The following is a 126092-nucleotide window of genomic DNA, read 5'->3' as shown; positions in this document are numbered from 1 at the left end:
ATTATTGATTTCCTGTTTGAAAGTTAAGAAACAAATCTCTGCTTTGGGAAAATAAGCAAAAATATGCCAAGTATAAGATTAATTTGTGTATTACATGAATACCAGAAGAAAAAACATACAGTTTATTGTATTTTTCAAGCTCCTTCTATCTTTGCCTTAATTGCATATTTGAACTGTCAAATTCTGAGGCAATCATATTAAAAACATTCCACAATAAAAGTGTTTTCATCAATATCTCCTTGTATTTCTGGGATTTTTGCTACATATTTTTGGCTGCTATGTTGTTTATCAATGCTTATGACTTATACAGAGCTTCTCGCTTAAATAATTTTTATCCCATTACATGTTATTCTTCGTTGGCCCCATTAATGATTTTGACCTTAAATTACATTTTAATTGATATTCATGTTGCCATTCATTCTGGGTTTGTTTTTTTTCTTTGCATTTACTTAATTTCCCATTTTTCTTTTTTGCCATTTATGTCGTTTTTGGAGCACGGGGGTAGCTGCGGCCAACCAGTAATTTCATAGGGATTCTCTCTTAGTTTAGTCAGTATAGTGGGACTTCCTGTCCTCACAACACTCTCCAAAGCATGGTCCATATTCCATTGGGATCTTGGACCAAATATTAAAAAATGAGTAGCCTTTCATTCAATAAATCTGTATTGAACACCTGTTGTATGCCAGGCAGTGTTGTAGGCCATGGGAATACACGGGTAGTGAAAAGGCATATATGGAGCTTACATTCCAGAGGGAGGGACAGGTCATAAATGAGTCAAAAATGAACTTGTAACTACAAATACAAGTGCCACACACAGTGTAGCCGTGCTATGATAGCGGGAGGCTCCTGCGAGGAGGGCTCATTTAAGCTGACCTGTTAAGAAAGGGAAGAGCCAGCTACGCGAAGAGATGAGCAACAGCTTTCCAGGCTTGGGGAACAGCAAGGCAAGGGCATCAAAGTAGGAAAGATCCTGAAGCGTTCCAGAAACGGTCAGAAGGCAGAGTGGCTGAAGCACTGCGAGTCAGCTAGGGACGGGGTGGACGGTCAGTCATACAACATAGGTCAAGGGGACAGGAGTCAGATCACGATGGACTGAGTGCCACTGGGCTCTCTTGTTCTAGTGTCTGTGTTCCAGAATATTCAATAAATTCCTGCTGGTTCAAGTGTAGATCCCTCACGACCATGGTTTGGTTTTACGTCAGTCCTCTTCTTCAGACTGTGCTAAGAGAGCTTCGCCTGGGGCTGGAGTCTTCATCCCGGCAGACACATGGTGGCTGCATCTTAAGATTTCCCCATCCTCCGGGAGTCCCAAATGGGATCCTTGGCCTCTTTTTTTCTTTTTGGACCAGTCTGTGAGGCTTGTGGGATCTTAGTTCGCCAAGTGGGGATTGAACCCGGGCCCTCAGAAAGCACGGAGACCTAACGGCTGGACTACCAGGGAATTCCCAGTCCTTGAACCTCTTAAATGAATTTTTTTTAATTTTATATACCTTAAAGTTCACTCTTTGTGCTGTAAAGTTCCATGGGTTTTGACAAAAGCATGGTCTCATATCCATCATTATGCATCATACAGAATAGTTTCACCACCTAAAATATCCCCTTGCTTCACCTAGTTGACCTTCCCCCAAACCTCTCACTACTTCAGAGATAGTTTTGATAGCCTAAGGGCAGGACAGCCAGGAAAAGCCAATGTCACCCATTGCCTTGCAGCAGACAGCCTCTAGATAAGTGTTGCCATCCACCTGGCTGGAAACAGAAAGGCATCCTACATGCAGAACTGTAGAACAGGTAAGTGACTGCCACTCTAGAGCCAGAAATGCTACTTATGTTGGGTTGTGCTACCCAGTGCAATGCTACACAGTGTTTGGGTTGCGCTATTAGACTTTTTCTTTGGGCACCGTGGTAAACTGAGTTATCGTCTCCAAGTCTTCATCTCTCCCTGGAACCCTCCACACTCTTGGCTGTGTACATTTGCAGTCCCTCCTGCTGAAGATGGAAGGTATAGCCCCAGCCTTTGACTGTGAGCTCGGTCACGTGACTTGCTTTAGCCAATGGGATGTTCGCAGACGTGAGTCCGGGCTGCCCGCTGGTCCCAGGAGGAAGATGAGAGGTGTGTGGAGGAGAGCTGTTGCTACAGTCTGTTTGCGCCGCCATTCCCCCCCTCCCCCCAAGTTCACGTATTGAAATCCTAATCCCCGAGGTGATGGTATTAGGAGGTGGGGCCTTTGGAGATGACTAGGTCGTGAAGCAGAGCCGTCATGACTGCATTAGTACCCTTGTAAAAGAGACCCCACAGAGCTCCCTTCTGCCATGTGAGGACACAGAGAAAAGATGGCCATCTGAGCCAGAAAGTCCTCACCGGACATCAGATCTGTTGGTGCCATGATCTTGGAGTTCCAGCCTCCAGAACTATGAGAAATAAATGTCTGCTGCTTAAAAACTACCCAGCTCATGGTGTTTTGTTATAGCAGCCCAAATGGACGAATACAGCTGCCCCCGCTGACCTACCCTAGTGACCCACAAAGTGCGGGTGGGAAATAAGTGCCTTCTGTGTACATGCCACTGAGCTTAATACCGTAGTAGCTAACTGATGCAGGCACAGTATTTATCTAGATGACACTTCTCTGGAACCCTCAAAATGAAAGGCTTGGTAGAATCCGTTTCCCCTCTTAAAAGTATTACGTCTGCGCACCACCGACATATGTGTTTAAAGGGGTTGTCATTTAAGACAGGAGAGGGTGGCTGTGGTCCTTTTGTATTTTAAAACCTGCCAAATAGAGAAGGCATTTTAAACACTGAACGCTTCAAAGGTTCTCATGAGGCCAGTGGCCACTGCTTATTTTAATGCGCCAAAGGATGTGAGTGAGTACCTTAATACACTTCCTTTCTTCAGAGCAGATTGTCAAGACCAGATCAGTCAATGTACTTGACGTGAGTTAATTATGTAGCACAGGTACCTCCATTATTATATTTCAAACAGAGCAGTGTTTCAACACAGATAATGATTCTGAAATTTTTTCTCTTGTGGTATCCCCTGGTGGCTCTTTTGATTCTCTTTCTAACCGCCTGGAAAACACACTGCTCCCCCTCTCCACACACACACACACCCTATCCAAAAAAGTACGTATAGCAGGTTGCTATGCTTTCCAGAAACATCTGTTCTTTGTGTTTGACCTCTTGAAAAAACCGTTCTATAAAGAGGTTTAAACTTGTTCTATTTTGTTAGAAAATGCTTTCACCAGTGGAAGAATAGGAAAATAACATCACTTTAAGCTGAAGACTGCAATAATTTGTTAAAAATAATAAAAAGAAAGAAGTCACAATGGGGCAGGTGTATTTGAGTTTTCGTGATGTGCTAAAATTCTCCTGTTTGTACAGGAGGCATACGAGCCAGAGCAATGCTTCTCAACCTTGGCTGCACAATAGATAGGCTTAGAGAGGTTTTAAAAATCCTGATACCCAGGTCACGCCCCGGACCAATTGCATCAGAAAATCTAGGGGTGGAACCTGCAGCAGTTTGTTCTCAAACTCCCCGTGTGATTCCACTCCACAGCAAAGAGGAAGCCCCACTGACCTAGGGGAGCAGCAGGTCACACCTGCTAAGTCTGAGTGGATGGTTCAGTCAAGGTCTAGGCAGGAAACAGAATCCACCTCATTTGTTTCACATGATGGGGCTTAAATGAACAGACTACTTCTGAGGGCGAGGTTTGCAGAGATGAGCTGTTACCAGCTCTAGGCCTAAATGGATGATGGGACTGGAGCCCAGCGAGACCCAGGTGCGTGGAGGAGCTGCTGTGCCCTGGGGGCTGTGGTCAGGGAGAGACAGAGCCACAGCCAGAGACATGAAACAGGGAGAGATGGGGGAAGAAATACTCCACTCTTGCTTTCTCCTTCCCTTTGACACTATCTGAGCTCCTCCAGTGACTCCCATTGCCCAAGCCCAATGGATGCCACCAGAAGGTACCGAGGGAGATGCAGCCCAAACAGTCAGCCTGCAGCGGCACAGAGGGGGCTGCAGAAGGGTATTGAGGGGGTTTGGAGGCCAAACAGAATATAACCAACACAGCCGGCCAGGCTTTCTGAACCAAAAGCAAAAGCAGAGTGCGTGACCAAGGACTGAATGTGATTTCTGAATGTGTTTTTATAGAACACTTTATAAAATAGAAAGTAAAATTATTCATTTAAAGAATCTTTAAAAAAAATCACATTTCATGAGATTGGGATTGTTCCAGAAAATCCAAGGTGTACGATTATGACAGTTTAAACTTTATCCCTCGGTAATTTATTTTAAAATATTTTTGGGAATTCCCTGTCTGTCCAGCGGTTAGGACTCTGCGATTTCACTGCCAGGGGCCCAGCTTCAGTCCCTGGTCGGGGGCTAAGATCCCGCAAGCTGTGCAATGTGGTCAAAAATAAAAATAAAATATTTTTAAGTCTTTTGTGCCAGACACTGTGCTTGCTAGATGCTGAAATCAAAGACAGAGTAACTATTCTTAAAGATTTGAGTCTAGTGGGAAATACAAACAAGTTAGCAATGTAATATTTTACCAGCCCGAGGGGGTGGACCCACTTCAGGGGCACTCCCTGTCCCCAACTCCAGCCACGTGGTTCTGATATTAGCTGAAAACTCACTGCAGCCTTCCTGGGCCACGTCTGGCACCCTCCTCTCTGGCCACAGTCGGGGTCCAGCCCAGGTTTTCCTCAGTGGAGGTATGGGCAGAGCTGTCATTCCTCTATGCTTCTGAGGCTACAAGAACGTCCAGAGCGGGCTTCCTAGGTGGCGCAGTAGTTAAGAATCTGCCTGCCAATGCAGGGCACGTGGGTTTGATCCCTGCTCCGGGAAGATCCCACATGCCACGGAGCAACTAAGCCCGTGTGCCACAACTAATGAGCCTGCGCTTTAGAGCCCATGGGCCACAACTGTTGAGCCCATGTGCCACAACGACTGAAGCTCATGTGCCTAGAGCCCGTGCTCCACAACAAGAGAAGCCACGGCAATGAGGAGCCCGTGCACCACAACAAAGAGTAGCCCCCGCCCGCCACAACTAGAGAAAGCACACATGCAGCAACAAAGACCCAATACAGCCAATAAATAAATTAATTAATTAATTAATTAAAAAAAAAAAAAAGACCGTCCAGAGCTGCCTGTGGTCTTTCTTCCAGCCTCATGGGGCCAACCAGCCAGAGAATGGAGATGTGGGAGAGTGAGGGTCCTGATGAGACTGGAGTGAGTCCTTGAGTTCAGCTCCACCCGGACCACACGAGCCAATTTATGTCGCCTTTTGACGAAAGCTGGATTGAGCTGGGAGTCAATAGTGTTCTCACTCATACAGAAAGAAATGTCAATAAACTCTGAAGAGAGATATGATAGAACCAAGCATAGGGTGTTACGGGATTTCTGAGAGGCTTGCCTAACCCAGCCCAAAGGGTCAGGCAAGTTTGCTGGAACCAAGTTGGGCCCAGATATTTCCTGGAGGCAATGGCACTGTAATTATGCTATTTTCACAAGCAAGAGTCTCAAACTTAAATGCCTACAAGGGCTTGGCAGGTGACCGAAATGAGGGCAGTGGGCCAGGTGTGAGGCCATAGGGAGTGGTGAGGACTGTGGCGCCTGCCATGTCTAACGGAGGCTGCTGACAACTGTAGCCCTGTTAGAATGTATTGGTCATGTAGGGTTTCAGGAAAATGCCTTTTTTGCATTTCATAATGTCCCTCTTTATCCTTGACAGCATTCCATATTCTGAAGTCTACTCTTTCTGATATTAATGTAGCTGTTTCCGCTCTCTTGTTCAGTTTCAGTATATTTTTCCATCCCTTTACTTTTAACCCATCAATGTCTTTTCATTTAAAGTGAGTTTCATATACATATACTACACCAGGTAAATATATAATACAATGTTGAATTCAGGAGTATGAAAAGAAATACAGCAGGCTGAGACAGAGAGACATGGGGGTTGGTATTTTAAGGGGTGGTCAGGAAGGCCTCTATAGCATAGCACTGTGGTCACTCCTGACAGCAGTGAGGGAGGAGGGGAGGAGCTTGTGGATGTCAGGGGGAAGGGCCTTGCAGGTAGAGGGAACAAAGGCAGAAGCCCTGCATGTTCTAAGAGAAGGTCAAGGTGGTCCTGGAGGAGTGAGGGGAGAACAGTAGGAGATGAGGTCAGACAGGTAGAACGGCAGATCAGAGAAGTCGCCAAAGTTACGGAGTTTACTTTGAATTTTACTTTGAATGATATGAGAAGCATGGCGCGTACTTGAGTAGAGGATTGACATTGTCCAACTTCTGTTTTTATTTTATTTATTTATTTTTTTATAAATTTATTTATTTATTTTATTGGCTGTGTTGGGTCTTCATTGCTGCACACAGGCTTTCTCTAGTTGCAGTGAGTGGGGGCTACTCTAGGTGCATGGGCTTCCGTAGTTGCGGCACATGGTCTCAAGAGTTGTGGCTTGGCCTCTGGAGCACAGACTCAATAGTTGTGGCACACAGGCTTCGTTGCTCCATGGCATGTGGTATCTTCCCGGGGCAGGGATCGAACCCATGTCCCCCGCATTGGCAGGTGGATTCTTACCCACTGCGCCACCTAGGAAGTCCCAACTTCTGTTTTTAAAAGACCACTCTCTACATGGAATACGCTGTATTGGGGGCAGAAATGAAACCCGGGAGACCAATCAAGAGGCACTGCCAAGGTCCAGGTGAGAGACAAGGGTCCTAGGGTCCGAGGTCCATGGGTGGCTTGGACTTGGAGGTGTTGGTGGAGGAAATGAGGAGTGGCTGGATTCCTGTGGATTCTACACTTCAAAGGTAGAATCAACAGGATTTGTTGGTGGACTGAATGTGTGTTTGGGAGAAAAAGAGGGGAGGGAGGTGACTCCAGGGGTTTTTCCCTGAAGCAATTGGAAAAATGGAGTTGTTATCTGAGATAGGGCAGGAGGAGGAGGCGTGAGATTGGGTGATCAAGGGTTCTGTTTTGGTCAGTGGCTAGCACCCACATATAATTACTAGTGACTGCACCCTGGCAGGGCAAAATGATAAGTGCATTTTTAATACCAGAGTTATTTTCCTCTTTGTTCACTCCCTGGCATTTCCTCCCCACCTCACCTCCCAGCTTCATGTTAGCATCAATTACCTTCACATGTGATGGGACTGATGCACCCGGGGAGGAGGGGAGAGAGGAGGAATCTACCCAGGTACTCCAGTTACAAATCCTGGCACAGTGAGGGGCAAGCCTCCACCGGGGGTACAGCTCAGCACTGGCTGCTCCCAGCAAAAGAGCAGTAAGATTTTCTTCAACTGGTGTCTCTCTGATCATCAGTAATTGCCCTTGGGGACTGAGTAGACACGATTCCAATCAGTACAGGAGTCCCTGGCAGGTTTTACTGTCTGATACTATGAACTGGAGAGGAAGAAGAGCAGGTTCTGCTTTGGGAAGGTTAGAAACATCTCACACTAACAGGTAAGAAAACGTTCTCTTCATTGTTTGCTTTTCTTTTTTTTAATCGCGTAGAATTTTCTAGAATTCTGCTTGGGGTACAGGCAAAGAGCTGTTTGCAGTAAACATGGGTATCATACGGTAACTATTTACGTTGTCAAGGAATCAAGTTTTGCTCCTCTGGAGGAAGGTGAAGGGAAGCTCGTCCCATTCATTGTGAAGCCTGACCACGCGCCCCGACCCCCTCAGCCTGGCATGACCACGGGGTGCAGCAGCGCACGGGCTTAGTGTGCTCAGCGGGCTGTTGCTATGGAATTTCGTCCCTGCAATCAGAGGCTCTACCTTGATAACTTAATTGCACTTTTAAAAAAAAGCCCTTGAATTTGAGTAAATCCTGAGACTATCATGAGGGCTTTTGATTAATGTAAAATTAAAGCTCTTTCAGAAGCATTAATTGAATAAAAAGAACACTATTCAAAGAGCTGTAAGGATGGCCCAAACCATTTGAAGATATACAGTCATTATCTTAAAATCTGGTTAATTAAGATACTGTGTCATCAAACGTTTTGACTTCAGGGCACTTAATTTATATTTAAGTTTCTGTCTCATTTTCTTGTTGTCCTGACCCTTCAGTATCTATTTTTCCTTCCTTCATTGCCTATCCTGAATCTTTTCCATGTTAGCTGGAAAATAAGCCCTAGAATATTTCCAACTCAGTCTTTCTCAGCATCCTTCTTGCTGGCCAAGTGTGGATGAGATGTCATAGTTAAAAGTGATTCATTTCTTCTAGCAGAAGAATTTGGGTTTTGACTGTTAAAAAGAAACAAACCGTAAGCATAATATTAAATTAACATTAAGAGTGACAAACAATACATCTACAAGATTGGAAAATTACTGTTCCCCCAAATAAGGAAAAAGAAACCATTAAGTTCTGAGCTAAACATCGCCCTCAAGCCCTTGGCATAATCATGTTCCCAGTGGCCATAAGCCACCTTGCTCTCTGTGGTGTGAAACCACAGGTACCAGCTAGGATGCTTAGAGTTATGTACAGGTCATGGAAGACCCACAACACCCGAACGTTTAGAAAATTGATTACCTTACAAAATAAATCTGTTGGTAGGGAGTGCTCCAAAGTCAGTTAATTCAACAATTCAAAGGTGTAATTTAATACAAATATTCTTTTTATCTTTACTGTTTGGGCTTTGGGGCTCACATTTGTCCTGACTGCAAGATGGCCACAGCTTCTCCATCCAGAGGTCACATCTGAGTCAGGAGAGGAACTCAGTTTTCTCCTTTCCTTCACTTTGGAAAGCATGGGAACCTTTCCCAAAGCCACTCAGTGGACTTCCACTCACACCTGATTGGCCAAAGTTATGTCACATGCTCATGACTAAACCCAAACCAGCAAGGAGAGTGGATTACCGTTGGTTGTCTTAGACCCCACGATTCACTCCCCCCCACCCTGAGACTGGGGAGAAGCCCTGCCTCTCATGAAGGGCATGACCCCCAAGCCCCACGCAAGGAGAGTTCCGTCAGCAGGAGAGGGTGGGGGGAGATGGCTGCTGAGCGGAAATGATGGGGAGACACCTGTGTTTTCCACTGCACATCTCTGGTTTTCTTCCTATCTCTCTAGCTGCCCCTTCACGGTCACCTTACTTATCCTCTCCTCTCCGTCGGTCCTTGAAATACTGGGATTCCTCAGCATTCAGCCCGGACCCTCTTCTCTGCTCTGCACATGCTCTCTGCTCAGTCCTGTGGTTTTAAATGCCATCTACATGCCGGCAACCCTCCAAATGGAAATCTTCCGCCCAGACCTCTCTCCTCTGAGCTCCATCTTTGGACATCTAACTGCCCACTTGACAGCTCTACTTTCTTGTCTCAGTAGCATCTTAAACTTATATGCCCCAAATCGAACTTTTTCTTTTCCCCCAAACCAGCTCCTTGCCAGGTTTTCCTATCTTAGTGGCACCTCCATCTGTAGGATGTCTCATAACTGACTTCTGGGAGTCAGTCTTGACTCTTACCCTCCCTAACTGCCCATCACAGCCACTCTTCTTTTATTCAACACACACCTAGCACGCCACTCCCACAGTAGGTGTCCAGTCCACAGTAGGTGCTCAGTAAATATTTATTGAAAATGATTTAGTGTGCATATGTGGTACATCCCTTGACTGGAGAGTGGAAATGTGAAAGTTTAGAAAGAGCTTGAGGATAGTAATGTGTGGCATTCTGATAAAGGTGTTCACTGCGGGATGAATTGAAAGAAACACTGACAGTGCTTTCTGAGAGTTATAATGCATCTCTTCCTCCCCAGTTCAAACACGAGCCCACCAATCTTTTGGCAGGACTTCCAGGAGCACTAGAGGAGTAGAGATGAAACCTTACAGTTTACTAGGAGCTTCTCTCATGTGTGTTAGCCTCCTTATGGCTCCTGGTAGTAATGCCACGTTTGGGTGGCCACAATGAAGGCCCAACGTGAACTGAAATTGTGATGCGTGATCTGCCTTTTCTCTCAGTAAGGCTTGTGATCAGTGACTACTGAAATGAAGAGTTGAGGGGTGCTATTCTTTTCTTTTCCAACATCAGTGACGTTAATGGCTGTGATGTTGAAAAGATGGAGGATTTTAACAGTCAGCTACTGCTGCATAACAAGCACCTATAAAATCTTGGTGGCAATGAGCATTTACTTCCCATGCACCAGCAGCTTGGCTGGAGTGGCTCCTCTGGGCTGGGTATTGCTGGTGTAGTGCTTCAAGCCATTGATCTGGCTGGGTTTGATGGTGAAGAGGTGAATGTTCCACATGTATTCATTCTGGGTCCCAGCTCAAGGGGCAGCAGCTACCTAAGAGAAGTTCTTCTCACACTGATGACAAAAAACACAGGAAGGCAAATGGAAACTTGAAGCTTCTTGAAGCCATGGCTCAGAGCTGGCACACTGCCACTTGGGCTAGTTAGTCCAAGCAAGCTGTAAGATCAAGGCCAAAGTCAGGGGCAGCACAGGATGCCTTTTGTGGGATGATCTACAGAGCTACAGGGCAAAAAGCATGGATACAAGGAGGAGTGATGAACTGGAACAATACTTCAGTCTGCCTGAGTATATACTACACATCAAAGAAAGCAGAAATCTTGGGTTCAGCTTTAACTGATCAAGCCCTGGGTGGGGGCTGCATCTCCCTCTGCTCCCGTCTGCTTTTCAGTGTAATTCAAACTACACATTATGGTCCCCTTGAAACTGACTACCCAATATAGTTTCCATCCCTCCCAAATCCGTTCCATTTTTTTATCTATTCAGTAATACCCAGACTACTTCCCAGGATGGTGCCCTGGATGTTGATTTCTCAGTATGGTTGTTATGGGAAGCATTTCATTTCACATCTGCTGACACAATTTGCTGTCTCTCTAAAATTAAAAAAAAAAAAAAAAAAAGGAGAAAGAGAGAGAGACTCATATTCTGATGGCTGTAAAGGATAATGGGTAATTTATTCAGAGCTATATACAAATCAGACTATCGTCTTCCAGACAGAATCAATAATATAATTTTAAGCCCACACACATTTACAAATGCGAACACTCCAGTGCAGCTGGGTTGCCAATGGCAACCAGGGCATGCCAGCTCGTGATCTGAAACAGGCTGATGTCTCCCAGCCTGGGAAGCACATTCTGCAGACAGACTCCAAGGCAGCAGAGGATGTTAACGTTGGCTCTGATCTGGCTGCCACAACAAATGCACCCCTGTGATGGTTTGGATTAGTTCTCATCTGAACTGTGCAGCTTTTTAAAACTCTTATTTGCACAGGACTTCTTCGGTATCCCTTCTGTGTCTGTGTTGAAGCAGGCTGGGGGATGGAGTGGGGAGAGTGTGACAGAGCCGTGTGGACTAGAGCAGGTGCCGACAAACTCCACTCATAACTACTGACCATCTGAGGCCAAAGCAGCAAAAGGGGTGCTCATGTCAGAGGCCAGGAGGCAGGCTGGTTGGTCAACTGGAAAGGGGGCCCAACGGGTCTTCCCCAAAAGAGCACCTGATCAGATTTCTGGAGCTGATGTATGTTGGTTGGAAAACCAAGAGCAAGAAACAGGAAGGCATCAAGAAGAAAGACAAGGTAGTTTGGGCAAATACAAACACTGGGAGTGGGGTGAGGGGCAGACAGGTCCCATTGAAAGGGCTGAGGGGAGGGGAGGACACAGGAATGACTGGCGATGATTCCACTTAAATAGGTCAATACAAACCCAAATTCATTCACAGAAGAGCCTGTCTTGGTCAGCTTGGGCTGCCTTAAACAACAGACATTACTTCTCACAGTTCTGGAGGGTCGCAGCCCAAGCATCGGGGTGCCGGCACGATAGGGTCCTTGCTGAGGGCTCTCTTCCTGGTCTGTGGGCAGCTGGCTTCTCCTGACCTCCTCACATTGGGAAGCAAGATCACCTCTCTCGTGTCTCTCTTTTTTTTTTTTTTGGCGCATGGGCTTAGTTGCTCCATGGCATGTGGGATCTTCCTGGAGCAGGGATCAAACCCGTGTCCTCTGCATTGGCAGGCGGATTCTCAACCACTGCGCCACCTAGGAAGCCCTCGTGTCTCTTTTTATAAAGGCACTAATCCCATTCGTGAAGGCTCTACTCTCATGACCTTACCCCTTTCCAAAGGAACCATCTCCACATATCATCTCACTGAGGATGAGGGCTTTGACATATGAATCTGGGGGGAAAGGGCACAGATTATGAATTATGGGATGTTCCTGGTGAGAGTGCCACTGATATTCACAAGAATCATGAAAAAATTTAGTTAAGAATGAGGTGATTTTTGATGATACCATAACATGACCTGTCTCCACCTCACTGACTAGTCTTGGTCAGATTCCATGAAGAGCAGACTGGTAGAGAGACCCAGGCCAGATACCCCCTTCTCGCTTGGATCTCCCTCGTTCTTAAAGCCTCTGGCTTCGTATTTCCTGTTGTCGGCCCCAAGCTCTGACCTTTTATTAAGCTGTGTGCACAATTGCCTCTGAATTAATAACTTTGACTATCACTCCCTGTGCACGTGGACTTCAGTGACACTGACATTTCTGAGTGAGAACAAGTCTCCCTCCACCCAAGTCTTTCCTGGTCCCCTCACCCTACAGTGACCTCTGTAGTGATGTGTCCAGACCTCTCCTGTGCTCCAGACCTCCATTTCCAATTGCTGGTGGACCTCTCTACCTGGATATCTTAACAGGAACTTCAATTCAATATGCCCCAGTGAATGAATTATCTTAAATTGCTCATCTTTTTTTTTCTCCATGTTCTCCTAAAGCCTCTTTCCATGCATGTCATCTGGAATTCTGGTGCCATCTTCCATCTCCCCAGCCTCCAGAGTCATGGAAACCTGTTACCAACATCTGCCCTGCATCTCCACTCCCGCTACCATCTTGGTTCAGGTGCTCTGCAATTCTCTCCAAGACTCCCAAATGGTCTCCGTCCTTCCCAATCTCTCTCCATCGTGCTGCAGAGAGAATGGTCTTTCTATGATGTCTTGTCAAGATGTCTTTTCATTTTCTTGAGGACAAAATCCAGCCTCCTAAGTACGACATACGCTACACCCACAGGGGACGAGATCTGACCCCCACTGTTTGACTTGCTCTGTCTCTTCCTGGAAGAGGAAGCCCTCTAGTCTGCCTGGAAAATGAATACTTATCTTCTCAATGGCTTCTCCTTTGAGAAGCGCCTCCCCACCCTGACCTCTCCAGCCAGAGTTAAGTGCTTCCTCTCTGTGTAGTTGCAGGGCTCCAACAGACTTGGCACTTATCAGAAGGTCAAGATTATTGGCTCACCTGTCTGTCCTCTGTTTTGTCTGCATAGTCCCAGCATCTAGGTCAATGTCTGGCATAGGTCATGCACTTAATAAATGCTGATCAAGGTGAGAGAATGGATGAAGGAATGAACAAAGAGTTTCATAACACTAGGCCACCATGCGCAGCCCCATTCTGAAGGGTCACTGCTTCCAGAACTCCAAGTCCGACTCAGGAGAAAGCCACCCTCCTCAGACTAGCTGCAGGTATAGGGGTACAGATTCTGCTAAGCTGGGTAATAAGTGAGCTAACAATAGTGTTTAGAACCAAAATGAAACCCAGAGATTCCTTTGCCCACTTTCTCATTTTAGGGGTCAGGGCACGTGACTGGATAAGGAGAAAGCCACTGAACGTAGATCTGACTTAGAGTTCACTGATCTTTCCTACACAAATCTTCTGCTTGCTGCAAGTATATGGGCCAATTCTTTCACTTAAACAGCATTTTTTATACTTACAAAATAAGTATTCATTATAGAATATTATAAATCGATTGTATAGGCTCATTGTAGAAAATATAGACTAGAGAGAAGAACAAAGAAAAGGAAATAGGAATCATGTGTGGACCCCTCACCAGAGACAATTCCTTCTTTCAATTTGGGTTTTTGGAAGAAACAGAAATCCCCTCAAGGTGGCTCAAGCCCAGGGGCTTTGTGGTGGGGACACACATGCAATGACAGGGAATCTCATGGAAATCTTAGAACAGGAAGCTGTCTCTGAACTGGGCCTTGATGAGGGGGAGTCAGGAGTGGCTTTGGCTTCGGAGGACGCCTGGGAGCCAGGGAGCAGTAGCCCGAAAGCTCTACTCTGGAGCCTCCTTGCTCACATGACTCCGCTCACTCCACTTGTCTGCTTCCGTCTGTCCTGCCTCCATTTCCTGAACATTTTCCCACCATTTCCTGAGCCCTTTTCAAAAGTCATAGTTTAAACACTGAGAGAGAGAGAGAGAGAGAGAGAGAGAGACTCACACTGGCCCCGCTCATCCTTTCAATCGTCCTCAGGTTGTTGGACATCTCTTACTCCTCGTCTAATCAGCTGCGGGCAAGAGGGTCAAGCATACTTGATCGGCCTTTCATAGGGTAGAAGGAGGCAGAGCTGGCCTTAATACTAATAATAACAATAATAATAATAATAGCTAATATGCCTGGAGCACCTACTGTGTGCCTTGCACTGCTCTAAATACTGGACATACATTATAGCATTTACTTCACTTTTTACCCTATGAGATGGGCACTATGATTAGGACCATTTCGGTTGGGAAACTTAATAATATAATCCGTGTAGCTGTATCTCTATACCACCCCTGAAAAAAGGTTGCGTGTCTTCAACGCTTCCGTATTCTAACCTCGTCTCTCCTCTTCAGCTCCCCACCCTGCAGAGGTTTGTGTTCTCATTGTAGTTGCCCAAAGTGCTTCATTTAAATGCCCCATGGTCCCAAACCATCCCTGATCCTCCTCCCCTCCTCCACTCATCCAAATCCTACTCCACTCAGTTCATCTCTAGCTCCCTATCCCTCTCTTCATCTGACCCCCAAAAGCCTGATTTGTCATATAGGACCTGCCATTGTTGGAGGGGTCTTTCCTCCAGCACAGATTTTATGTTCTTTTGGTTCAATGAAATACGATTTCAAGGCACCAAGAGTGAGAAATTCCTCAAAGAGTTTCACAGGCTCTGTAGACTCAATTCCTACACACAACATCCAGGGTGCTCTAAGGGGGTCCTCTTAATTATCCAATAATCCTGAACCCTGATGAGGACCCACAATCTGCCCTAGAGCCTAGAGCTGGGCCTCTGATGGAATAACTGGTCTACCTTTTTGTTCCTTTTCCAAGAGCCCAAATATGGGCCCAATAAGATGAAATGAAATTACAGACTTCTTTTGTCTTTGGCAACCAAAGAAATGAGTTTCTCCCTAACTCTATTTTCAAAAAGATCTAATAAGCAAGACCTTCAAATCAAGGAAGTTTAAGCAAGAGTCTAGCGAGTGCTACACTCTCTGAGCACAAATATGAAAGGGCACAGTGTTTTTAAAAAAGTCTCAAACCTATTATTGCCTCTGTTTCCTTAAGATGGAAACACATGGAAAAACCACCAATCCCAGGCACCTTTGGGGACTTTCCTGAACAGCCCCCATAACAGTGTTGGAAATTAATAGTAATTAGAATTATTGCTTAAACAACTTGTCATTTATATCTAATTACCACACACTACAATAAAAATTATCATGACAGATTCACTTTGTTGTAAGCTTTATTTAATTACAATCCTTAACTTCCATGGATTTTGTCTTGGTGGTCTACTGCTTGTTACATTGTCTGTTCAGAGCTGAAAACATTTAAGAATTCGGGGCTGTATCAGGGGTCCCTTTTTCCCTCATTTATTTTTTATTAGTTTCTGTGTTGTTTTGTTTTTGTTTGTTTTTAAAGATTTTATTTATTTATTTATTTATTTATTTATTTATTTATTTATTGTTGCCTGCCTTGGGTCTTCGTTGCTACACACGGATTTTCTCTAGTTGTGGCTAGAGGGAGCTACTCTTTGGTGCTGTGTAAGGGTTTTTCATTGCGTGGCTTCTCTTGCAGAGCATGGGTTCTAGGCGTGCGGGCTTCAGTAGCTGCGGCACGTGGGCTCAACAGCTGTGACTCACAGGTTCTAGAGCGCAGGCTCACTAGTTGTGGCCCACTGGCCCAGTTGTTCTGCTGGCATGTGGGATACACCCAGATCAGGAATAGAACCCGTGTCCCCTGCAGCGGCAGGTCGACGCTCAACCACTGAGCCACCAGGGAAGCCCTCCCCCCTTTATTTAAAGCAGAGTGGGAAGGGCTCAGCTTGCTGCCTTCCTTCTTGGTCAGTTAAGGCAGAGATCCTGCCTCCACACCCAGAAGAGTCCTTTCCAGCTTTTGGTGCCACCTCTGAGAAGGTGGCTTCTCAAAAGGGAAGTAGACGTGGGCTCGTGGGCAATGGGGGAGGAGTGGGACCCAGTCTCCTCACCGAGACCGTTGACGGGACTGTGTCTGGGAATGGGGTCCCGGCAGCATCCAGAACGCAGCGGCGATCCTGGAGGAGCCGGAGATGCTTCGAGCTCAGACTTGCCCCGCAGGACCTCGGCCTTCTGGGGAGCAGGGGCTGCGGAGAGCAGACGCCCCCGCCTGGCTGCTGCGGGCCTGCCTCACCCGGCAAAGGATGCGCAGCCACTCTGTCGGAACTGAGCATCGGTCGCAGGGGAGGATGCCGCCTTCCCACGCGGACCTGGCGCGGAGCCTGCGGGCGGAAAAGGTGAGGGGGAGGCGAGTGGACCACCTTTGCGGGCCATGCGGGCTCTCGGGCAGGGCTGGGGACTGGGCTGGAATCCCCTACAGCCCGTGGCCAGTGACCCTGTTTAAAGCTGGGGTCCATATCTTCTTCCCACGGAAGACCCACCCAGACCCATCGGCTGTTTGCTGCTCCTTAAGCGGCCCTCCCCGCGTGCACACACCTCGCAAAGCATCCCTATAACCGGCCAAGGCCCCCTTCCCTACCTCTCTTCCCCCTCTCCTTTCCACGTCTATCAACATTTTCCTTTCTTAGGTCCAACTCCTTTCCAGTCTCATCTTTTGCTTTCCAATTGCCTCTCCGGATAAATCAGATTCGTGCTAATATGTTAAGGGTATGAATAAATTCCAATTAATCCATCTCATTTGATTGTAATTCGGCAAACATTTATGGAGCAATAACACATACCGAGCCCTAGAGAAAAACTCAAATTTAAACAAAATATAGCCCCTCAAGACTTTACGCAACCACTGCAGTTTTTCCTCAAAGGAAATGTTTTAAAGAGTACCAAAATGAGATTTTTAAAACTTTAATAATAGTATATTTATGTTAATGTTCCCTGGAAATCTAACAGGCACACTGAACCCATGACTTCATGATTACTATTGTTTAAGATGAGGTTAACAAAGGTAATATGTACAATAAGCAAATCTATTTAAAGAAAAATATTAAGTAAATAAAAGAAGTGACAAAGATCTGTGCAGATGGTGGATTCATGACTAATTTTTAGGAAAACGGGAGCTCAGTAAGTGAAAGAGATGTGTATATCCAAAGACAGGTGCCCCTGATGGGGAAACAGGGAGGGGGAAATGACTTCTGGCTTTAGGGACAAGGAAGGCTTCTGGGAGGAAGTGACATATGAGAAGAGCCTTCAGGGCTCTCTGGGAGTTTTTTCAAGATGATACAAAGTGGAGGCCACCCCACACGGAGGAAACAGCACACAAGGCCACACAAGTGATTGCACTAAACAGGGCCCGAGGAGCAGAACTGGGATGCACGCTGGACAGTGAGGTTGGAAATGGATGATGAGGAGCTTGAAAAATAGGGAATCCCCTGGCGGTCCAGGGGCTAAGACTCCATACTTTCACTGCCAAAGACCTGATCCCTGGTCAGGGAACTAGGATCTGACAAGCCGCGCAGCGGGGAAGAAGAAAAAGAAAATGGGGGGTTTTGTTCTTTTTGCCATTGTAACTGATGCAGATAATATATCAAAAGGAGCTTTCCTCAGGGCAGGGATCTTCATAGTGAGGGCGAGATCAATTAATGGGTCAAGAGATTGAATTGCTGGAATATGACCGGCATCTAAAATAACGACAGACATGGTTAATATCGGAGTCCCTCTTCTGAATGAGCACAGGTAGTGCATTTTGAAACTTCTGTTACCTAGTGTGCATCCAGTCACGATGTCAAAAGGATCAGAAAAGTCTGAAACGAGCTGTTCGCATGTGATGAGACTTTCAGCCACTGCGGACCCTCATGAACAATCCTTTTCGGATCAAGTTGGTGCATGCAGCGTGTAGGTTCTACTCCGACCTTCGCTTTGCTGTCAAACCCTTTTTCAGTCTTCCAGGCTTCCGTGAGGACGTTTCAGTCAGTCAGAGGTTGTGGCGCATTTCCTGGTTGTGGGCGAGTTTTTCACCGACTGCCACCAGCCCGGGTTTTGATCCTTTGCTGACTGGGTTAGCCAGTGTAGAGCCTGCCGTGACCAGGCCATACTGCCTGTGGCTGGGCTGTGTTGGACAGGGTGTCTCTGAGGCCGAGGCTCCTCGTTGCCATCTCGGAACAGTGCCAGGATCTGGAGCTCCTGGCGTGAAGTCTGTGTGGGCTGGTGCAGAATCAAGGCTGTGCGGGAGGATGTGGGATGATGCCACTTCAAAGGAAAAGGCATGGCTTCAGTGACACATTTAAATGAGCTGTGGGAAAACAGGCACCCAGCAGCTATTTTTAATTTGTGTTAAAACTAGAGGAGCCAGAGTTGCTCATAGAGTACTGGCTTTGGATGTAGGAGATGAAGAGTTTTGGGCTCTACCGCTCACTTCCGCAGTGACCTGTCTTCTCCCATCCTCCTCTTCCCCGCTGTAAGGAAGGGGGGTAACTATAAGGTTTCTAAGACCCCTTCCAGCTCAGTCCTTCTCTGTCTTTTTCTCCATCGCCTTGTTCTTGGTACTTGTTGCCTGTGTTCTTACTCCTCCCTCCAGTGCTCCTGGCAAACAGAGAGAATCCATCCTGGCTTTTCCTGGCCAAGAGCCTCAGAATCCTTCTCAACATAGTACTTGACCGCTACAGCCCATCAGCATGCATGTGCAAGGTCAGCTTTGCCACTCTTATTCGCTAAGGCTGGCAGAAGCATTTTTCTTCTCTCTCTCTCTCTTTTTTTTTTTTTTTAACCACTAAGAGGCCATGGAATCTACCCAAGCAGCTGCAAAAGCAGCGAAGTATTCATTTTAGATTAATTTAGAGAAGCAAGCTGGGAAATGCTTGGGCTGCTCCTTGCAACACATTTGCATCCTCTTAAAAGCTTGTAGACGATGTAGAATATTCCCGTGGTGGGAAGTCTTTAATATTCACCGAAGGAAGGAGGAGGTTTGACTCTTCACATGTCACTGTACTTTTAACCGTATAACATATAATCATAACTAAAACAGCCAAGTAAAAATACCTCCAAGTAAAGGGGAATTTGAGGTTCATTTCTAGGGGACCAGTCACTTGGGTTGAAACAATCCACTCTGATTTTTAGACTCTCCGGAGAAGCGACATGAGTGACAGTGGACATTAGAGGTCTGGAAGTCCACACGCCTCCAGTCTACCCATCTATCACACGCCTCCAGTCTACCCATCTACCTGTGTTCTCTTGGGAGATGGCACAGGAGGTCCCCGGGGATCTCAGACAGAGTCAGGGCAGCAGAAAAGAGCGCTGGTACTAAGTCCTGGTGCCAGCACTTACTAGTTATGGGAAGCCGGGCAAGTTAATTCACCTCTCTGTGCCTCAGTTTCCTGATCTATAAAATGGGGACCGTAATAGTATCTTCCTTACAGAGTTGTTATGAATATTAATGGAAACATGCGTGTAAAGTACCCAGCAGCTGGCTCATAATAAGCTCAAATAAAGGTCAGATGTTAGTGGCAGTGCTGTTTAAGGTTGCATTAATTAGTTTAAAATTGAAGCCACCTTCTAATCTTCCTGCTGCTAAGATGGCTAAAAAGACAATCTTTTTAAGCCTCGGTTTACTGTGGGTTTGAAAGTTCCTGGCAGAATCACCCGGGGCCTTTTTTTAACTCTTGTTCCCGTGGTTATGATCTTGTGTCACACAAGGAAAAGATTGTTTTTACGACCTAGGTACACTGGAGAACTCCCTATAGCCTCCCCTTTCCCTCTTCCTCAGGGGGATCCACCACGGGAGCCCCTAAATTTCAACCCAGAGAACTCTCCACATCTTCTGGAGTTACTATCTCTTTTAGAATCTTAAGACCACGGGATCGTAACTGTCTATTTTCTGAAGCTATAGAGACAGCCACTCAAGGAACAGATTTTCAAAAGGATACTTTATTCGATTAATTAGTCAATTCCCTGTCGTAGATGTGAAATTACCCCTAAACCATCCGGACTGAGGAGACTCTACAGTGAGAAGCAAAGACATGTTGGGATGTAACAATAGGAGAGCTCATTTGCATTGCAAATGAGCAACCAGCAGGCAAATGAACCCTTATGGGAAAACCACTCTAATCATAAAAACTGCTTGCTTTGGGGAGACTGCAGTGAAAGGACAAACAGAATCATAGCTCCATGAATCCTCTGCAATATAGGATATTAGAGAATTGTCCAGGTAATTTTCTCTGAAAATGCATTTGAATACAGCAAAACGCATCGCTGGGCAATAGATAATATGTTTAAAACTTGACTCCACAATTGTGGGCTCAATTATTTATGGTTGTCACTATAGCTATGATAGCTTGGAAATAAAATAGTCAAGCTTTTCTCTGTTTTTATTTGTAGGAAAACAAGTCATTCAAGCTTTTTAGTGATACAATGTGACTGGCTGTGGATGGCAGTTACAAATTTTCAAGCCCTGCCAAGCACAGGAGTACCCGAAAGGGACATATGTTTTCTCTGCTTTGTGTTCCAAATTTGCCTTAAAAACATGCAATTATGTGAAGGCCTGATTTATATTTTCAAGGAAGAGCACAATAAAGGCTCTGTTTTGTAGCTGTGTTTCTCCGAAATGTATTTATACTGCTGCCTTTTCAAAAGCAGTTGGCTAATGATCACAGAATTTTCGCTTTCCGTCATGACATATGAAAATTTGATGAGGGCCGTGAGGTTTAAGAAGCGATTTCTTAAGTGCAGTGGTGATGTTATTAATATCGTTTGGTACTGCAACCCTGAAAAATCTCCTGGGGTTAGGGTTAGGGTTAGGGTTTTCATTCACTTCCTTATTTTTGTGGACAGTGGGAGAAGGGGAGGCAGGAAGCACGTGTATTTGTAACCAGGAGGCAAAGATGGAATAGGATGACCAGGACAACAAAGCAAACCTGGGAAGGTACCAGAGGATGCAGGTGTGTCATAAGAGTAAGTAGGACATTTGGGGGGAGATAGAGGGATGGGTCTGGGGAGAAGTGGCGAAGGGAGAAAGTGAGGCTTTTCGGTGACATGTTACGCTTAACTGAAAATCACTGTAAAACCCTTTATAAATTATATAATCACTGGCTTTGATTTCATGCCTTTCATTACTATTATTAATGATGGTGTTCACGTCACACTCTCAGAAGCATTTCTAGTAAATTGACGGAGAGAAGATGAATTAGTCTCTTTCTGGATTGGGGAGCCCCCTCCTGGGAGGTAGGCAATTTTTTGTTATTTGTTCTTTTTCAGTAATGGAGGTAGAGAAGGGTGAAAGGCCGATTTCACAGAATAAGGTGGTTAGTGGACAGGTAATGATCACGGTATAAATTTCAGGAAATTCTGAAGCTAAAAGAAAAAGATAATCCTTGGCAGTGGAAACATAGAAGTCTGCCGTAAGGGTAACATATATGTAATGTGTTTTGATTACTTTGTACAAATCTAGAGTCACCACTATTTAGGAATATAAATGTTTTTAGGAATATAAATTTAGGAATAAATGTCTTATGTAATGTATAGGCTCAAAGTATACTGAGTATTTAGAACTGTAAAGGCTCAGAAAAGAATGAAAAATTGAAATAATATTACCTTTCCCATAATATTCCAACCTAAGGGGAATAATTTCCAAATCCTTAAAAAATTGTTTCATCCTTTGGGAGTCACATCTGGGGTGGAGGAAAAGAAGTCACATGCTCTTAGAGACACCATCTTCTTGTTAGGTCTCAGATTTGAGTACATTTTTCTCATACGTGTTGTGTGTGAGCCTGGTTTGAGCCTGGTACACTCTCACTGCTTTTTTGGATGCTGGAGAAGGCTTAGCCTAAGCAAATGTTGAATTCATCCCGTGGTAATATCTTTTACTGGGGAGGGGAAATGGCCCCTTAGTTTTGATGGCATTGTCTTTCACGCATAGTTGAATACTCTTGGGGTCTTTTTCCCAGTCAGCTTTTTTAACATTACCTCCTGGGTTCAGGTCTTGCCAGAAGAGCCCTACAGGGAAATTTTAAATGAAAACTTCAGGTGGAGTGTTTTCCCATTCTAGAGCTAGATTTCCAATTTTGTTCCTCAGTGAAAGCAAGTTAAAAAGTAATTATTGAGTCATTTAAGACAGAATTTGAAAGGTGCTTCAACTTTACAAAATAGTAGATCTCCCAGTAGCTTTGGTGTTAGTCTGAGTTTTATGGTAAAGGCCACCACCTTGGAAGCTTGGAGGTGGTCACAGAGATTTCAGAAGATGATCCTATTGGGGAAATAGCTGATTTCCTCCTTTGCTGTCTTCCTCAGGCTTTGTGAGATGGTGCAAGAACATTAGAGCTTAGCTCAGCTCTACCCACTGGTTACAGCTTATTCATTCTTTCTAAGCCGGAAGTTTAAGGATTTTCATTTATAAAAGCCAAATTGTCGAGGTAGTAGCTAAGAGACTGGGGGTGAGGCAGAGGCATCCCCTGGGGATCCGTTTGTTGAGCTGAGGACAGGGGACTAAAAGATAACCAGATTCCCTGACACCAAGGGTACCAAGAGCCTCTGACCATAGCTTCAGAAAATTTACCCCAGATAAAGAGGCTGCATATCAGTTCCCCCAGGGTCTCCTCCTGGTTCAGCCTGGGGTGAGATGGACCAGGGAGCAGAGGATGTGGCACAAGGCAGTTCTAAGGCACTGGATTCCTGACAGGGAGGAGAGCATCTTTGCCATATGATCTGGCAAAACATTTTGTCTCCCTTTTCTTGTATCAGTCCCATTCCTGGTCTTTTCTGTCCCAAGTCAATGTCTGCCTTCTCCTTTCCTTCCACCACTTCACCACCTCTCCCTTCCTTCCTTCCTTCCTTCCTTCCTTCCTTCCTTCCTTCCTTCTTTCCAGCCCAGTTGAGCCAAGTCTACCCCAGAACTTGGGGCTGAGGAATCAGCTGAATTGGAGTAGAGGCTGGGAACAATGGTGGTTGGAATAGCCTGAGTGTTACTCAGAGGCTCAGCTACCCCATTGGCCTCCCATAGAGAGAGGAATTAAGGGTTTCCAGAAATTATATTTTATGGGCATTACTATTAGCATTGTATGTTTTTAATTTATTTTCTTTTTGCTTTGATGAGATCGAACACCAAGTGACCCTTGAAGAGCTACAACACTTAAATGCACTCTTTCAGGTAGGAATTGAGCAGGTTAGCTTTCTAATTTGATTCTCTCTTTGATGGTTGATTTTTTTCAGTGAAAAGTACAATCCTTTTAATTCCTGTAAAATAGCAATGAAGAAAAAATTCTCTGTAATTGTCACTTAATGGAATTAGAAACAAATTGTGAATTCATCAGAGAAATGAACAAAAGGGATAGCATGTTAGAAGTTGACAGAGTTCAGGTAGGTCCAATTAGACAGTCCATTCTTTGGACTCTTGTTCTCAGACTAAACAAAATGCAGCTGTGTTCATAGCTAATTATTCTTTTTTCCTCCTAGGAGTATGAGAAGAGAGGAAGACAGCTGCTGGATATGGAAACTTTCAAATGCATAATGAAGCAGAGCATGAGGTCACAGAAGAAAGTAAATGGGTTTTATAAATGTTGGATCATTGAAACCACAGTTAAAATTTCAACCATAGGAACCAATTAGGCTTGATGATCTATCTGTACAGTCACTCTCATCTCTGAACTGTGATTTCTGCTAAGACCCAGCTGACTTACCGAACAGTTTACATGGGAAAATATTTTTAAATTACTTAGTACACTAGGCCAACAAGATATTTAGAGACTTTTCTGGAAAAGGAGAAAAAGCCTCTTATTAGATCACTGGTTATTTCCATGTGGATTGTTTCCAAAGAGTTTGGGCACTTTTCCCACCCGCAAACTGCTAGAACCAAGGATTTTAAATCTTCTCTCTGCCATCTTGTATAGCCCGGTTTTTAGCTCAGAATATGAAATCTTATTAACTACCTTAGTCTGTTCAGGCTGCCATAAAAAATATCATAAAGTAAGTGGCTTATAAACAACAAGCATTTATTTCTCACAGTTCCGGAGGCTGGGACGTTGGTCAGGGTGTCCGCAGGTCAGCCTCCTCCAGGCTGCAGATGTCTCATTGGTGCCTCACAGGGCGGAAGGGGTGAGGGAGGGCTCTGGGGTCTCTTGCATAAGATCACAAATCCTATTCTTGAGGACTCCACATTCATGCCCTAAGCACCTCCCAAAGCCTCACTTCCTAATGCCGTCACATTTCTATATGTGAATGTGGAGAGGACACAAAAATGCAAACCACAGCAATGAATAAGGCTGTATTCATAAAATAAAACACACACTAACAGGAGAGGCTGCTTACGCTCTACTTGCTAAGGTTTCATGATTACATCTTAAAGTATAGAAAACATCATTCAAGGTAAAGCTCTACGATCTTGTCCCTGGAGTGTGAACAGAATCCCACCATTGTCAACTGTAGGCTGAGGAGGTCCCCGGAGCCCCTTCTCAGTTACAAAGCCCTCGGTTTCTATGGCTCGAGTGGAAGTTAGGTGTGTTTAGAGTTTCATCCACTGCAGAGAACTGAGCATTAAAAAACACCTATTTTAAAAAAATATCTCCTCCATGTCCATAATATTAAGCAAAAAACTATGGGATAGAGAGAGGAGTGTTTTCAGGTAAAGTATCAGGTGTTTTAACAACATCCTAGATCTTTTTCACCGAAGCAGTCTAATTATCTACATTTTTAGCATGCCTGCCTGCCTGGCCAGTCATCTACTCATTCTCTTCTCCTCTCATTCATTCATTCACTCATTCATTCATTCAACAAATATTCACTAGTGGCACAGAGTCAGTCAAGATGTGGGCTCTGCCCTCAGGGAGGGCAGAGCTGGCCTAGAATTCAGCCTGGGTACTTTGGGAGCACCTAAAGCAGACCAGGGAGCCAGAAAGCTCTCCTGGAGGAGATGAACTTTGGGCTGAGTTTTCAGGGGCACAATGTGAAGGGTGAGTATTTCAGACATGGGTGGCATCTAGAGCAATGGGGGTCTCGCACCAAGCCCTGTGGTTCCCTTAGGGAGCAGAGAAGGTGATGCCCTATTTTCCTATTTCCATATCTTCCCATGTACTATTCCCTTGCCTCCCCCCATTGTTTGCCTGAGTAATAATTCTTCCTGGGTTCTGGTTTTTCTTTCTTTAAAATTATTTCTTTATTTATTGGCTGTGTCGGGTCTTTGTTGCCCGCTTGCAGTGGCTTCTCTTGTTGTGGAGCACGGGCTCTAGGCGCGTGGGCTTCCGTAGTTGCAGCACATGAGCTCGGTAGTTGCAGCTCTAGACCACAGGCTCAGTAGTTGTAGCACACGGGCTTAGTTGCTCCACAGCATGTGGGATCCTCCCCGACCAGGGATTGAACCTGTGTCTCCTGCGTTGGCAGGCAGATTCTTAATCACTGTGCCACCAGGGAAGTCCCTGGTTTTTCTTTATATTCTCAGAGTTTAGGACCATACCTGGCCCATACAGGTGCCCAATAAATGCTGTTGAATGAATGAATGACTTTAAGGCAGTGCAGTCATCATGGATTCAAACGCGTCTGTCCTCACTTTCCTAGAAAGAAGTAACTGCTCCTCCTTTTAACCTGATAGTGGTCTGCAGTTTCCTGTCACACAGAATTTGTTTTTTGCACACTATTGCTGGCTGCTGTGACCCCACTAGACAGTGAATGCCATGAGGGCAAATAAGGCATCTTTCAGCCCTGAAGCCGCAGCATCTGGCACGGGGCTTGGTGTACCACTGGTGCTCAATGAGTAAGCGATGTGAGGAGGAAGTGGTTCAGTGTCCCTCACATAATCGTGCTGAGAAGGCAGTTCCCCGGGGCCAGCAGAGGCTGTTCGTGCAGACATAGGCCCCCTTCAGCTCTGGCTGATGGAGGAAGCTGGGTATCTCTGGGCAGAGCCGCTGTGCTCCAAGGCCAAGGAGAGGCCGTGTGATGGCCCTTGCCTGCTGCCCCCTTGCCCTGAGCTCCCAGGTGCCCGGACGGACCCACACCTCTCCCAAGCTCTGCTTTGTGGTGACAGGGGTGGTGTGGGTGGGCAGCCAAAGCCCAGGCAGTGATTGTCCTCCTCCTGAGCTCTTTTGTTCCCTGTTTCCTCTCTGATCCTGGTCTCTCTGGAGGCCATCCCTCTAGGTGTTTTGGTTTGTTTGGACTTTCATTCCAAAAATAGCTGTTACAAATTTTGTGCATGATATTGTATAGTTGCCATGGTAATATCTGCACTGGCAGCCACGCCCAAGATGTGAGATGTCTCCTTTGGAGCATGACTTAGAGGGAACAGGCGCTGGGCTTAGTCCCACAGCCAGGGTATCTCCTCATGACCCCTACACTGGCACTGGGTATCGACTCACCAAGGGGCGACGCCCTGGTGTCTTGGAGATCAGGCATCATCTCATTTTCTCCATTTTGGTGTCATTACTGTGCAAAGGCAAATACCCCTGAGACTTATATGAGAAAAGCCAGCACCTCACTCCCCAAAATAGACATAAAACCTGACCATCTCTATTGAAGCTGCAATTATGGAATCCTGGGGTTTGAAAGGAGCTTAGAGGTCACTTAGTATATAACCTCTTCAATGCACACATTCTCTTCTCTGCTAAGCCAGGAGCCAGCATATGCTTGAATACTGTCAGCTAAAGGGAACTCAATACCTTATAAGGCAGCCCATTTCAAGATTGGAGAGCTCTGAGCTCAAAGGCTTTTTTCCCCCTTATGAGCTGAAATTGGTCTTTCTTGACATTCTACCCATTAGCCCAATTTCTAATCTTTTGAACCACTCTGTGAGTTATCCATTGCACCAGAACAAATTACCACAAACTCAGTAGCTTAATACTGCATGTTTATTATCTCACCGTTTTTGTAAGCTAGGCATCCAGCCTTGACTTAGCTGGAGTCTATGCTTCGGGCTGTCTCATGAGGCTGCACCAAGGTGGAAGCTACGTGAGGGTCCCATCTGAAAGCCTGACTGGGCAACAGTGCACTTTCAGGGACACGTGGTTGTGGCCGGGAATCAGTTCCTTGCAGGTTGGTGGACTGAGGCCTCAGTTCCTTGTTGGCTGTTGGCCGTTTCCACGTAGGCGTCTCTACAGGGCAGCTCACAGCATGGGAGCCGGCTTCCTCAGTACGGGCAAGGGAGAGAGAGCCTACCAGCAAGACAGAAGTTACGGTCTCATGTAATTTAACCATAGAAGTGACATTACACCAGTGTTGAGGTATTCAACTGGTTACCAGCAAGTTACTCAAGGAGAAGGGGTTTTATCAGCCTGAATACTAAGAGGCAGGGATCATGGGGTCCATCTTATCGTCTGCCTGCTACAGCCCCACAGGAGAAATCTACTGTCTCGCCCACAGAATGGTCCTTCTAATACTTGAAAGTAATTTTCATGACGTGCGCATCTTTTTGTCTTGGCTCCACCCAAGTGAGTATCCTCACCATCCCAGCCATGGTCCTCAGAACTTGCTTTGGTGTTTATTTCAAACCAGTTCCAGCCAGGGGCCCCTAAACTCAGTTCAGTCCCCTGGCTGGAACTCACCAAGGGAGAGTGGGGCCTCCTGGGAGCACAAGCACTGGGAGACCCACAGCTCCTCCTACTAAGTAAGGCTTGATTTCAAAAATAGAAAGTTCTAGGAGGTCCAGTGCACTGAATTCAGATTAACAGTCCTATTAATATTTTGGAGCAAACATTCCAGAGATCTTTGAGTATTATGCATTGCTGAATGTGAAATTCACAAATTGGAAAAATGAAGATTTCCCCCCTTTCCGTATCCCCTCACCCACCAATCTAGTGAATAGTTTACTCTAAAAACAGATTTATTTTTTTCTCTCTAGAATATTGAACAAATAGAACAACTTTTCATGAAAACAGACTATGAAGCAGTGGGCAGAATTCGGTGGGTAAGTTGGGTTGTGTTCTGTGAATCAGACTTGAAGTTAGTGGGGAAGTGTATAAAATGTTCGGGTCTGAGCTTTTCTGGAGTATCCTTTGCCCCTCAGTACCTTCAACTGGAAGCTGAACCAAGGGGATGTGCACATTCACAATTTTCAAGTTCTTGTAATGTCAGGATATGCTTGGAATAGTTTAACTAGGAATTTCAGTAGCTCAGACATGTTCCAAGAAGGCTTTCCTAAGACCAGGGAACGAAGGGTACGTCTGCCACCTTACCCAAAAACAGAAGTGAAACACCAGTGAGCAGGAAATCCTGCAAGCAAATGACACCTGGTGACAATCAGATCACTGACACAGGGACCGTGTTTAGAACAGGGACAGCCACAGAGTAATTTCTCAGCAAAGGCTATCATCATTCTCATTATTCATGTTTCCCAATTTGGGTTGTATCATAATGAGGAGCTGAGACATCTGCTTTTAAAATCCTCTGCCACTGTGCATCAGTATCCTTCTATTGTTCTAGGATGAATTAAGTTCTACAATGACAAGCTGAGTGGCATTCACCTCTATTCAGACCTTGGGCCAGTACCCCAACTAAAGCAAATACAAGTGTTTTCACTGTCACCTGATTTGAAAGGGAACAGTTGGGATTCTGAGGAGGAGAAGGAAAGGCTCCAGTGAATGAGGGCTTTGGGGGAAGTGGGGAGGAAATGGAGATGTTCCCAGGCCCTGTGGGCTCCCCCACCCCTTCCCTGCACCACAGGTCTGCTTTTCCCTGTGTGCACTGCTGAGATTCAGAATGAGGTATACATCCTGGTGGGTCGGAACTGTGCAGTCAGACCAAAGGTGGCTCAAGTCTCAGGCCAGCCACTTACTAGTTGTTTGATCTTAGGCAGATTGTTTAACCTTTGTAGGCTTGAGTTTCCCAATTTGTAAAATGAGGAGAGCAGTAGTACCTATCTCATTCAGTTATGGCGAGAATGGAGGTGAAGGTCCACATGGCATGGAGCAGGGTATAGGCTCAACCATCATTGTCAGCATCTTGAGACAGAGAGACTGGACAGGGAAGTGAGACACTAGGTAGCAGACTCCCAGCCTCCGCCGAACAGGCGCACCCCAGTTATTAGCCCCGAGTTTTTGGCAGCCAAGTTCATACCAGTGAACTAATAATTATGTCGTGTCCAAGAAAGGACTTACGCATGCCCTGAGGATAAAGAGAATTTTTGAAAGACAGAAAGACAGTAGACCTTTAATGAATTTTCCTTTCTTCACCAGGATTGCTTCTGCACATATCTGCAGCTCGTGTATTCAGAGCAAGCTGATGCTCTGTCTCGACAGAAAGAGGTTTCCTTCGAGCTGCCTGCTGTGCTGCAGGGGCTGTCATGTGGGGGTCCCGTGCTGCGCGTTCTCTCTGTGCCTCATGACACCTTAATCATGATCAGAGAAGACGGAGCCGTTTATTTCTGGTCCCTGCAGCTGAAGTTGAAGAGAAGAAAGCTGGTTTTTGTATGTGATTCTCATTTGATAAGGATGCTGAGTGCTCCAGTTTGATTTTATTTGCTATTTTAAACTGCTCCTCAAGTGGCATGATTACAGAAATTGTGTCCTTGAGCATAATATATTCATGTTGGATTTTGCCAGCCCGTGGAATGCAAATAAAATATGATCTCTATATGTAGCACAAGATAATTCCTCATTTTGCTTCTAAAATCAGATGGAGTGATGAATTACACATGATTCCATCATGTAATTTACCATATATCTTAATGAATGACAAATGGAAAAGAATTTTCCATTCTTCTCCCTGTTAATGGTTATTTCAGTTCAGGTAGCTCTGCAAGGGTTTCTCTTTAGAGAACTTACTGAATCACAGAATCAGAAATTCAGAAGGCAAGAAACATTTGGGAAATACACTTGGGATGGGAATAACAATACCTGGCCCATTCCTGAATGTGTTCTATATTTAAAGTGTTTCTTCTATTATCTCATTCAACAAATAGTTGAGCCCTTGTGGCTGTTCAGGGTCTATGCCGGGTTCCCGGGATGTAGACACCCATCTCTGCCCTTTAGGAGACTTACCATCCACCCTAGAAGTTACAGCTAAACTATACCCCTCAGGCTGCCAAATAAGCCCTCCCTAGAGACAGGGACTAAAGGTGGTTCTTCAAATCTACATAGCAAGTTCTCTATAGAGGCAGACCTTTTATTGCATTCCGCAGATACTGCATTTTTTTACAAATGAAAAGTTTGTAGCAACCCTGCATCGAGCAAGTCTATCAGAGCCATTTCCCCAACAGCATTTGCTCACTTTTTGTCTCATTTTGGTAATTCTCGCAATATTTCAAACTTTTTCATTATTATTATATCTGTTACGGTGATCTGTGATCAGGGATCTTTGATGTTACTTTTGCAAAAAGATTACTACTCACTGAAGGTTCAGATGGCAGCTAGCATTTTTTAACAAAAAAGCATTTTTAAATTAAGGTGTGTATATTGATTTTTTAAGACATTGCACACTTAATAGACTACAGCATCATGTAAGATAACTTTCGTACGCACTGGGAACTCACAAAATTCCTGTGACTCACTTTATTGCCGTAGTCTAAAACTGAACCCACAATATCTCCGAGATACGCCTATAGTTGAGAGTGAAAGTCAACTAAAGAAAACTCTATAATGTTAAGTATGCATTATGGACCAGAGTGGCTTGAGATAATGGAAATTGTCTTATAATTAAAAGGGCTTGTTTTTGTTCATTTCCACCCTTCAATCCTTTAGGACAAGCCCATCATTCAGAAGCCCAGGTGGGTGACGGATGTCACCTGCATGCCACAGTACAACAAACTGATCCCAGGGACCGGGTGAGTGCCTGCAGCTCTTCAACGGGCAAGTGAACATCTTTGGGCTATGAAATTCGTTTCCATGTGTGGGTTTACACAGACACATACCGTTTGCAGATAAAGTATGAAGCCCTTTAAAAAATATACTAGACCTCATATATCATCAAAACTGCTATACAAAGAAAGCTATCACTTTGGCCTATTGCAATGACACTGTCATTGTCTCAAACTGACGGGGCCCTCTTTTGGAATACTTCCAAAGTAGGAAAAAATGTTACCTTTTAGCACCCTTTATTTTAGATTCAAAATGATACTGCTCTTTTATTATCCACCAAAATTCAGTCCAAAGTGATTTTATTTTTCAAAAAATAAAATTCACAGTAAAAACAAAAGACCCACAAAAAAAACCCAAAAAACTATACTCACTGCTGGAGAGCCTCAGAAGAATGGGTCTCAGGCTGTGAAGAAAGATACCGAAGGTTTTGGTCAATGGCAATGTAATGGAAATGAATGTGCAGCGTCCCAGGCGCCGCTGGAGCAACCTCAGTAATGAGGGGGTTCGGCTTGGTGGAAAGGAATTTTGGAAAACTCCAAATCAAGACTGAAGCAAAAGCAAGTTCAACACTGGGGAGAGTAAACTATGATGGGGGTAGTGTTGTCCAGGCTGAGGAATTAGGCTGTTTAGCACGGGGCTGGGGGTGTGGCTAAGTGAAGGGGCGGAGCTTGAATGTGGTTCCCACCGCCCTGACTCCTCCCACCTCCTGTGACAGTTCTCAAGGCCAGGCTTGCCTGCTTTAGCAACTCCTGGTTCCCTGGGCTTCAACCACCTTAGTGAACAGTTAATACAACCTCACATCATCCAGACTATTAAATACAATTAAGTTGAGTGTTAAGTTTAATTGTTAATACACTTATTAACATATTAATATATACTCATATAATTAATATTAACTATTGAAAAGCAACAAATTTGGATTTCTAAATTCAACCCAGTTTTAAAAAGTGTGCTCAGTAATTTTAATTACCATGTCTTTTACACACATAGACGTTCAGAGATTAAAGCAGTAACTTCCTAGAGACTCTCTGAGCTGGCAGATGGAAGATGAGTCCAGGCAGATGACCCTGGAGGCAGGGAACCACTCTTGAGCTGCATGGCAGGTGGAAAGGAGGTGGAAAAAAGGCATTTAACATGAGGGCAAGGCTTTGGAATTTAGGGAGTGACACCTGTGTGTTCCGTGTGAATAGGCTGAAGCAGTAAGCTGTTTTTCTTACACTCATAAATTGGTTATCTCAGTCAGCTCCAGGGTGGACAAGCTAACATAGGAGGGAAGGGGTCAAGAGCACAGGTTAGGAAGGGGGTACTAGTGGAGAACTGAGTTTGCCCCTTAGTTACAGAAAAAGGCCTCGACCCTCCACTTTGCAGATCTAATCATCTTTACTATCAGCAGGAAAAATCAGCTCACATTTTTGAGCACTTAAGAAGTCCCAGGTACCGGACTAACCACTTTCTCACAAATCCTTTCATTTAATCCTAGTAACTGTCCTATGAGACCGGAACTGGTACGAGTCCCATTTTACAGATGAAGGAACTGTGTGCTAAGCTGGGATCTGATTGGCATCCAGAGACCATGCTGTTGGAAACTGTGCGAGCCTCCTGATGGGGGAGGATGGGCCACACCGCCAGTTTAGAACCAGGTGGAAGAGATGTCCCCAGGTAGTGGAACTGGGGAGGGAGCCCTCCAAGCTCAGCGAGAGGCAGGCATTCCACTGGTCAGCTGTTTCCATTTTGTGGAATCCGTGCAATATAAAAAATGCTCTGTACAAAAGTGAAGAGGGGAGTTTAAATTTACTACAAGTGTGTTTGATCTTTGAACAGAAATCGTGAAATCCAGCTGTGTGAACTCTCTAACTTGGAGCCGCACTGTCAGATTGCTGGCCTGGAAGCTGTGCCTCTGAAACTGGACTACTGGTAAGAAAGGGGCATCTCCAGGGCCAGGCAGGCCTCCTGTGGGCACCTCTCACCTGAGTATCGAATCTTTCCTCCTCTGTCTCCTTGGGCAATTATGTTCACTTGCGTTCAATCCATGGAGCCTGTCATGACTATGTCACATATCACAGTAGTGCCCAGAAAGGAGGGGCCATCCTGCATCTACGGAGGAAAGGGAGGCCCAGAGAGGTGAAATGATGTGATTTTGAGTTAATCTATGTTTTAAATGTGGCTGGGTTAATTTTCCTGAAACTCAACCTTGACCATGTTACTCTGCTTTTGAATGGTTGCCAGATCCCTCTCCAATAATATTCACACCTTTCAACAGCATCCAAGCCCCCTTTGCCATTCCAGCCTGCCTCCCCACTGAGCCTCAAGAGCCAGCCTAAACAGAGATCCCTCAACTCAGGCCGGGCAGATCACTGTCACACTCTTCCAGATGCTTCTGTGTTCCCCAACCATCCTTCCCACCCGGATTCCTGAGCATGTACCATGAGCCCGACCTCTTGGATACGGGGACACACATGAATAAGACATGGTTCCCAAAGGCTCTCACAGTCTCACAGAGCCGGTGGTTCCTGCAGAACTCGTACCATTCTTTACAGCCCAAATGTTATCTCCGTGAAGTCTCCCGAATCTGCTTCCTACCCAGAAGCCCCTGTCCCCCCACCCCCATCCAGAGAGCTTCCGTGGCCTGTGGCTGTGGGGGCCCTGCGGACATCACGGCTGCGAGGTCCTGAGTAACCCATGGGCAGCACCCCCGCCGCAGCCTTTGCCCTGTGCTTCTGGCACCTACACCCCAACCGGCACAGGGTCAGCCCTCAAGAAACATCTGTTGAATGACCAAGTCAGAAACCTCTTACGGATTTCAAAAGGAGGATCCAGTTTTATTTTGCCTTTTCCTTCCCCCTCTTCCCTTTTTCTTGCTGCTGGTTGATTTCAGTAAGATATATCTTTCATTTTCTTCTACCAGTCATTTTGGATATTGAGAAATATGGAGGAAAGCTGATGGATTTAGAAGGAAGTGATTGAAAAGGAAATCTCTAACCGAGTGTGTTCCCATAGAGCAAAGCCAGGCAGAGCCCTTCTCCAGCGCCCCGCGTGCACATGTGCGGCCCTACCCGAGGCCCCATGCCTCCGCAGAGGGCGGCCCACTTGACTCCGCAGGAGGGCACCCCCACCCACCCAGCCCCCCGGGAATCCGGGAGCACTGGCGCTGCCCGCCAAGGGGCCCAGGCGCCCAGCCTGGTGCAGCGAGGGCGGCACGTGATTGAGTTGTGGGAAATTGATTGCCTTTTACTGAAGACATCTCGGAGAGTTTCCTGAAAATGATAGATTGTGTTATCTCTGCTTTCACAAAAGGCCACTTTGATGAGAAGAGAAAAAGGACACCCCCGAGAGAACTCGTGCAGCTCAGCCCTGCTGAGCTTGCCTCCTGCCTCCCCCACCTCCCGGGCCAGACTCCAGCTCCCAGCATGGGGAGGGGGCGGGGAGAGGGCGGGGGCGGGGCTGGGCTCCTCCTGGGGCAGCTCGGGGACTCCGAGGAAAGCAGGACTTCGTGGTGGACCCAGATCTCAGCCCCGGGCACGTGGGCAAGTGGCATCTGCATGCTCCGCTTCAGGTGGCCCTTGTGCGGGACAGAGATGCTGAGGCTGTGGTGAGGAGGACACGTGCCCTGGATGTAGGCGCTCGCACAGCACCCCGCAGAGCAGGTGCTCCTCACACCCAATGCCCTTCCTCCTCCAGTCCCGCGTGCTGGGAGCGGCATGAACAATGCGTGACCGCCCACGGGCCTTCTGTGCCCTCACCATGGCTCCAGGGTCGTCGCACCCCCTCGCACTCCACTCGCTGCCTGACCCCGGAGCACCACCCTCCCTGGCCTCGTTCAGTTCCTCAGATGCCCTCAGCCTCAGCCCTTTCCCACTTCAGTGCTTTTGCCCACGTTGTTCTCTCTGCCTGGAAAGCCACGCCCACCCCACCCCACCCCACCCCCCACCTTTCCCTTCGGATCTCAATTTAAATCTCACCTCCTCCTTATCTGACTCTGCGCCCACTGACGCTGTTCATTTTCCCTATTGCCCGTGTCAGGGGCTATGAGTATAGATGGTGAATTCTTTGTCTGTTGACTGTCACTAGACAGCAGGTGGGAACCTCATCTGTTCTGCTCCCCACCGTAGACCCAACACCTATCACAGGGCACGGCAAGTAATAGCTGTTCAATACTTTTTTTAAAAAATGAATAAGCAATCAGAAACTGAGGCTCTGAAGTCATATCTCACTAGGATTTACTGGCAGGTGGTCTGAACTCTTTGCGCCTGTTTCCATGTCTGTAAAATTGGCAAATAAAAGTAGTACCCAGCTCGTTGGGTTGTCAGGAGGATTTCATGAGATAATACTTGCCAGGTATTTGTCTGGCATTCAGGAAGGGCTCTATAAATTCTGGTTTCCATTATAGTGATTAGGTGAACTCTTGACAGGGGAGGGCTGCATGGAGCGCACCCCAAATTAATAAAGTTCCAGGAACACTGTGGCCCCAGGATGTGCCACCACTCCTGGGGCTTGGAGCTGGGGGCTGGCGAGGAGTCTTTTGCTGTGGGCTGGGCATCCAGGGATTGAATGCACAAGATACCCAGCCTCAAGGGGAACGCAGCCTGGTGAATGTGAATATATAAATCTGCTGGGGCTTCCACAATAAAATGCCACATCCTGGGCGCCTTAAACAATAGAAACTAATTTTCTCCCAGTTCTGGGGCCTGGGAAGTCCAAGATCAAGGTGACAACCCCTTCTGTGTCTGGTGAGGGCTCTCTTCCTGGCTTGCAGCCAGCCACCTTCTCACTGTGTCCTCACATGACCTTTCCTTGGTGTGTATGTATGGGGGATGGGGGGGTCTGTGGTGTCTCTTCTCAATCTTGTCGTGAGAGGCCCACCCTCATGAACTCATCTAACCCTGATTATGTCCCAAAGGCTCCATCTCCAAATACTATCACACTGGAGCTTAGGGGTTTAACATACGAATTTTGGGAGGACACAGACATTTCATCCACAACAGTGAATATTTCCTGACTTGGGTTTTACACTCTAACCAGTCACCTCTCCCTTACTGAGGGGTTCATCTGGGATGGAGCCAATGGTATTGGCCATGCACCAATCCCATCAACCAATGGGACTGTTTGTAGTTGATGTCATTCCCTGAGAACTTCTCTGCTGGACTAGGAGGAGGTTCAGGATGCCCTGCTCCTCTGACATGGAGACTAGTTTTCTCTTTTTTTCATTCACTTTCTGATATTTACCTGCCAGACACACCCAAAAGAAAACCAATTTGAAACAGCACTTATAAACCCCACAGACTGGGCATGGGTGGGTGTTGGTGGGGGAGGGGGAGGGGGGATGTCACTGTGTCATCCTAAAACCTCACTTAAGGATGGCTGGCTTGGTTTCTTATTGATGTCTAGCTAAGCAGCCAGAACATAACCTTTGCATTTTATCTCCATTTCATCTCACCACCCCCTCTCACCCCCAGACCTAATCACTTAGAGCAATATTAGAACAAACATAGTATTTATCATAATATCCTGGGAAAGCAGGGTTCTGGTAAGTACAATGATAGCTAGTTACAGAGACTGTAGGCTCCAGGGAGCATTAATCACCGGGTCTGAGTGCATTTGTGGGAGCACATTGTAAACTAATTGCCATGTACGGAGCTCACTCTGTTATTACCTTTAATGTACAATTTCACATACAGCTTCTTTTTTGTTGCTTCTACACCCCTGTAGACGCACTATAAGGTGTGTCTCAGCCTTAAAACTTTTAGCTATAAAAACAAAACAAGAAGGCAAAATAAATATTTTTGATGAGTGATAAATATATCTGCCTAATAGAGCCCTTACATCATAGAAGATATTCAATAGCTATCTTTTTAACTAAATAGATGAGTACATAAAAAATAAGTATTTTTTTAATCCCTGCTTGATCTATGGCTAATTTGTCTGCTAACCTAGGGCCAGACATTGCCCTCTTTGAACATAAAGTAAACTAACAATAGAAGAAGGGGAAAAAAAGCACTGTACTAAAGGATATGACGTTACTACCCCAGAGGATTTCTTGGAAGAGAACTTTATTATATTGAGGTACTTTCCTTCTCTTCCTAGTTTATTGAGAGTTTTTATCATGAAAGAATGTTGAATTTTGTCAAACACTTCTTCTGCTTCTATTGAGACAATGGTGTGATTTTTATCCTTCATTCTGTTAATGTGATGTATCACATTAATTGATTTCCATGTCTTGAACCATCATTCTTCTCAATGTGCTCTTGCTAGTATTTGTTGAGGATTTTTGTGTCTACATTCATCGGGGATATTGGCCTATATATTCTTGCCCTTTGGTGTCTCTGTCTGGCTATGATATCAGGATAATGCTGGCCTTATAAAACGAGTTTGGAAGTGTTCTCTCCTCTTTAAGTTTTTGGAAGTTTTTGAGAAAGACTTGTCTTAATTCTTTTTTAAAATGTTTGGTAGAATTCACCAGTGAAGTCATCTGGTCCTGGGCTTTCAATTTAATTTCTATACTAGTTATATGTCTGGTCAGACTTTCTATTTCTTCATGATTTAGTCTTGGTAGATTTTATGTTTCTAGGAATTGGTCCATTTCTTTTAGGTTATCTAGTTTTTTGGCATATAATTGTTCATAGTAGTCTCTCGTGACTTTTCTATTTCTGTTGTATCATGTGTGATGTCTCTTCTTTCATTTCTAATGTTTTTTATTGAGTCTTCTCTCTTATTTTCTTAGTTAATCTGGCTAAAGTTTTGTAAATATTGTTAATCTTCAAAAAACCAACTCAGTTTTATTGCTTTATTTATTTCTTTTCTACTCTTTGTTATTTCCTTCCTTCTGCCAACTTTGGGCCTAGTTTGTTCTTCTTTTTTTTTAGCTCCTTGAGGTGTAAAGTTAAGTAATTGATTGGAGATCTTTCTTCTTTTTAATGTAGGCATTTGTCACTATGAACATCCCTCTTAGTACTGCTTTCACTGAATCTTGTAAGTTTTGGTATGTTGTGTTTTCATTTTCATTTGTCTTGAGATATTTTCTAATTTCCTTTTTATTCCTTTTTTGACGCAATGGTGATTCAAAAATATGGTTTTTTTCCACACATGTTCATGAATTTCCCAATTTTCTTTCTGCTATTGATTTCTAACTTCACTGCATTGTTATCAGAAAAGATACTTGGTATGCTTTCAGTCTATTTAAATTTGTTAAGACTTGTTTTGTGACTTAACATATGATCTATCACAGAAAAAGATCCATGTGTGCTTGAGAAGAATGTATATTCTGCTGCTGTTGGGTCAGATATTCTATATATGTCTCTTAGGTCCATTTGGTCTATAGTGTTATTCAAGTGCTATGTTTCCTTACTAATCTTCTGTCTGGATGTTCTATCCATTATTGAAAGTGAGGTATTGAGGTTTCCTACTATTATCATATTGCTATCTATTTCCCGCCTGTACTCCTATAGCTTTATTTGTATCTCAGTTCCAGACATTATCACCCTCTGCCTTGTATCCTAGTCAGCTATGTCATTCACTCAACAAATACTACAGAAGGACCACCACGAGCCAGACACTGTTGTGAGTACAGGGAATCCTTCAAAGTACAATATAAGTAAGATTTTCTGCCCTCAAGGAGTTTTCATTCAAGTGGGGGAGATTGACAGTAAATAATAAGTGCTATAAATATATAAATGATACAGTATGTTGGAAGGCTATAAGTGCAATGGACAAAAAAAAAAAAGTAATGCCAAGGATATATGTGTGTGTGTTGGTGAGAATGGAGGGGAGGTCTGTTGGTTGAAGTAATAAGTAAGGTGGTTAGGAGAAGCTTCACTGAAAAAGTGACTTTCAAACTAAGATGCAAAGGAAGCAAGGGAGTAAGCCAAGGAAGCCAAGGGAATACCTGGGAGAGAGCAGTACAGACAGAGGAACAGCAGAAGCAAAGGCCTGAAGAGGGACATGCCCCTTCACCCTGCACATTCAGGGACTCACAGCATCCTAACCCTGATCATCTGCCATGTGCCCATGACACCATCACTGCCAGGCCTCACAACCTCACTATTTGTTGCTAGACCTAATAACAATGACATCCTAAGAGGCAAGTCCTTTCCCCCATTGAGTCTTCATTATACCAAACTGTGTGACACATGTGTTTTCCTCCCCTGACTTTTGCAATAGCATCCTCTATGATTCTCCAATTCCTCTTGCCTTCATCCTCCTCTTCCCTCTCACATGCTGAGAGCCCCTCAAGTGCTAGCCTTGGCTTTCTCCTTTATCACATTATCTCCTTAAGTATTATCTTTCCTTTTTATGGCTTTGGTATGATTTAAAATCTACTTCTTGACCCCTGTCTTCTAAATTCTAGGTTCATCTTTGACTGGATATCCTACAGGCCTTTCAAAACTAAAGTGTCAAATACAACTCCCATCCCTCAGGATTCTGCAATGTTTCCCATGTTTTCTGTCTTGATTATAGCCGCCATCTCATCATCCAAATTGAGAACCTTGGAATTCCCTATGGTTGCTTCCTCACTTTCTTACCTTCTACTTCCAATCACTGGCCAATTCTTGTCCTTTTTCTGTTCTCATTGCTGTAATCACTACCCCACTGTGGTTGGGAACAATTGCTTACATGATCTAGTTGACTGGCTCACAGTCTCCAGTATCTTCTCTTTGCAACTTGGCCCACAAACTCTGGGCAGACTTGACTATGCTCTGCTTACAATCTTGAACAAATATCAATGGTATTTGGCCTGTATACCAGTGGGTCAAGGCCTTTTTGGACACTGATGCTTGTCATATGATCTGCAATCCCTCCCAAATTTTTGAAGTACAAAAGTGATCAGCATCATCATTGTTTTCTTGTTTTCATCCAAGTTGATGTTAAGACATTGGCTGGCTCTCAAGACATGGTTCATCCTATAACAGCATCCCCATGATGCCCCAGATGAGACTTCTCAAGTGAGTGACAGAATCCCAGCCACACTTCAATGCCTTAGAACAATCAATTTAGTCAGGTCAAGCATGCACTGAGTAAAAACAGCTGCCTTCTTTCCTTAGCTGAGTTACAAATTGGGAGCATTGATGATCCACTTACTTTATTCCTGGAAGGTTGATATCTAGAGAGGAAGAATCTGGCATCAATAACTAGAGACACATTCAGTGTGATCACTTATCTGACTGGTATTTCTCCCTTTTGCCACCTAAAAAAAAGCACTAATGGGCCCCTTGTAGACAGTCGTCATTGTTCTCAGTCTCCCCAACACCTTTTGTAACTGGGACTCCATGATCCTCTCCATTTTGAATGGGAAAACCAAGAGATGTATCCTATGCTTTATCCTACTGTGATCCAGGGGGGAAGAAAACATAGAGATGGCAAGATCATTAGGATTTAGAATACCAAGGCATGTCAGAAATTGACTCACTTATCATGATGCTTTGCAATTTAGAAAGATTCAAAGAAATAAAATCTGGAGCCAACCCAAGCTCTGCTGGGTACCTCCAATTTCCTGGCCTCCCCTGTTCTTTCCAGCAGCAGCATATGCTGAGTTCGCCCTGGGTCTGGGGCCCTGTCCTAAGCACTGTATGAAAGCTTCAGGTTATTAGATGTGACAAAATGCTCTCCTGAATCCCTGGGCCACAATAAGTTGGATAAAACTCCTCTAAACCTAACTCCTAAATGAGATGACAGCCTTGCTGCCCTTACTGAGATTAAAACAGATTAGCTGGAGAGAGCTCTGAAGAAGGGAGGAAATTATTGGTCCTAAACTGGGCCTCTTTGCATCTTAAAAAAAAACCAAAGATAGCCTCCTGGAAAAACCCAATCTTTCTAGGTTGTTATCACCCATGTCTATTGCTGTTACTGCCACACAATGACATGTTTCAGATGCCTTGAATTCCAGGAATCTGGTCTCTTGCCAGAGTTGCAGAGTGATATGAATAATTTCTGGGCTCTGATACTCGGGATGGATGTGTTTCTGGGATTTTTTTTTTTTTTTTTTTTTTATGGCAGAAAAACCACTGGAGTCTCTCTCTTAAAGAAGTCGGCGATTTCACGCTTTGAGGCAGGCTCGAAGCCTCCTTTCCGGGTAAGCAGCAGCAGAGCAGAGATCTCCACTTAAGCCAACTCTCTCCATTTTTTTCAAGTCTTGTTGTAAGAAAAATATGCCAACATCCGGGGCAAAGATTTGTGAAAGATAAGCCAGCGGTGCACGACAGTTTGTTTCCCCTGATTTTAACGTACTTAGAAAATGTAGCAAGTGTGAATCTTAGTCTGTGACCTTGGATGCACAAGAACTATAACTTACTTTATTTTCCAAAACTCGAGTTCAATTCTATTTTGAGCACCCACCATAATATCAGTCACTGCAGGGGTTCCCCCACCCACATGGTACCACATTTCAGGGGCCCATTGGTGGGAAGCTGTTGCCAAGGCCCTTTCAGGCCTGAGGCTGTCTCATACACCAGACTCTGCACCAGGCTGCAGGTGACACGTCTGCCTGGAGCTCCACGCAGCCACTTCCCTCCCGTTCCTGGGGAACCACTGCTCCGCCTGGCAGCCTCCTGGGAAGCTGGGCTGGGTGCCCACTAGGACCCTCAGCTCTCTCTTCCTGCCCCTCCCTCGTGGTTCTTCTTCTGCTCTTCTTACTCTTTCCCCAGCCCAAGGAGGCTCTCCTTCTGTTCTGGGGGATTTCCCCCTTCCTTTATGCTTCCTCCAGGCCACGCTGCCCCTACTAGGACCCTCCTGCTTGCCCACCCTGCTCCAGGCCTCTGCACACCTTACTGTTCTTTGAACACCCCAAGCACACGCTCACCTCAGGGCCTTTGCATTTGCCGTTATCATCCCCAGGAGCGACCTTCCCTTCTGAAATCCACGTGGCTCAATCCAGTGTCACCCACTTCTGTGACAGGTCTCTCTGACCATGAAAACACACTCTCCCACCCCCAGACCCAGAGTTCTTTATTGCCTTCACCCTGCTTTATTTATCTCCATAGCAATCAGCATCATCTGACCGATGATTTATTTATTGGGCTATTTATGTATTATCTGCCTCCCCCTGAGAATGTGAGCTCCACAATGGCAAGAACTTTCTCTGTTACATCCCATCAGCCTTGAACCGTGCTGGGCATATGGTATACAGTCAATAACTATTTGAAGAATGAAGGAATGAATGTGTTGGGGGGAGTGCCTAGCCAGTACAGACACTAGGCTAGTCACCAGCATTCATTCCACTGGATGACAGAGCCCAGAGCGAGCGAGGGGCTGCCCTGAGTTTGCCTGGGCGACTGAAGTTGAGAAATCAAGGAGGCCAAGGGCAGTGGGGAGTGTGAATTGGGAGACCTGTGGCCTCTAGGTGAGGCTGTGATAATGACTGAGGCTTGGAGGCCAAGGAGGCGAGGTGGAATGAGGGCACCCGGAGGAATGTGGGTGCAGTGTGCCAGCCAGACCCACTGCCACCAGCTAGTGCTTAACTGTCTTCCAGTCCCACACTCGTGGTGACAAGTGTGGGAGTTGATTGCAGAGAACTTTATAAAGGATGCTTTCTGAGTAAGTCCCTTCGACATATGCGTGCCAGGCACTGTTTCGGTGCTGGAGACACAGCAGTGAAAGAAACAGATTAAAGCTCTGCTCTCGGGGGACTTCCGTTCTCGTGGAAGGAGGCAGACAATAAGCTCAATATGGAGTGTGTTAGGGTGCGAGGGCCAAGGAGAAGACATACAGCACAGAAGGGACTAGAAAGCACATGGGCGGCGGGGAGGGGGAGGGGGGTGGGACAGGGCAGTGCTCACTGGATGCTGCTGGGGGAGAGGCTTGAGGGAAGAGCAACACTGAGGCACCGGGGTTCCAGGCGAGGCCTGAGGCTCTGCGGTGAGCGTGGGGCTGGGGCTGGGTGTGTGCAGGGAGTTGGGCGTGGCCGGCCTGGAACACAGGAAAGCATCTACAGCAGAGATCAGTGTAGCCTATTATGGGCCCGGCACTGCTCTGGGCGTGCAGGCTGTATTAGCGACTAAAGCAAGCAAGAACCCCTAGTCTAGTGGAGCCTGGCTTCCAGATAATAAACCATCAACGTACTAGATGATTACGTAGGATGTGAGAACGTGATAACGGCTATGAGAAAGAAGGACCAGGCGAGGGCAGCGGATGCGGAAATTCGCTGTGCTCAGCGCGTGCGTGTTCGGCGGAGTCAGAGTCATTAGCATAAGGAGGTGGAGTCGGAGGCCCTGGGCTGCTGGAATGCGCTGGCGGGTGGCGCACGTGCAGGTAGCAAGGGCTGCGTCCTGGACACTCAAACCTGGGTGATCGGCGTCAAGGGCAGATGCTAGAAAGATGACGACCCAGAAGTTCCATTGGAAAGTCACTGCAGTTTTGTCCAAGGTGGACAAGCCAGACGGGAATGCTATTGATTGGGAACAGGAAGACGGCAGAATCAACCCCTCTTTCAAGTAAATTTTCTGGAAAGGGAAGGAGAAACATGGGGTGAGAGTTGGTGGGGCGAGGGGACAGAGACTAGTGTTTTTTATTTTCCTCAACGAGAGAAATAAGAACATGTTTGTGTGCTGATGGGGACGATCCAGAATCTGGATGGTGCGGGAGAGAGAGGGGAGAAGCGCTGAACGGCAGGCAGCCTTGGGATGGCAAGAAGGGATGGGATCCAGTGCACGTGTGGAGGGCTGACCGCGGGGAGGAAGCCCGAGGGGGTGGGTCTGTGTGCACATGAGTGTGGGCGTGTGTGCTGGGATCTGGTGGAGCCTCTTTTGAGGGTTTCCATTTTCTTGATGACTCCGGAAGCAAGATCTCCATCTGAGAATGGACATTGGGAAGAAGTGTTGGAGAGTTTCGGAGAAAAGAGGAAGTGTGAAGTGGACTTGGAGAGTGGGAGGTGAGGGATGGCTGCCAGGAAGCGCTAAGAATTATTCGTGGTTTGTGGTCATGAGTTTCAAGTCAGACTACTCAACACAGAGAGTTTCAAGTGCGTGCATGCAGGGGATGGGTGGAAAGTCAGTTTGAATCAGGGGTGTACTCTTGCCAAAATAGAACAGCAACAACAAAAGAGAAAGTTGAGGGTATATAGGTGGAAGTGATTATAAGTGACCATGGAATTTAAGCCAGATATGAAGGAAAATGAGGCATGGAAAATGTGTTAGGATCAATGGATTGAAAGTCTTAGAGTTAAAGCTGGAGTATAGTGTGAATAAATTAGAAAGACTGGGGGAAGAATGTTTGAAATGGAGATTCTGGAGGGTTTCCAGGTATTACTGAGAACAAAATCAGGGCAGTGAGTGGCTGAAATATGGTAGAAGACAAGACCGTTAAAGGTAGGTCAAGGAAATGAGAAACCAGTAGACTGGATGGATTATATATGATTGATATTCAAATCCCAAGAATTATGAAAAGCGTTGTGCAGGGGAGGATGACAATGTGTGCAAGGAGTTGAATTTTATATTTTAAATCTTCTGTAAAAATATAAAGTATAGAGAAAAATTGAGAGTCCAAACAGGTCTTTTCGACAACCCAGTGGAGAGCTTCTGATCTTTGTCTTCTTGGGGGACACGTAGGATTTATTTTTTAATTTTTTTTTGTAATTTACTCAACTGCGTGACTGTCCTTAGACAGCAAGTAGTTCCATTATCGTACATGGGCTGAACTGGTCCTTCCTGGGCAAAGGTTACGTCAGACCTTTGCAGGTGAACATGGCTTCGTAACAGGAATACCTTGGCCACGAGGAACTTGACTCTTTACTATCTTTCTCACTTCCTCTCTGTCTAAGGAAGAAATTGACTGGTAGACAATTGATTATTTCCAGAAATAATGCTAACAAGACATGTGTGAGATATATCTAGAGCAATAAGAACCTTTCTTAAAAATGTAAAAGAAAACCCAAGTAAAAGGGAAGCAACTACATTCAATGGGAAATTTTAATACTGTGACGATGTCACCTCTCCCCAAATTAAATGTCCAGTACAGTGGAATTCCAATCAAAGTATCTGAGAGATTGTTTTGAAGCTCAACAAGTTGATTCTAAAGTTCATCTGGAAGAGTAAATATGTGAAAATAGCCAAGAAAATGTTGAAAAAGAATAAGGAGGAAAGACTGGACCTACTGGATATCAAAGCAAGCTGTTAGGTTACAGTAAATGAAAGAGATAAGATACTAGTGCAAAGGAGAGACGAATAAATCAATGATGACTTATGTATAAAGGGAAGGTAGTATTTGCTAAAACAAGCATTTCAAATTAGTGAGAGAACAGTCTAACAAATAATTGTTAGCTATTTGTTAAGGGAAAAATTAAGTCCTTAAATTACAGTATACGTAAAAACAAATTCCAAATAAAGGTCTAAATATTTTTAAAGTAGATACTAGAAGAAAATATAAGAGAACATCTTAATAAAATGGGGGGTGAAGAAATGTCTTTTGCAAAAGCAGAACTCTAAGGACAGAAGTCCAGAAAAGATTAACCAACAGATTTAACAGCAAAACTTGAGGAATATTCTGTACAGTAAAAGATTGAAGTGTAAGAACTTCCAGGACAGGCAAAAATGTATTTATTTGTGGTTTTGTTTATTAATAGCCGTATTGTCTAAAAGAGGATTTGGGGACGTTTACAGCAATGAATAGAGAATACAATAAAGGATAATACACGTGCACACAGATGAATGAAGGTGAAGGGAAAAAATATTTATAGGAAGACAAAGTCAATGAACAAAATATACTCCATAATACCCTAAACAATTTTTAGAAATGAATAGCATATTTTTCTTTGAGTTTCCTAGACGCCAGAAAAAAAGAGGGAAACAACATCCATGAATCACTTCATAGTGTTCATATTTAAGACACACATAGCTTTCTGGTACTGACACTGGAAAGAAATGTCTCTAGTAGGTCCCTTCTGTCTTTGAAATAAGAGCAATAAATTAATCTAATACAAAGTGACAAATTATTCATCAAATTTAATGTAGCCACGTATGGGGACAGATGGTTACTAGACTTACAGTGATCATTTCATAATGTATGCAAGTGTCAAATCATTATGCAGTACACCTGAAACTAACATAATATTGTACATCAACTGTATTTCCAAAAAAAAAATGTAATGTAGCCACATAATGTCAAACAAGCCTTGTAGTTGTAGAGTTGATATTTCCCAGATATTGGCAGACCTCCACCTCTTGTATCTTCTTGGCTCCTTTACTGGTTTTGGCAAGAAATCCAACCACACCAAACATTTAGTAATTTTTGTGGATAATACTGAAATTGGAGGGGTCACTGGGAAAGGTCACATGCTCAGGGTTGCCACTTGGTTGCCCACTGTCCCACCCTCTCCTCCTACTCTTTCTCGGCCCCTTCATCCCTTCTCCCAGCCAACTCCACCGGTGCTCAAGTCTTCCTCCATCAGCAGCTGTTTCCCTCCCTCTGATCCTGGCACCAGCCAGTGGGCACCCTACCCTTGGAGCCAGCCATTTACCCAAAGTGAGGTGGTGTAGCATTTCCCCATGAAAATCTGGCCACTCTCCACCTTGTACACTAGGATCGGGGAGCCAGTCACCTCTTCTTTGCTCCCCCCAGTTCCCATCTGATGGAGGAGATGCTGACCTGTCAGGGAAGTCCCTGCCTCTCCTTCCGGGCCGGCTGATGAGGTTTGGGGTCTACCTGACGGAGGGTTCATCAGCCCAAGCATCTCCTCTTAGTTAGCTCTCAGCTGCGGCACTGGCGTTACAAATAAGTTTCTTATTTTAATTATGAACCTGCACAGTGGAAGGAGACGATTAAAGGAAGAGAAATCTGAAATCACTTCTGATCTGGGCGAAGTAAACAAGTGCCTATTTCCAAGACTGTTCTGCAAATAGAACACAGGCGTGACATAAAGGACACTCATCGGATCCCCACCCCCCCCCCCCTTCCCCGGAGCTCTTGTTGTTCTTGATGTCTGAAGATGTTTTCTTTTTTCGTTCTTTGCTTTAATTACGAGGATCCTGACAAGTGCCTGCTTCTCTATGATGATGATCAGGTAGGTGTGTGGAGGGCAGGAGAGGGCAGGAGGGGGCAGTCGGCAATGATTCAGGGGCCAGGAGACCATCTGCCATCCTTTCAGGGAGGAGCAAGGGGGAGGGAAGCGAGTGGGAGCATCTGTGTCTTGAAGCTGAAGCACAAGAGGAGGAAAGAGAAAAGGAAATACAGCATTATGGCAAATGCATAAAATACTAACAAGTAACAGGTATGGAGTGCTCGCCTCTGCCTGGTGCTGTACTCAGTGCCTTCAGTCGTCACACCACTGCCGCCCAGTGATGTTCTTATTGCCATTGCTGAGAACGGGGACACTGAGGCACAGAGCAGTCACTCAATTTCCCCAGGTGACACGCTGCTGGGAGGTGATAGAGCTGGGATTTGAACCCAAGCAATCTGCTCTGAGCCTGCATTTCACTGCTGTGCTTTATTGGCTTTCAAGTAAAACGAAAGGGATGTTCCAGGTAAATGTGTGAAGAAACGGGGCTGGGGATGAAGGAATCACTCGGAAAGCTTTAAGGTCAGAGCACAGGGGAAAATGCACAGCTGCTTCGCCTCCCGTTGGGCAGGGGAGGCTCCTGTTAATCGGGGCCAAGAGGAAAGGGGCCGGGAGGGAGGAATCCTTTCTCTGGATTTTGCTTCACATTTAGAAATAAGGTTTAAATGCAAATTCTGCTGAGGAGACAGAGTGATGTAAACACAACCGAAGTGGATGGTGTGATGTCCTAGAATCTTTTTGAAGAGCATGTTGGAACAAGACAAAGACAGACCATCAGGAGGGTACCAGATACTTGGATCAGAGAATGGGACAGGGGAAGAAGGAGGAGGGACCATGGCAGACACTGAGATCCACTGGCCCCAATTTCTAATTTTGCTCGGGAGTTACCTATTTTCCCTAGAGCCTTTTAAGGCAGATTGTTTAAATTGAGGAGCCAAGAGAGGGCAGATGGGGCTTCCGCAGAGACCCCTGGTCCAGGGCCCTGCACGGTGGGAGCAGGGACTCTGCACTCACTGCCCAACTCCAGGGGGCGCCATTCACACAGACTGCGACATGAATGGCGTCCCTGGATGTGTGCGGCACCGCTTCCAGGCCTGGAATTCCCCCAATGGACGCGGGCAGCGGGATGAGATGGGAGAGGGAGCCCCACCCCCACCCCCATCCTCGGCCACGGTCATTCGTGCCCGTGTGGTCCCCAGCCCCCAGCGACCGCTAAATCCGGCTCCCGGGCTCTGTCCACCGCGCTGCAGCCCTGGGCGTGGTCCAGCCTGGTGCCTGGCAGGGGTCCAGCTGAAGCCAGGGAGTCGACACCAGGGCCCGTCCAGGCGACATTGCCTGTTCATTATGATGCAAGTTCATTGGTAAAAATGCAAATGATTCATTTCACTTCATCCTTGTGACAGACTGTGCTGGTAGCAATAACTGGCTGCTCCCTGCACCTGTCATCGCTGCGGCACTGCTCACTTTGTGCAGAAGGCCTGCCACACTTCAGGTGTATATATAGCAACCGTCTTGAAAGCCGTCTGGGGGAAACTCGGTCCTGCACTGTCCCCTAGTGGACCGGAAGTGAATGAGCCCGTATTCTGTGATCCTTTGATTTCGGTTCTAAGCAAATCAGAGTTGCATTTCTGTTTCAGGAATAGTTTGCGGGGTCTGCTGCTTTAATCGCTGTTGCTTGTGGCTGTGATTCTTAATTAACAGCACTTTAATAAGATAAAATGTCAATCACGGGTGGCTCTTTGTGGAGCTATATTTGAATGTTAAGAGGGCTCGACCTTTTCAAACAGTATTAAGCCTTCATTTGCTGCTCATTTTTAAAATCAAATTTTCTTTAGGCTGAAAAAAGGCTTACACCGAAGGTAGTGTTAAAAAGCTCGTGTTGTCATCTAGCAAAGCTATGAGTTGTGCCTGAGAGAGAAATAAGTTTATGAAGTAGAAGCACTGGCTCTTCCTGTTTTATCGCCTAAGGCCACCTGACCACCCTATGTCAGCTTTCAAGATTTTCACAATTTGCATATTTCTTGATGGGCACGTATCCCTGGAATCGGGGACACATTCAGCATAAGGGAAGCTACACTGGTGACATGCTGATGAAGACGAGGGAAACCTGGTTCATCATCGTGGTACCACAGAGGCTGTCTCAATGAGGGACTATCCTTGGGCTTCTTTCTTTGTTGCATCTAGCCCAGGATCATACACTTTAAAGATCATTTGATAATACTCATCAGTGTTGCATTCAGCATACTAAGATACTGTTTCTTTTTTTAAAAAAAATTTTTAAATTGACATATAGTTGATTTGCAATGTTGTGCCAATCCCTGCTGTACAGCAAAGTGACTCAGTTATATACATATAGACATTCTTTTTTTATATTCTTTTCTGTGGTTTATCACAGGATATTGACTATAGTTCCCTGAGCTATACAGTAGGACCTTGTTGTTTACCCATCCTATATATAATAGATTACATCTGCTAATCCCAAACTCCCAGTCCTTCCTCCCCCACCCGTTCCCCCATGGCAACCGCAAGTCTGTTCTCTAGTCTGTGAGTCTGAGGAAACCTTTTTCTGAAGAAGGTTAATCATCTACTTTTATACCCTTTCTGAGCTATTTGCACATTGCAAGGACTGGAACAGATTTGTAACTATCTCAGAGTTCAGTGGCAACGTTGCTCTGACCTTTTTGGCATATCTACTACTAGAATATTACAGATACTAGAATAACTCTCTTTCTCTAGCCTGGACTCTTGCCACAAAGACCTCCATTAATAAATCTAGGCCAATCATGTCCAAAGGCATCCCTAGTATGTGTGGGTTAGCTTTTCACCTATGCATCTAGAATGATGCTAGTTATGTGCCATCCTTGGGAGAAATGAAAACAAAAAAATAGTCCCTTGAATCACTTTCTGTGCTTAGTGGAACAGATGAGGAAACTGGGCAGAGATGGTTACATAAGAAGTGGTATCTGGGTGAGCTTGGCATGGGGAGAGTGCTTTAATCCCTCCTAGGACAGCCTTGTTCATTTAATTCATTTATTTCGGGCTGACTATAGGGTAGACATAGTCCCGATGATAGGAAACTTCTAAGAGAGAAAAACGGTGGTGAGAAAGCTTTGGTGTATGAGCATACAGCAGAACTCAAAATTTTCCACATCTGTGTAAATCAGAAACCGCAATAAGTGAAGTGCTTAGGAGTTCTTCCTAAGCAAACTGTAGCTTCCCCAGAATGTCGCAGGCAGTGCTGCTGGTGATTCATCAGGTTAAACTTTTCCTCCTTCATCAGAAAAAAAACGAAGCTGCTGTCCAGTGTGGAGGCCCAGAGGGTTCTGGGACCGTGCTGGGGTGGGGGGAAGCAGGCTTGTTTACTGATTGGTCAGAACGTTCCAACCGTGAAACTTGAATGGCTGCTGAAGAACATAGTGGAAGCCTCAACCCATGGAAACTTTCAATCCAATCATAAAAATTAAATGGCTTGAGGTATAACTTACTAGGGAGAAATAGGTCAGTAGAGCTGCCTTCCTGTAGGTCCTCATACCAGCTCAATGAAGCTCTATGGCTGCCTATTTTATTAAAGTTGGGCAAGACGCCCAACAAGTGGCTCCATTTTGCCTTACCTAGTCCAAATCAGTCAGTCAACATGTCTCATGGACCCAAAGGCCCCAGAACTGAGTGGTCATCTGGTCTACCTCCAGCCTTCTCAGCCAATTATCTTTGAGGTATCATCTCTAAAGAGGTGCTCAAGTCAGGACTGAATTAGGTGCTAGAGGAAGGAAGAAGGCAAAACAGAGTGGGGTCATAGGCAAAAACCAAGAATATTCTTTTGTCCACATTGGGAATTTGACAACCTAACTAGAAAAACCAGGGCAAAATACATGGGAAATGATTTAAAAGTGCACATAAAGAAGGCACATGGAGCACAACCAATATCTCTGCCTTCTGACCTCATCCTGGTGCTTCCTCCTATTAAGATCACTGTCTCCCTGCACATGGGAGGTGGGTGAAGTGATACAGCAGGCGGGGGTGCGCAGAGAGAGCCCCCGTCCTGAGCTGGCCATCATTCAGCCGAGAAGCTGGCTTTCCTTGAGGCTGCACGCACGCCAGGCTGCCACATCCTCTCCAGCTGGTCTCCAGCCAAGCTGCCTCATTGGTGATACTGAACAGGTTTTATGTAAGAGTTTCAAAGCGGCGGCTGCTGCTGCAGTGACTATAACCTGGCCTTTCATGTCTCAGTCTAGACAGATGCAGGATTGAATAAAGGCTTCCTCCAAGCCCTGTGTCACATTGGCCATCTGGAACGTAGCCGACCACTCATTTAGCAAATTGCTCTGTTTAAATGCAGCTGCTGTGTCTCAGTGTTTCTGCTACCAAGACAGATCGCATGATTCCTCTGCTTCATTTATCTAAGCCCTTCCTCTCAATCTGCCTGGGAACTTAAAAAGCCTGTTAATGCATGACAAGGCACTTGACCTGCATGATTTCCAAGCCCAGGAGGAGCATTCGTCTTGTGCTGAGCCGTCCTTTCCTCAAAGGCAAGGGCACCTTGCCTGTGCTCCCTGTCTTAATGATAGCCGCCTTTATTAAGAATCCCATTAAGCCCCACCGTGCCCAGCTATCCAACACTGTAAATACTACCCTTTAGAAATGCATCCAGAGAGGCCTGGGGCAGGCAGCTGGCCTTGCAGCAAGTAGGGAGGTGACCTCAGACCTCAGATCTCTGTGGACAGAAAGGTATAGCTTGACAACTTGGTGCCTCTCCCCTTTTGGAAAGAGGGATTACAATCATTCTCAGATAATGTCAACAAAGCCCCTGAGATGATTTGAATAAGAGTTGGAAGCAAAATGATTTGAGACTAGCAATGAGAGCTCAGGTTTGTTGTTGTTGAACATTGGTTTTCTTTTTTTCCAAAGGAAAAGGAAAAACGGGCTAAGCAGTTTATTGTCAGGATGTCACTGGTCACTACGGCCTGGTCCTGATTATTATTTGCCATTTATCAGGCAGATAATCTTGGTGTGACCACTGGCTTTATCAACTGCTTAACTCAATTGGGGTCACAGTATCTTTAAGTCTAGAAGTCAGAAGCCAAAAGAAGTGTTTATTAAATAAATACCATGTGCTCCACCCTTAGCTAGGCCCACTGGAAAAGAAAAAGAAATAATACAATAAATGATCTTCGCCACCGAATCCTTTGGGAGACAAAAAGAAATGAATACAGAGTATTTAACACAGGGCAGCTGTGAGGTGTGTGGGCTTTGGGGTCAGACTTCCTGAATTCAAATCCCAGGCGCAGTTTTGGGCACATTCTCCTTCTGAACCTGTTTTCTCATCTGCAAAATTGGGTGGACATTTATTCATCTCGTGGAGTTATTTTGGGGAGAGATTGAGTCAATTTTGTACATTGTAAGAATTCAACAAACCCTACGAATGGCCCTTGAAGGGTGCACAGTGTTGACTAGAAATGCTAGAGGAATTCAGAGGGGATAAAGGACGTTTTGGACTGGGGGAAGCAAGGCAGTCTTTATGGATTAGCTAGATCCTGAAGGAAATAGAGAGTCTGGGTAGAGGAAGGGGTCTGATTGATCAAGACAGAGACGGGAGCAGAGCAGGAGGCGGGGTGGCTGGTGGACCGCAGGCGAGAGCTCCCACTTTGGGGGGTAGAGGTGGAAATGTGGAATGAATGAGAGACCCTATTGATGGAGGATCTTGAAATCCAGCTAAAGGGTCTTTACCTAAATTCATTGGTAGCAGGGAACCATAGTGATTTCTTTAGCAGGAAAGTGGCAAAGGGAGAGCCCTGGGTTCGAAGGATTTACCTGGTGCCCGGGAATAGGGTGGTTAACTGGGGAAATCAGGGCTGGGAGACAGGGTCTAAGCCCCGCACTGTTCCAGGCCCGATGGGTGAGGGGTTAAGTGGAGGTGGCCCCAGGGTGGATGGGGTGGAGGAAGGCTGGAGCTCCCTTCCCCACGAGACACAGCCACGGAGCCACGCCTAGGCAGACACCGGAAGGGACAGAAGGAGGGGAAAGGAAAGTGCAAGGAAACCGTTTTTATGGAGCACGCTGTCCAGGCCGGCAGGGTCTCCTCAGCCCTTCTCATTTTATCCAGCTCCGAGGTACGTCCTCAGGAAGCCAAGAGACTAGCAGGCCCCGGGGGCTACGGAGCCTCTCAGAAAGGGAGCTGTGTTCCAGCTACTTAGTATGGCTTATACGCATGGAGAGTGTGACATCCTCCACGTGCTGGGTCGTGTGGGAAACTGCTATCCCAGCTCGGGATTTGGGGTAGGGATGCAGACATGGGCGCCATTGGCTTAGGGAAGACAGCTTGGCTGTGATATTCTGGGAGCATGAGAGAGAGAGAGGGAGGGAGGAAAGGAGGGAGAGAGGGAGGGAGAGAGACAGAGAGAGAGAGAGAAGGAAGAAGGAGGGGGAGAGAGAGAGTGTTTTGGAAGAAAAGAGCAGAGGGCTAAGACCTCGTTAGCAGCTGAGCATCCAGGGGGCTCTGGGAAGATGAGAGACGGAGACAGTTGCACTCCATGTATTAGAAGTGGAGCCTGTAGGAACAGGGAGACAAGCCGGATTGCAGGGCTCTGAGGAGGGAACGTGGAGGAAGAAAATGACACATTAACTAGGAGGAGAGATGTGGAGAGAGGGCAAGAGTATACCATGATTTCTTGAAACAAAGAGAGTTTCTAAATGGTACTGTAATCGCAGGAAAAAGTGACAGAACCCAGTGATGCTAATATAATTCTCATTAATAGATGATGCGCTGGAGAAAATCTTACAAAAGACACGTGATGCAGAATTTTGGGTGTATGTCATCCTAAGGTTAAAATAAAAAAGAACAGCACACTGAGATTGCTTTTGTATCCAGACTGAGCAAGAAAATGACATGACCTACTGTGAACTCCACAGACTGTGAACTCAGCTAAGACCATAGCTCAATCCCGTGCTGATCCACCTGAGCTCAGAGACCAGGTGAACTGTAGCAAGTCCAGAGTTTATGCCACTTAGGAATTCTGTTACCTTGGGCATGCCATTCAAGCTCTTTCTGCCTCAGTCTTCTCATCTGTAAAATGGAAATAATAAAATCGCCTGCGCCAGAGGATTATGGTGAAGATTTAACGAGATAAGGCATGCAAAGCAGCTAGTTAGAGCGGTGCCTGGCGCTTATTCCAGGAGCATAGGATACCATCAACAAACTAGCAGCAAGAGACAGCAAGCTCTGCTATTCTATATGCCCTGTTGTTATGCCAGTGTTTTCCTCTGTGGCAAATGGTGCTCCAAGTGCAGGTCACTGTGAGAAATATCCCAGAGTGATCAAGGTCCTCCAAGTGCATTGTCACATGCGGTAGGGAGCTCTCTGTGCTCCTGGTCCGAGGATTTGGGCAGGGCAGCCTGTCCACGCTCAGGTTCCACTCAAGGTTATGGCAGATCCGCTTGCTAGATAGGAAAGCCCATCTATCTGAGGAGAAACAGAGACACCTGAAAACTATCGCCTCCCTTTTAAATGGAAAAAGATTGCTTGTTGTTTCTGCCGAGAGAACACAAGCTTTTAGTGTGCGGGAAATCAATGGAATGTGTTGGCTTTTTGCTTCTGAGGGGAATTTATTTTTCTTTTCTTTTTTAAACTTTGTTGCAGGGATGTGTGAACATTCTGTTTTTGGCTTCTGTCGGTGAACTATTAAGGTAAATATTGACGTTTAAGTCTAATTTCTAAATTGACTTAATAGGGGAATAACGCATGCTTTTTTAAAAGCAAGGACATAATCCCTCCATGTAACTGTTGCCATGGGGTAAAAGAATAAACCCAGAAAATGCTCTTAAGATAGCTTAGGGTTTGGCTTTGCTTTTTCGTCTTCTTTCTAATTTTTTCATTCCCACCCCCTGCTGTCCTCATTTACCTGCTCTGCTCTGATGTTCCCCTCTCATGGAGACCACTACGGACCTCCAAAGTCGGTGCATTTATTCATTCATTCGAGAAGTGTTTTCTGAGGATGGATCAGATCATTCTACTGGGTTCAGAGGATAGGGCAGGGAAACCAAAACTAGTCACAGCAAGTCAGGATGGACACTTGAACTAAACATAAAGTCCTCAGAGTAGCAGATAAAGCATCATCTGCCTGTGTCAGTCAAGGTGGACAAGCTGCTGTAACAAACAAGCCCCCACCTTCAGTGGCTTCTCACGTTAGAAATGGATTTCCTGCTCATGTAATGGCTCACTGCCTGCACTTGGTGGGTGGCTTCCATGTGGTGATGCGGGGACCCACGCTCCCCTGGGGCCTTGGATCCTCTGCATCCAGGCAGCATTTGAGGAAGAGATTGGGTGAGGGGTCCTGCAGGGGTCGTCTGAGATATGCCTGGAAGTGCTGTGAATGACTTCTGCCCAGATTCCCGACGTCAGGCACACCGCCACCCTGGTTGCCATGGAAGCCAGGAAAGGTGAACAAGCACAGAGGGAGACAGGACTGGTGAGTCGTCAGCCTGTCGTTGCCACGTAGCCTGAGAAGGAAATACCAAGACAACAACACACCATATGTCTCCTGGGACGTTTCTGCTGGTGGCACGGAACCGTCTTGTCACCAGAGATTTCTCTCTTACTGTCATCTCTCCCTTTGCCCCTCTTTCCACTCCTCTTTGCCACTGGAGGGCCTGCTGAGTCCATCTCCTCACAGGCTCTGGGAAAGACTATCTTTGCCCGGCTACAAACATCACATTGGGAATGTGTCCTTCCCTCCATCCCAGCTTTTCTAATTCCTCTCCCGCCTTCAGCACTCAGATCAAACCCTGCCTCTTCCATGAGGCCTCCCTGATTGCCGCACAAAGCCCTCCCACTGCAGCATCATCGTCTGCCCCTGACCTGGGCCTTTCTCCTTCAGCACATTGTCGGGAGCTTTTATAGATACACCTCACCTTTCCAACAGACTTAATGTTATGCTGCTAGAGAGGATAGTGCCTGTCACCCAGCAGGAGCTCAAGACTGCGAGAGAGGAGGGTGAGGTGATGGGACACTGCAGCCCAAGCTCTGTCCCCTCCGTGGCTTGGCTGTAGCCAGGGCCTACGGCTGCCCCCGTGTCCTCATCCATAACCCAAAGACAGTAATGTCTGCACCACCTTTCATCCCAGACGGGTTTTGAGATTTGGTTGAGGTCATTCAGGTGTATCCAGAAGGAGGGCAAGGAAGATTAGTCACCAGCCTGATCTGATGGAGAGGCAAACGTGAGGCCTCCTGGGGAGTGAGGCTCGGGTGGGTCCCAGCACCTGCTAGGGGGCCACAAACCCCCCATTGGGTCAGCTGGACAAGGAGGTAAAGGAGTGGCCGTATGGGGGTGGGCGGGGCTTCTTGGAAGCAGGAGGTGTACACGGAAATCAATGGGAAGGGGTAAGTCTGGAATGAACACCCCTGGCTTCTGGCTCTGAAATTCACAAAGGAATCGCTTTTGCAAACAAAAGAAAGAACTCTGCGGCCACATTCCGAGCTCTGCTTACACCCGCGCTGAACACCCTAAAGAGAGCACAGCTGTGCCCAGGACTCAGACTTCGGTAAGCCCGGTCACTGCCTCCCTGCCTCTGGGTGCCTCCCAGGGTGCCACCCAACCTGAAAGGAGGCTCTCGGCTCGGGGAAGGAAGGACCTGCCGGGTCCCAGGCTGAGCCGGCATCTCTGAGATGCGGGGCCTCGGAAGCCGCGGAGGAGGGAGGCCTCCGCGGCCCTTCCCCCATTTGTAAACCCGGGAGCAAATACAAGCCGCAACCCAGACTTCCAGAAAGCGCTTAAAGTTAATGCTGATCCCAACCCCACACCTTCCAGGTAAATACCATCCTGGCCCCAGGGGCCTGTTGATGAGGAGGCCCTGATTCCTCTGATTGGATGTAAAATTGGTTAATTTTAAACTTCCGAGATAATGAGAAAACCACAGTCTCTGCAGAACATTTCATTTCTGCTTAAGCAGAAGGAATAATTCCCTTTGGCGCAAAGCGGATTGAAATCCAAGTGACTTTGCTCTTTTGCTCATTTTTAGAAACAGCCGGAAAGAGAGGGGCTGAACATGCCTCCTCTTCACTCTCCCCCAGTTGGTCCCGGAGATGACTCCACACAGGCGGCAGGCAGCAGGACCTGGGCTGCTCCCTCTTAAGGGAGGTCACAGCCCCACTCCCACTCTGGAGGAGGTCACACCCCAGGTCCTTCTCAGGGGAAGGTCGCACGTCAGGTTCATCTAAACCCCAGGTCCCTTTGAGGAGGAGGACACACCCAGGTTTCTTCTCTGGAGGGAGGTCACACCCCAGGTGCCTCCCAGGGGAGAGCACAACCCCTTTCCCTCTCTTGGAGGAGGTCACACCCCAGTTCCGTCTCAGGGGGAGGTCACACCTCAGGTCCCTCAGGGGATGGTCACACACCACACCCTCAGTCACTCAGGGAAGGCGTCACTCCAGGTCCTGTGCTATCGCTGTTGGTGCCTGTGGGCCCTAGGAAGATAGCTGTCTTCGGCCTGTGTCAGCGACACTGGGACAGAGAAGCTGGAGGTGAGGATAGTCCTGTTGGAACATGCAGAGGCCGTCTCACTTTCAGGGGTGGTAAATCCTGACACTCAGCCCACAGAGCCGCCACACAGAGATCTGAAGACGCTCCCAGACGCCAGCAAGCCCGCCACCAACATTCGCCCACAGACACCCTAGAGACACCCTGAAACATTCACACAGGTAAATGTGCAGACGCTGCAAATGCACACGGTCACCCCCACACCTTCAGAGACACCTTCACATTCACCTCATAGATGCTCTATAAATACCGCTAGTCACACTCACACACGCCACACATTCCCCACTGTCACCACACAGACGCTTTAGAGACACCCCCACATCCTCCACAAACACCTCAAAATATACCCCCAAACTGCCGTCGACAGCCCTCCACAGGTTTTCTGCAGATTTCCCGCACAGGTCTCCTAATTTCATCCCACAGTCTCCCAACGCAGACACTCATAAAGCCCCTGGAAATCGCTCCCCTCCACGCTCTGCACCGCACAGGCCCAGCACAGCCACCTCCAACACCTCTCACAGGCCACACGCACACACAGTCCCTGTGCACACAGGCAGCCACACCCCCTGACCCTGCACACACGCACACGCAGCACCTTGGCCACACACAGACAGACACAACTCAGACGCACAAGCATGTCCACCCCTCTCCGTGCGCTACGACACCAACTTCACAGGCAGACTCTCAGCCAGACCTCACAGAAACCCTCCCTCAGACACATGAACATGGAACTCACAGGGCCAACAAACGCAGCCGAAGACACGGACACATCAGCTTCACTTCTCTGATGTGTCATTTCAAGCAATCTTCCAGCTGTCATCTTGCAAATCAATAACAGTCCTTTAAAAGTGGTTTAAGAACAGCTGAGAATATGGTACAACCCTCTCTGGTAAAGGGGAAGGGGACAGAGATCCGCCGAAATGAGATCAAATGGTGACCATGAGAAAGCCAGTGAGGGGACACCTTCCCCCACGCCCTTCAAGAGAGGCCAGCACAGCCTGCAGACCCAGGGGTGGCTTCTGGGACACGCTGGCCCCTTTGTACCCCAGTGGCCTTGTCAGGAAACAGTCTGTTCTGACCCCTTTCTCACAGGAGGCTCGGTCCTGCTCTCAGAGACAAGCTTTTCCTCCCACACAGCCCTGCAGCTGGTCTCCTCACAATACAAAAGTAGAAGAAAAAAAAAGAGGTGATGCTCTAAAAAATCCTCAAATTCTCTTAGAAAATAGGTGTCTCCAAAGAGGGGTAAAGTGTGGTGGCTGTTAGAAGGAGGAGAGGAGAGCCGAGGAGATCAAAAAGAAAACCGAGAGGACGGATAAAGGGATTAGAATGCAAGAAATAGCCCAGACCAGCTGGTGGCCATCTGGGAGCTGCAGAGAAAGGGAAGAACAAAGTTGCTGAGTTTCTAGCAAGTGGGTACAGTTTATTATGAGAGGAGGTTACTGCTTTGAGGAACTGAAAAGAAGCCAGAGCCATTTTTTAAAAAATAGAGTGGTTTCCCTAAGGATTGGGTTGCAGTGAGTTTGCTCCGGTCTGAAGTAAACTAGTTAAGGACGTTATCACTTGGGGGAAAGTTAGGAGGCATCTGAGGTGTAGTGATATAGAGACTTCAACTCCGGATATCAATATAAAAATGGACAGTGGAGAAATGGGAAAGGTACTTGGATGTACTGCATACAGACTTTTTTTAAATCTCAAATAAGACCATAAGGAAGGCCAATAGGAAAAGCAGTAAATTATTGTAATCAATTATGTCAATTTCAGTAAAAATCTGAGGTAATTTGAATGCATTTGCATGGGGACTGTTGATAGACGGGAAATAAATAAATTATAAAATCAATATGTACTGTGTATATAGAAAGACCCATCCCTCTGGGAACTGAAGGAGAGGATATCTGAAACTAAGCTCACTATGTCTTCGCCATCCACCAAAAATTAGCATGTCTTCTTTCTTCCTACACCCAAATAATTGGTCACCATGTCCTGACAACTCTGTCCCCTTAATAACTCTAACCTGGGCCCCCCTTTCTCTCCCCACAGCCACTGCCCCATGCAACCTGTGGCCATCATCACAGCAAACTCCTAGCTGGCCTCCCTGGTCCTAATATCAAAGCCCTGCACATTGACCTCCATATTTTCATAGGGTTGTTTTGTAAAGAAAAAAAGAAAAAAGCAAATTTAATCTCTATTCGTTCAGTGTTTGTTCTAGGTGCTGGAGATACATCTGTGAACAAAACAAAGATATCTACCCGTATAGAGTTAGGTTTTAATGGGAGGAGAAAGACAATAAACATAGCATTTTATATATCTTGGAAGGTGGTAAATGCTGTGGAAAAGAGGAAAAGACAAGCAGGGTACAGAAGATCAAGAGTGCCAAGTATGTGTGTGTGTGTGGCAAGGATGGGCCACACTGAGATGTTGGCATTTGCTCAAAGCAGGGGAGGGAAGGAGCCTCATGAATATCTGGGGGAAGCACATTCCTTGCAAACAGAATAGCCAGAGACGTGCCGTAAATTGGAGTGTACCTGGAGGGCTTGAGGAAGAGCACAGGCCGTGTCACTGGAGCAGAATCGATGCAGAGTGAGAGTGGAAGGTGTGAGGTCAGAGAGCTAAGGAAGGTCAGTCACATGGGCCTTGCAGCAGGTGGACCCACTGCAGGGTTTTAAGCCGTGGATGACGTGCTCTGGCTTCCATATTGAATAGTCACTCTGGTGATGATGGTGACTCAGCCCAGGGGTAGCAGAAGAGATTGTAAGAGGCCGTGATGTCTCTGTCCTGCTCAGAATCCTCCAGTGACTCCCCTTTGCTGTCAGATAAAATCTAAACTCTTCCGTGTGACCCACAAAACACTTCAGGACGGAGACCCCGCTTCTTTTTCCAGATTTGTCTCTTCCTGGCACTTTCACATCCCCAGGTCCCATCATGTTCTGAATCAGATGGGCTTCTAACAAGCACCCTCACCTCTCAAGGCCCTATGCATCAGTATAAGTGGTTTTCCCTGCCTGAACACAGTGCCCTTCTGGGTCTTCACTAAGCATCTTCTCCTCGGGAAACATTTTTCTCTTCTTGGAGCTGCGCGTCCCCAAAGCAGTCCATGCATATTTCAATGATTTGGATTATAGCCCCGAGTCAGAATGTCCTGTCCTCAATCTGTCTCTCTCACCAGACTGGGAACTCCTAGAGGACTGAAATAGAGCTCTTATTTCTGAGTCCCTAGTAGACATGGATGGATGGATGGGTGGGTGGATGGGCAGATGGATGGGTGGATGGATGGGTAGATGGATGGATGGGTGGGTGGATGGATGGGTGGATGGATGGGTGGATGGATGGATGGATGGGTGGATGGATGGGTAGATGGATGGATGGGTGGGTGGATGGATGGGTGGATGGATGGGTGGATGGATGGGTAGATGGATGGATGGGTGGGTGGATGGATGGGTGGATGGATGGGTGGATGGATGGATGGATGGATGGGTGGATGGATGGGTAGATGGATGGATGGGTGGGTGGATGGATGGGTGGATGGATGGGTGGATGCTAGCTCTTTCATCAGTTTTTGAATTCCAGGGATTTCGTTTTTAGTTTAAAATTAGTCAAGCATTAGAAATGCTTAAAAACTGACTATAAGACATTAACTTCTCCATCATGGAGGAGATGGCTGAAGGAGTGCACTCAGGTAACTACTTGTGAGCACGTGTACACATCAACTGCACATGATGGCTGTGTGGCTGGAAAGTTGAATATAAGAAAAATTTGTATAAACGGCACCTAATTTGCCCATTGACCAGATATAACTTCAGACATGCTTTATTTTCTTGTCCTGCTGTTCAAATAGCAGTAGCTCACGTTGTAACTTTAAGTTCCTTAATACTCATCTTGCCCTGCCAGCCACTGTCAGATATATCGTTTGGCTGCAAATGATTGATTTCTGTTTGACAAAATACTGAAAAGAATCCTTTCAGGACATGAGCCTTTCCACAAAATCTAAACATCTCTCAGTGCCTCTAGTTTTCTGGTGTTGTCACTGTCCAGTTTGGGTTGGGCTTTAGGGTCTCCTTTTTTATCTTGAGAAATGCTGGAACGTGCAGACCGTGTGTGTTAGACCAGAAGCAGATTTCTTCCCTACCTACTGTTGTTTTAGGGAGACCTAGGTGGCAGTTTCCTGACAATGACTAGAGACTGACTTCTCATCACCTGTAACCTTTTGTGTGGTGTGTGTGTGTGTGTGTGTGTAAGTCAGATATATTTAAGTTGAACGAGCATTATAGATTCAAAGACGTATTATTAAGAAAAGGTTGGTCCCAGCTAATTATCATCTACATAATCCCTAGTTGGGCCTTACTGGTTTGGTGCAATCTTAGAAATAATATTTTTAGTATGTTGGGCTTTTTAATAGTTTCTTTCTTTTTCTCATTTTTTATTATTTTTTTTAACTTTACAACTGAACACAGAGATAGTGCGCTTAAGCCAAGTGAATGATATTGTTTATTTATTTATTTGTGACTTCTCTACAAGCATAGGACAGTTTTATAATTCTTTTCAAAGAATTAATATTGTTGGGCCTCTCTATTATGTATTTGCTTTCTATTTCATTAACAGCTGCTCTTATATTTAATTTTTTTGTCATAAAGAGATCTAACATTTATTAAGCACATACTATATTCTAGACATTATGTCAAGCACTGTAATTCTTTTTTTTTCTATTTTATATATATTAGTGTATATATGTCAATCCCAATCTCCCAATTCACCTGTAACCTTTTGATGACAGAACCACAAACTTTCCCCCAAGTGTCACTTCTTCACCAAGGACATTCTTCCACAAAGTACACAGTAAGCTGTGCAGAAAATGAAACAAAAACAAAAGCACGTTTTCTCCAAGATATCTGGATAAGAACATTACTCTGAGCCTGGAATAAGCATAATGTAATCAGAGTTTTAAATGAGTAGGAAGGTCACAGGGAGAACTCTTGTCTAACTAGTGACCACTCCAGTAGAAGCAGAAGCCTCTCTGCCACATCCCTGAGAAGGAGACTTTCCAAATTGGCTTGACCCTTCCAGGAAAAGGCAGCCCCTGCCTCACGAGGCAGCCCCTAAAGATGTGGATTATTTCCAAATATTAGAAAGCGATCCCTTAGGTGACTCCAAATAGGCGTTCTGCTCTTCCAGGAAACAGGCTGAATTCTTGCATCTACTTTTATTCCCTCCTAAATAATACTCATCTAAACAATGCGAAGGGATTTTTTTCCCCCAAAGGCACAGCCCCACAAGTATGGGGTGAATGAGAGGAAATAGCAGCAATAACATTTGGAAGCTGGAAAGCCGATAAACAAATGGTAAGTGACTTAGGAAACCCCAAAAAACTAAATCCTTAGATCAGCTGTGGGAAAAGCTAAGAGTCAGTCCATTTCATAAAACAGAACCCACATCCTCACCCCGCAGGCCCAAGAATTAGCAGCAACGCCTCCTAGATCGCTGACAGCCATACTTTCCCCTTCTAGGCAGGAAACAATAAAATACCATTATTATCTTTGGAGAGAAGAGATGAAATCCGTTAAATATGAAGTTGCCATTACAGAGGAAAATCCAGAGAGAAAAGAATTCTTGGAGATTAAAATTGTGATTTTAAAATTTTAACTTAATAGAATGACTGGAAGATAATATTCTCCCAGAAAGTAGAACAAAAAGTGACATAAAAGAGAAAAGATAAGAAAACCATAGGACCAGTCTGGAAAGCACAATATCCAAACACTAAGCATACAAAAGCAGAAAAGAGGGAGAAGAAAATAATTCAATAAATAGTTTGAGAACATTTTCCAAAACACTGAGAGCAAAGAGAAGATTCTAGAAATGTCCAGAGGAGGAAAAAATCAGTTCACCATGCATAGGCTCAGGACTCAGTAATGGATTTGGACTTCACCACAGCAGCACTGGGAGCTAGAAAACAATGGAGCAACGCCTTCAAAACTGTAAAAGAAAAATGTCTCCAGTGTTGAATTCTATATCCAGACAAACTATTATTGAAATTTAGGGGTAGAATAAAGTCACTTTTCAAAGTTGCAAAGTTTCAAAAATGTACTTCCCATATACGTGTCCTTCTCAGGAAACCACTGAAAGGTTTTCTCTATAAAATGCGGAGGGAAACTGAGCAAAAGAAGAACCAGGATACAGGAAAACAGGAGAGGCAAATGGCAGAAGGAGAAGCAGGGGAGCAGAGGGCACCTTCAGGGTGACAGTGAGGGAAGGAGCTGAAAAGCAGCAGAATATGTCACCTGAAAATATGTCTTTTTGCCATAAGGATTATTTGGGGCTGATTATTTCTAAGAAAGAGCAGTCACAGGAGAAGGGCTGAAAACCAAGTTACTGTTTCACTTACATTTATAAGGGAAATCTTCAGTTGTAGGGGTATCTCCCCCTCTGTACTGGGAAGGGGAGGATGACTCTGAAACTCTAGAAATGCTCATCAGGAGAAAGCAATGATGTCAAGCTGCGTAATGAATGACCTTACCCTTGTTTACTGTGCTTTGCCTGATAATCTCACATAACTGGCTCCCCCATCCACATCTTCTTTTGTCTTTAGCTGAAGATGGTATTCAAGGTGATGACTTGGGCCATTTGAGGGAGTTAGTTTTCCTGGACTATCTCCCATGTATATGAGAGGTTACATGTTATTAAATTTGTTTGGTTTTCTCCTGTTAATCTGTCTTTTATTGTGGTAGGGAGGGCGGGGTCTCAGCCAAGAACCTAGAAGGATCTAGGAAAAATTATTCCCCTCCCACAGACCCAAGATGGCAACTGTGTACCAGGTATAGGGCTGCCAGGGCCCTTCAAAAGGCAGAACCAATGGAATGAACAACAAATATCTTGAGAGGAGACCGAGATGCTTGGTAAATACGAACGCTAAGTACTCAGAAGTCTAAGCAAATGCAAGTCCAGAGTCAAAAGATAATACCCCAAACTGAAAAACAGGAAGAAGCAGTGCAAGCATACAATTTAGAGACATGGAATAGATAGCAAATAATCATCTAAAAGAAGGAAATGTGGAGGCCTTCAGGGATGGAAATGAAGAAAGGGGTCAAGCTTCTTAAACTTGCAGAACTATTTGACTCTTCAAGCAACTGCACATAACTTAGAGAAAAATAAAAATAATTTTTTTAAAAAAGGAAAAGAAAAACAAGCAAAACATAACCTCCAAAAAAAAATCCAGATTTTTCACGTATTTAAAGATGACTACTAAGTTTTCCCCTCTCTCAGGTAAACTGTTCTAGTTTTCTCAGCTGTCCTTCATCTGACCTCATTTCAAGATATCTTGTCATCCTGGCATCTCTTCTGGACAATGTCCCAAGTGCTCCAAACTGGGTACCACAAGGTACCACCAACGCTTTACCCACTGGCATATTACCTCCCACTTTCAAGCCATGTATTCCTCATTCTTTCCTTATAAATTGATGTTTTGAACCTAAATCCAGGGCTTTCATTCTTGCTAAATTTTATTTCATTGATTTTTTTGCATCCTTATCATATTTGGTTAAAATAATTTTAAATACTGATAATACCGTCTAGCAGATTAGCTCTGTCTCTCTCTCTCAGCTTTGTGTTGTCAAAAAATTTAACATTATTTCTGTGTATTTATTCAAGTCTTAGAGGAGATGATTGAACTGGGCACAGTGAGAACAGAGTCCTTAGTCACTAAATCTTCCCCAGGGTAGGATTCACCTGACATCATGCTCTTCGCTTTTAGTAGAGGTACTTATTCATTTACTCAAAGATATAATACAAGGACACTTTTGGGAGAGGAATGGAAAAGAAAATGTACTGGTAATAATTCCAGGAATTGTTCCTTCTAAAGAGTTACAGCAAGACAATTCACAGAATCCTTCAGTTGCATCTGGGTGAAAGAGAATGAATTTGCCAGAGTTTTGCCCTATAATGGACAGCCCGCCCTCCCCATATACACACATACACACACACAATTGAGTGAAACAATTTCTCTGTGCATCTGCTAGGAGCTAGAGTCCCATGTGGCATAAGCCTTCTACAGCCATGGAGCCAGGATGCCTTGCCCTTGTGAAGTGTGGAGGTGCCACACTTCACCACTTCTTAGGGGACCCTGGGTGAGGGCAGCAGATTTGAGGTTCCAGTTGCAATGACAGCCTCCTCCAGTCTCTGCTTCTTTGGCAGTTCGTGCTGGTGCTGGGATGAGTGTTAGATTCTTTTCTGACAAGCTGAAAGATGAAGTTCAAGGTAAACAATTGGCCAACGACCCAAAGGTACTCAAATTCGTCAGGCCAGTACCATGCACAATTGTTACCTGGATCTAATCAAACCAATTGCAGAGCAGATGAAATACTGATGGAGGAAAGACTATTTCAGTCTGCCCTGTAGATGCCTTCAAAAAAGAACAGCTTTCGTCATAAGTATCCCAGGAAATCTATCTGCTTTATGCTTGGTGGAGATTTTAAAAACATAATATGAGTCTTGTCTGAATTAAGAAAATATTGGTGGATAATACAGAAACTATTGTCAGAATGAACTATAAATCACAATCAAGCCCTATTTTAAAGACTTTGTCCCCATCAATTAATTCATGCAGAAGAGGATGAATCCATGCTTCCAAGCAGTAATTCTGAGGAGTTTAAAGGTTTTTCCTAAAGTTTCATCTGTTGAGGTATGAATGCATGTTTCAAGTCAGTTACCTTTCATGCATCAACATCTCCTTAATCTAAGTCTGTAAACTTGGCCAGTTTTTCTCTTCTGCCCCATTTTCTGTCTTGAAAATTCCTTCCCAGAGATTAAGTGTATCCAGATAAAGGTAGCATAGATAATGTACAGTATTATGGATGGGTTAATGGGAGTGGGTCAGAAAAGTTTTTATTTGAGGGAAATTGAAACAAGAGAAGATTAATTGACAGAAAATGAATTGCAGGATTTTCAAAGTACCACAAAGAAATGTGCAGGCTTAGGAGAAGTACTTTTTATCTGCTTTGTTGTTGGAGAACAGACATTTCATAAAGTAACAATAGCAGACTTTTTAAGCTGCTTCTCGATAACTGCTTTTTAAAGAGAGAAGTTCCACTAACCAGTGAGATCAGATTCGTTGGGGTTTTGTTAGGGAAGCCAAGTGAATCTAAACCCTAACATGAATCTTAAAAAGACGATACCGCAGGCAAAATGGAGATTGTCAGGTAGTCAGTATTGGTTTCTGAAGAGCCTGTAATCTGAAATCAGACACAAAATGAGTAACAGGTTTTGGGAGGTCTGAAGTTTGGGGATTGAAATCTACTCAATCTATAACTCTCTGACTCTTTGGCTTAGATGGGTAGGGGATAAAGGGGCTTTGATGGAAAGTACCAGAAAACTCAGTAGTAAAGCACTTCATCAGGCAAAGATGGATGAAAAGCCATGTCCTAGACATGAGGTAGCCCGACAGAAGTTCATTTGGAGAGAAAGTGAGTCCTCGCGTAGACTCTGCCTTACCCCTCTTCAATATGTGACAGTCCAGCGAGGGTTATAACCAAACCGGGAGGGAGTGCTCAGTGATTGCCAGTTTAGAGGGTATCTTATTGTCCTGATAGGGCCACCAGTTGCAAAAGAGTCTCAAGAAACAACTTTTGAGTGTATTGAAATTTACAAATTTAATACCTGAAAAGTAGTCAAAAGTAATGAAAAAATATACTGCCATACTAGCAATTAAAAAGTGCAGGGAGAACTTTATTATGACATAACTAATCATTTAAAAACATTACTCGGGGAAAAAAACAGCACTGGGACTGCTTTGGAAAAGCACTTCTACAATTGCTGGCAGTATGTACAAAAACACCTTGCCTACAGGCATCCGTGATACATAGAGCACTGCTCCAGGTTCATCTACTCTAATATTTTCAAAGTTATCTCAGTGGATGCCTCCCAGCTTTAAACAGTTCCATAATTCTGTGATTTGTTAAACTGTGAGAACATCAACTGTAGACTATTGTGTACCGTTATCCATTAAGAATGCTTCAGGGGAATACCCTGGTGGTCCAGTGGTTAGGACTCCATGCTTTCACTGCCAAGGGCCTAGGTTCAATCCCTGGTCAGGGAACTAAGATCCCACAAGCCATGTGGTGCAGCTAAAAAAAAAAAAAAAAAAGCTTCAAGCGGCAATCCAGGTTGCCTGGGTTTGAATTCTGACACTGCTACTTGCTAACTTTGGCAAGTGGTTTAATCTTTCTGTGCCTCTTTCCTCCCTCTGAAGGAATAATAATAGTGCCTTAAAAAGGGAATACTGATAGTACCTATCTCATAAGGTTATGTTAAGGAGTAAATGAGTTAATATGTATAAAGTGCTTGGAACCATGCTTCACACATAAGAAGCTAATAAATATTTGCTATTATAGTAACATAAAAAATGACTACCAAGATAAAAGAGTTTATCTTTCTTTCATTAACAAAAATATCAGGATATAGGTGATTGCTGCATTGGTTTAGCTTATCAATGGTGTCATCAAGAGCCTTCAGTCTCCATCATATCACTTCACCATGTTTAGCATGCTGGCTTTTTTGTCCTTCAGCCCATGGCCTCATGGTCTCATAATGGCTGCTGTAGCTCCAAATACCTCATATCACAACTGTGTTTAAAATCAGAAAGAACAACGCCATCCAGGGGAGAGGGAAAAGTGAGAAAGAAAAATGAGAGAGATAGAGAAAAACAGACTATCTCAGACTGTTTTCACATTTTATGAAGGAAAAAAATATTTTCCCAGAGCTCCTCAGCTGATTTCCCCTGATCTCATTTTCTAGAACTGAGTCACATGACACCCTGAAATCAAGGGCTCTCTGCCTTGGTTTGTTGGCAGGAAAGAAGGGAGAGAGTGTCTGTTAGATAGGTAACTATAGGTCCTCCACAATTAATCATTCCTCTGTTATACCAGCTGCTTTGTACCTGCCTTGGCTGTTGGAAGGACGGTCTGCCCCTCAGGGTATTCATGTGAATTAATCAATAATTACAGAGCTTTTATAACATGTGAGATCACTGATGCCACTTCTAAGTTCTTCCCATCTGTCTTCACACCTGATGCCTATGAGCATGGCCCACTTCTTTTTGAGACGGACCTTGAAACCTCAATATCTGCTTCTAAAAGACTGTTCAAATCCCGACTGGAACACACAAGGGTACCCGTTGGCATCCTCAGCCAGTCAGTTTTGGTTGAGTCCCTGCTCTCTACCGGGCCTGCTGGGGCTCCAGAGGAAGCACCCTTCCCTTCAGGTTGTACACATCTGGATGAGAAAATGAGAGCAGCAAACATCAAGCATCAATGCCATGCTCAATGCTCCTGGAATCCAGAAAAGGGAGCGATCAAACGGTCCGGCACATAGAGAGGCTCCCATGGAGGATTTATTGAGGTCACTGCGAATGGGAAGAATTTATATGAACCAAGGAGAGGAGGTGTGGATTCCTGACCAGAAGATTGGCCTACGAAAAGGCTGCTGGTTGGAGAGAGCAGGATGTGGGAGGGACATTCATTCTTATCATTTTGTGATTTTTATGTTTTTCTCCTTAGAACTTGGAAGAAGCTACCCAAAGTTGAGAATATGCCAAACATTAACATTAATAATGCTGTGAACTCTCCAAATATAAATTATATCTGCTGGAAAGTGCACAGAGACTGGGCTACTCAGGTAAAAAAAAAAAAAAAAAAAAAGTTTTAAGTAAATGTAAATTGTAATGTGCCAGCCTGTCTCTTTCTCCAGGGGCATCACACAAGCAATTAAATAAGTAACAGTATATGTATTCCTTAATGAGTCATCACTGGTCCTGGGATAACTTTATTAACCTAGCTCAAAACAAATAAAAGTAAATATCACGTGAGATACCCAGAATGGCACAAAGAATGACCAATATCTGGTTTCTAGAAGTGAGTGAAAATAACCAATTTGAACATCACACATTCCTGGCATGTTTGTTTTGGGAGTTTCCACCCCAGGTATCCTTAGGGTCTGAAGATAGTAGATTGTTCTCCTTCCTCTGGTAGGAGTGAGAGCCAACTCAAATGACCCGAGTGTCTTAGAACCATAATATGACTGTAGACGTGAGAGCTGTTTCCCTGAGATTTCTACTGGCTCTGAGAATGGAAGTTAGTGTTTCCCAAGTGCATAAAAAAGCAAGACATTGTCCTTTATAAGACAGCCCAGTATAACCAAGAAAAATGAAGACATATGTCCACACAGAAACTAGTTCAGGACTGTTCGTAGCAAGCATTATTCATAATAGTCAAAAAGTAGGAACAATTCAAATATCCACCAACTGGTAAATCAATAAACAAAATGTGGTATATCCGTACAACGAAATATTATTTGACAATAAAAGGAAAGTAGTGATACAAGCAATAACATGGATGACACTCGAAAGCATTATGCTAAGTGAAAAAAGCCCGTCACAGAAGACCCCAAATCATGAGTCCATTTATATGAAATGTCCAGAACAGGCAAGTCCACAGGGACTAAAAGCAGATTAGTGGTTGCCTAAGGGATGAAGAACTCGTGGGCGAATGGGGAGCGGCCACCAGTGGGTATGGTGTTTCTTTTTGAAGTGATGAAAGTGTTTTAAAGTTGATAATGGTGATGGTGCACAACTCTGCTAAAAACCATTACATTGTACACTTTAAGTTGAAAGAAGAAGAAAAAAAGACAGTCCAGAAACCAAAGGCAGAGTGGGCGTGCCGGAGGGAGAGCAGGGGACCTCTGGGTTTGATGAGACTCCTCCACTGGGGAAGGATAAACATTTCTAAACACATCAGGTTTCTTGTCTCTTTCTAAACACATCAGGTTTAAACTAGGTAGAGAAGATTTTTAGTAAAGAAGACTGAAAGCAAGAAAAGAAAGGTGAGGAATATTATTGGGTGAATGGAAAAGAATCAAACGTATCTGTCTCTTTCTAAACACATCAGGTTTAAACTAGGTAGAGAAGATTTTTAGTAAAGAAGACTGAAAGCAAGAAAAGAAAGGTGAGGAATATTATTGGGTGAATGGAAAAGAATCAAACGTATCTGCTAAGTGAAAAGGAAAATTAAAGGGGAAGAAAAACTGGACCGGGAAAATAACATTTGTCTAAAATATGAAGACCAACAAAGCTTCAAACACAAAAGAAAAGAAAGTAGAGTACCACTCCCACAGGAGAAAGGAAATATGAGCTAAGAAGCTAGATACAAAAAGAAAACAGTAATCTGACTGAACACGCGCATATAAAATTGCCATGTAATATGATGTGTTTTTCGAAGGCGGTTGGAACCAGGTTCTTTTTTCCTTTGATTTGTTTGAGGTACAATTTACCTACCATAAAATTCACCCATTTTAAGTGTACAATGAATGACTGTAGATAAGTTTACTAAGTTGTGCAATTATCACCATAATCTATTTTAAGAACGTCTCCATCACCCCAATAAGATCCCTCCTAACCATATACAGTGATTCCCAGTTCCTACTCCCAGCCCCAGGCAACCACTAATCTACTTCCTGTCTCTATAGATTTGCCTTTTTTGGCCATTTTCTGTAAATAAAATCATGTGATATTTGATCTTTTGTGCCTGGCTTCTTCCACTTAGCAAAACGGAGCTATGCTTTTGCAGAGTGTGGGACATTATATCCCGCTGAATTGCCAGCCCCCAGACCCTGCTCTCCCCGCCAGCCCACCTTCTCCTGCTATGTTCCGTCCTCTGTGTCTTGGAAGGTGGAAGGAACAACACTGAGATCCAGATCCAGTGCTTCCCAAGGGGGGACCGCACACGGAGGGGCGGGGTAGGGAGAAACAGCACCCAGCAGAGAGCAACCGTCTGTTGGCTAGAATTCCCCAGAGGCTGCCGCCCTTCTTTCTCCCCCTGCACCTCAGAGGGCTGTGGTCAGGGCTATTCCAAGAGGTCAGCCCCATGAGCTGTCTCCAGGGAGCCTGTTCCCACGGAGGAAAGGCAGAGCACAGTTCTGGGCTCAGTGGGGAGCTCTGGCCACAGATTCCTGGTCCCTGTGCCCTCCCAGCTCCAGACACCCACCCTTCCTCCTCCGGCGTCTCTGGGTCTGTGGCTTCTGCACGCCATGTGGGTTAGAACCAAGGGTCATCTTCATCTCCACCTCTAAACTAAACAGAATCCCTGGAGGTCTACCTGAGAAGTAATAACGCTTTGTAATTAACGTGGCGCGCCTTCAATACTACTGTGGCTTTAACCTATTTTTTTTTTTTTTTGGCCTCACCACAGAGCATGCGGGATCTTAGTTCCCCAACCTGGGATCGAACCCGTGACCCCTGCGATGGAAGCACGGAGTCTTAACCACTGGACTCCCACATCCTCATATTCTTACTAAGGTCTTCTGCAGAGGGAGAAGGAGGCCTGAGAGGCGAACACTCCTCACATCCCACCCGGTCTTGTTCTTTGCCCCCAAGACTGGCCCTGGCCCCAGCTCAGGGTCCTGCCAAGGCTCTCCTTCCCCAGTCCCAGCACACCTGCTTCAGACCCTGTGCGTCATTTCCAAAGACAGGGGAAAATAGGTCATTACCCTCAGTAGGACACTCAGCACAGCTTCCAGCTGAAATCTGATTCACAGTGAAGGATACGCTGTTTCCTCGGTGAAACCCCTGCGGCTATGCAGGCGGCGTTCTAAGTTTCTCAGAAATATTTAAACGAGGCAGTAGAAACTGCAGCATGATCTATCAGACAGCACACCCAGGAATTGCTTGTTCTGGTATCAGCCTTGAGTGAGTGTGAAGGGAAGCAGACCCCAATGCCGCGCCCACCACGCCGCCTGCACACGTTCCGCTCACACACAATTGTGATTTTCTAAAGATGCACCTGTCCTGTGAACAAGGGGTTCCTTTCTCCCTCTTGAAATGTGTGTGCAAAGAACGCCTTGGATATTGTTACAAACTCTTGTTTGAGCTGCTGTGTGATTTTCATATTAATTAGCACTTTTTTTTTTTTTCATTTCTAGCTGAACTACTACGATTCTATCAAAGCCGTCATTTGAAGCTCCAACCATGACCCCCCGGCTCTCATAGGTACTGCTTACACTTCTCTTAAGTTTGCCATGTTCTCTCTGTGTGTCAGATCCTTGTCTCTCTCCCACCTTTAGAATTTCTGCATTGCAACAGGCATCCCACACTTCGATAATAACTCCCAGTGCAGCTCAAAATGGGACATCCTCCCACTGCTGAGTTTCATAAGCCTCACTCTAGGCTGCCGGGGAGGCAGAGGGAGGGAGGGTACGCCTATCACAGGCTTTGCACATGCCGAGAGCTCGATCAATATTTGTTGAGTTGAAATAAGAGCAAAATCCACTTCAAGCAATCTCAGGCCGTACCATCTGAGCAGCCCTGATGTGTTACATGATATTAAATATACAGTGATATTGACATAAAACAGTGGTTTGGGGGCATTTGTACGAAGTGGGATTTGGGAATGATTAAGAATTCAAAAGGCACACTGGATGTAATGGCTGTCAGCGATGTCAACAGGAAGACCCAGAACCTGAAGACGTTTGGACTTTCTGGAAGCTGGACTTTGATCAAGTGAGTTCAGAGAAAGGAGAACCCAGGTCCCAATCCAGCCCTCCATCTTACACCCCCGAATGCACAGCAGTCTGGGCGTGGGCTTGACCAGGCTGATCTTGGGTCTTTGGAGCAGGGAATGTGGCAAGTCTGTGCTCTTCACGTGGGAGTCGTTTGTCTGGACCAGACAGAGGATGTGCGTCCTGGCACTGGATGGGCTGCATGCGGTCAGTTGGTTCAGATTTGAACTGGGAACCAATCCCTTTACATTCGATCATTCCCTGGATATACCAGCTTATGGTCGGAAGTCGATACAACCTCTGACTGACCCTGGGCACTCTGACCAGAACGCTTAGGGCCAGGCACTGTGCTAAGCTCCTTCCACGTATTCTCTGATTTAATCTCCATAATAACCTTATGATTAGATCCCACCACTAGCTCCATCTCACAGGTGAGTGAACTAAAGCACAGAATCAGTAACTTGTCCTCAGGTATTTTTCATGGCTTTTTTTTTTTTTTTTTTTTTTGTATTGAAAGAAACCCAACCTCAAATTGACATAAGCAAAAAGGACAATTTTTTGGATGTCTTATATAACACGTGAAGGATAGGAAAGCAGCTTGGTGTCCCCCCAGATGGCAATGAGCACAGCCTCACACGGCTTTGCCAGCAACAGAGCCCGGCTGCTGCTCCTGGTTCCCAGTCCAGCCACCCCTGGGAAGGTTCTCGTAGGCCCCTTTGGCCCATCTTTGGGACAATCATGATCCACCTGACCCAGGAAGGGCAGGGGCAAAAAGCACCTGGCAGTGCCCGTTCAAACCACCTGACTAGTGTATGGGAGCGGGTGCTTTCCAGAGGTGGGAACGGGGAGAGCGGGGTTACTAACCACCAAAAGTGAAGAATGACTACTGCCCTGCACCAGGCAACTTGGAAATGAAAGGCGAAGGACTTGAACCCAGGCAGGTTTGCCTCCATAGCCTGTGCTCGTAAACCCTAGACTCACAACAAGGGCATGACTTGGGAGTGTGTCAGAAATGCAGAGTCTCAGCCGGCCCTGGAACGACTGACTCTGTCTGCCTTTGAAAAGAGCTGCGGGTAAACTGTGTCCATGTCAAGTCTGAGGGGCATTCTTTAATCACAATAATACTATTTTTTTGCAATTTTTTTCTTTCTTTTCTATATTAGTCTATTTTCCTTATTTTTAAAATTTTTATTGAAGTGTAGTTGATTTATAAAGTTGTGTTAATTTCTGCTGTACAGCAAAGTGATTCAAATATATATATATATATATACTTACATATATATACACATACACATTCTTTTTATATTCTTTTCTTTTCCATATAGTTTAGGACCTTGTTGTTTATCCATTCTATATGTAATACCTTACATATGCTAAACCCAATCTCCCACTCCATTCCTCCCCCAACCCCCTCCACAAATCTGTTCTCTATGTCTGAGTCTGCTTCTGTTTTGTAGGTAAGTTCATTTGTAACATTTTTTTAGATTCCACATATAAGTGATATCATATGGTATTTGTCTTTTTCTGACTTACTTCACTTAGTATGATAATCTCTAGGTCCATCCATGTTACTGCAAATGACCTTATTTCATTCTTTTTATGGCTGAGTAATATTCCAACATATATATATCCCACATCATCTTTATCCATTCTTCAGTCAATGGACACTTAGGCTGCTTCCATGTCTTGGCTATTGTGAATAGTGCTGCTGTGAACATAGGGGTGCCTGTGTCTTTGGATTAGAGTTTTGTCTGGATATAGGCCCAGGATTGGGATTGCTGGATCATATGGTAGTTCTAATCTTAGTTTTCTGAGAAACCTCCACACTGTTTTCCACAGTGGCTGCACCAACTTACATTCCCACCAACAGTGTAGGAGGGTTCCCTTTTCTCTGCACCCTCTCCAGCCTTTGTTATTTGTAGACTTTTTAATAGTCTGTTTTTATAATTGTTTTGTAATAACTTGCCACTTGAAGGTCTTCTTCTCAATTCTTCACACTTACTTTATTAAACTTCATCCTTATTTTGTGAAGCACTTGAGAGCATGTTGGAAAGCCTCGTCCAATTATTCAACATCACCACTATTAAATGTTTAATTTTCAAGTAGGTACTGGTGACTATTCCTTATATGTGTTTGGCGCTTACTAATTTATAAAGAACTTTCACACTCATCAGCAGTTGTCAGTCTTGGCTGCCCTTAGGGACCACCTGGGGGACTTTATAAAATCTGATCACTACCTGGGTCTTGCCCTCAGAGATTCTGGCTTAACTGGTCTGGGAGAAAGCCTGGGCGTTGGGGCTTTTAAAAGCTCCCCCAGTGATTCTAATATGTGGCCAAGTTTAAAAGCACTGTCCAAGGGGGGTGGTCCAGGCATCTGTATTTTTTTAGACACTTCATGAACTTGAACCCAGTGGCTTTCATATGCAGCCAAGGTTGAGAACCACTCACATATATTTATTATTTGCTCTTCATGGTGGTAGGTGACGTATGCATGTGTGCACTCCCACTTTACAGGTGAGGACGTGTGCGTCTAGAGAAGTTTGTCCATCAGGTCACTTAGCTGGAAGAGGTGGAATTGGGACTCGATTCCAGTTTTTCTGACCCCAACGCCAGTATTCCACCTGCCATCCTCTAGACTTGGGTCAGTAAAGCCTTATCCCTCAGGCTCTGGGACTTGTTTGGGGCCAGCCTCATTTCAAAAGGAGATTTTGACCCTGGAGCAGAATAAACCTCTGAACTGTCATCATTCACTCTAGAGCAGTGAGAAAGTTGTAGCCGGTAGAGCCTGCCTTAATTGTGTTTGTGACCTCTGGGTGGGGTCCCTGCACACCTGGGCGGCAGCAGGAGCAGCAGGAGCCTGAGAAAAGACTCCATGAGGAGGCCAGACACAGACACGCGTGTTCACTGCCCAGCCTGGCCAGCAGATGGGAGGAGGGGAAGACTGGAAACCAGGGCTTGTGTGCTCATCACTCAAGGGCACTTATGACTCGGGTCTCTTCCTACCTGAGATCTCCTCCAGGTATTTCATTTGCTGGCATGATCTTCACCTTTTTCTCTTGGCCCTCCTAACTGCCCTCACCTGTTCTCCCTCTTCCTCCCAGCTCCATCCCTGGCCCCATTCCTTGATTCTAAGGGCCTGATTTCACCAAGCAGTGCACTTGTAATGAAGAAAGGATTTAACACCATCTTCAGTGACTCAGAAGTCAGCCACCCACGTCATGCAGCCATTTCTTTTACGAAGCCTTGCAGCCGAGCTGTGCCTGAGCATTTCTGAGCTTTGGAAAAGCTGAAATCTTAGATTCTTTTTCCTCCTTTCCTTTAGAATCTTGTTGCAGTGGCCACTGAACGTCATGGGAAATCAGTAATGAGTCACGTTCAAGGTCTCAGCTGCCTATGAAACACCACTTTGCTTCTTTCTTGACAGGAATCTGACAGAGGCCCCGTCCACCTCTGATTCACAGCCTCAGAATTCACATTTATCTTTCAAGGAAAGCTTCCTTTATCAATTTCTGATTTACTGGCATTTAAATCACCAAAGTGTTAGAAAGAGATGTGCTGTAAACTTTCTTGGGAATTTTCATTAGACTTTCCTGGAACTAGGAAATTGTGGGTTTCTAGAACAGTAATGGATATGAACCCTAAGAAACTGAAAGTCAGCCTTCAGAGACCTTTGAAGCAGCTCAAAATTCAGTGTTTGTTGTGACAGAACAAAAAATCAGTGAATCTAGAGGGAGGGTCTCTGGGTTCTGGCTCTGGCTCTGCCGCTCACAGAGCTGTGATCTCAGGCCTCAGCTTCCTCTCCAGTTCAATAAGGAAGCTGGACACGAGGGTCTGTCCTGCTCACATTCACAGATCCTCATTCTGCTGTAAGGTCCCTGTCCTTCCCTTCCTGCTTCTCACGTCGTGGAAAGCAGGGGCCACGACAATTGCTGACAGCTCTCGACCACTATGAAGTGTCTCTAGAGATAACGCTACTGTAGAAAGAATCACTCCACCCCAACCCCTCTGTCAACAGCAATGTATTGATAGTTTCTGCCTTTCCAGTCTGTCTAAAACCCACCCCAGCCAGGCTTGGTCCCTGCCATGGCACCAACATCACTCCTCTAAGGGCCATCCGTGCTCCTTGTGTTCCTGAAGCAGTGACCGGTCCTCATCCCACCTGCCCTCTTAACACCTGAAGCCAGAGGTCACTCAGAGGGCTTGACGACTCCAGCCTCTCTTGGTCTCCCTTCCATCCTGCTTCTTGCTCCTCTGACTCCCTCACTTGCTCCTCTGCATGCTGTAACGTCTGGGATGTAATGTTGCAGCCCCCAGAGTTCAGTCCTCAGTCCTCTTCTCTTCCACATCTGCAACACTCCCTTGATGATGTTGTCAATTCCCAAATGCACATCTCCAGTCCGGCCCCTCCCTGAACTTCGGTCTGGTATTTCCAGCTGCCTTGGATCTCTCCCTAAAGGTCCTCTCCGACCTGGGTATCTCACAGACACCAAAATGAAACCCAAGCCTGAATCCAGATCTTCTCCCTCACATTGTCTTGCCCATCTCAGTTGGCTCTGAGTCCATCCTTCCAGTTGCTCTAGCCAGAATCTAGTCGTCACCCCTGCCTCCTCTCTCTCACAACCCCTTCTGAACGGTTGGCCCTGCCTTTGTAATACACCCCCAATCTGGCCGCGTCTCCCAACCGCACTGCTGCCGTCTTCTCTTCCCAGGATCACGGCAAGGGCCTCGCTGCTCTCCCTGCTTCCATCCTGCCCCTATAGTCTATTCTCCACGCATCAGCCAGAGACGTGCTGTAAAATGAGAAGTCAGATCTGTCCAAATCCCCCACACTCCTGTGTACCAGCCCAACCCTTAACGTCTCTGACTTGGTCCCCTACTCCCTTCCCTCCTCCACTCTGTGCCAGTCACACCGTCTCCTTGAAGATATGTGGGATCTTTTCACAGCTTCTTCCACGTCCCTGGAAGGTTCTCCCTGCAAATGTCTGCGTCCCTCCCTCCCTCAGCCCCTTGAAGTCTTTGCTCAAATGTCACTTCTCAGTGAGGCTTCCTTGTCCACTTTATTGTGTATCGGAACAGCCCAGTCCCCTGCCCTTGGCATTCCCTGTTCTTACCTTGCTCTGCCCTTGTTTAAATCCATGCATCTAATCACCTTCTAATATAATATCTAATTTACCTGTTACGTGTGTTGTTTGTGATGTGTCCTCCCTCATCAGAAGGCAAGCCCCTCGAAAGCAGGGGTTTTGTCCGTTTTGTTCACTGTCTTGACCCAAACACCTCGAATAGCGTGGCACCGAAGTAGGTGCTCGATACATAAGTATCGAATGGGTTTCTTTGTGAAGTCAGAATTCCTAACACATCCATCTCTCTCCCAAAGCCGTGCTCTGCAGCGTTTCACGCCAGGAGAGCTGGGACTCTGTAGTGACGCGCTGTCCAAGTGTTTCCTCCTGTGCTGTTCTCCTCCCATTTCTCATCCGTCCTCCAACACGTCCCCACAGCACCCTCCGCCCGCGTCACCGCTCAGTCGGGTACTATGTGTCCCCACCCCCTACACACACCCCCCACACACACTCCTCCACCATGTGCTGTAGCACCAGCACCCCCTAAATGGTCACTAGAGACCGTAACCCTGTCAGGAAAAAGGTACATGGTTCACCCCATCCCACAACCCGCTTTGAATTAGTTCTAGTCTCTGTTTCTGGTTGCTCCTCTTCCACAGCCCCTTAGGGACCACGCTTTACATACCCCTGGATTCAAAACTCAGCTTCAGGTCAGCCAGTGGTTCCCAAACAGGATCACCTCCAGCAAAAGGAAAAAAACCGTAACAGAAGAGACCAGCAATAGCACGGAGGCTCTGCGGCATAGGAAGTGCTTTCAAGAAAGTGCATTTGTTTACTTGCAGTGGTGAAGGTGGGAATCTCTTGCTTGTTTTGGTCATTCATGAACATGAAAGGGGGACAAGTCTTGGTCAAAGTCATAGACAGACCAGGCTGGGCCTCAAATGTCCCTTCTCCTGCACACCTGAGCAGGGTCCCATTTTGTGACATCAGATCTGTGGGCTCCCGCCCCACTGAGGAAGTGGATGGAGTGGAGGGGATGAAACATAGGGAGGGATATAGGAGAGGCCCCCAGGGTCCACCTCAAAACACGAAGACTGAAGGTCTGAGCTTTGGCAGGACACACTCACCTCACTGCTGAACCACTGGGATGCTCTGAGCCCGTGTGACTGCAGATGTGGCCTCTGGGTCAGCCCTGATTCTAGAAGCTGCAGTCGGAATTCAACCTTCACCAAGACCCCAGCACCTGAAGGCTTAGCCTAGTTAGTGTGCTGAGATCTGAACCCGCCTTGAATCTGCTCTCGGTTTCCATGGTGATTGCTTAAACTTTTCATCATCCTTCTTTCAGACCTTGGGGGAGAGCAATGCTCTCTGGTTTCCATGACAACCACTTAAACATGTATCTCCTCTGGCTCCAGTGGAAACAAACTGCTAGAGATCATGCAAATGAACTGGCTGCTCTCCCTTCGCTTAAAAAAATAAAAATAAAGTGACACACCTGCTTAGACGTTTCAGATCTCCGCTCATAACAAGAGGGGTGAAAGTGTCAAACTGGTGTTTGTGGAGGGTTTGCTGCAGTGCTTTGACATTTCAAGTGCTCGCCCAGATACGCAGGCTCGCGCTGCGTCTGAAGTAATTATCTACACTCAGCACTTGTCCTCCCCTCCCCTCTGCCTGGCAGATGAAAGAGCTGCAAGTTCAAGGCTGTTTACCTTCCTGCTGCATGCTGAAGGGGAAGGAATGAGAGGGCCAGAGCGACTCTCTGACCCAGCCCTTGGCCACTGTGGGGAGGAGCCATGGAGAGCAGGGTCCTCACCTCAACTCGCCGTCCATAAACCGGCCAGGGGTGGCTCCGGACCCGGGTTACAGCCCCAAATAATATGGACATCACAGTCCCCAGTCATTGGGAAATGACTCTGCTTATCTATGGGAATTCATAAAAGGGAGGGTAGCCATGTCTCAAAAGTGGAAAGATGAGGTCTCCTTTCTCCCATCCCGGACACCTGTCCATCCTCCCCTGCACGACACACCCTAAACCAGAGGCCCTAAGAGGCAGCAGTGGGCCCAGCCACCACAGACAGATTTAAAGCACGTTTTGAAGCTGGGTACCAACATGTAAAATTCTGGTGGTTTCCAGTGAAGAATAGAGATTTCCCACTTCTCTGGGAAAATGTGCAGGGCTGCCTCAGCCCTATCTCACGTGGGTCCGCTGGGTTGCAGTAGCACCACCCTTGGGAGGTGAAGCCTCCACTCGCTTTGACTGAACTTTTCTAAGTGGCACATTCTTCTCCCTGAGTCCTGGAAAGGAGCTGAGCTTGTAATTTGTGATAACAGGCGCAAGACCCAGACTAAACCAGTTTTCCCTCAGCCAGTTGAAGGATGAAGTCACAAACGATGAAAGAGGATTCTTATTTGGGGATAGGGGAGTGAAGGGGAGAAGGGGTGAAGACAAATGTTCTTCCACCTTCTTCCTCCAAGGTCCTTTAGGTGCCTTGGACGAGGCTGAGGTCGGAGGGGGAAAGACGGACAGGTGGATGGGAGATGCCCTGGTGAGTGTATTTCAGATTTCCTCTGCGCTCATCTCCTGGTGAGACTGTTTATTGTCTCAGGTCCTTGGACTCTTTAATCAATAGAAATTGTAAGAGGCCAGACAAGGAATTCAGGCAAGGCTTGGTTGAGACTGGAGCTGCAGCAGGGGAGCGAAAACAAGACATAGGTGCCCTTGCTTGCTCCCCCCGGGGCCAGTGGGGGTGGGGGGATGGCTGTTTCCTTAAATGGGGAGAGGGTGGGGGCAGATTGGTGGGTCAGGCAGGAAGGGCGGCTTAGGGGGTCTGCCCACCCCCTTGGTGGTGCTGTGTGCAGGCAACATGCGTGGTACCCTGCTCTGCTCTCCCTGCCTCAGAAAAGGCAGCTGATTTATGGCCTTTTTGCATCTTCCTGTTCCCAATTGCCCCAGCTGGGCATGCATGTAGTTATTTTTAGCCCCTTATAGTTTCTTTGTATTTTGTTGCTCGAGGAGACTTTTATCTAGGTGCAAGCACTCCTGTAAAAGGTCCCAGGTCCCAGGTCCCAGCCTGTCTCAAGACCAACATCTGAAACCTACAGGAAGGCCATTGATTGTGTGATGCTGCTGTTTTGATTCTATTGTTCAGTAGATTCATAGCCCAAAAGTCATTTGACTAAAAATATCTGTCAAAACAATTGTAGGATGAAACTGGCTGGTGGGTTGATGAAACTAATAGGCCCTGACTTAGGAGTCAGACGGTGCTCCTTGGCTCCGCTGTTTTCTTTATGTCAAGTTTTTACCCTCTCTAGGTGTAAGTTTTCTTACCTGTAAGTCAGTGGTAACGGTGCTTGCCCCACAGAGTTTCCATGAGGTTCAAACAAGATCACATGTGGAGAGGCTCCAGCCCAGTGCCTGGCACTCAGGAGAGATCTGGGGAAACCTTGTTTTTCTTACAATATCATTTTTATTCTTCAGACTATCTATAGTTTAACACCTGGGGATAAAAAAGAAGAAAACACGAGTCGTCACTGAAAGTGAGCTGAGACCTTTAAAAATTAGTAACTTGTCAGAAAATTGACTGATTGTGTTAAGAAACTGTGTTTTGTTTTTCTGTGACTCTTTTAGGGTGCACTATGGGAACAACAAATGTCAAGCAGAAGATGAAAGAGATAAAGGATGTGAGAAAAGATGTCAAAGCAAGAAAAGGCCAAGCATTCCTCGGTTTGCCCCAAAGGTGAGCAGAATGTGATCAAACAGGTTTTCACATCTATAAAGGAGTCAAGGCATTTTCATTCTGTAAAAGAAAGAACTTGCTGCTGACAGGTGGAATGGACCGAATAATTAGAGTCTGGAATCCTTATCTGCCTGGGTAAGTCTTTCTCCAACCAACGGTGCCCTTGACCTAGTAAGTACAGGAGAGCAGGACTGGGGATCACTAATTCCCCTTTAGAATAACTTAAGAACCCCTGTCCGAAATTGATCTCCCAGACACACAGCCTGGGAAATTTCTGCTTGTGGCTATTAAAGCATCGTTCTTTGGGGTTTAATAAGCAACTCACTTAAAATGCAAATGGCTTGCAAGGACAAAGAGATTGTGTGGAGCTATCATTCACTCACAATTGGAGGGATTTTCTTTGATCCTATTGCTAACTTCCCTGCAATGAGTGGTGATCCATCCGTTGTAGAGAGCGATTAGGGATTTTGATGTGTAATCAATGTTCTTTCTGTGCACCTCACTCACTTCTCCCCTGGGGTTGTTTAGCCCCATCTGAATCAAGGACTCTACCACCCCTGAGGTATCGCGGAACTCACCTAAGAAAGCAGGGATTGTTCTGGAAAGGCTGGAATTGGGGTAGCAGGGTAGCAAACTGTTGCTGTCACCCCTTCAATGTGTAATCATCATACTCCTTAGAATTGAGCCCCCACCTCTCACGTGTGACCCTCCAGAGCAAGTCTCAGTAATGCTTTCTTGGAAATAACAGTAACTGTCATTTCATTGAGCACCTACTGGATACCGGCCACTATGCACCATATCCATTCTCTCTAATCCTCACAGCAACTCCATTTACCGAGGAAGAACCTGAAGCTCAGAAGAGTTAAGTAGCTTTTTGGAAGTGACAGCAGAATCAGGGTTCAAATGCAACCGGGCTTCTAAAAGCCTGTGTCATTTCTATTGATAAGTGTTGAAGAAGGAAGGGAAGGGGGAAATGGGGAGTTGAGCATGGGATTTGGGATAAGAAGCAGTCATCTAGGGGAAGCCAAGTCTCCTTGCTGAGCCTCTGTACAGACATCAGCAAGGACCTGCAAGCTGACCCCTGCCCCTGTCAGCCACGGGGCAGTGCTATGTGGCAGTAAAGCACGTGGGATCTGGTCCTGCCTTGGTCCCTTTCTAGCTCAGTGAGACTGAGCAAGGGCTGCAGCCTCCATGTCCTCAGCTATAAAGGCAATAGCAAGAATACCCACTCCTGGAGGAGTAGTAAAAGTCCCAAATGAGATCATCCATGTAGAGCACTCAGCACCATGTCAGATGCCTAGTAAGAAAGAAAGAAACATGACTTTTCTACCCACTTCTGCTACCTTAGCCTCCCATGTGTCTGGAGACTGAGAACAATTTGCCTACTCCCCAGTGACTTGGTTATAAAAAGACATTGTTCTCTCTCCTCGACCTCAGCCCTACCTCCCTTCTCCCTACCTCCCCGCCCTCCCACTACACACCCAGCCCTGAGCCCCTCAGGGTGCTGTGATCCCTCAGAGCTCCTTAAAATAAACTATTATTAAAAAGACATTCATGGCAGATCTGAATACTGCATCCCACAACAACCTGCACAGAATCTGTTCCAACCCCACCCTGATCTCTTCCGCGTTTATTCCTTTTATAGTGATACTGTCAGCCGTGGGAGAAACAAAGCCCAGGGCTTCATCTCACATGGAGCTGTGTTGCTATAACTGGGTATTATCTGCTTCAGTCCTTTTATCACACAAGATATATACTTGTGTCATTTCGGAGGGAGACATAACCCTCCTCGGGCTGAATAGAGCTGCCAGATCTGGGCCGAGTTTAGTCTTGCATTTTTATTTAGAAATCGCAGCTAGAAATGCTTGGTGTTCATCTGTTCTTTTCCCGTTCTAGAAAACCAACAGGTATGCTGAAAAGCCACACAGCTCCAGTGATCTACATCCATGTGTCTGTTGAGGATAACAAAATATTTTCCATGTCCACCAACAACACTATTAAGGTCTTTGCCCTCTTGTGTTTTGATGTGTCATCCAGTATGGTTTCAGACAGAGAACATGCTCCTTTCGTGTTTTCATTCCTCTCTCCATAGCCTTTGGGGCCTCTGGATTAGCAGATACTCAAGTGGTATTTACTTTTGTGGATTTGCTTTGGAAAGGGAGAATGCATAGGCAATAGAAGGGCAGCCTCTTCTAGAACTTTCCATACCTGGTGTTTTGCTGGGATGAGTAAACATTATAGCACTGAGGCCCCTGCTTGCATTCTGTCCAAGGACTCCCTGTGAGAGTGCAGGTTGGGGGATGGAGAAGGGGATCTGGGGACAGAATGGGGACATAGGGAGGCACAGTCCCTCGCCACTAGATGTTATCATCGTATCTTGCAACACACAGAGGGCGAGTGGGCCCTTTCTGAAACACTGTCTGTGAGGCTTAGGATTTAAATATTTGTGGCCCTGGCAGAGGTAGTGACATCACCACTGTCATTTTGTTTGCCTTCACAGTTCTTTTTATACCGAGGGTCCTATCTACCTCAAAAACTCAGTCACTCTATGATCTTTGTAATACACTACTTTTTATACAAAAAAAAAAAAGCCTCACTGATTTTATTCATCCATCATCTCATTTGCTTTTCCAATGAATGTGACAATATGAATATGACTCATCCACCTTCTTTTCTGGACTGTCACAGGGCCGGGGGTGGGAGTTTAGAGCAGTGTGAGTTGCTGGAACTTTGGGAAGGAGATCAGATTCACTGCTTTGTACAGATGCATAAACCAGCTCACTGACCACTCGTATAATAAATGACTGATAGATGTTAAGGACTGAATTGTGTCCCCTCAAAATTCATATGTTGAAGTCTTAGACCAGCACTTTAGAATGCAACTGTATTTGAAGATAGGGCCTATAAAGAAGTACTGAAGGTTAAATGAGGTCATATTGGTGGGCCCTAATCCAATATGACAGGTTCCTTATAAGAAGAGGAAGTCAGGACACTTAGACGGAGAGGCAACCATGTGAGGACAAAGCAAGAAAGTGGTCACCTGCAAGCCAAGGAGAGAGGCCTCTGAAGAAACCAAACCTATCCACACTTTAACTTTGGACTTGAATCCCTTACTTCACACCATATACAAAAGTTAACTCAAAATGAATCATAGACCTAGATGTAAAAAGAGCTATACCTACAGAACTCTTAGAAGAAAAAATGGAAGTAAATCTTCATGACCTTGGACTAGGCATTGATTTCTTAGACATGACATCAAAAATATTAGAGACAAAAGGGGAAAAAAATGATTTGGACTGTCTCAAAAATAAAAACTTGTGCTTCAAAGGACACTATTAAGAAAGTGATTAGACAACCTACAGAATGGGATATTTGCAAATCATATATCTGATGAGGGACTTGCATCTGGAATACAAAGCTCAGCAATAAAAGCACAAATTTTAAAATAAAAACAAAAGCTTAATTTTAAAACAGGCAAAGGACTTGGACAGAAATTTCTTCAAAGAAAATATTCAAATGGCAAAAAAAAACACAGGACAAAATGCTTAATATCATTAGTCCCTATGAAAATGCAAACTAAAACCATAATGAGATACCACTTCACACCCGTCAGAGTAGCTAAAATCTAAAGAGAGATGATAACAAGTGTTGACAAGGATGTGGAGAAATTGGAGCCCCCATGCATCACTGGTGGTAGTTTAAAATGGTGCAGCCACTTTGGAAAGCATTTGGCCGTTTCTCGAATGTTAACCAGAGAGTTGACATATGACCGAGCAATTCCACTCCTAGGTTTACACCCAGGAGAATTGAAAACATCTGTTCACACAAACACTTGCATATGAATGTTCATAGCAGCATTATTCATGATAGCCAAAAAGTAGAAATAAACCAAATGTCCATGAACTGAGGAATGGATAAATGAAATCTGGTACATCTGTACCATGAGATATTATTCAGCAACAAAAAGAAATGAAGCACTACCACATGCTACAACACAGAAAATCTTGAGAAGCTTTAAGTGTTAAGTGAAAGCCAGTCACAAAAGGCCGTGTATTGTGTGATTCCATTTATATGAAATGTCCAGAATAGGCAAGTCCACAGAGACACAGGTGAGTTTAGTATTTTCCAGGGGGTGGGGTGAGGTGGGATTAGGGAGTGGCTGCTGATGGGTATGGGGTTTATTTTTGGAGGAATGAAAATATTTTGAAATTGGATAGTGGTGATAGTTGCACTGCTCTGTGAATATGCTAACGACCACTGAACTGTACACTTTAAAAATGCAGATTTTGTAGTATGTGGATTAAATGTCAATAAAGCTGTTATTTCTTTAAAGCAGAGAGGGGAGAGAGAGAGGAGTCAAGGATGCACCAAGATTTTAGGCCTGAGTCAAACGCTGCGATGAGGAAGATGGTGGATGAGAGGAGCACAGGTCAGAAGCCCAGCTGTGGATGTGCTGGAGAGAGTCACCTGAGTTGAGGGGAGATGTCAGGGCTGGAGATACAAACGAGGGAATCATTAGCATTTAGATGAAATTTTAAGCCATGGAGTGGATGAGATCATAAAGAGAGCAAAAGTGGGCAAAGGAGAGAAAAGCCCCCAAGACTGAGCACAGGGGCCCTGTGATGCTCTGGGATTTTACTGTCTGAGAGGTCCAGCATGGCTCCTGTGCAATGAGCTTAGGGTCCATCTCATGGCAAGGAGGAGGTTATTTTATGTAAAATTAGGTGTTGAGATCACAGTCAGGGATACAACCAGGAACCAAACTCAACTCAATCCTCCAAGAAAATTCGATTAAAATGTTAAGATTTATGGACTTCAGTTTCTGATATATTTTGAAAACAAATTCATCCAAAGGGAACCTCCAATGCCACAAAGTTGGAGATTTCACTTTTTTTTAATTCACTTTTTTTTTTTTGAAATTTGCCACCATCAGATAATCATAATTCTGTATGTGAGGACACATCTTGTATTCTATTTTCTTTTCCTAGTGCCTCTCCATTTTCTTCCAATCTAAACTCATGATTACAAGATTAGCATCTTGCCTGTGATGATTCAGGCATATTGAATCACTTCCGAAAGTGTGTTTAAAATATATTGAAATCCTATCTTGGAAATAGGGTGTGTAATTTATTTCAGAATATATTATTCCTATCAAATAAAAACTAATCAACTAGGAACCGAACAGCTAAATTTCTAGCATGCCTGATCAGATAGTCTTCGTTCTTTGATTGATTTTTTTAGCCCAAATATTTCATGTCTCTAAATTATGGGGACACATGAAATGTTTCAGGAGTCTGCTGGTTTCTGGCATTCTCTAAAGAAGAGTAAAGTGACAGATTCAGATTTCCATTTTCACTTGTTATTTTCTGTGAATTTAATATTGCACACCACAAAGAGAGCTGGTTTGCATCAACAGGAATTAGGATGGAAAGAAAGGTATTTCTTGGAAGGAAGATAGCATGGTGCATTAGTTAAGTTAAGGCTTGCCACTATAAGAAATAAACCCCATATTTTCCATAGCGTGAAACAACAGAAGTTTATTTCTTTCTGCTGTAACAGTCCAGCGCCGGTGCTCCTCGTGAGGGGCACCTTTTCTCCCTGCAAAAACAGGGCTGTCTCCATTTTAGTGTGCCACCTTACTTAGGTTCTCAGATTCCTCTTAATACAGGTGCAATGGGTATAGAGAAGGCATACCTGCCTCTTAAAAGATCCCAGCCATAAATGACCATCACTTTCTCTCACATTCTATTGCTGAGTTCATGACTCTGGGTGAAAGGAAACTGGGAAATGCCTTAGTCCAGTAACTGCTTCCCAGTAACTTTACACTGTGAACAGGAAAGCACAGATCTGGGGGAGGTGGGGACAGAATGCCTTGGAGACAGACAGACTTGAGTTTAAACTCTGAAACCACCACAAATTTGGATGACCTTGGGTGAAGTACTTAGTCCTTCTGAACCAAGTCACTTAATTCTTTTAGACATTGGTTAACTCTTCCGAACAATGGGAGAAAGGGCCATCTTATAGGTTAGTTGTGTTCATAAAAGATAATTAGTGAACTGTGCTTACCGCAGAGTAGTTTTACCTAGTAAGATTTTTTTGAGTCAAAGGGACAAAAATCTAACACAAATAGTTTAAGTTGAAAAGAGAGAATTTGAAGGACTCAATGCACTATTGCTGGTTTAAAGACAAAGGGGGCAACAGGATGAGGGGTGTAGGTGAGAAAGGAGCTGAGAGAGAGAGGCCAACAACCAGGAAACAGACAGGAACTCATCCCTCCAAACACAAGCAAGAGGGTTCAAGGTGGCGGCACAGGAAGATCCTGAACTCACCTCCTCCCACAGACACAAATCTACACCTGCAAGTGGAGTAATTCCTTCAGAAAGAGATCTGAAAACTGGATGAACAGAGCCTCACAAAAAAAGGTAAAAGGACAGCACTGAGACATGGAAGAGGCAGAGATATGGGCTTACCAAGGAAAACTACGCCCCAGCTGCTCAAGTGGGAGGGACCCCAAAATGATGATCTTTTCCCTGAGGAGTGATGGATTCGAGCTTCACATCAAGCACCCCAACCCCCAGATCCTGCGTAGGAGAGACAAGCCCCCAAATCACCTGGCTTTGAAAACCAATGGGGACGCTTCCCTCACACATGCCGCTGAGCAACTAAGCCCGTGCACCACATCTACTGAGCCTGCGTTCTAGAGCCCGTGAGTCACAACTGCTAAGCCTGCGTGCCACAACTACTGAAGCCCGAGTGCCTAGAGCCCTTGCTCCACCACAAGAGAGGCCACGGTAATGAGAAGCCCGCGCCCTGCAACTAAAAGTAGCCCCCGCTCACCACAACTATAGAAAGCCTGTGCGCAGCAATGAAGACCCAACACAGCCAATAAATAAATGAATACATTTATAAAAAAGAAAAGAAAAGAAAACCAATGGAGGATAAATCCAGGAAAACTATAGAACTGCAGGCAACAAAAACCCCGACCATGGACTCACCCAACCTGAAAACCAGTGCAGAAACACCAATTCGAAAAGTGTATGTTTCACATATGGACACCAAGAGGGGAAAGCGGGGAGGGTTGGGGGGGGGGGGAATGAATTGGGAGATTGGGATACCAAATTGTATGCTCTAAATATATGCAGTTTATTGTATGTTAAAAAAAGAAGAAGAAGAAAAGAAAAAAGAAAAAAAAAGTGTATGTTTCATAGGTAAAAGGCACCCATTTACTAATCTTCCAGTGTCTGCTGGAGAAGCAGGAGTCAGTTGGGATGCTTCCTGGAGACTGAGTCACTGGCAGGAGACCTCTGTGCAATCTCAGTCTCCCTTGCTGATGCCAGTGCTGGTGCCCACCATTTTGGAATTCTCCATCTAACCCGTTAGCACCAGTGGGCACATCCCGCCGACAGCCCTGCCCACCCTGCACCGTGGCAGGGTCTCACAGCCAGCTGAGTGATAACCCAGCCCACCAGCACCCCGAGGCAGCCACAGCCTCACCATAACAGGAGGGCTCATACAGCCCACACAGGGGACACCCTTTGAACGCCTGGGTCTGGTGGCCAGGCAGGATTGCACGTCTGAGCCCCACAGGACGGCTCCTAAATAAGTCCATTCCTTCAAGACTGGGATAGTGACAAACACAGAAAATCGGGCAAAATGAGGAGACAAAGAAATATCTTCCAACTGAAAGAACAAGACAGAACGTCAGAAAAGACGTCCAACATCACTAGTTATTAGGGAAATGCAAATCAAAACACAATGAGACATCACTTCGCCCTCACTGAAATGGCTGTTATTAAAAAGACAAGCAATAACAAGTGCTGGAGAAGGTGTGGAGAAGAGGGAACCCTTGTACACAATTGGTGGGACTGTAAGTTGGTGCAGCCACTGTGGAACACAGTATAGAGATTCCTCAAAAAAATTAAGACTAGAACTACCATGTGACACAGCTATTCTGCTTCTGGGTACGTATCTGAAAAACATGAAAACACTAATTCAAAAAGATATATGCACTCCTGTGTTCATCATAGCATTATTTACAATAGCCAAGATATGGAAACAACCTAAGTGTTCACTGGTGGTTGAATGGATAAAAGAGATGTGGTATATATATCAACAATGGAATACCACTCTGCCATTGAAAAAGGAATGAAATCCTGCTGTTTGTGAAAACATGGATGGATGCAGAGGGTGTTATGCTAAGTGAAATAAGTCAGATGGAGAAAGACAAGTACTGTATGATTTCACTAACGTGAAATCTAAAAATATAAAACAAACAAAATTTTAAAAAAGCAGACTCATAGACACAGAGAACAGATTAGTGGCTACCAGACTGAATGTGGGGTTGGGAGGTGCGTGAATTGGCCGAAGGGTCAACTGTATGGTGATGGATGGCAGCTAGGCTTGTGCTGGTGACCACTCTGTAGTGTACACAGATGTCAAATTATAATAACATATATCTGAAACGTATATAATGAAAAGGGGGAGAATCTATTGCTTATTGAAGCCAGATCCTGGGACAGATGGCCTCGTGGGCAGCTGAGATCCCAGAGGGTACTATTGTTCCCCTGCTCTGTGTCTGCACTTTGCATTTCTTCTCCTTGGTTCACGTGGGTCTCATCAGCACCTACTGCAGAAAAGAATTCTCCTTCCAAATGGCCAGGACCTATCCATAACCACAGCCTGAACTCGCATCCCAACTCCACTCACACTAGCAGCTCCAGCCAGAAAAGCCTGAAGGAAGAACACAGATTGAGCAGGCTTGGATCCTTTGTCCACTGCTTACTGTCAGAGAGGCAATTCTCTTAACAGAAGACAGGAGGGTGCTGGACAGACAGTAGCTATGTCAGTGATGCTTAATTTGTTGTAACTGTTTTTATTTGGGGGACGTCACTGTGAAGAGCTTCTCCCTACCTTTTCCTCTCACAGACCTGGTCCAGGTCCCTCTATAGCATCCCACCTGAGATCACTCTTCCCAGGCTCCAGAATTCCCTCTCTCCTCCTGTCATCAAACCCTCTTTCTTTCAGTAACATTATCTCATGAATTGAGAAGAAATTAGCATGTAAATGGGTTCCCATTGTGGTACAAGTGACTGATAAGAACTGTGTGTGTTACCTTTCTGCCAGGAAGATGAGCATCTTCAGACAAATCAATTCTCCAGGTTGGGGCAGAGTAGGGGAGGGGGAGGATGCCCCTTGAACAAGCAGCCCTCAGGGTCACTCTTCCATGAGATTCTTTTACTTTGATCACTCCTGTCACCCCCATGCTGACCTCCCAGGATACACGGCTCCCCTCTTCTGTGCCATGACCTAAAATCACCTGTGCAGCAGGTAGGCTGCAACTCTCAAAATGAGTTTGCTAAGGAGAATCAACAGTACAGATACAAGAATTAAGAGACTGACTTAAGGGGTAAATTCTTCAAATCTCACAATAGCTGATTTGCTTCCTAGAGTCACAAAGGACAGGGAAGAAGCCCCATCCAAGCGCATCCCACCCGCTTCAATCCTTAAATTTTCCTGTGGGCTCTGGAGGCAGATGGGCCTGAGATTGACTCCTAGGTTAGCTACTTACTAGCTCTGTAAACTTGCGTAGGTTATGGGTTATTTAACCTCGCTGTAACTCAGTGGGTAATATCTCCCTCCCAAAGTTGATTTAAGAGCCCATCAGTTTGCCACTGTTGCTCTAACAAAGTACCACCCACTGGGAGGTTTCAACAAAGAAAAAAATATCGTCTCCCAGTTCTGGAGGCTGGAAGTCTGAAATCAAGGTATCGGCAGAGTGGGTTCCTCCTGAGGGCTGTGACGGAGGATCTGTTCCAGGCCTCTCACCCAGCTTCTGCTGAGTTGCTACAACACTTGGCCTTCCTTGGCTTGTAGAAGCATCACCCTAATCTCTGCCTTCATCTTCATGTGATGCTCTCCCTCTGTGTGTGTCTGTCTCCAAATTTCCCCTTTTTATACGGAAACCAGTTAGATTAGATTAGGGGCCACCTCTGTGACTCATCTTAACTAATTACATTTGTAATAACCTTATTTCCAAATAAGGTCACATTCTGAAATACTGGGGGTCATTCAACATACACATTTGGGGGGACAAAATTCAAAGCATAACAAAGAGTAAAAGAGTACAACATGCAGCCTTTAACACAACGCCTGGAGCACAATAGCTCACTAAACAAGGCTGCCTTCGTGATGACCACAATCTTCCCAGTTTTACACTTGGCCCATCCCCTCCTCCCCAGGGATGCAGCCATCCCTGCAGCTCTCACCAGATTACAAAACATTAAGATCCCATAAGAACCATGGCATGGCTTGTGTGCCAATCAAAATAAATGATTAACAATACTATTGTCATTCTAACCACATTATACCATTTTGTAGCACTCTATCTTTATTAAATTTTTAGATTCCTTAAAACAATTCTATAAGGTAAGTACTATAATGATTCTCCCCATTTTACAGATGAAGAAACCGAGGAAAAGCGAGTATAGTAATTTGTCCAAGGCCACACAAGCCATTAGGCAGTAGAGCCGGGATTCCAACCCAGGCAGAGGGTTTATGCTCTCAACTAGTATCCACCCTAGGTATGTTGCCTTTGTCCACCAGTAGCAGGTTTTGAGGACCTGTAGTAAGAATCGGGAGCATGTCTGGGGGAGGAATCAGACCCACTCTGTGAGCCCCCGCTGTGAAAGCTGGGTCCATGGGAAGAAAAACCGTCTCCTTGTGGAGAGTAAAGCACAGCTCGGGGATGGCTTGGCCCGCAGAGGTCTCTGCCGCTTGGGCAGCTTCTGCCTGGCAGAGGAACTCGGTGCCCACTTCCTGCTTCCTTTGCAAACAACAGAGGAGAAGAAACCCCTGTTACTACTTTTCCTCTGGGTGAGGTGGAAGTGGGGCAGTGTTTAAGCCTCCCTCAAGCCTAACCAGACCCCCCCCAACAGGTGACGCCTTTAGAAACCCAGCGAAGCAGGCTGTTCAAGCGCTCCCATCACTTTTTCCTCACTTCCTCCTCAGATCTGGGATCTGGAGACCGACAGCTGCTTGTTTACTGTCTCCTCCAAAGCCAGCGGTATTCGGGGTGAGCCCGGGGCCTGCCTCCACCTCCCCCACCCCAGAGCCCTGTGTGTGGCCACTGACACCGTCGCCCTCCTGCACCTGAGGCTGAGGTAGGAGGTTATCCTCTGGGCCCCGAACGGTCAGCTCTCCAGAAGGTCCTGCAGAGCCCAGTGCAGCTGCGGGGGCCCTTCTGCTTAATGATCCCCAGCTGAGGTCTCTGTGGGAGCCCGGCTATACGCCCCACGTCCTAGCACGCAGTTTACTTGGCGAGCTCTCTTTAACATTCCCACTTATTTCTCCCACACCACCTCCCTGTATTATCCAAAGGTCTGGAATCTACCCCTTGAGCCCTATTCCACCCGCCAGACCTCACCTGGTAGGAAATTGTCCTAGAAGCCCCGGGCTTATTAAGTCCTAAGGCATCAACCTACTTGCAGTCCCGTGACTGCAGTGGTGCCCACATCTGAGACCCCGGCCTCCAAGCAGGGCAGCCACCCAGGGGCATGCAGGGGCACTGCCAGGCCATCCCTGCAGCCAGGCCTGGAAGGCAGGCTCTTCACTTCAGAGGCCAAAGCAACTAGCTGAAAATGGGAACATGGGTCAATCAAACTGCTGTTTGTTCTACATGGTATCACTGTGTAGAATAAACAGCCTGTTGGATTGATTTTGTTTTTGGAGCAAAGTATCTGAAATTCCACCTCGTGGTAGAAACAGCCTCATCTCTAATGCCAGCACTTAGGTGCCAGATAACGTCTGCCCTGCTCTGTCACTTGGAGGTTTGTGATCTTGACCAAGTTAGCCAACCCTTCTCAGCCTCCTACTGTTTCCTCATCTGTGAAGTGGGCAGACTCTGCTCCCAAAAGTTCTAATCATCCTTATGCCAAGTCCTGTTTTCCTTGAAGAGGGTTCACCCACACCGAGAATCTTCTGGCACTAAGTCTGAGGTTTCAGAGGCCCCGAAATCTCTATTAGTGGCCCAGGTTTGTGGTTGACCATTGCAGGGACACTAAAGAGAGTGAAGCCTGGCCACCAACATTCGGTTATTTGGTGTCCACTGCATGCCAGCCTCCTCCAAGCATTTTACGTCCTTCCCTACGTTTCTCCTCATAGAATTTCCATAAAGGATTCTGTTTTACAGATGAGGAAATGAGTGCAAAGGGGTTGGGTGGCTTAACTCCAAGGGCTGTCTGTTCTGTGTGCTGACCTCTGAGAGGTGGCTTAAGGGACAAGGTCCAAGAGCACAGGTGAGCTCTTTGCACCTGGCAACCCATGGGAGGCACCCTGCAGGGCCTCCTGGGACCTGGCCTGGCCTTGTCCCTGCTGTGGAGGAGAAGCACTGGCATTCAGGCTTGAGGATTCAGAATGGGATGATATGGTTTGTGTTTGTTTGGGGGAAGATGTAAATTAATAGGGAAGAAGGTCCGCTCTGCCTTCTCAGGAGAGCACACTCCTCCTGCCCCGAGAAGGAGATGTGGTATCAGTTTTCATGGTTAGTGGCTACACCCCATTATGTTATGTGAGGTCCTGTGCTAAGGACAGTACATCAGCCCTCCCTGCCCATCTGCTCTGCATCAGAACATTCAACCAACCATGGCCGGGGAAAAATATTGTTTTTAATTCCAGAAGTTTGCAAAAAGTTGAATTTGCCGCATACCAGCAACTATATACATAGCATTTAAATTGTACTGGGTATTATAAGTAATCTGGAGATGTTTTAAAGTGTATGAAAGGATGTGCATAGGTTATATGCAAGTACTATGCCATTTTCTATAAGGGACTTGAACATCTGTGGATTTTGGTTTTCTTGGGGGTCCTCAAACCTGTCCCCCCAGATACGGAGGTACAACTGTAAATATTTCTCATCTAATCCTCAAAACAATGCTTTAAAGTAGATGCCATTATCCTCACTTAACAGATAAGAAAATTAGAGTTTTGAGCAGCTAAGTGACGTGCCCAAAGTCACAGACCCATCGTTTGAACTCAAGACTACCCTCTTAACCATTCTTTAATAAAGCTCTCGATGCCTCATCCTGGGTATGCGTGTCACACACTCAGTTCAGATTTTCACTCTCTCTCTCTCTGTTTTTCATGAGTAAGCTCTCCCCACGAGCCTCACCTGGTGGTTTCCCACAAAGAGCCCGTGGTGTGCTGCCGGTACAACCCCACATTCAGGCAGGTGGTCAGCTGCTCGGAAGCATTTGTAAGTGTTGACTCTTGGTCTCTTTAGCAATGATGTGTTTACAGCTGTGGCCCCACTGTCCTCACCTTGGCAGGGAGCAGAGTGTTCTGGGGACATTCTGTTCCTGGAAGTAGAGAATGGGCGGTTCAGTTCTACTCTGCTGATCACCTGGTAGTGTTTGGACACTCTTCTGTGAACACTGGATGGAAGACCTCACAGATTCTGCAGGGGCTTGTAGGGTGAGCAATTTGGAAGGACCGTCTGGTCCTGTAGAATGGTGCTATTCCATGGCGATCCCCTTGTGTGGTGCAGGATGATTTATGTGACCCTAATCCACTGTAACTAGTGCAGGACGGAGGGTTCAGAGCAGCCACGTCCACTTCCCCAGCATGGTGTCATTGCTCCTTGAATAAGGAACTAGAGCAGGGAAACACACACATCCCATAGCTCATGTTCTCCTGCCCTTGTGGTAATGGGAGGGCACATTCCAAGTACACCCATGATGCTGAAAAGTTCTGAGGTCTTCCAATATTAGTTCAGTTACTTCCTGCATCAGTGGCCTAGGCTCCAGCACTGTAAGTGAGTGTCCCAGGCCATGTGGCCGCATCCTCTTCCCTTCTTCCTGCCAGAACCTGGGGTCCCCCCCTTTTCTTAGGATCTACCGCATCAGGGGCATCACAGCCCGGACACATCCCCTTCACGTTCACACTCACTTCAGCTGCAGTCCCAGTGACAGTCGACTGTCTTTGCATCTGTTCTCTTGCCTAGTTTCTGCTCCAGAGATGAGTGGTCACCATGGTTTTATCAAGTACCAAAAGAAGTAGATTACTGGTCTCTTTTTATGATGACTCAGTCTCAGTTCATCTCAAAGAAGGTGGGTTCCAGCATAGTTTGGGTTCATACTTGTAAAGAGGCATTTATCCTTCAGATTTATCAGGGTCACCTCTGACTCCAGAGAAGCCAACTTTTTCCCTTCTCAGCATCCTGCACTTACCTGCCCCTTGGCTCTGTGCAACCTTTTCCCATCTCCACCCCAGAATTTCCTGCTTCCTCCTCTTTGCCTACACACACCTGAGCAATTCTTCAAGGTCCAACTCAAGTCCTGTCTCCGCCAGGAAACACTTGCATTCACCACCCTGACTCGTGCAGGCGCCTCCCTCTTCCTGACCACCCACTGCTAGTGCCGCCCAAGGCTGCTGGAGTGTGTTCTCACCTGCCCTGCTCTGTTTCATGTGTGTAAGCCTCACCTCTAAACAATTTCTGCAGGCATTTGAGGGCAGGGATCAGAGCACCTATGGTTCCTGCTTCTCTCCTTCTTCATCTGTCAAAACCCTCTTATTCTTTAAGGTGCAACTCAGATACCAGGTCCTCTAAGAGACAATCCCAGATTTCCCTCCCACATCCAGGCAGAATGAATGGCTCTATTAGCATTTGGGCTCCTAATTCTATGGTAACACAGTCTGCCTCCCTCAATAGCATTATTTTGATATGCACGTCTCCCCCAGTGGTGGGTGGTAGGTAGAGGTTGAATTGAGATGTAAATACTCTCACAGCTATTACTGTATTAGGCGCATGCTGGTAATAAGCTCTCCAATACTTACGGAGTTAAATTATTGATTTGAGTGTTTGTTCACCTTGCAAATCTGTTGCTGTGTGAAATCTTTGTAACATCCTCATGCCCACCGTCACAATTCCTGGCATATAAACCACATCACAGGGCTTCCCTGGTGGTGCAGTGGTTAAAAATCCGCCTGCCAATGCAGGGGACCCAGGTTTGATCCCTGGTCCAGGAAGATCTCACATGCCGAGGAGCAACTAAGCCTGTGTGCCACAACTACTGAGTCCACGTGGTACAACTACCAAAGTCTTCGTGCCTGGAGCCGTGCTCTGCAACAAGAGAAGCCACCGCAATGAAGAGTAGCCCCCTCACGCCACAACTAGAGAAAGCCCGTGCACAGCAATGAAGACCCAATGCAGCCAAAAATTAAATAAATAAATAAATAAATAATAAAAAAATAAATCTTTAAAAAAATAAAATAAATAAATCACATTACACTTGATATTTGTGGAGGAAAGAATATAGCCCAAGATCTTGATGAAGCCTGAATTGATGAATACCCCTATTCCGCGTTGTGTTCATTCCGTTGTATAAGCAGCGTGGGAGGGACCACCAACTTTGCCTCTGAAAATGCTTGTAAACTGCACAATAAAAATTAATAAATGTTCGATTAAATGTTTGCCACATATTACTTATGAGCTGTGACTTAACACGCGCATAGTTATATGTAATACCAAAGTTTATAAAAATAACGTTTTTTATTAACTGAGCTTAAAACTATATTCTTTAAATTATTTTAAAATTTACTAGCAAAATTCTACTTCATTGAGGACATGGTTGTATTTTAATATGTTTAATTGGATGGGATCTCCAAAAGGAAGAACAGCATGGGGCAGTGAAATTCTTTTTTTTTTTAAGTATTTATTTATTTATTTGGCTGCACCTGGTCTTAGTTGCAGCATGCAAGATCTTCAGTTGTGGCATGCAGGATCTTTAGTTGTGGCATGCAGGATCTTTAGTTGCGGCATGCAGGATCTAGTTCCCTGACCAGGAAACAAACCTGGGCCCCCTGCATTGGGAGTACAGAGTCTTACCCACTGGACCACCAGGGAAGTCCCTGGGGCAGTGAAATTCTTAAAGGAGCCCTGCTATGGCATGAAATTCCCTGTACAAAATGCAAGTGAGGTAGGTATCCCTGAAAAGGATACCTAGCACCTTTGGACTTTTCTTGATTCTGTAAATACCTGTTAGAACCCCAAAGTCATTTTCAGAGATGTATCTATTGCTCACTTCAGTCTTCAGTCTTTTCACTTCCATTACCAGCAGTAGCAGGTGGCTTTCTTGGGGGAATTAAAAACAAAACAAAACAAAAACATTGTGTTTAATCACACAGCAGGAAGGCAGGTTCCAAGGGAGAATGCCTCCCTTGGGTGAAGATCCTGGGTTGTCTGCCCAGCTCATGCCCTGGCTACTCGTTTGTCCACACCATCAGGCACTTAAATCAATTCCAAACCTTAACCTTATCACAGATCACTGCATGTTGTGGAACTTTGGCATATTTGCAAAGATTGAACCCACTAAAGTAAAACCCAGTAATGCTAAGCGTTTATTGCAATATTAGGAAGAACTGATGAATGCACCTGAGCTGTACACCCCCCTGGGAACCCTGACCTTGTAGAAGGACAGAGGGAAGGAAGCAAAATGTACCCTACTGATCTCAGCAATTTGCAATCAACAACAGTGCGGTCTGGTTTCTGGCTTGGAGAAGTTTCTCTAATATCAATGGGACAGCCTCTTTTGCAAAGTGGCCGGCGAGGAGGACCTGAGAAAGAATGCTATCCTCAGGTGTTTCTCCTCTGACACTGTCACTGCCTCTGAGTGCAGGATCCAGAAAGCCTGCCCCAGAGGAGGCCCTTCCTAGGAGTGGGCACTTACCCCAACTGGTCATGACAGATGCTACCCGCCCCCCTTTAAAGATGATTCTCGTTCAAAGGCTGCTCGAGGGATGGGGCTAAAAGAAAGTAAGTACAAGACTGGAACGAGTTGGACTGAGTGAAGTCTTAAAGCTGAGGGTTTATACATCCTCCCCAGAAAATGGGTCATCATTCCCCTTCAGCTTTGCTTTGATGGAGAATAAATTCTGCTGCTCAAAATTCAATCCACACCTATCTTCTCTGAGCCTAGATGGTCAGGAGATTTTTATCCAATAGTTTTAAATTTCCTAATCTTCTCGCTGAGTGCTATGGGCTGAATTGTGCTCCCCCCAGATTCATGTGTTCAAGTCCTAATGCCCAGGACCTCAGAATGTGGCTGTATGTGGAGACAGAGTCTTTAAAGAGGTCATCAAGTTAATATGAGGCTGTTAGGGCAGGCCCTAATCCTGTCCGACTGGTGCTCTTATAACAAGAGGAAATTTGGACACCTAAAGAGATGCTGGAGTGCACAGTACAGAGGAAAGACCTCGTGACGACACAGTGAGGAGGTGGCCGTCTGCAAGCCTGAGAGAGACGTCTCAGCAGAGACCAAACCCTGCTGGCAACTAGACTGTGGATTTCCCACCTCCAGAACTGTGAAAACATGTGTCTGTTGTTTAAGCTCCGCAGCCTAGGGTATTTTGTTATGGCAGCCCCAGATAACGAGCACACTCAGGTAAGCCAACTTGTATTGAAAGTACAGAAACTTTCGGGATAACGTTTTATCTTTTTCATATCTCTAACACTAGACCTCTAAATGCAAATTCTCTTTAATTTGATAGCCAGTGTCTCCAGGCTACTTTTTCCAACTTCCTGATACAGGTGGTGAACGTATGGGACTTTGAAACAGGAAGACTCTTGTCTGAATTTATTGGGGCTCATGGCAATGCCGGAGTCACTTGTCTGACCTTTGACTCCAGTGGGAGAAGGTATGTGCCTTCTCCAGGAGCTTCTACTGTTAGCAGGGTGACCCCTGCCGTGCCATCCTGACGGGGGGCTCTGTCTCCTAGGCTAGTTACTGGGGGCAGAGATGGCTGTCTGAAAATATGGAGCTACAACAACGGACATTGTCTGCAAGGGTCCCCATCAAACAATGATGCAAGACTAGGCACTTGTAGCAAATGTAGAAGAAATCAAATGAGATGAAATCTAGGATGCGTGTAACAATTCTATGTCCTTTTACTCTGGCATTTCATTGCCAATGACTCTAAACGTCTAAGCAGGAGGGACATGCTTTACATACGTGTTTGTTCTTCCATCTATACCCCATGCATTTGTTCCCTCACTGCCTGGTGTAGACCTGATTTCTTAAAAGAGTTTAGTTTTTCTAAACATTTTAAACATCACAGAAGTTAAGCATCACAACGTCTAGGTGAACTAAAAGCTAGTCTTTTTCATGTGTTGTGATTTTTTTCCCCAAGGCTGCTTATTCCATTTGTTCATGTCTGTTCTCAGTAAATTTCTACAGTTCTGCCCTGTGAAACTATGAGGAAGAGGCAAATGTTCCTCTACTATCAGAGAGTATAAATGAAGTAGAAGATAAAAATTACCCAGAGTAATGAGTGTGTGATTCCTAGCTCTGCCTTGGACCTCACGCATTCATTTGCTCTTTCGCTCAGCCAGTAAGTGCCAGGGACTGTGCAGGGTCATGTCAAGAGAAGGTGAGCCTCTTCCCATAGCTAAGCGAGGGCTGAATTGGCCTTTTAGAGGCATGAGGGTGGCCTCAGCTGTGTTTTGGTGGCTTGAAAGATGCCTAGCTGTGGTCTGCAAAACTAAAAAGTAAGTGCTGCAGTTTCCTTAATCTTCAGTTGGGTTAAGCCAATATGTGTAAACTGATTCAAGAACTAATGAAAAATATTTACTAAGTTGACAACATTATCTTTCTAGATGAAAAGCAAGGTGAAGTCTGTGATTGTACCTACTTGGAGGTGAACCAAAATAAGTGAGTTCTATGCAACTTGAATATAAGAGGGCCATCTTGGATATTTAGTGGGGCATCTTTTTTGATGCAAACTTTGCCCTAGAGGAGAATGCCAAGATACTAAAGGGAATTTTCCAGAAGCAAATGTGTCAAAGAATTCCCCCAAACTGTGGTTGCTCCCTGATGGTAATTTAGGCAACCAGACTCTTCCAGAATATTGGAAACAATTCTCTACACATTTTGATAACTGTTTAGAGTTAGAGATAGGAAATAGTGTCTTTCCACCAAATGCTTTATTAAGGAATAAATCACAAACTAGAGTAGTTAAATTCTGCAGCCATAAGTCAAAGAATAAAAATCCAAAAAATTCTCTCCTGAACATTAAAGTGTTCAAAACAACCCTTGATCAATTTCTGCTCGTGCCCTTGCCTCCATGGTCCAGCCATGTCTCAGCATCGGATAATCCTCAGGAAGGCAGCTGCTCGTAGAGCAGACCTTAGAAACAACAGATGTTCTGTTTCTGTTTCCTAATCCTTTAAGAACCAGCTACAAAAAATTGACCCTAGTTTATCAAATCACATTTTATCTTGCTCTTCATAAAAAAAAAAACAAGAGGTGATTTTCTTGCTGTCTTCACCTGTCACACAGACACAGCAAAATTAGGCCACAGTACTGATTCTATGCAAAAATTAAACAGATGATAAGCTGAAGGATCAGAATGTAATAGTCTGTTATTGTTCCAGGTGTATCATAGCTGTTGCATGGGATAGAAGAATAAATGTGTACTTTGTAAGTGACATGTATACAATTACGATATTTTTCAAAACCCTGCTTCAGACTGATATGCTTCTCCCCACCCCCACCCCGTGTTGAAACTTTTCTCTCTAAACACAGATTTTGGAGAAATTCTTTATACCTCTATCTGGTATAAGCCAAGTGGTGATATAGACAAAAGAGTTTCCTCCTTCCCTCTCTCCCCTTTTTCTCCCCGTCTTGCCTTCCTCCCTCCCTTTAAAAAACCTTTTTACTTTTTCTGTTTCAGTTTCTTCTCTCTAGTGCTTGTCTATGAGAAGAAACATAATGACTCTGCAGCCAGTTCCAATGTGGGGAGGGGGGTTTCCCGCACCAACGAGCAATTCTCTGACACCAGCTGGTACCCTACAGTTCGACTCAGTTCTAACACTATATACATGCAGAGAGCATCAGATTCCACAAGGTCAGGGTTCGGTCCTGCAAGATACAAGACCCCTGCCCCCCACTTCAGACACCATTTGCAAGTCCTGTCCAACTGGCTATAGATCAGAGGTTCCAACGACCTCCTCCATGGGTTATATTAATTTTCTAGAGCATCTCACAGAGCTTAGAGACATGCTTTACTTACAGGGTTATCAGTTTATTATGAAAGGATATAACTCGGGAACAGCCAGATGCAAGAGATGCGGAGGGTGAGGTGTGGGGAACGGGCAGGGAGCTTCCATGGCCCCATCGCTCTGGAAATTGCAAGGTTTCAGGTACTCTGGGCCAGAATGTGGACAAAGACCAAATAGATATTGCTTATAAATCACAGTATCACAAAGTCCTGGGGAGAAAAGCTATCGGGGCAGAGAGAGCGTCTTTGGGGCTCCAAACCAGACAGTGCCTTGACCGTGGTAGCTGTCCACACCTTGCCTGGTCTTCTTCTTACCCTTTGTGCAGCCTGGCCATGTCCCCTGCTGCCCTCATGCAGGGGCTTCCAGCTGCATCTCAAATATTCTCACCCCTAACTGAAGATTAACCAGATCGTCAACTCTCCAGCCCTTTAAATCCTCCTTTCTTCCTCCCACCTTGTCTTTATGCTGTAGTCCCTCTAAATGGGAAGAGGAGATGAAATGCCATCCATATGCATCTCTGTGGAAGAGAAAAAAAATTTTTTTTTTTTTTGGCTTAGAGATGGGAAAGGGGATTAAGAGACAGGGGAAGATGAATTGCTGACTGAAACTATGTTTTAAGTCTACCTGTGGCATTTTATTTCCCCTGCTTGCTATGCTGGATGGCCCTGGATTTGCAAAGTCTTTAAACATTGTAAGTTCTTTATTCATTTGAAAGTATGTTGTATTTCACAGCCTAAGCCTAGCATCCTCAGATGATTTGAGACATGACTACCTGAGAGGTCTTGGCGTTGAATTTGTCCTTTGGTATTACAGGTTCCTGGGCTGACGGCTTTTGTTTTAGCCCATGCATCGGCTCTGGGTCTTATTACGCAGGCGAAACTGTGCCGACCATCCAAGGAGAGCTTGTCAGTTGGCATATGATTTGCTGAAATGCAATCACCCGAATGTCAGGAGTGGATTGCTTTTTATTCCCACTGGCACTAGGGGAATTTGCTTTGACATTTTGAAAATCTACATGACTGGTGGGATGAGGGACAGGGTTGTAAAATGTGCCAATGCCTCCCTCTGAAGTTGTGTGTTGGCAGCTCATTTTACTGCTTGTACAACGCCTCCTGTTTGGTTTTGGATACAGGACACACCATGTGACTTTCATCACTTCCGGAAGCCACAGCCACGCTGGCAGGATGACTTGGTGAGCCCTGGTCCACTGTCAGGCTCTCAACCCAAACAGTGGCACTTGATGGGGATGTCCTTCACTCCAGAGGCTCACCCAGAGTCTCCTCGGCATGCCTAGGGTGGTCACAGCATCTCAAGAGTCTCTGCTGCCGTGGGATTCATGACTGGGGTCCAGGGAGAGCCAGGAGCACTGAGCTCCAGGCAGCTGCTTCCACTCCAGGAAGAGCGATGGCCCGTGTTCAGGTTGAGGCAGGAGGCCCAGGAGCAAATCCACTCAGCTGTCCTTGAATTCAGCCCGGAGTCTTGTAGTGTGGGAAAGGCAGCCTAGGGTGTGATGGGTGTGACTTTCCTCAAGGAAGCAACCACTTGCTGCTTCTGCTTGGCGTGCAGCACCATGTGCATTCACGGTGCCATCCTTGGGTGGCCAGGGAACCTAAGAGATGACATTCCTGCTGCCCTGTGGCTTGTCAGGGGCCCATAAGCAGGGGACTTCTCATGATTCTTATCAGCACTCAAACTGCCCCCAACTTTCCACAGCCTCCCAGGATTGAATGACCTCCCTCAAAACTGTCTGGATGTCAAGCCATTAAGACGAGTATCAAGAAAGAAAGGTCTTTGTGCACAACCATTTCCCACCACCCCACCCTACCTTATGCTCCTATAAATATTCCAAAAGCCACAAGTCACTAGAATACAAAGTCGGTGAAGACAGGCTTTGTCTGCTTTCTCCATTGTATTCCCAGGATGTAGCTCAGTGCCTGGTTTATAGTAGCTGCCCAATTAATAGGCTTTCATTCAACCAGCATGTGTCAAATGTGGGTCCAGCCTGTGCTGTTCACTGGACATGCAGTGATGAGTGAAGTAGTCATCACATGGTCCCTGCCTTCACGGGGTTTGCAGATCACTGATTGTTAAGTGAAAGAACAGAGTTTGCAGAAAATGTCCCCAGGAAAGCTATGGCCATTACAATGGCAGAAGCCATGCAAGAGTCAGTGAAGTGTTAGTTCATTCAAATATCTACTCATTCAATTATCAATTCTTTCAACCCCTATTTATCAAGCACTGACGTAGTGCTGTGCTTAGTGGGTAGGCACAGAAGATGCAAGCATGAATAAAATGTGATTCCCAGCCCAGAATCTCACAGACTGGCAAGGAGATAAACTAGGGAAGTAATCACCATACGACGTGACAGATGAGATAATAATGTATTAATGTAATAATGTATTAATACAATAACATAAAATGCTGGAGAAACCCAGAGATGGGAATTACTAACTTTGCTCTAACATCATACAGGATATTAAAAGATTACTAGGGTTTTTCTGGGAGGCCAAGGTAGGGAAATTCAGTCTAGATGAGGGGAAAGAGGGAGAACGTGAGCCAAGCCTGGAAGCATGAGAAGCGTGTTATTTGGAAGGACTATGAATAGTTTGAGGGGCTGGGGCACCAGGTACAGGAGGGAAATGAGGCTGGAAAGTTAAATCAGAGCTTGAAAGCTGTGCCAAGGCATGTAAACTTCACTCCACAGGCAGGGGACCATGGAAGGGGAAGCCCAGACACAAGTGCTCACAGACTTCAGAAGCAGGAGAGATTTAGAGGCAGAAGACTGTGGGGAGGAGAGAGCCACTGACTTTCCCTTTTCCAACTGTCCTACCCACCACCTTCCCAGCTGCTTTCAAGCAGAAGGGGCTTCTTAGATGATCACAGATGGGCCCTCAAGGGACGCTCTGTGGGAAGTACGTGAGGGCAAAGGAGAAAGAGTATCTTTACGGCCCCAGGAGAAGCTGATTCTGTTTGCAAGGAAACTATACCCTGGAGAGAAAGTTGGCAGGATGATGGCCAGGGACTCTTTGAACTCTGCAGCACTGGTCTCGAAAACAAAAACATTTTCATTTCGTTTCTCATCTTTCTTTAGGAACCATCTCCCCAAATCCTCCTTTCAAGAAGAGTGGGTAATTCCAATCCGTAACCGCACTTGTAAGCCACTGTGGGGGGCAGATGGGAGCCCTGGAGGAATTGAGCTGAGGGACTCCACACCCCGGAATTTAGACCTGGTGCTCTTGGGAGGCCAGGCCCCCTTGGCCAGTGTGCTTGGGTTCCACTGTCACATTCCCATCTACCTTGCAGCCCCAAAGAGGGCTCCTTGGGTATCACCTCCTTGCCAGCACTGTGGGGAGGGAAGGAAGCTGCTAGGAGTAGCACATCCCTGGGGAAGGTGATAAAACTGACCCAAGGAGAGGCAGCACCTCTCTGGCTGACCTGCAAGCAGACTCCTAGCTGGAGGGATGCCCCAGATCCTCTGGGCTGGGCCAGCAATTTCCAGGGGGGTCCTCGATGTGGGCAACCACAGGAGGAACCCCTTTGTCTCTTGTCTTAGGCATCAAACGCAGGGAAGTGAGCTGTGGGTGATGGGGGGTTAGATTTCTAACTCCGTCCTTCCCTCTCTCTTTCCCAGAACCATGGGCACAGGAGGACATCCTCTGTGTGGCTCAATGCCCACCTTTTCTCTTTGCCACCTCCAGCTATGAGGGGGAGATTATCATTTGGAACGTCATCTCAGGCCACATGTACTGCAAGCTGAATACCCCTGGCCCCTCTGATGGCACAGACGATACAGAAGGTAGGTTCGGAGCGGCCTCCACGGCCGCTTGTCAGAGGCCCAGCAGGCTCGGGCTCCTGGCAAGTTGTCGCAAGTAACCTCGGCTCTGGGCTGCTTCCCAGTTATAAGGGACTGGCCTGGTTTCAGGCGTGACTTGTCAGGTGGAAGTTCCCAGAGCTGGAGGGCAGCTTGAGAGTTCGACTAGCTCAGTCCACACTCCCGGGCACCAGTCCATCAAAGCCCATCTCACATGCGCCCAAAACTAACACAACGCTGTAAATCAAGTATACTCCAATAAAAATTTAAAAAGTAAAAAATAAAAAAAAGAAAATGCAGGGGGTAAAAAAAGGCCCATCTCACAGGCCAGCCCACCACCTCCAGGAGCCCCTGTCTCACCCTCTGCCCCTCTGGAGGACTCGCTCCCCTGCTGAACCCCTTTGGATTTGTGGGTACAGCTCTTCCAGTGCTGATTTTACTCCTCTACCTTCAAGAGGTACCATCCTCTACCATCCTCCCCGTACTTCTTTCACCCAGCTAGCAAGCCAGCTGCCCCCCGCCTGGCTCAGACATCATCTCGCACTGGTCACTCATCTGTGTGGCCTCAGGCTTTATGCCACCCTCACCATCAGCCCCCTCTGGTGGCCTCAGGCTCCCAGGTCCTCACACTGCCCATGGCCCCCTATACGCCGCTGAGGTCTGTCCCTATTGCTTGTATACTGTAGTGCAGAACTTCTCCCCACCCTCCCACTGCACTCTTCCCAATTCTCCTGCCCCGATTCCAGTTCCTCAAGGCCCCCTCTGTCTCTGCGAGCGTGCACACGTCCATTCACTCACCTACTCATTCGAAGCATATTGACGTGCTCCTGCTGTGCCAGGCCCAGGGCTAGGTCCTGGGGCTGGTAATCACATCCCTCCCCACCCCACCAAGTCCTGAGCCGTTCGGAAAATACACGTGGGAGAGTCCACGTATCAGTCAGTTTCATTGCTGGCGGTACTGGAGTTGGAAAACTGGTGGGAACCCACGGCTAAACTGGCTTCTTACCACTGCTCTCCCCAAGTCCAAAGTCCAGGCTCACCCTTCCCAAGCAGCCATTTGCAGACACTCATCTGCCGACAGCAAGAGGCCCCACTCTGCACACCCATGGGGCCCCAACAGGGGAGACACAGGGTGCTGGACAGTTTTGCATAAAACTGGGGAGTTCCTGCATCTCCTGAGACCCAACCAGCCAGTCCTTAGACAGCCGTGAGGCTCAGACTCCAATCCCCACTTTAGGCATTTGATGGCTTAGGAGCCAAGGAAAAGCTGCAGTGACTCAGTTGGATCAGAAAATATCTTTGAGCCACTCCGGTGTGGCATAACCCCGTGGGAGCTGCGTAGAGGTGGCGAGAGAGAGATGTGAGGCCTGGTGCTGCCCGCAAGGAGCTCACAGTCTAAACACAGAGACAGGATGTTCCTGCCCGACAGGTGAAATTGGGATAAAGCAACGCAGTCAGCCTCGCTGTGCTTCAGAGACACTCTGGGGGGCAGTGGCTAGAAACTGAAACCTCCAGACACCATGCGATTAAAAAGAAACTCTTACTTGTACATTTATTATCCCGTCTGTTCCTATCCCCTTTACTACGTATGAAAAAGACCCTTCTGTGAAGCTCTTTCTGAGCATGCCTAATAGTTTTAAGAATCTTTGGGGGAAAAGTGACGGTATTTCCTTCTAAAGATTTATTTTCATTGCATTAAAATGAAAATTAAGTCACTGGCCCAGAATGCAGTGTTGACCTTTCAGCCAGCAGTTCTAATTTAAAACCCTGTTTGCAGCAGCGTTTATTGCTTAAAGTTATGTGACTGCTGGTTTTTGAAAAACTCCTCTTCTGCTCCAAAAATGCAAAGCCAGCTCTGGTTCCCAATTATTCACGTTTCAACATTGCAACAATTGCACAAATTAGGTGGGAAGATGTGAAAGTTCCCCCGCCTCCCAGGAGAGAGCAGCACTGGCTCGTCTTGAAGGTCAAAATAAAACGCAGTGGTCTTTTTCACATGGGATTGGTTAAGGGGCTGCCATCTTATTTGGAAAACCATCTGGACAATTCTTCCAAAGTCATTCTCAGTAGAGTGGAGCTAAGAGAGAAAGGCAATTGTATGAGCAAAGCTGAATGAGCTGAAGACATATTCTTTCTGCCAACTTTTCAACAGTTTAGCTTCATTCTTCCTTATACACGTTGAGAATTATTTCGTCTTCTCCCACATCAAAGAGAGAGAATTTGAGAGTGAAAGAGAGGAGACCAAGAGATTTCAACCAGGCTAAAATCCAGGAAATTTGTGAGCTCACTGGCAGGCTTTTTCTTTTCTTTGTCTTTTTCTTTTTTTTTAATGGTAAAATACATGTAATGTCATATTTACCATCTTAATTATTTTTAAGTGCACAGTCAGTGGTATTAAATACATTCACACTGCTGTGCAGCCACCCCCTACATCCATTCCCATAACTTTTCTTGAAACTGAAACTGTACCTATTAAAGAATACCTCCCCATTCTCCTCTCTCCCCTCAGCCCCTGGCAACCACAAGTACCCCTCTGTCTTTATGATTTTGATTACTCACAGAAATGGAATCATGCAGTATTTGTCTTTTTGTGACTGGCTTATTTCACTTAGCATAACATCTTCAAAGTTCATCCGTGTTGTAGCGTATTGCAGAATTTTCTTCCTTTTTAAGGCTGAATAACACCCCACCACGTGTATATACCACAGTTTGCTTATCCATTCAGCCATCAGTGGGTAGTTAGGTTGCCTCTACATTTTAACTATTGTGAATAATGTTGCTCAGAACATGGTTGTACAAATATCTCTGCAAGACCCTCCTTTCAGTTCTTTTGGGTGTATACCCAGAGGTGGAATTGCTGGACCATATGGTAATTCTATTTTTAATTTTTTGAGGAACCACCATACAGTTTTCTGCCATTCTACAACCCCACCAACAGTGCACAGGCTTCCAATCTCCCCACATCCTGACCAACGCTTTTTATTTTCTCTTTCTTCGATAGTAGTCATCCTAATGGATGTGAGGTGGTATCTCATTGTGGTTTTGATTTGCATTTCCCCGATGACTAGTGACGTTGAGCTTATGGCCATTTGTAGATCTTCTTTGGAAAGATGTCTGTTCAAGTCCTTTGGCCATTTTTGAATCTGGTTTTCTTGTTGTTGTGTCTTAGAAGTGTTCTATATATTCTGGATATTGATTCATTATCAAATAAATGATTTGCAAATATTTTCTCCCATTCTGTAGGTTGCCTTTTTACTTTATGGATGGTGGGTTTTTTTTAATTATTTATTTATTTATTTATTTATTTATTTATTTGGCTGCGTTGGTCTTAGTTGTGGCTCGTAGGCTTAGTTGCCCCGCGGCATGCGGGATCTTAGTTCCCCGACCGGGGATCGAACCCACATCCCCTGCATTGGAAGGTGGATTCTTGACTACTGGACCACCAGGGAAGTCCCTCAATGGTGTCTTTTGATGCACAAAAAACTTAATTTTCGTGAAGTCCAATTTGTCTATTCTTTCTTTTGTTACCTGTGCTTTTGGAGTCAATATCCAAAAATCATTGCCAAATCCAATGTTCTGAAGCTTTTTTCCTATGCTTTCTTCTAAGAGTCATATTGTTTTAGGTCTTACATTTAGGTCTTTCATCCATTCTGAGTTAATTTTCGTACATAGTATTAGATGAGTCCAACTTTTTTCTTCTGCAGGTACATATACAATATTCTTAGCACCATTCTTTGAAAAGACTGTCCTCTCCCCATTGAAAACGGTCTTGGAACCCTTGTCAAAAATCAGTTGACCATAAGCGTGAGGGTTTATTTTGGGGCTCTCTATTCTATTCTTATCGTTCTACCTATCTGTCTTTATACCAGTACCACACTGTTTTGATGACTGTACCTTTGTACAATCAGTTTTGAAATCAGTAAGTGCGAGTCTCCCACTTTTATTCTTTTTCAAGATTGTTTTGGCTATTTCAGGTCCTTTAAATATGAATTTTAAAATGGGTTTTTCTATTTCTGCTAAAAATGTCTCAGGGATTTCGACAGAGGTTGCTTTGAGTCTGTAGATCACTTTGGGTAGTATTGACACTTTAAGAATATTGTCTTCCAATCCATGAACATGGGATGTGTTTCCATTTATTTATGTCTTAATTTCTCTCAACAATGTATTTTAGTTTTCATTATAAAGTATTTCACCTTCTTGGTTAAGTTAATTCCTAAGTATGTTATTCTTCTTAATGCTATTGTAAATGGAATTCTTTTCTTTGTTTATTTACTCTTCAGATTTTTCCTTGGTTGAGTATAGAAATGGAGCTGATTTTTGTCTGCTGACTTTGTATCCTGCTTCTTTGCTGAATTCATTTATTGGTTCTAAGAGACTAAGGCTTTTTATCTAGGGAAACAATGTAATCATATTTACTTCATTTGGAAATAATAATATTTATCATAACAAAATAATATTTAATATAATATAATTTTAATAAAATAATATATAATGATATTTAACAATACAATTATAATGAACATAATAACAATATGTTGATAATTATTTAAATAACATATTTAATCTTATATGTCATTTTCCTGAGTGCTTTTAGTGTTTTATCTCACTTGGTACTCACAGCACCCTGGAGAGATAGGTGCTCTTAGACCCATTTTTGTAGGTGAGGAAACTGAGGCTAGAGACTTAACTAACAGTAATTGTAATGGTTACCATTTGCTGAGTGTCTCTGTGGCTCTGAGGACCTTAGTTTCAGTATCTGCATTCAGGCTTCACAGCAAAGTCATGGAGCACGATTCCCATAGAGTCTCTAATTTAATCTTCACTGAGACTCTGTGAAACAGGAAGTACTGTCTCCCTACCACAGATGAATAAAACTGAGGTTTAGGGAAGTGAAATGCTCCCCCAGACCACCGATGGGTAAGTGGGGAAGCAGCACACCAGGCCCACTTCCCAGGACTCCACAGCCCCTCCCCTAGGATGAAGTGGGCAAGTAAAGGGGGTTTATCTTTGCTGCCCCTCCCCCCTTTCATCATCCTCCCTCACGCCACCCCCTAGGTTAATACCCCAAGAGCCTGATAACCTGATAGTAAGGTGACACTTAGCCCAATCACTGACTGTGCATCGCAGGATGTAGGTGACCCTCCATCTGCCCCTGAGAACCCTCAGTCCCCCAAGGACAACCACAAAGCCCAATGTCAAGGGCATGGGCTTTGGATGCAAACACATCTGGGTTTGAACCTCAGCCCCTCCATGTATTAGTTGTGTGACCTCAGGCAGAGCAGTTCTTCCTGAACCACACTCTCACTGCTGATAAAATCAAGAGCATAATGTCTAATTAGGATTGCTGTGATCCTTGAACTTGGTGGTGTTGAGAAGTACTTAGCTCAGTGTCTGGCGCTGTGTCCACTAAGCGGATAATCCTCGCTGTGGCCGTCGTCCACCTGAGGGCAGGGCCTGAGTCTGCCACTTCCATGGTGGCTTCCCAAGTGCACAGCTCAGCTCTGAGCTCAGAGTCAGGCCCAAATAAATGCTGTTGAATGATTAACGGCCTGAGTCGTGGGTTTCCCCACGGTGCTGAGACAAGGGGGCAGCACCTCTTGTATTTAACTCCAGCATCGATCTTGTTATTTACAAGAGAACTTTCCTTTCACCTCCAGTCTAGGCGCGGTACCCCCGGCGCCCACAGACTCAGGGAGGGTAAGATGAAGGAGCTCCTCGCCCACCTGCTAACACCCAAGTAGCTGCATTCTTTGAGGCTCTTGGAGGTTTGCATCTAAGTCGGTTTGCAGGATTTTTATTCAACAGCAAATGTTTGAGTTCTGCATACTAAGCACTCTGAGAGATTGGAGATAAGTGGTAAAAAAGACAGAGGTGGCCCCTGTGTTGATGGTGCTTCGAGTCCAGCAGGAGGACTAGAAGGTGGGGAAGTAGGGATGTGGGTTTAGAAGTTATTCCAACACTTCCCTGTGTTGTGAAGATCAGAGCTTAACATCTTCCTCTCCCTGGACCTCTCCTGGCCCTGCGCTGCCCAGGGCCCAATTCATCTCTCAAGATTCCAGATCCAAAGCCACTTCCCCTGAGAAGCTTCTCTGACCCCTCATCTGTCCACACACAATAACCCCCACCCTCCTGCATGTGCCGACAGCATCTTGCTTGTTCCTCGGGGGTTGTTCTTTTTCATTTGATTCAGCTCTCCGCTACCCCAGATTTCCACAGCACTCAGCATGACGCCTAGTCCCTACTAGAGATGCAACAGACCTGAAGGAAAAAAAAAAGTGAAGAAAGGAATGAACTCTTCATGGCTCTAAGCAAAGTTTTTTTTTTTTTTAAGATTTATTTTATTATTGATTTATTTATTTTGGCTGTGTTGGGTCTTCATTGCTGTGCACGGGCTTTCTCTAGTTGTGGTGAGCGGGGGCTACTCCTCGTTGTGCTGCGCAGGCTTCCCATTGCGGTGGCTTCTCTTGTTGTGGAGCACGGGCTCTAGGCACGCAGGCTTCAGTAGTTGCGGTGCATGGGCTCAGTAGTTGTGGCTCGCGGGCTCTAGAGCACAGGCTCAGTAGTTGTGGCACACAGGCTTAGTTTCTCCTCGGCATGTGGGATCTTCGTGGACCAGGGATCGAATCCACGTCCCCTGAGTTGGCAGGTGGATTCTTAACCACTGTGCCGCCAGGGAAGCCCAGCAAAGTTTTCAACTGTACTGTCTCCATTGCCTCATCTGACCCTGGGATGAATAAGCCAGTACCATGCGATTTCACATGGTTTTACATCTTGGTAAACGTAAAAAGTGACATAAAGGTTAATTAGTATTATTCCAATCCAGGAATTGTAGGGAGTGGGGACCTCTTGGGAAGTGCCCATCAAGCTCCACCCTGACCACCCTACCAGCTCTCTCAGCCGAAACCAACTTCCCAATCCATGTCTCGCCGCAAAAGTCCTAGGATCCTGGGGCAACCCTGGGGTGCCCTGGGTCATGGGGCCGTTAGCCTTCACATCAGACTTTACCCCCCCAACCAGGCTGGGCTGGTTCTGGGCTCCTGCGTGGGCCTCACCTGCTTCAGCCCACGTCCAGGGGCAGCTCTGTGACTCCGGGGTCCGGGACAGTCACAGGAGAGGGTGAGAGGAGAGCTGGGAGCTGCATGGAGAGCACGGCCGAAACTCTCTCCTTGTCTCCAGGCCCAGACAGGGGTGTTTCCTGCCTCACCTTTCTGAAGACTCGGGCAGCCAGCTTGGAATCAGCCGCCACTTCCCTAATGGCCAACAGGCCCCGAGGTGAGAGCGGAGCCCACCGAGGCCCTGAGGCTCTTCTCGAAGATGTGGCCCCTGCAGCCCGGGTTCCAAGAGGAGGGGCCCCAGGCACGCAGGACTCCCCTGGCGCTCCCCGGCTGACCGACCCCCACCTGCTCAGCCTCACCCGCCAGCTGGGGGAGGACAGCTTCCTCCCGATGAGTCTCCCTGCCCTGCTGCCTCCCCGGAGGCCCCGACGGTTCTTGGAAGGACATGGGGCTCACACGATGTCATTCAGTGGGGTTAAATAAATGTCAAACATAGCCCGTGAGGGGCAGACTGTCACAGCACCCACAGGCAGCCCAACAGAAGAGTCTCGAGAATCATGTGATGGGGGCAGCCGTGAAAGCCAGGCCACCGAGCGCTAGGGGACGGCTTCTGCGTCCACCTCTGCTGCTAACTAGCTCGGTGATGTACACAGATGACAGGACGTCCCGGCTTCGGTGAAATGTAATGAGTGGGCCGAGTCCTGCTCCAAAGCGCTAGGATTTTATTTTAAATCTCAAGATAAAAGCAGTCACCTGTGTTCTGGTTGCAAGAGGAGGCTGGAGCTGTGAGCATGGATCCCAGGACATTCGGTTGTTTATATTCTCCTCCATAGACCACCTCCTCCCTCTGCTCCCACTCCCAAGGGAGACCACCTCCTCCCTCTGCTCCCACTCCCAAGGGAGACCACCTCCTCCCTCTGCTCCCACACCCAAGGGAGACCACCTCCTCCCTCTGCTCCCACACCCAAGGGAGACCACCTCCTCCCTCTGCTCCCACACCCAAGGGAGACCACCTCCTCCCTCTGCTCCCACTCCCAAGGGAGACCACCTCCTCCCACAGCTCAACCCCAGCCCAGCCCCAAATCTTCAGGCCTATGGGCAGCAGGTGCCCTCGGATGACTCTGTCCACCCGCCACCCTGGGCGTCCCTTGCTTCTGCTTTACCTGGTGGGGGCACAGGACCTCCTTCCCTTGAGAGGAGTCCGGTGACTTAGGGAGACCCCAAGAGGAAGAGGTATGCGTGGGTCCGCACTTCACAGGTTTGCAAAGCAGTCAAGAATTGTGACTGACAGGCCAAAGGAAGTCCCAGAGCATTCCCTTGACTAGGCAAGTGCCACAGTGTGTTTAAAGGAAGCACTTACACACACGTGTGCACACGCACACGTGCGCGCGCGCACACACACACACACAGATATTAATTATCACCATAGCACAAACTTCCATTCCTTCCCTCTACAGCCCAAGGAAGCCTCCTCCATTAGGAAGGCTGCCTGGAAGAGTGGAGAAGGGAGACGCTATTGAGCTATTTAATCCAAAACCCACCAAGGGGACCCCTTCCCCAGTATTCACCAATTAGTCATTCTAAGTGGTCAGGTTAAGCCAAGGAACAAAGCGGCAGCCCTGGAGTTCTGAGGCTGCAGTGCCTCTCAGCAGAGACTCCCAGACTCAGCCCCAGGGAGCTCAGGAACCACAAAGTGCAAACACCCAGGTGTCCTTCCTCCTGCTTCCCCCGTCCCAGGTTCTGTCACCTTCTGGAGGCTGTCTGGCGGGGCCTGTCCCATTGCAAACTTCACTCCTGTAAGTTGGGCAGTGGATTGGAAATAAGTTCCGTGCTTCAGGTTTGGGTTTTGTTTGTTTGTCTGTTTGTTTTTGTTTGTTTTTTGACACTAGCCTGTGTGACACAGCAGCTGAGCTGGGCTCCAAGCCCTTAGATTTATTATCTGTATTTCTACCTCGCCGGAAGGTTAATATAGGCATGGTGACTAGTTCTTCCTATAAATGGGAGAAGGCATTTTACTTGCCATTGTCTGACAGGTAAGCTTTACCTTTGATGGGCCGTGTGTGTGTGTGTGTGTGTGTGTGTAATGATCCCTATGTGTATGTCTTTCAGTCCAGAGATAAAGCCCCAGTCAGCAGCATGGTGGTGACAGCAGGAGATGCCTGTACCTACGTGGCTGACCAGGATGGCTTTGTGCACGTCTACCACATCGAGGAATACGGTCTGCGGGGACCAGAGCAGCAGCCTCCCAAGATTAAGCAGTGACTCTCCACATGAGACAGTGAGATGAGTACAGCTTCAGTTTTAGTTTAATATTCTGGTGATAAAATTAAATTGTACCAGTGAGGAAGGGGTCTCTTAAAACCCTTTAAGAACAGATTTAGAGAAAAATATTTTCAGGAAACTATTGTGTTGGCAAGGCAACAGGAAAATGGCACTCAAACACTCTTGGATGGAAGGTGAACTGGTGTTACTATCTGAAGGGCAAGTTGACAACATGCATTAAAGCTTTGAACCAGCAATTCTACTTCTAAGGATTTGGCCAAAAGAAAGACTAGGAAACGTGAACAAAGATTTAGTTAAAAGGTTGTGAGTCAACATATTGTTTATAAGAGAGAGGAAAATAATAGAGAAATCTAGATGTCCCACACAAGGGGAATTGATTAAATATGTGATGGTATAGTACATTGGAATATCATTTAGTCATTAAATAAGGATGCTGTATATGAAAATGTATTCATAGGGAAAATATTCATGATAAAATTGTTAAATGAAAAAAATCAGATGACAAAACTATTGCAACACGATTCTTCTCTTGTTAAAATGAAGAAGTACAGGAAATTCCCTGGTGGCTCAGTGGTTAAGAATCCTCCTGCCAATGCAGGGGACACGGATTCAAGCCCTGGTCCAGGAAGATCCCACATGCTGCGGAGCAACTAAGTCCTTGATCCACAACTACTTAGCCCAAGTACCACAACTACTGCAGTCCGTGTGTCCAGAGCTCGTGCTCTGCAACAAGAGAAGCCACCACAATGAGAAGTCTGTACGCTGAAATGAAGAGTAACCCCTGCTTACCTCAATTAGAGAAAAGCCTGTACACAGTAATGAAGAGCCAACACAACCAATAAATAAATAAATTCATTAATTAATTAAAAATAAATAAATAAAATGAAGAAGTACATGGGAAATTGAAAGTCTGGAAAGATATACATCTAGGATTTAACAAATGTTATCTGTTTACATGAGGTTATAGATATGTTTTATTTTCTTCTTTTTAGAAATCTGTCTTTTCTAATTTTTCTGGATATATAATGCTTTGGTAATAAAAATATGTTTAAAATGTTAAAACCCTTTCATACAATTATAGAAGTGCTCATGTTTAGAAAAAATCAAACAGCCTGAAAATGTAAAATGAAAAGAAGTAGTTGTTTCCCTGACCTGCTCTACCACCCTAACCTGCCTTTCTGCATCCTAGCAACACAGTTAATGAATTTCAATTTCCTCTCAGAAAGTTTCTATGCACATGCATATGTACATACGAGGACACACATTACATCATTTTCAGGACTTGTTTTTTTCTTTGTATCTCTTAGCCAGCTTTCCATATAAGCATATTTAGGTCTATTTAGCATATTTAATATTTAGCATATTTAAATGGCTATGAATATTTCATTAAATACATTTCTGTAAAGCCAATTTAGAGGTAAATATTCACATATCTCTGCCCCTTTTTTTTTGGCCACACTGCACAGCTTGTGGGATCTTACTTCCCCAACCAGGGATCGAACCCAGGCCCTCAGCAGTGAAAGCACAGTCCTAACCACTGGACTGCCAGGGAATTCCCTCACATACCTCCCTGTATTCACTTTTTCATTCCACCACAGGAGAAGTTTAAATGCTAAAGTACAAGAAATGGGAATTTGGAAGTAAGAGTGATCTGCCTTGCATTGGTCTTTACTACAAGAACTGGGAACGTAACTTTCACCAAGCTATTTTAAAAATCATATTTGATTGCATGCTTACCAAACCCAAAGTGCTACAGGAAACCATAGGGTAAGGGCCTTGCACAGGCCCCATTTCATATGTCTTTGGAGCTGGCACGGGTCTTGGACATAGTAGGTGCTTGATAAACATGTATCGAATGTAGCCAGACCAGTGACTTGCTACACCAATCCCTCTCTCCCTGCTGCTCACCCTGATTCAACCGCATCCTCTAGGGACTGTTATACAGCATCTAGCATCAGGGCGGTACCTATCCCACCGTACTCAGGTATGCTCTTTCCTCTGATTTAGATGTGATGTTCTGGCGGGCCCACGTCAGCATGGTGACATCGTGAGTACCATCCATTTTAGAGTTCAAGAATGTGTAAAAGAGTTAAAATACTTCTCACAGCTTTGGTGAAAGAGATTCTCTCAGAAGCTCTCCGAGTTAGTCAAAAGAGGAGAGCAGTGTTATAATTCTGCTGTTGATGAGAACAAGATGTGCATGTTACCTCCAGAGAGTAAAGGAAGAGACAGAGTCTTATTTTTTCTTATACATGGGCGATTGTTTTCCTTGAATTGATCTGGTATTTTAGTATAAGTTTAGAAGCTTAGTAAGTTTTAGATTTTTTTCACTGGAGTTAAAAGGAGTCAGTGCTGGAGTGCTGTCTGATGTCTTGGGCTGGCGTTGGGGAATTTGGAGGGGTTGTGGCATGGAGGATACAGGGAGAGGATGGTACCAAGAATAACGCAGGAGACTAACCTGGCTTCTATAGTCCAATTTAATTAATGGAGTGTTGACATACTTAACCAATGTCCCTTTCATGCTGGAGCAGCCTCGGGGCATCTCCCCTCCCCTTTTATCTCACTAGTTTGGAGCTGATAGAAAAAGAAAAGGTTGTGCTGTCATCCTCCCTGGACCACACCGTTCGCCTGTGGAGCACAGACAGGGAGTACATCGGTAAGGACCGTTCCCCTGACCACCAGCTCAGTCCTGGTTCGGGGCCTCCGATGGAGCCTCCATTGTGTCGTGAATTCTCTGAGGTCAGCTCGGGCTGATGTAATGAAATACCTACCATGGACTGGGGCAGCTTAAGCCACAGAATTTAGTTTCTCACATGTGTGGGGTTCTGGAGACTGGAAGTCTGAGACCAAGGTGCCAGCATGATCAGGTGCTGGGGAGGGGGCTTTTCCTGGCTGGCAGATGGATTATTTCATGGACACCTTTTGTCGAGTCCTTATATGGCCCAGGGAGTGGGGGGAGGGGCAGAGAAAAAGAGAGAGAAACAGACAGACAGAAAATGCAAATACTCTGGTGTCTCTTCTTATAAGAACACTGCTCTTATTGGATCAGGGTCCTACTCTTATGACCTCATTTAACCTTAATTACTTCCATAAAAGCCTGATCTCCAAATACAGTCACACTGGAGGTTAGGGCTTCGACATAAGAATTTGGGGGCAGGGGACAAAAATCAGTGTATAGCTTAACGTCAGTTTACTTTCACAAGAATCATCAAAATCCAATTTAAATTTAGAGAACTCGGGGAGAATAGAGGCAGTGAATTTGGTATGGAAACGTGTTATCATGGTTTGGTAGGAAAGATTCAGGCCTGGGGGAGCTGTGTGATAGGAAACTGGGCTGGGGTGATGAGATTAACCTGATTTACTGCTCAGTGAGACTCTGTACTGTTTCAGCAGGCGCTCTTGTCTCCCTAGCTGATGTTTTTTGAAGCAGGTGCCAGAGCTATTTGTCATCTATCCTGCAAGTTCTTAGGACATACTGAGTCGCTTGTGCCCGGGTGTGGTACATTTTGTAGGAGGCGTTCTGACTTGAGTGTCCAGGGCCAATTGCCCTGGAACTGTTTCTTATGAAATTACAGAGCAGAACTGAATTTGATTAAGTGGACCTAGCAAGGGTTAAGGAGACCCAGCCAAGCTTTGCTATTATGAGAAGACAGGTTACCTCCCATCCTATGCTTACTATCTATTAATTTACCTCTATTCTCCCAGGGACCTTTGCACAGAGTAGCCCCTGGGATGTTTTCACTCCTGCCTCCTGGAGCCACCCCGGAGTGCCCTGTGAAGTTCTGACAGACCCGCAGAGTATGTCTGCTCACCCAGTGCTGGACAGAGGTGTTCCTACCACGTGCACAGGAGAAGAGGAGCAAGACAAGGTAGTGGAAGGCAAGGCCAGTGCTAAGGTTGGTCCTGGCACATCCAGTTCCCCTGGGCTTACTTTGTAGCTTCCAGGCAGATCAGCACGGGTTGTAAACTGCACCCTGAAAGGGTCAAGGCATGACCCAGAGAACCAAGTCAACACAGGAATAAAAGTACGTTCCAAGATCGTGCTACTGACCAGGGCCAGGGGGCTTACTGGTCCATCTGGGGGTAGTTGGAGCTGATCTCCCAGCATCGCTTGACTTTGTCCTCCTTTTCACCAGCAAAAAGCTGTTGTCTGTTGCCTTAGAACACAGAGAGACTCAACACCTCGCTCAAACCCCTGTCACATCAGAGAGACAGACACTGGAAATCCAGCCCGCAGCACACGCTCACCATCAGGAAATATATTTTAACGCTGGGCTTCCTGATGAGTGAAAGGAAGGAATGATCGGTTTAGTGCCTGAGTCTATGAAAGTCAAAGTCGGAGCAAGAGATGTTGAAAGGGCTTTGCTAGATGCAGTCTTGATTTAGAGCTCAGTGAAATATATGGATTTCCAAGAAATGCTTGCCCTTTAATAAATTGAAAAGAAGGTCATTTCATGAGCTATTGCTCACTGGTTATGTTACAACTCAAAGCATGACACCTGCTCTGCAGCAAAATCACATGTCTTAGATTTTGCCTTGGCAGCCTCTTGGAATACTGATCACACAGTGTGTCCTCACCACTGATGTCCTCGGGGAGCCCCAGACATGCTCAAAATGGACAATAAAGGGACCAGGCAAGCACTGATCAAGAAAACCTTCTGTCTTGTCAGGGGCCTCCCACATTTCCCCATCTCGTTCTCACAAGCATTCCCAAGGTTAGAACACAGTGCTTTGGTAGCTCCCGGAGACTCAGAATGCATCCACGTGACACTATCGGCCTGTTTAGAAATACAGTCATTTCAGTGTGCATTTGATATAGAGAAAATAAACGAGTTCGTTAATTTTGACAGGCCCACAATTTGGAAAACAAAAGCACAAGGGGAGGGGGGAAGAGAGGACGGAAGGAGGAAATGGGGGAAACGTGCTGATCTGCCCCAAAGCCCGGGTCCAATGCTACACACACTCCACACCAGACCTGGAGAAAATCCGACTGTGGTTCAGATGCGGGAAGGAGGGAGCAGAGGGAGGGTGGGATTGAACGAGCGGGAAGGAAGGAGGTGAAGGGGAGGGGGAAGAAAGGGAAGGATACTCAGTTCAACACAATCCAAATACCTAACTCCTATGATGTTCGCTCTCCATGGGTAAAAGAGGGTGATGCAACAGACTTCATGAGTGACCTTGATCTTGTGTAGGGAAAGCATTAGGTGCTTCCATGTTTGTAATTCTGTTCAGCTTGACTCCAAATACCTCAGGAAACAGTCTGTAAACTCTTTCCAAGAAAAATACACACACACACACACACAAAGAACCCCAAGCGCCCTTATATAGTGCATCTGGATGGGAATTCCCTGGCGATCCAGTGGTTAGGACTCTGTGCTTCCACTGCAGGGGGCATGGGTTTGACTCCTGGTCAGGGAGCTAAGATTCTGCTTGTCGCTAGGCGCAGCTGAACTAAAAAGAAAACAAACAACAAACAAATAAAACCCCCAAAACCAAGTGTTTGCAGCACCATTTACAAGTTAGGGTTAACTGAGGTCTACTCTGAAGTTCGCCTTCAATAGCTGTGTGACCTCCAGCAATCGCTTCCTCTGATTTATAAAATGAGGGGTGGGATTGTCTGATCTTTCAGTTCATTTCAGTCCTAGAAATGTTACGTTTCTCTGCACATCTGTTTTGTAAAACTGAATGCGTTGATTGGATTCTGGATGTCAGGAGTGATTCTTCCAGGATAGCAGCCTATCAAATGCAACCACAACTAAAATAAGTTGACTGGATGCAGAAAACCATTCACCTGGAAAACATCACAGATGAGTTGGTAGTTTGAGAGTCAAGTGAAAGCTCAGGGGAAAATGCTCTCGTTATCTAATGGATTCAGCCAGCCTGGGTCTTGTTCTAACACAGAAAATCCGTGTAACGGACGAATCATCCTTGCTCCCTGTCACCAGTGTGATCCTGAGTTCCTCCTATGTCTGCTCCTTTTCCTTCCAGCCTGAGAAGACCTCTAACCCTCGCTCTCCAGAAGATACCGTCCTTGAAGTGAAGGAAGATGCACATGGATGGGATGCATTTTGCAACAACAGGTCAGCTAAAAGAAACACCCACATTGAAGCGAGGGCCCTCCTGAAATAAAGGGCAGGCTTTCCCAGCTATGGTATCCCAGGCCACCCTGCCATCAGCATGAGTCCTTTGTCCCCAAGCCCCACAGCCTATGAGTATAGCAAGGTCACATCTCAAATCTCGCCAGTTTGATGTCCTGCCTGTACGGCTCAGGACACTCTAAGGAGCCCCCGTTTTGTCTGGCCATCGTGTGCAGCCAAGGGCCACCTCTCAGGTTCTTTGCCTCGAGTTGCATGGCTGTCATTACTGCCCCACCAGGCTGTTTGAGGCAGGACCCCCCGCTGTTCCTCCCACTGGAGCCCCGTGCAGCCCCTGTGACCTCCAGAGGAGGTGGGGGGGCAGGGCCTGGGGATCCCAAAACTGGGAGAGTCTGGGGCACTGCTGTCTCCCTGCACTGGGGCCTGGGTTCTACGGAGAAGTAGGGCGAGTGAATACTGCCTGTCGCTGCAGGTCTGTGAGGAGTTTTGCTCCCCAGGCCCGACACCAGCCTTCCTGAGTTCCAGTCACCATGACAACTATGGAAACAGCTCCTTCAACGTCCCCTGCCCCTCCTCTCATCGTGGGACTTAGATCTAGGTCGTGGGGCTGCATGGGTGGTGATACCCCTCACCCCATGTTACCGACCAGGGTTCCGGGCCTTCCTCAATCAATAGACATTGACTACAGGCCAGGTCAGAAATTCAGGCCAGGCTTTACTGGGGCCCCTGCTGCAGCAGGAGGGGTGAGAGCAAACAGGTTCCCTTGCTTGTTCCCCAAGGAGGGGTGAGCTGGTTCCTTATATGGGGTGAGGGTAGAGGTGTGTCCAGGGGTCGGGCCGGAGGGGTGGCTTGGGTGGTGGTGTGTGCATGGGGTGTGCGCAGTCCTCTGCTTTTGCTCAAAGCTCTTCAAAAGTGGCAGTTGGCCGGGTGGCCGGGGAGGGGGGTGGTCTCTTTGTATCTTTTGGGTCCAGAATTGACCCCAGCTGCACATGCACACAGTTATTTTCAGCCCCATACAGTTTGCTTGTATTTTGTTGCTGGAGGAGTGTTGTGTCCAGGTGCAAGCATTGCAGCCCCGCAGCAAGGGGTCCCAGGTCCCAGCCTGTCTCACGACTTTCCCAGTTTCTCAGCGCAGCAAGAGCCCAGGCGCCTCCTGTACACTTATGCCCCCATCTCAGCTCTGGCTTCCATCCTCACGGTGCCTTGTGGTACAGACAGCTGCTGCGGCCTCCTGCTTCCACCTACACTCCAGGCAGCATGGAGAAACAGGAGTGGGCAGAACAGGGGCCCAGAGCAAAGGGCTGCACCTTCCAGCCAGATCAGCTCCCTTTACAGACTTTTCCAAGAGGTCCTGCCCACTTCTGCTCATATCTTGGTGGCTAGAACTTAGTCACACAGCCACATCTCCCTGCAAGAGAGGCTGAGAGCTCTGTAACTCAGGAGGAAGGCAGGAAAGGATTGGGGAGTAGACAACTAGCAATCCCTCATCCTGGAGGTCAGATAGTAAAATCCCTTGGATGCCATCAAGGTCAGAGGGTATCACACCTAGAAACCCCATTCATCATGCATTTCATGCCGGAAAGTGGCAGAGCGCCATGAATCTGAAGTTTGGTGTGGGAGAGTACTTGGCTTATTAGAACGTGTCACAGGCTTTGGTTACAGTCAAAGGTCTGTCTTTGAAAACAGTGTGGGAGACTTCCCTGGCGGTCCAGTGGTTAAGACGCCGCGCTTCCACTGCAGGGCGCACGGGTTGATCCCTGGTCAGGGAACTAAGATCCCACATGTAGCACAGTGTGGCCAAAAAACAAAAAAAAGAAAGAAAGAAAACAGTGTGACCTCAGGTTAGTCACATAAACTCCCTCTTTGTATACCTGGAGATTTCCTGGGTCAGTCTGCAATGAGATGATGAATGCGACGGTGTGCTGGCATCTGAGACTGGGAAGAGAGGGGGCTCCTCTGTCCACAACAGGAGTTTGAGGGTTTGACATCATCACAGCTTCCTCTGGTGGCATCAGCATGAGCGCCACCCTCTATACACCTCCCCAGGACCTGCTGTGGTCTTAGCTGCCTCATAGCGTTAGACTGTCCAGGCTGCTGTGCAAATTACCGTAGACCAGATGGCTCAAGCAGCAGACATTTATTTCTCACAGTCCTGGAGGCTGGAAGTCGAGATTAAGGTCCCAGCCAATTCAGTTCCAGGCGCAAGAGGGCCTTCTTCCTGGCTTGCAGGCTGGCACTTTCTCTCTGTGTCCTCACGGGGTGGAGAGAGAGCAGTCTCTATCCCCTCCTCTTCCTGTAAAGCCACGAATCCTTTCTGAAGGGCCCCATCCTCATGACCTCATCAACCCTAATCACCTCCCAAAGGCCCTGTCTCCAAAGACCATCACACGGGGGGGTAGGGCCTCAACATATGAATTTGGGGATGGCGGGAGCACACAATTCAATCCAAAGCACTGAAGATGCTGTGGGACATAAAGTGGGAAAAGGCTTCCCAACAACATGAGCAAGCAGCTCCCCCACGGCAGGAGACGGCCGCCTGCTCCAGGTAGAGGCAGCGCGGGGAGGCAGCTCGGAACTCACAGCTGGTTCTGATTCTCAGTCACTCTGTGGTGAGTGACTAAATGAGTGGAACAGAAAGTGGGAGATGTGAGCTGCGAACGAGGCCAGAACGGGGCTGCTTCGAGGGTCCCAAACAGGAGGCTGAAGGGCAGAAACCCTCTCACCCAGATGGATTAACACCAGTGATTGTTGGGTTAATTTTAAAATGTATATTTTAAGGCAAAGAACCATTAAAAAAATATATGTACATCCTATAAACATTTTATTTCAATTTGCAAGAGTTGAATTCATCCCCAGTCTTTTCATGTAGGGCCAAGGCTTTTTCTTCAAGGAAGAGGCAAGTTCAGCACAGTCTGCCATAAATGCATCATTTATCATTTTCAGTTTCTGCTTTTTTTAAGTAGAGCAAGAACTTAAAGATATTTGCAAAGCAATGAGAGAGTCCTAGACTTAGTTTGTTTTTTTTTATAATTTCCCCCAAGCTTTAACAGTTGTCTCATGCATCCTCAATTAAACATGACCCTTCATCTAGTCTTCCAAGTATTCATCTTAGTTTTCACAAAGTTCTTTCACACTCATTTCATCAATTTTCATTTTGTTTAAATAAATTTATAATCACAATAAAATGTACAACTGGCATACACACGTTTGGGAACAAACACAGCTGATTCTTGTTAAGTATATAACTCAACCCCTCAGCCGTTGGGAGCAGAGGTGCCATCTACCAGACGTGAACGTCTAGAGCATTCTGTGGGCACTCGGCAGGGTGTTTACAGAGTCTGTCAATCCATCAGTTCAGCTAAAAGAGTGTCTACCACGTGTGATCCTCTGAGCAACAAGCATTCCCTAGAAATCAGATCAGTGCTTTCCCTGCCACTTGGCTGTGGCACCGAGGACGGGGAGGGAGAACGCGGGAAGGAGGGAGGTGATGCTGTCGTCCTTAGTCCACCCAGGTGAGTGTTGCCTCACCTGCATCACCTCGGTGGGGCCCCTCCTCCTGCAATAGCACAGGCCTCATTCAATGTCAACCACTGTCGAGGGTCTGCCACCCACGGCCATCACTGACCTTGAGGTAGGGAATGGCTATGTTACTTTGTTCATTCTCACAGGCACCTGGAGATGCGCTCCTTGTTATCTCCACCTACAGATGAGGAAAATGACTTAGGCGGACTTGTGACTTGCCCAAAGTCAAGCCACTGGTCAGTGGTAAGGCGGGAACATGGTCCCACCCTCCGTCCACTCCCCCACAGTGAAAGGACCCGGCCTCAGATAAGGGCTTTGGTATGAGCATAAGAAGGAAAGAAATAGAAGCTATCGGCAATGGGCAGATTATTGTGGAATAAAGAATCCTCCCCAGAATGCAGACCTGAGTGATGGCGCTGGTGTGACTCACTGAGACACACGATGGCCGGGGTTCCTTAAGTGGAAAGGGGCAGAGAGGTGCCCGGGAGTAGGTGCTTCCCAGGCTGTGCAGGGTGAAGTGAGGCCAGGAGAGGCAGACTGGGAAACCACCCCCACAGACATGGCACCAGGAGGCCAGTGGATGACGGAGGCTATGCCTGGAGCACAGAGGCTGGAGACACCACTGGGCTCCCCGAGAGACAGCGGGTGCTGACCTGACGGAGCAGGGCTGTGGGAGAGGCCAGAGAATCAGTGATCGGATGAAGAGTGGGGCCTTAGAGACAAACCCCGTGCTCAGCAAGGGCTGGTTAAGATTCCCTGTAGCCCTGATAGGTCAAGTACGTGCAGATTTGGTCTCAAGATTTGTGCTGGAAATTTTCCTCCAACATTTCAGGGAAAGTTTGTTCAACTTTCACTCTGCACTATTTGTTGAGCTCTGCTCTGCCGGGCACAGGGCTGTGATGCGATACTGGGATACAGCTGGGAATGGGGAGGAGTCTGTGCCCCAAGCAGCTACGCTCAGTGGGGGCAGAGGGGTCTCTGGGCTCCGTCCCTTCTCTGCCTGGCTCTCCCCTGAAGGAGGGTGCAAAGCACTGTGGAAGCACCAGCAGCAGGGCTTGACTGGGGGCTTCCTGGAGGAAAGGAACTCATACTCAGTCTCAAAAGATGGCTAGGATGTAGCCATTTCAAAGGGAACTTTAAGAGAAGGAAGAGGTGCTACAACATAGATGAACCACGAGGACATTATGCTCAGTGAAATAAGCTAATTGTAAAAGGACAGATGCTGTGTGATTCCACTTACATGAGGTTCCTAGAGCCGCCAAACTCATAGAAAGTAGCATGGTGGTTGCCAGTGGCTGGGTGAGAGGAGAAGGGGGAGTTCCTTTTTATCAAGTAGAGTTTCAGGTTAGCAAAATGACAAGGCTTCCAGAGATGGACGGTGGTGATGGTTGCACTACAGTGTGAATGGACTTAATGCCACAGAGCTATGCACTTAAAGATGGTAAATGTTATGTTATGTGCGTCTTACCACAATTAAAAATTAACGAGAGCAAGAGAGGG

General features: G+C 46.0%; 1 protein-coding gene across 1 annotated transcript; it reads left to right on the top strand.

The window, feature by feature from the left end:
* The first annotated feature begins 13378 nt into the window (after positions 1-13378).
* Positions 13379-119278, top strand: LOC130835609 (WD repeat-containing protein 49-like). The gene is given in 22 exon segments (XM_057707215.1): positions 13379-13464; positions 16291-16531; positions 46285-46393; positions 47953-48111; positions 81800-81911; positions 83673-83778; positions 92784-92935; positions 94923-95025; positions 99358-99464; positions 99546-99610; positions 100408-100477; positions 101200-101245; positions 102959-103018; positions 105458-105467; positions 105470-105622; positions 112814-112909; positions 114430-114488; positions 114802-114970; positions 116983-117022; positions 117543-117631; positions 118681-118871; positions 119138-119278. Coding segments are annotated over 22 exon segments (2364 nt in total).
* The last annotated feature ends 6814 nt before the right edge of the window (positions 119279-126092 follow it).

This window comes from Hippopotamus amphibius, chromosome 14 (genome assembly GCF_030028045.1).
Source record: "Hippopotamus amphibius kiboko isolate mHipAmp2 chromosome 14, mHipAmp2.hap2, whole genome shotgun sequence".
Lineage (NCBI taxonomy): Eukaryota > Metazoa > Chordata > Mammalia > Artiodactyla > Hippopotamidae > Hippopotamus > Hippopotamus amphibius.
The sequence above is the reverse complement of the archived record's forward strand: the minus strand, read 5'-3'. Positions and strand labels throughout refer to the sequence as shown.